Source organism: Sorex fumeus, unplaced genomic scaffold (assembly GCF_029834395.1).
Source record: "Sorex fumeus unplaced genomic scaffold, SorFum_2.1 ptg000002l, whole genome shotgun sequence".
In the NCBI taxonomy this organism is placed as follows: domain Eukaryota; kingdom Metazoa; phylum Chordata; class Mammalia; order Eulipotyphla; family Soricidae; genus Sorex; species Sorex fumeus.
This window is the reverse complement of record NW_026606059.1, coordinates 5,800,292-5,901,756: the sequence shown is the minus strand read 5'-3', so window position 1 is coordinate 5,901,756 and position 101,465 is coordinate 5,800,292. Positions and strand designations below refer to the sequence as shown.

Sequence of the window (101,465 nt, the reverse complement as noted above, 5' to 3'; positions counted from 1 at the left end):
AATGAGATGATAAGATGTCGCGCGGCCACTTCCGGGAGCTGGGTTTTATAGTCTCTGAATCTTGGCCGTTGATGGGATTACATGGCGCCAGGGGGCCAGGTGGTGGGTGTGACCCCCGCCTACTGGAGTTGGAGGATCTGGGTGGAGGATGCCCAGCCCCAATCTGAGTAGGCCTGGAGATCTCGGCCCCGGAACCCGCGTGGTTTTGTCCCTCTGCCAGTACCTTCATGTGTGCGGAGAGTGGTCTCAGCATGGTGGTGGCTGGTTCTGGAGGTCTTCGGCTACCGGAGCCTTGGTCAGGGTGGGGAGGGAAACTCAATCTGCTCCCCTCTAAGGGGCCCTGGCGAGGACAGCCAGGCGTGGGTGCAGGAGACTCTGTGCTTCCAGCTCCCGGAAGAGAACAGCACTGAGTCTCCTGCACCCCCTAAAAGATAAAACAAAAAATATTTCACATATTAAAGGATCAGTCTGCTTGAAAAAAAAAAGGAAGAAAGGAAGAAGAAAAACACTTGCCTAGGGGATAAGCGTGTGCAGGAGTGTGTGGAGGGAAGGAAGTGTACATAGGGTTTGCACTAGCACCGTAGCACTGTCCTCCCGCTGTTCGTTGTTTTGCTCGAGCAGGCACCAAGAACGTCTCCATTGTGAGACTTGTTGTTACTGTGTTTGGCGTATCGAATATGTCACGGGGAGCTTGCCAGCCTCTGCCATGCAGGCGGGATACTCTTGGTAGCTGCTTGCCGGGCTCTCTGAGAGGGGCTGAGGAATTGAACCCCGGGTCTGCAGTGTGCAAGGCAAACACCCACCCCGCTGTGCTATTGCTCCAGCATATACATCTTATCTAAAATAAATGAAATAAATGAAGCTGACGACTCTGCTTTAAAGCATTAACGTGGTGCTTAAATTTATGTAATAATAGAACACTTGTTTTAAACAAGTCAAAACAAATTTAAATGTATAGTGTCAGAAAGATAGTATGGAGGGTAGGGCGCTTGTTTGCCTTGCAATTGGCCAATCCAGGGTTGATCTCCAACACCACATATGGTCCCCTCAGCCCCTCCAGGGGTGGTCCCTGAGCACAGAGTCAGGAGTGAGCAAGCCCTGGACACAGATGGATAGGGTTTGCATAAAAATGCTTGTGTGGGTATGCATGTGTGTTCTGCTGTCTATCATATATGTGTAGCGTTTGCATGAAGATGTGTGTGTGTGTTTTGTGTGTGTGTGTGTGTGTGTGTGTGTGTGTGTGTGTGTGTGTGTAAAGACCTCCATGTCTGCAAAAGAAGATTTAAAAAAAAATGAGTAGACCATTTTGGGAAAAACAGTGTTGGGAAAGACGAGTAAGGCTGCTAAAATCTTAGGGTTGGGACAAATGGAGACATTACTGGTGCCCGCTCTAGTAAATCGATGAACAATGGGATGACAGTGACAATGATACAGTGAGTAGACCAGAGGAAGGGTTGAGGAAAGCTGAGGAGTAAGGAGACAGGAAAGTTGAAGGAAGACAGGGTAGCCTGGAGTGGTGGCAGCGTTTAACAGTCACATGTCATGGCCCCATAGCTGTGGCAGGAGGCATACCAGAAAGCTGCTTCGGGAGTCCTCTCCTTGGGCTGCTTCCTACAGAGCAAGGAGCAGGCATCTGACAGTAGACACGGAGGAACGAGTGACTGGTGTGCTCTGAGTGACCACATTGTGCTGGTGTGAAAATTAGGAAATGCACTAACACAGACACACACAGAGACACAAAGACACACAGACACACACACATGCGCCACTCCTGGGTGTGGTCAGGGCTTATTCCTGACTCTGTGCTCAGGAATCGCCCTGATGGGGGCTTGGGGACCATATGCTGGTGCCGGGAATTGAACCCAGTTGGCTGCATGCAAGGCAAGAGCCTTAGCACTGTACCATCTCTCCAGCCCTTCCATATTCTTTATTATTATTATTTTTTTGATGGAAAGATTAAGACTTCATGGGACAGTGTGAGGATGCATTGAGACTCTCTGGGACTGGTTTAGTATTGCTTGGCCACTGGAAATCTTCAGTAGATGTTAGCATAGAAGAGATGGAAGTGGGAGAAGAAACTACCGGAACCTGCAAGGGATTAGGAGAGACGGGGGACTTGCTCTGGGTTCGACCGTGTGAGCTGTTTCTGCTGTGTATAACTCAGAACCAAGATACAAATGCCTCCAGGCTGCATGGAACAAAACTTTCAGCAGAACCCACACTGCAGGCGCTGGTGGAGAGAAGGGGGGTCTTAAGGATGGGTGGGAATTGTTAGGGCCCGCCCTGGGAGCCCTGGTGAGTGTACCCCCTCCTGCGTGGGGGACAGAAGGCAAATGCCCTACTGCTGTGCTATTGCTCCAGCCAAAGGCCTACAATAAATAATGGTTGAAGAAAATAGAAACTAAGAAAGAAAAGGAAGAAAATACGCAGTTTAACAAAAAACATCGAGTTTAATATTCATTAGGAGGACCCACAGAGACACACCCAAGGCAAACAGCTGGCTTTTTAAAAGCTGCTGTACAGAACGGAATCAAAGGGAAGTATGACTGTCGGCAGAATCTAGCTATCAAGACGGGATGGTCGTCTCCAGGAAATGGGGTTCGGTTCCTCTCGTTTGGCGATGGCCTTCTGTCAGTGACTTGATCCTTTGTCCTGCAGATCTTTAAATAGAAATAGTTGAACCTGCTACTTCGTTCTTGTTTTTACTACTTACGTTTTCTAGATTCTTCTCTTGGGGTAACAAGTATTGCTGCACAATACTTGGTGTAGCACAAGAAAACTACTCAGGTGTTTGCACACATTTTTCTCTTTTTCCATTCTCCTGTCTCAGTAAAAAGTTGTTGTTGCAAAAACTTTTGCAACTTTTGTTGTCAGTCCCAGGCAAACCCCATTTGAACTTTGAAGTACAGGTAGGAGGGATTATAGATGCTCTCTCTCTCTCTCTCTCTCTCTCTCTCTCTCTCTCTCTCTCTCTCTCTCTCTTTCTCTCTTTGCTTTTTGGGTCACACCTGGCAATGCTCAGGGGTTACTCCTGGCTCTGCACTCAGGAATTACTCCTCGAGGGGCTTGGGGGACCATATGGGATGCTGGGAATCAATCTGGATGGGCCACCTGCAAGGCAAATGCCCTACCCGCTGTGCTGTCGCTCCAGCCCGTATAGATGCTCTTTTTTCAAACATTTTGACACCGAATAAAGACTAGCTTCATAACTGGAGATTATGTCTGTATAAGATCTTACATGGAGGCTGGAGCAATAGCACAGCCAGTAGCGCATTTGCCTTGCAGGAGGCTAACCTGGATTCAGTCTCCGGCATCCCATATGGTCCCCTGAGCACTGCCAGGAGTGATTCCTGAGTGCAGAGCCAGCAATAACCCCTGAGCATCATCTGGTGTGACCCAAAAAGCAAAAGAAAAAAAGAGAAAAGAAAAGAGTTTACATGGAAGGAGGAGTGTCTGGGACACTGGTGGGGGAAAGAACTCTATTTCTGGGAGTTTTGTGGGAATGAGATACTTTCGGTAGCAGAGATACTCTCTGTAGCACAGCGGGTAGGGCGTTTGCCTCGCACGCAGCCGACACAGCCGACTCCAGTTCAATTCCTCCGCGTCTCTCGGATAGCCCGGCAAGCTACTGAGAGTATCTCGCCCACACAGCAAAGCCTGGCAAGGTACCCGTGTTGTATTCGATATGCCAAACACAGTAACAACAAGTCTCACGATGGAGATGTTACTGGACCCGCTTGAGCAAATCGATGAACAACAGGACAGTGACAGTGACAGTGATGTTTGCATAAAAAGAACGGTTTACACTATTGTAAATCCCTATATCTCAATAAAAATTGTCACTGTCACTGTCCTCCCATTGTTCATCGATTTGCTCAAGGGGGCCCAGTAACGTCTCCATTGGAGACTTTGTTGTTACTGTGTTTGGCATATCGAATATGTCACGGGGAGCTTGCCAGGCTCTGCTGTGTGGGCGAGATACTCTTGGCAGCTTGCCAGGCTCTCCAAGAGGGGCGGAGGAATCGAACTCGGGTCGGCCATGTTGGCTGCGTGCAAGGCAAACGCCCTACTGCTGTGCTATTGCTCCAGCCAAAGGCCTACAATAAATAATGGTTGAAGAAAATAGAAACTAAGAAAGAAAAGGAAGAAAATACGCAGTTTAACAAAAAACATCGAGTTTAATATTCATTAGAAGATGAAACTGCATGTTTTCCTAAAAATATCTTTCTGATTGACTGCCCTTAGTGGCAAAATCGGCTTACAGAATATTAATTTGTTAAATGAAATAAGAAGGAAATTAATAAAGAAGAAATTTTTTTTGATTCCATTCAATGTAGACACTAAGAGAAAAGCAAAAACTTTTGATTGAATTTTTTGAACTATGAAACAAAAAGTAAGAATTTTTGTTTATTTTTATTTTTTGGCAGTGCTCAGGAATTACTCGTGACCCTGCATTCGGGGATCGCATTTGGGGTTCTCCCCAGGAACATATGCTTTGCCAAGCGTTTGAGCCTGGGTTGGCTGCATGCAAGGTGAATTAATGCCTTACCTACATCACTATCTTGCTAGCCCCCAAAATGAAACTTTTGAGGGATAAAAATTCCTCAGTATTTTTGAGTGTCAATTTCTTGGGATGACTTAAAAAAAAATAAATGATCAAATCCTAAAAGAGCATTTTTTTTTCTTTTTGGGTCACATCTGGCGATACACAGGGGTTACTCCTGGCGGTGCTCAGGGGACCATATGGGATGCTGGGAATTGAACCCGGTCGGCTGCGTGCAAGGCAAACACCCTACCCGCTGTGCTATCTCTCCAGCTCCCTAAAAGAGCATTTTCAGGCAACTACAAGGAAAATTAAAATTACCTGTTGACTAGGCTCACGTACAGATGGGAAAATCAAGCCCTCACAGCTCAGAGACCTTGAAGGACAAGAAGGACAATAAGCAGAAAGTATCAAGGGGGACGGGGCATCATGATGGTTTTAGTTTTTCTAAATATTTATTTGGACATAGGGCTGGAGCAATAGCACAGCAGGTAAGGCGTTTGCTTGCACTCGACTGACCGGGCTGATATGGGTTCGATTCTTCCGCCCTTCTCGGAGAGCTCACCAAGCTACCAAGAGTATCTCACCCACACGGCAAAGGCTGACAAGCTCCCTGTGATGTGTTCGATATGCCAAACAGAGTAACAAGTGTCACAATGGAGATGTTACTGGGCCCGCTTGAGAAAATCGATGAACAATGGGAGGACAGTGACAGGGATGGTTCAAAAGGCTGGACCACATGCTTTGCATGCAGGACCCCCAAGTTCCATCACCACAGTGAAAGCAGCCCCCAACACCTCCTCCAAAAATATTAGAATCTGCACTGCTGTTTGGTAGGTGTAAGCCTGAGTTTGCTTGACTTTGCTCATACAGACCTTTGCCAAATCCTGCATTGATTTTTCTCAGCTGTTCATCTCTGAGTGGCTGATTTTATTATCCCCACCTCAAACGTACAGAAAGCCTTAACTTGCAGAGTCTCAGTGTTTGAACACAGCGGGGTGAGGAGAAGTTAGAATAAGGTCAAAATACCTAGGGGACCTGATTTGGAATGAGTAGGGCTCTGATATAAGCATCTGTGATCACCTTGTCATACTGCTGGCAACCATATAAACCATTGATTAGGACATAGCCTCAAAGGAAAGAGCTTGGGCACCCAGCAGGGAGATGTGCCCACCTGCCAGACAGGGTCTCAGTCAGCGCTGCTGACACCAAGACCACAGACTTCGCCGTCTACAACTTGCAGAAAATGAATTTCTGATGTTTAGGATACCCAGTTGCTAGTAATTTTTTTTATGCTAGCCCTGGTCACTTAATATGCCAAGTGACTGACCAACCAACCAATCAAGAAACAAAACACAGGAAATGATGAAATTCCAAAACTCCAAACCTAGTGGCAGCATGCCCTCACCTGCTCTTTCCCAAAGAGACCATCACGGAGGGGGGATAGAGATAGTAAATGAAGAGTGATTGTCCCATGCCTTTCTGTGTGTCTGCCTTTCTGTGAGTGTCTCCATGCAAAGGCAGGCACACGTGTGTGAGCCCATGCTAATAGCCCTGCTCTGCTCACGGAGAGGATCCTGAAGCAATGATAACCCCTGAAAATGAACACCCCATCCCCTCCCTCTTGACTTTCCTCTCTGATGGGATGTCGCAGTCCCTGGGTGAGCAGCCAATCCTAGGGCTGTGGCAGGCACACAGCACAAAAGGCTGATACTGATAAGACTTAAAGCAAAAGTCTTTTTAAGAATGATGGGGAGGGAGGGCTGGATCGATAGCACAGTGGGTAGGGCATTTGCTTTGCATGCGGCCAACCTGGGTTCGATTCCCAGCATCCCAGATGGTCCCCCGAGCACTGCCAGGAGTAATTCCTAAGTGCATGAGTCAGGAGTAACCCCTGTGCATAGCTGGGTGTGACCCAAAAAGGCAAAAAAAAAAAAAAAGAATGATGGGAGGGAAGTGTGGCTCCGAGGAGTGTTTGCCTTGCATATGTGAGGTCCTAGGTTTGATTCCTGGCACCACCATGTATGACCTCCAAAACAAACATATTTTGGGGAGAAAAAAGGGAACATGTAAAAATGACCTTGAAGCCACTTTAAAGGAGTTCCTTTCTAATTTGTGGTTGACTTAGGGAAAGCAAATCACAAATTCGTCGATTGCCTCGAGCAGGCCCCAGTAACATCTCCTTCATCCTAGCACTGAGATTATATTCAAGGCTCTTTAGGAGAATGAGACCCATCATTGTTACTGGTATTTGGCATATTTGGTATGCCATGGGGAGTTTGCCAGACTCTGCCGTGTGGGCAGGCTACATACGGTAGCCTGCCAGTTTGTCCAAAGTAGGAATGAGATAATAAGATGTTATAATAAGACATCGTGTGGCCGCAAATGCGGCCGCGCGGTTCCGGGAGCTGGTTTTTATAGTCTCTGAGTCTTGGCCGTTGATGGGATTACATGGCGCCAGGGGGCCAGTTGGTGGGTGTGACCCCTGCCTACTGGAATTTGGAGGATCTGGGTGGAGGATGCTTGGCCCCAATCCAAGTCGGCTTGGAGATCTCGGCCCCGGAACCCGCGTGGCTTTGTCCCTCTGCCAGTACCTTCATGTGTGCGGAGAGTGGCCTCAGCATGGTGGTGGCTGGTCCTGGAGGTCTTCGGCTGCTGGAGCCCTGGTCAGGGTGGGGAGGAAACCTCAACCCGCTCCCCTCCAAGGGGCCCCAGCGAGGACAGCCAGGCATGGGGGCAGGAGACTGCACTGTTCTCTTCCAGGAGCTGGTTTTTATAGTCTCTGAGTCTTGGCTGTTGATGGGATTACATGGCGCAGGGGGCCAGTTGGTGGGTGTGATCCCCGCCTACTAGAATTTGGAGGATCTGGGTGGAGGATGCTTGGCCCCAATCCCAGTCAGCTTGGAGATCTCGGTCCCTAAACCCGCGTGGCTTTGTCCCTCTGCCAGTACATTCATGTGTGCGGAGAGTGGTCTCAGCATGGTGGTGGCTGGTCCTGGAGGTCTTCGGCTGCCGGAGCCCTGGTCGGGGTGTGGAGGAAAGCTCAACCTGCTCCCCTCCATGGATCAAATCATGGCCCATCAAATAGAAGAAAAACTGTACAGAATGGTATGTAAGTGGAGAGTTTGGTGAGGAGCTTTACAAAGCTTCCAAGTTCCGGTGCACAAAACGTTTGCTAACCAGAAAGGGAAGACAAATCAGTACTAATTCAAAGAGCGAGAGGAAGTCAGTCTCATCAAGTGACTGAAGTAATGATGCAAGCATGAACATCATGGAGAACTCTGGCACGTATGCCGAGGAGAAATTTGGGACATTCCACTGATGATGCAGAACCTGAGCCTGGTCCCGAGAAGGACTGAGAGATGGTTCACAAGGGACTTCGTACAGAATGACCACTTCTCACCTTGAAAAGGGCCAAGGACCTGAATGCCAGGAGAGACTGAAGGAGTGTCACAATCTAAAGAACACTAAGGAGATCCAGTTCCTCCAGCTGGTTCTGATTTGGTTCTTTCTGCTCAAAAAATTGAGTGTTATTGGGACAACTAACAAAACCCAAGGAGGGGATTGAATCCTATAATAGTAATTACACATCAATGTGAACTTCAAAACTCTTTGTTTGGCAGTACCTGATTCCGTGCTCTGGGGTCCTTCTGGGTTGTGCTCAGGGAACCAGACCCAGTTCTTCTGCTTTCAGTCCAGTCTGGCAAACTCTCTCTATGGCCTCAAACGGCTGAATCTTGCTTGTTTGTTTGTTTGTTTGTGTCACACCCCAAGATGCTCAGGGGTTACTCCTGGCTCTACACTCAGGAATCACTCCTGGTGGTGCTCAGGGGACCCTATGGGATGCTGGGGATTGAACTTGGGTCAGCCACATGCAAGGAAAACACACTCCCTGCTGTTCTATCGCTTCGGCTTCCTGTCTTAAGTTTTTTTTTTTTTAATTTTTATTAGTGAGACACCATGAGGTACATTTGTAGACTTACAATTTTGTTGTGCTTGGGTTTCAATTATACAATGATCAAACACCCATCCCTCCACCAGCACCCATCCTCCACCACCACGGATCCCAACATCCCTCCCACCCCCATCCCTCCCCTCCCACCCTGCCTCTGTGGCAGGGCATTCCCTTTTGTTCTCTCTCTCCTTTTGGGTGCTGTGGTTTGCAAGAGAGGCATTGAGTGGCAATCATGTTTGGTCTAGAGTCTACTTTCAGCATGTTTCTTCCATCCTGGGTGGATCCTCCCAATACCCTTTACTTGGTGCTCCCTTCTCTATCTGAGCTGCCTTTTCCCCTAGCATGTGTGGTTGGCCTCCAAGACATGGAGTAAAATTCCCGGTACTAATCTCGGCCATTCTTGGGTGTTAGTCTCCTATTTTGTTACTTTATGTTCCCAGATGAATGCCTGTCTTAAGTTTTAATTATTTGTGGTAGTGTGGGAATTGTGCATGAAGCACTCTGGGTAGTTGTGGTTTGGTCGAGGTCATACTGGTATTTAGGTACATTCATGCTAACAGATCACGGGACAAGTATCGGTGAAGGCAACTCATTATTCAACCCCAGGTAAAGGCGCACGGCTTGCCGTGGGCAGGGAGAGCCACGGGGGAGCACAGGATCATAGGAGGCGACACGGATGTGGGGGACAGCATATGGGGGAAGCCTCACTGCCCTCTCTCAGGAAAGAAACTGGCTTGGGCAGAGCAAGCAGATGTGAGGTTGACAGGTTGGAAGATTGGCAGTGATGTCTGGCACAAAGGCTGACCCTGGGTTCCTGGTATCTGGCCAGGGGTGGGCGGAGATCAAGCACTGGGGTGATTGGCAGGCACCAGAGAAAACGTCTCCTGGAAAAGTAGCTTCTACCTCTAGGAACTGGTTTACCCTGAAAGCGGCAACAAGGCCACAGATGTCAAAGCATTAGAATAACCGAAAATAGAGATAAGGTTAATACAAATGGGAAAGAGAGAGCATCAGCTCAGAGTAAAATGACTGGAGCAAAAATGGTCATATTCTCCTGGAGAGTTTTCTGTCAGTTTACTTTGAAATTAAAAAAAAAGAAGAAGAAGAAGAGCAGACCAGACAGATAAGACAATGGGGAGGGAGTTTGCCTGGCATGTGACCAACCCTGGTTCAGACCCTGGCACTCATATGCCCCACCCCTCACCCCCCACCTCCATCTGCACCCCCTGGTACCACCACGAGTGATCCCTGAGTGTAATCAAGAGTAAGCTCTGGACATTGCCAACTCTGGCCCTCAACACAAAACAAAAAAATTGTGGTACAGTTTTTAGTATGTTTAAAAAAAAAGTTGATTTACAAGTGTGCTAACCTTCACTTTATTGAAATTGAGTTTCTCACTCCCTCTACTTCCACCACTGTACAGATCACACCAGCATTTCCATGTCTTTTTTTTCCATATTTTTTTTTGCTTTTTGGGTCACACTTGGCAATGCACAGGGGTTACTCCTGGCTCTGCACTCAGGAATTACCCCTGGCGGTGCTCAGAGGACCATATGGGATGCTGGGAATCGAACCCGGGTTGGCCACGTGCAAGGCAAATGCCCTACCCGCTGTGCTATCGCTCCAGCCCTAGCATTTCCATGTCTTGAGCAATCAACTGAAGGTCCTGATGAGTGGCACCAAGGGCTCGCTCAGCCTTGGTGTGTGGGTGCTTCGGATGCTTCTGATGGCTCTTCACTCTCTCCATTCATGAGGGAGGGAGCCACAGACTGTTTAATTTCTCTATCAAAGGGTGCTATTCTTTTAAGTTTCTCAGCAACGAAAGAGAAGTCAACGTGAAGTGAAAGAGTCTTAATATCTGCTGTCCCCTGTGGCTTGCTGTGTCCTTAGACCCTCAACCCACATACAAATACACACACACACTCTCACACACACACATTCACACACACACACTCACATACACACATACACACACGCGGTCGCATGTGTGTGCGTTTATTTGCATAGATAAACACATAATTATTCTCATATGTGCTAATTTATCAGCTACCCATTATTTTCTGTAGAGGACAAGTTGACCATATTCTATAATGACAAGTGGTCATAACAATTTTTTTTCTGAAACAGGAATTTTTTTTCCTTTTTTTCCTTTTTTTCCTTTTTGGGTCACACCCAGCGATGCTCAGGAGTTAATCCTGGCTCTACACTCAGAAATTACTCCTGGCGGTGCTTGGGAGATCATATGGGATGCCAGGGATTGAATTCGGGTTGACCTCATGCAAGGCAAACACCCTACCCACTGTGCTATTGCTCCAGCTTCACAAACAGGAAATTTTGTGTGTTTTGTTTCAGTGCACAGGGCTAACTCCTGGCTCTGTGCTCAGGGGTCACTCCTGGTGATGCTTAGAGGACCGTCGATGCTGCCAGGATTTGAACTAGTGTTGGTCACATGTATGACTATTTCTCCAACCCTGTACTATCTCTGTAACGCTGTACCATCTCTCCAACCCTGAAACAGTTTAGAATTCTCTGGAAAAAAAAATCTGTTAATGAGATTACATAAGATGGAGGAAAAAAATAATTTGAAGTGGGTTATAGAGCAGTCACTGTCGGCAATAGGAAGGCAAGAGAGTTTGTGAGCAGGGAAGCGAACACAGAGGAGACCCCACTTCTCCCCTCCCAGTCACCCCTGGCCGGCACTGAGGTTGGCCTTGCAGTGTGAGGGAAGATCAGTGACTTCAGGATCCAGAGCAGGGAAAGAGGCACAGGGGACATGTGGTCTCCCTGGGACCCCCTCCCTGGGCTGCTTCTGAGGAAGGAGGACAGTGACTGAGACCTCGTCAGAGACCACCAGCACCAAAGGGGCCATCGAGCTGCCCCTAAGCGCCAGAGACGGCCAAAGCTAAGGAGCAAAGTGTTCTCGTGGGTGAGGCGAGGCGTGTGAAGGGGAGATTTCTCACCAAGCAAGAGTCACGCAAGGCAGAGCCATATGAAGTGTCCAGGAAGTGACAGGTTTTGAGGTAACATGATCTGAAAGAAACCCTCCAACTGGATCATTCTAAAGGCAGCAGACATAGGAGCGTGTGCAGGAGGAAACGGGGAAGGGAAGTCATTCCAGATCTGACCAGGTCGAGCAGGAAGAGAGTGACCTGGGCTGGAGTGTCAGTCAGCAGGTTTGATGCTTGCCTGCATGCAGGCGACCCAGGTTCGATCCCCGGCATCCCGGCTGGCCCGAGCTTGCCAGGAATGATCCCTGATCAGAGAGGCAGCAATAAGGTCTGAATACCACTGGGGATGGCCCCGAATGGCCAAAAAAGAGAAAGAAAGAAAGAAAGAAAGAAAGAAAGAAAGAAAGAGAGAGAGAGAAAGAAGGAAGGAAGAAAGAAAGAAAGAGAGAAAGAAGAAAGAAAAAAAGAAAGAGAGAAAGAGAAAGAGAGAAAGAAGAAAGAAGAAAGAAAGAAAGAGAAAGAGAGAAAGAAGAAAGAGAGAAAGAGAGAAAGAGAAAGAGAGAAAGAAGAAAGAAGAAAGAAAGAAAGAAAGAGAGAAAGAAGAAAGAAAGAAAGAAAGAAAGAAAGAAAGAAAAGAAAAAAGTGATATGCTTTCTAGATAAACACTTACACATCTATATGCTTTCGTTTGCAGTCTTCCTTCTCTACTGTTTAGTTTTGGGTGACGTGTGAAGGGGGTGTCCTGCTCTCTCTGTGAGGAACTTGTGAGGACGTGGGTAAGACCCGTTGGGTGAGCGGCTGCACAGGCTGACTTGGGAGCACAGTGGATGAGGAGGAGGATGACGCCCCCCTTCCAGGCTTTCAGGTTGAAGCTCCACACTGACCAAGGTGGGAGAGGTTCCATTTCTCTTAGGAACTTTAGGACAAGTTCACTGTTCTCCACACGAGTGCCCTGGGCCCGGCTCTTCTTGCTGAGCGGGAGAGACTGTTTCTCACACCCACGTCGGTGACTGAGCACACACAGTGTGGCATTGTGTCCCAGCTCCCAAGAAACAGGATGGCAGGGGGTCTGCTTTGTCACCACAGTGGCCCTCCTCACCATCCAAGGGGACAGCAGTCACCTAGGTCATGTCACAGTGCTCACGAGGATGGTAGCTGCCAGACTCCCTCCGCAGTGCTCACAGGTTCCCTGCGTGGTGCCCGTGGCCTCCAGGGGTATGGCCTGCCTCTGGCAAGGTGGCGGCTCCACTCTGGTCCTGGACTTTGCTGCTGTCCGGGTCGGACCGACTGAAACTTTCCTGGAACCGAGCTGGTTCCGGAAACAGCACTGTTGGCCCCGCTGGTGAGCAGGACCCACCTGCACTTGGGCGTTGCTGCTGTTTCCTCCTGTGTCTGGGTCGGGAACTCCCCACCCCCAGCCCCGACTGCAATGCGCCCTCACGGGTAGGAATCAGCCCAGCAGTCTCTGACTCCTCCCAGTGCCATCACGTTGCACACAGCGGCAGCAGCCCCGTGACAGGCCTTGAATGCGGACGCGAGGCTGGAGTCTCACCCCGTGGCTCAGATCGGCGTGCTCACAGGAAACTGCCCGCTGGGGCATCCCCAGGATCTGACGTCCCAAACGAAGAGCAGACGTGTCTCGTGGCTGGCTCCTCTGCCGATCCTCACTGCTAGGGCTGTGTTGGCTGCAAGGAGGGACAATGCCTGGTGCAGAGGCGGACCGGGACGAAAGGATCGGTCCCAGAGGCCCGGAAGGAACACCACGCCAACACCCTCCTGCACCAGCACCAGAGTGAGTCAGGTGGCACTCTGGGCAAGAGAGAGCCAAGGCCGTGGGCTCTGGGGCTCCACTTGTCTTTCCTGGGTTCTGCGGTGATGACAAGCGCCACCTCCTCTGTCGGAGACAGATGCCCACGTGACCTGTGTTGGTTCCCGGTGGGCACAGTCAGATGCAGAGCCTTCTCCTCAGGCCAGGGCTCTCTGCCCCTCTCAGAGAGCCTGGCAAGCTACCAAGAGTATTCAGTATGCCAAACACAGTAACAAGAAGTCTTACAATGGAGACGTTACTGGGCCCGCTCGAGCAAATCGATGAACAGCAGGAGGACAGTGTTTGGTTTTTTGTTTGTTTGTTTGTTTTGGGGTCATACCCAACAATGCTCAGGGGTTCCTCCTGGCTTTGCACTCAGGAATTACTCCTGGCAGTGCTCAAGGGACCCTAGGGGATGCTGGGGATCGAACACAGGTCGGCCGCGTGCAAGGCAAACGCCCTACCACTGTGCTATCACTCCAGCCCTGCTGCGTGTTCTCTGAGGAAGACATGGCATGGGGTCTGGCGAGGGGGTAGAGGGGTGAGACACCATAGTGGCAGCCGAGGGGCGTGCCGGGTACCAAGGTTGGTCTGTAGGACACAAGCTCCCTCCCACAAGCCTGAGCCCACAGAAGAGCCGCTCTGAGGCGGGGGCGGGGGGGGGGGCCTTGGCGGTTGGCTGACGTGCTGTGACGTGTTCTTCAGACTCTCCCATGCTGAGGAGATGAGCTGAGGGACAGTGAGGGCCCCGAGAACATCAGCTGGGCGGGCCACCAGGCGGCTCCCCGGAGACCAGTGGCAGCCGTCCTGGGCGTGGTTGGCGTCCCCAGAACCCTCTCACAGAACCACGAGGACGCGTCTGAAGCCTGTGCGACACTCACCCCACAGAGCCCAGATCTTCTCCTCGGACTGTTAGTTCTTGGCGGGAAGTGTACTCCAGTTTGTGTTGCTCTGGCTTTGAGTTGTTGAGATTGGGTGATTTTCCGCCCCATCTCTCCTGACCCCCCGGCTGCTAATCTGTGCTGGCGTGACTTGCTGGTCCCACACAGGCCAAGTGCTGTGAGTGAGTGGGGGGCGCGCCGGGATCCCCAAACTCGTCCAGAAGAAGCCAAGAGATGAAACCCAGAAGACGGCTCTGGGGCATGCAGCAGGCCCCGAGCCCGGTCTCCAGTGCTCGTGTGGCCCCGAGACTGAGGAACAGAGAAGGACCCGAGGGTGCAAGAGTTGTCAGTGCTATCCCTCACCTGGCTCTGCTGTTGTCCTGACACGACCATGTTCACTTAGAGCAGCTCCTTTCGTGGCTGCCTTTGCCTTGGTTCTGTTGGGTTATACCCTAGGAAGTCGGCTGGAGCGATAGCACAGCGGGTAGGGCGTTTGCCTTGCACGCGGCTGACCTGGGTTCGATTCCTCCGCCCCCTCTCGGAGAGCCTGGCAAGCTCCCCGTGGTGTATGCGATATGCCAGAAACAGCAACAACAATGGAAACGTTACTGGTGCCTGTGCGAGCAAATCGATGAACAATGGGAGGACGGTGCTACAGTGCTACCCTGGGAACTCTGTTGTGTGAAGCCCTTGGAGTTTACTGACAATGTTGAAGAGAGGAGTGGGCTGGGCTAGGGAAGGAGGGACTGGCTAGGGGGAAGGATGGAGCCAACTCAGGAGGACCCTCTGACCCTACAACCCACCCCCAGGAGCCAGCTGCTCTTGCAGGCACTGTCATTGTCACTGTCCTCCGTTGTTCATCGATTTGCTCAAGCGGACCCAGTAATGTCTCCATTGTGAGACTTGTTGTTCCTGTGTTTGGCATATCGAATACACCACGGGGAGCTTGCCAGGCTTTGCTCTGTGGGTGCGATACTCTCAGTAGCTTGCCGGGCTCTCCGAGAGGGGCAGAGGAATCGAACCAGGGTCGCATGCAAGGCAAACGCTGCTATCGCTCCAGCCCTTGCAGCACTAAGAGCTGGAAAGAGCCAAGTGCAGCTAAAACTCCAAGCCTGCCAAAGCCCCAGGCCAGGCTGCCGCCCACGGCACAATGGATACAGAAGGTGTCGCGGGCACGTAAGGCCAGTGCGCTGGAGGCGGCCCCACCTACCAGCTGCGAGTGACCCGAAATCCAGACACACGGGGAGAAAGAGGCAGTGACGAAGCGGGAGCCCAGAAGCAGAGGAGCGAGGCTTGCGTCTGCCGGTTCCACTCCATGTGGGAGGTTGCTCCCGGCCACGTGGGACCTCAGCCCACTGAGCTATCCCTCGGGCCCCCAAGACTCTCCACACTCCCCACCAGTCCAAAATAGCACCTCAGGCCCAGCCCCCACGGCCACCCCAGAAGAGCAGCCTGGGTCATCGGACACAGGAAAACAAGGCCGTGGCAGAGCCCTGGCCCGCCGAGAGAGAGCCCCTGGCTGTCCCAACTTTACTGTTGTGACCGACCCTGGAAGCAGTTCCAGATCCCTGAAGGCTCATCCGAAGGCCCTTCCCGGCGGGTGCAGGGGAACAACAGCAGGAAAAGCAGAGTGGGGCGAACAGTCCCGGGAGCGGAGGGCAGACGGGGAGCTGGGCGTCCTCCTTCCATGGGCAGGGACCTGGGATGGCTGCGACACCGGCGCTGGGTCCCTCAGCAGCCCACGCAGATGCCGAGTGGCGGTTGGAGCCACTATCTGCCCCACTTTATCTCTGCGCCCGGCTGAGGCTGCGAGATCACGACACACAGGCCACCAGCCCTTCCTCAAGGGGCCTCTGCACACGCCAGATACGTGTGCAACTGAGCAGTGGCTTTTCCAAGCACCCTCCACTCCTCCAGAGGTGCACATGCGTGCACACACACACACATGCACCAACTCACACACAGACACATCAACACACGCTAATACACACTCACATTCACACTCACTCATACACACCAGCACGCACCAACATACACCAACACTCACACCAACACATACAAAGACACACCTGCACCCAACTCGTGCACTCACACACACACACCAACACACACTCATACACCAACACACACACACCAATGCACACTCACATGTTCTAGCACACCAATACACCAACACACACCAGTACACACATCCATCTGACACCCACACACCCACACACCAACATGCACTCAGACATACCAACACACACACACCAACAGACATTTACACATACTCACACACCAATACATAACCACACACTTCAATAGACACTCACGCCAACACTCATAGACACATACACCAACACATATAGACACATACACAACACACACCACAGTACTCACAATACAACTCACACTTTTACACCAACACAGATTACACACAACACAACTCACATCAACACATACACGTAGCAACACATACACCAACACTCACACACACCAATGTACACTCACATACACCAAACACATACACCAACACACACTTGCTCCTTCAGGGGCCTGTTCTGTTGCCGGGATTTTGAGCTCAGCACCGGGCGTTGAGGCCCTGCTCACCCTGCCCAGGGACGCGGGACTTCCTTCAGACACGATCCCCATGAGCCTGGGGTGAATGTGTCCACGGCTGATAGGTGATAGTAGGGCCGTGGAGCCCCAGTGCGAACGCACCTGGACAGAGAGTTTGGTAGAGTGACCGGGCAGGGTGACCACAGTAGAAGACGAGATGTGGCTTAGGGAATTTCAGTTCAGAGTTGAAGGGCAGTCCTGGGCTTTCATACCTGTTGTGATCATGGAGCTGGTTTTCCCACGGTGAGCCCTGAGCAAAGAGCCAGGAGTGAGCCCTGAGCACAGAGCCAGGAGTGAGCCCTGAGCACAGAGCCGGGAGTCAGCCCTGAGCACAGAGCCGGGAGTCAGCCCTGAGCACAGAGCCGGGAGTCAGCCTAGGTGTGGCCGCAAAACAAACACCAACAAACTAAAGAAAGTAGCATGGTCCTTGGCATCAGACGCTCAGGGCCTTCTCTGATGAAGACGCAGTTTCAGGACAGACGAGGGCCTTCATTCAGATCACGAACCAAAGCCAGCAGGATAAAGCCGGGAAGGCACAAGGAAGCTGCTGTCCCCCACAGGAGCCTGGGTCACCCTCAGCACAGCCAGAGCCCCTCGGCGCGGACGCAGGGACCATCCGGCCTCTCAGTGTCCAAGGGGATGCTCCCCTGCTTTGACCCTAGCTCGTGGCTAAGGTTGAATTCTAGTTCAATGCCGCAAATACTTAACTAAGTCACTAGAGAGGGAAAAACCTCCGTCAGCCAATCCCACCTTCCTCGCACCAGTGACGGGCTTCCGGCTGCGGAAAGAGGGTCTCAAAGGGAGGTGCTCGGAGGGAGAGGGCCTCCCACAGAGGGAGGCTGGGGTGGGGGTGGGGGGATGGTGGTTGATGGGAGGGAAACCGGGGACGTTGGTGGTGGGAAATGCACACTGGTGGAGGGATGGGTGTTGGATCGTTGGATCGTTGGAAGGGAGGAAAGAAAGAAAGAAAGAAAGAAAGAAAGAAAGAAAGAAAGAAAGAAAGAAAGAAAGAAAGAAGGGAGGGAGGAAAGAAAGAAAGGGAGGAAGAAAGGAAGGAAGGGAAAGGAAGAAAGAAAGAAAGAAAGAAAGAAAGAGAAAGAAAGAAAAGAAAGAGAAGAAAGAAAGGAAGGAAGGAAGGAAGGAAGGAAGGAAGGAAGGAAGGAAGGAAGGGAAAGGAAGAAAGATAAGAAAGGAAGGAAGGAAGGAAGTAAGGGAGGGAGGGAAAGGAAGAAAGAAAGAAAGAAAGAAAGAAAGAAAGAAAGAAAGAAAAGAAAGGAAGGAAGAAAAGGAAGGGAGGAAGGAAGGAAGGAAGGAAGGAAGGAAGGAAGGAAGGAAGGAAGGAAGGAAGGAAGGAAGGTGCTGGCAGCTGGAGCCAGGAGAGGCGCTGGCTCCGCGTGGGCCTCTGGTGTCCAGCTGTGGGTGGCAGGAAGAGGCAGGGGTGGAGAAGTGAGAAGCCACCCAACGCAGCCAGCCCTGCCGGCCGGCCGGAAACCGCCGATGTCCCAAGGCAGAAGTGTCTGGGAAGCGGCAGTGGGGGCCAGTCTCGCCTCTGGGCCGGGGTCACAGACGGGCTCTCCTCCCGGGCCTCCTCCAGCCAGCCCAGCTTCCCCGGCGGGACTGCAGGCCACAGTTTTTGTTCCTGTTCGCTTGTTTTTGAGTCCACATCTGACAGCGCCCAGGGCTCGCTCCTGGGTTGGTGATGGGACCCACGGGGTGCCAAGGATGAGCGGGGTCTGCTGGGCAGGCCAGAGCCCTACCTGCCGGGCTGGCCCTCCCTCCGGCTGGGGATGCTTCCGTGTTCACACCTGAGGGGAGGCTCTCTCAGTTGTCACATGTCACACGGGGGCTCTGAGCTCAGTTGCCTCCTCAGCCAAGTGCCGCCAGGGGCAGCTTTTTCTGCCGTGTGAAATGTCATTGAGCTGGGCTGGAGATAAGGGACGGGCTTAAGAGTCCTCTGCCTCGCACGTGGCCAAGCCTGGCTTGGTTCTCGGCATCCCGAGCCCTGTAGGGTGTGCAGAACCGGGAGTCAGCCCTGAGCACCATTGGGTGCGGCCCCAAGCCCAAACCAAAGAAAAAACAGAGAAGGCCCCCCAGAATGACTTTATAAAGCCGAAAGGCACTCTGCTTCTATCTTGGGTTAACTATTAGCTCAGAGAATCACTCACTCAGAAACGTGGGTATCAGGGTCTTCCCCCAAGTTAACTTTCCTCCCTCTCTTCTCTCACTTCTCCTTTTTTTTTTTTTTTTTTTAAAAAAAAGTGATATTTCCTTCTTCAATTTAGCTGATACAAGCCGGCTAAGTTCCACAAGGACAGAGGTGGGGGCTATGTTTGGGCTGGAACGTCTTCAAAAACCCTGCAACCTGGTTGGGAAAAAAACCCCAAGTATTGGAAAATTTCAAATTTCTTGTGTCACTGATAAAGGAACAGGAGAAAGGTCTTTCTCCCAGTTCAGGATGAATTCCTGTACTCGTTTGTGAGGGCAGCCATGGTAGGATTCCCCCAGACCAAGGGATTTTTCAAAGACAGAAATGAATTGTCTCATGGTTCTGGAATCTGGGAACCCGAGACGGAGACGCTGGCCGTCTCTCCTGACGCCTCACTCTTTGGCTTTGATTGTTGCTTTGTTTTGCTCTGGGAACTCACCTAGCAGTGCTCTGGACTTACCCCAGGCTCTGTGCTCAGGAATCAATACTGGAAGGGCTCAGGGGACCGATGGGGTGCCAAGGATTGGAGCTGGGTCAACAGCGTGCAAGGAAAATTCTTCGCTTTTCTACTCCCCCTACCCAAGGCCCAGGGAGAAGATCGCTTAATGGCCAAAGAAGGCAGGACTGGAGCCGTAGGACGGTGGGCTGGGCGCTAGCCTTGCACATGGCCAACCCGGGTTCGATTCCCAGCACCCATATGGTCCCCTGAGTCCTTCCAGGAGTGACCCCTGAGCACCGAGCCAGGAAGAAACCCTGAGCACTGCCAGGTGTGGCCCTAAAACAAGACTCCTGAAAAAAAAGATATTTTTTCTTCTCAAATTAAAAAAAGGTCCTTAAAGCGGTGGGTGAAGTGGATTATAGCTCTGGGCTCAGGAATCACTCCTGGGGTGTTTGGGGGGGCCCAATGTGGTGCTGAGGATCGAACGCTGGTTAACTACAGGCAAGGCAAGAACTTTACCCTTATACGATCACTTTAGCCCTCCTTGGCTGTTTATGATCATTCAAGAAAACTCTGCACTGAAAGTTTATGTTATTAGTTTTATTTTACTACTTTTATATATCTATTCATATTTGCTCTCCTGTAGTCAGACTTTTTTCAGGTTTTTATTACATAATCTCTCTCTCTCTCTCTCTCTCTCTCTCTCTCTCTCTCTCTCTCCCTCTCTTCCCCCTCCTTCTCCCATCCCCTTTTCCTGGTTATCTTTGTAGGGAGTCACAAGGCAGAAGGAACAAGCAGCAAAATCAAAATCCATCTGCGGATCTTGAAGTAATTGAGGAAGTTTCGGGCATCTCATAAAGAAAAGTCTCTAGATTCCAGGTAGGGTTTATCTGGTCCATGGTGAAGCCTCTTCTGATATCAAAGTAGCCCTATAGCACTGTCCTCCCTTTGTTCATTGATTTGCTCGAGCGGGCACCAGTCACGTCTCCATTGTGAGATTTGTTGTTAACTGTGTTCGGCATATTGAATACACCACGGGGAGCTTGCCAGGCTCTGTCGTGTGGGTGGGATACTCTCGGTAGCTTGCCAGGCTCTCCGAGAGGGAAGGAGGAATCAAACCCGGGTTGGCCGCGTCCAAGGCAAACACCCTACCTGGTGTGCTATCACTCCAGTGCGATACCAAAGTAAGATAGGAAATTAAGGAAAAACTTTCAACAACTCCTGCTACAATCTGGAAATTAAAATTGTTGAAAATTGAACCCCTGATTTCTTTTCTACAATATCAATGCCAGTATATTTCATCTTCTGAAGCAATAGTTATTTCTCCATTTTGACCAAGTATTTCAGAAACCAGTATGGGATTGGAAGTACCTCTTTGGCACTTGATTTACAGAATAAAGATGAAATACAATACTTTTTGCTAAGGTTTTCCCCTTAGGGTCGATTTCTAAATATCTACGAAATGTGAAGATTAACTTTTCACATACATAGCACATCTGGAAAATCATAATTTCCTTTTGTTTGTGCATTTATGTTTGTTGATCAAGTTTCATTCCATCTGCAGCTTGCAAACTTGCAAATAATAGTGAAACAACTTCTGTCAGTGAAAGTGTACCCAAGACTGTACGCAAACGAAGGAAGTGTGTTCCAATAAAACTTTATAGTAGCGAACGTTTGAATTCTGTTTCATTTATAAATCATCTTGATGAATCCCCCATGCTGAACTGACAGGGGCCAGGTTGGACACCTGGCTCTCATTTGCCGGCCCTCTGACCTAGAAAAAGAAAACTTGCAAGCACTCATGACTGTGTTTCTGTTTGAAAGAGCTGGAGCTGGGTTGGAGCGATAGCACAGCAGGGAGGGCATTGGCCTGGCATGCGGTCTGACCTGGGTTCGATTCCCGGCATCCCATATGGTCCCCCGAGCACTGCCAGGAGTAATTTCTGAGTGCAGAGCCAGGAGTAACCCCTGAGCATCGCCAGGTGTGACAAGGAAAGAAAGAAAGAAAGAAAGAAAGAAAGAAAGAAAGAAAGAAAGAAAGAAAACCAGCTGAAGCTTAGTTGGGGCAAGGTAGAACAGGCAGAGTGACACTTCTCTGAGTGACTCTAGGGCCAGCCTTTGTCCCACTGGCGGTGCTGGCCCCTGGTGTTCAGCAACCACGGCTTGTTTTGAACGAGAAACACCTGCTGCGAAGCGCCGCAGACTCCGAGGCAGAAAGCATAGCCAACGCGGCCTTTGCATCCCAGCAGACTCTTCCGGTGGGGAAACTGAGCCGCAGCAGTGCCTTCATTTCCACCACCGTCAGCCCTTGAATCTGCCCGCCCCCACCTCCAGCAGACCCCGCATCTGTCCTTTGTGTCCGAGTCTGCTTCCTCAGAGGCCACTTCTGAAGGGGACCAGGCGTGCGCTACAGACCCTGCCTGAGTGTGCCAATCAGCACAGCGCCCTGCAGCTGGAAGCGTCAGGACTGTCTTTTCATGTCACACACAGTGCCTTGTTTTCTTTATCCGTTTATCTGTTGATAGACGCGGTTTGTTTCCATGTTGTGGCTGGTATAAATAATATGGCAATGAGTCTGGGGCTGTGAGTGTATTTGGAGAATTTGGCTTTTATCCTTTTCACCTAAATTCTCAGAGGTGGGAAGGCGAGAATATGACGGTTCCATAGCGATAGCACAGCGGTAGGACATTTGCCTTGTGCGTGGCCGGCCTGGCTGAGCCCAGTTCGATTCCTCCGCCCCTCTCGGAGAGTCCGGAAAGCTACCGGAGAGTATCTCGCCTGCACGGCAAAGCCTGGCAAGCTCCCCGTGACGTATTCGATATGCCAAACACAGTAACAACAAGTCTCATGATGGAGATGTTACTGGGTCCACTCAAGCAAATTGATGAACAATGGAAGGACAGTGGTATATACACATATTTAAGTTTTGGGTCACACTCAGCGCTATTCAGCAGTTACTTCTGGCTCTGCATTCAGAAATTACTCCTGGTGGTGCTTGGGGGACGGTAAGGGATGATGGGGATTGAACCCGGGTCAGCCACATAGAAGGCAGGCACCCTACCCACTTGTGCTATCGCTCCAGCCCTATTTTGTGTTGTTTTGGGGGCTATCCTAGAAGGTGCCCAGACCTTACTCGTAGCTCTGTGCTCAGGCAGGACTCGTGGCAGTCCTCAGGGGATCACGTGCGCTGAGCCTAGCTTGGCGGCACGCAAGGGAGGTACCTATCTGTGATTGCTCCAGCCTTGGGTTCTGGCTTTTCACAAGAGTCATTCCAGAAGTCATTCATCAGGTGTGAGATGCTCTTCCATGTGGTTTTGATGTGCATGCCCATGATGATGGCTGGCATTGAGCACCTTGGACCTTCTTTATTTAATCGGGTTTGTTTTGTTTTGGGGTCAGGGCTTCCTCCTGGCTCTGTGCTCAGGGGTTACTCCTGTTGGAACTCAGAGAACCATACATGGTGTGAAGGACTGAACACAGTTGGGGCTTGCAGGACAAACGTCTTCCCTTTGTACTATCTCTTCAGCTCTGTACTGGTACCTCTTGGCTATTTAGAGATTGTCTTAGGGAAAATGTTTACTCATTTCCTTTTCCCATTAAAAAAATTTTGCTGCAGGTCCTGCAACCCTGGGTTTTTCAGCAGATTCATTCTCATGCATGGGGTCTCGGGGCGAGCCTGTGAAGGTCGGCCGTGAGCATGGCGGCGACTGGATTCTGGAGGATCGCGGCTGCGGGGTTCATTTGGGGCAGATGGAGATACACACCTGCCTCCCTCCGAGGTACCCTGATGAAATCAGCCTGGCACGGGGTGGGGAGACATCTCTGCAGTGTGCTGCGTCTTCCGAGAACCATTTGTGAGTCCTAACATGGTTTTTTTTTTGAACACTACATGGGTTTCAGTTGTATAACATGATCAACCAAGCTTTGTGTATAATACACCACTTGACTTTTGTGATTAAATGTCCACGTCCATCCTTTTTTTTTTTATTAGGCTTTTTGGGTGACACCTGGCAATACTCAGGGGTTTCTCCTGGCTCTGCACTCAGGAATGAATCCTGGCGGTGCTCAGAGGATCATACGGGATGCCGGGTATAGAACCTGGGTCGGCTTCATGCAAGGCAAACGCCCTACCTGCTGTATCATTCTGGCCTGTCCACTTCCACCCTCACCCTTTGTTTCACGGTCGCTCCCTTATTTTAATCCCTCTCCTCTGCTTTAACTTCCCCTCTGGTGAACACCATTTTGTTCTTTATGTCTAAGAAGGTGTTTCTGACCTGTTTTTTTTTAATATTTAATAAAACTGATATATATGTGTATGTACACACACACACACACACACACGTTATCCCCAGCCTGATATATGATTTGAAAATAAGCTATTCCATTCCACATGTTGCCTTCTACTTTTGTGGGTATTTTTTTTCTGCTCCATAGAAGCACTTTAGTTTGCTGTGGTTTCACTCGGTAATTTTGGCATTTGGTGTCAATTTAAAACAAACAAAAGTTGCCAAGAAGCTTACCCCCTATGTTTTCTTCTAAGAGTTTTGTGATTTCAGGACTTATGTTCATCTCTTTTGGGGAGAGTCACACCCAGGGATACTCAGGGGTGACTCCTGGCTCTGCACTCAGGAATTACTGCCACTTGACTGAATATATTTATTAGTCTGAGTAAGTTGATGGTGGTTGTTTTTGTGTTTTGTTTTTGGTGGCGTCTTCGGGGTTTCCTATATGTAATGCTCTTCGATCTACAAATAGAGCTAGTTTCACTTCTTTTTTTTCTAACTTGGATACCTTTTGTTTCTTCTTCTTGCCTTATTGCTCTGACTAGGACTTCCTATGTGCAAAGCCTGAGTTTAATCCCCTCATGCTGCGACCCTCTTACCAATACTATTGGCTGTGGTCCTGATGACTCCCAATTGTTATTGGTGTGGTAAACTTATTTTATTCTGTCTTTGGGAGCCACAGCCAGTGGCACTCAGGGATCACCCCTAGTTCAGTACTCATGGATCAGTCCTGAAAAGGGTTGGGGAAACGTGAGTTGTGGGGTGTTGCTGAAGAACTTGCCTTGCACACAACCAGACTGGGCTCATTCCCCGGCATTGCATACAGTCCCCTGAGCCGTGCCAGGAAATATCCCCGAGCAGAGTCAGGAGTAAACCTGAGAACCACCAGGTGAAGCATCAAAATAAATACTCCAAAAAGAAATTTAAAGCATCGTTAAAAAAAAATTTTAAACTTCATAATCATTTGAAAAGTCGTAAATAAATAGTAGTAGTAGCCTTTCAAATTCTCCCCTTGTGTGTCAACAATTTGACAAGAACAAATGTAGAAAGTGGTTTTATTCTTTTGTTTGTTTTTGGGTCACACCCAGCGATGCTCAGGGGTTGCTCCTGGTTCTGTACTCAGGAATTATTCCTGGCAGTGCTGGGGGAACAAATGGGATGCTGGGAATTGAACCCGGTTTGCCGTGTGCAAGGCAAACACCCTACCTGCTGTGCTATCACTCCAGTCCCAGAAAGTTTTTTTTTTTAATTTTTATTAGTGAGACACCGTGAGGTACAGTTGTAGACTTAAAAATTTTTGTGCTTGGGTTTCAATTATACAATGGTCGAGTACCCATCCCTCCACCAGTGCCCGTTCTCCACCACCACTGATCCCAGTATCCCTCCCACCCCACATCCCCCCATCCCACCCTACCTCTGTGGCAGGGCATTCCCTTTTGTTCTCTCTCTCTTATTGGGTGTTGTGGTTTGCAAAAGAGGCAATGGGTGACAATCATGTTTAGTCTAGAGTCTACTTTCAGCATGCTCCAGAAAGTGGTTTTATAGCTATCACCTTCTGAAGTTTTCTTTCCCTTTTCTTTTGGATCCAAATGGTGCTGCTTATGGACTGCTTTTGGCTTTGTGCTCAGGGCTCACTCCCCGCAATGTGTGGTGTTCAGTACTGAGTCAGGGTGGGTAGGATGCTGAGCAAATGCCTAAACTTGGATCCCTCTCCATCCCGAGAGCTCCACTTTATTTTTATTTTATTTTTTATAATTTTATTTATTGAATCACCGTGAGAGCAGTTACAAAGCTTTTGGGTTCAAGTCTCAGTCATACAATGAAACACCCATACCTTCACCAGTGCCCATTCTCCACCACCAACAACCCCAGTATACCCCCATCCCACACCCTCCCCCTGCCTGTGGGGCAGATGATTTCCACATTACTCTCTCTCTACTTTGATCACATTCAATATTTTGACACCAGACCCACGATTATTATTTGGGATTTTACCCCAACATTCAGATCTGCTGAAAAGACAACAGTAGACAATTTGTTTTCTATTGCTGGTTATGAATAACATATGGTGTCGTGTGGCCGCAGTAGTGGCTGCGCGATTTTGGAATTCTGAAGTTTTAACAATTAAGTCTGGAGGGATTTCTGCGAAAACCTGCCGGGTTCCAAGATTTGTTCCTGAGTCTCTGGGATCATGGACGTTAAGCAGCTTGATCAGGAGCCAGAGAGGCCATTCATGGGCGGCGACTCGGGGTCTCGTCGGGACAGGGAGGAAAGGGCCGACTCCACCCCCATCCCATGAGACCCAACATATGAGAACTCCACTTTAATATATGCTCCAGGTTGATGTGGAAATCTCATTTGTTTTTTTAAATTATTTTTTCCATCATTTGAACAGGGAGAGTAAATTTATGCTGAAGAGTTCTGCTGGATGTTAATTCTTCAGATATGGCGAAATAGTCATGTCACGTTTCCCTGGCCAGAAGGTATTTGTGACATGAGTAGTGTTTTGTAATGATGGGCAGGTCTTATCTTCCTCACTTACAGAAGAAAAATCAATGAACCAGATAGTAGAAGGAGGAAGTGTCCCAACACTTTTGGGCAGAGGCAGATTCAAGAGTTGTATGTGCTGTTCCTGATTTTGAAATTGATCACGTTATTGTGAACCTTGGATTGACCTTGTTTTTCTCTGAGCTGAAACATTAGGTGAGTTAGGTGAAACACTTGCTATGTGTTGTTTTAACAAATGGTGCAAAATATTGTAAAATATTGTAAAAATATTGCTACCTTTCTTCTTTTTTTTTAATTTTAATTTTTGGGTCACACCCTGCTATGCTCAGGAGTTACTCCTGGCTCAGTGATTACTCCTGGCTCTGCACTCAGGAGTTACTCCTGGTGGTGCTCAGGGGACCATATGGGATGCTGGGAATTGAACCCGGGTTGGACATGTGCAGGGCAAATGCCCTACCCACTGTGCTATTGCTCCAGCCCACTTAACTATTTCTTGATTTGGATTTGGGGTCACACCCGGCAGACTCAGGGCTGACTCCTGACTCTGTGCTCAGGGGTCACTCCTGATGGTTGGTGCTCAGGGAACCAGACGTGATGCAGCATCAGATGCAAGTGGGCCCATGCAAAGCAAGTGCTTTAATCTCTGTCCTGTCTCCCTAGTCCCAATTTAACTGTTTTGGGTGATGATATAAAATTTGATTAATAACGGTTTTTAACTGGATCGCATTCATTTGTATTTCCCTGATTATCAGTGTTAAGAATTTTTTCAAATGCCTGTGAACCATCAGTATGTTCTTTTTAGGAAAATGTTTATTCAAATCATCTGTGACTTTTTAATTATTTTTGTTGTTTTTATTATTTTTTATAGACCTTAGGTATTAATCTCTTACCAGATTATATGTATAAAGTCAAATATTTTCTCCCTTTTGGTAGGCTGCTTTCTTTTTATTTATATTTTCTCTGGCTATATAGTTTTTAATAACTTTTATCCCTCCCTCCCTCCCTCCCTCCCTCCCTTCCTCCCTCCTTTCCTCCCTTCTTCCTGTCTCTTTTCTTTCCTTTTCCATTGAATCACTGTGAGATATTTGCAAAGCTTTCATTATGGTTTCCAGTCATACAATGTTCCAACATCCATCCCTCCACCGGCCTCTATGGCAAGCACTTTTCTTCTTCTTCTTCTTCTTCTCTCTCTCTCTCTCTCTCTCTCTCTCTCTCTCTCTCTCTCTCTCTCCTCCCCCTCCCTCTCCTTTATGTTGGTCATTTGCCCACTTTCATGTGCTCCAATTCCTCCCAGCCCACGAACTTTTACTGTAAAGGAAAATGATGTAAAAGAACTTCCTCAACTGTGGTTGACTTTGCCAAGAATAAGGAAATACGGGAGACTGGAATGGGGGCGTGCTCATTCCTTGAGTTCATTTAGATTCAAAATTTAAAAGTATGTACTTATGCATTTAAATTTCATACAAGTTGAACTTTACAGGAAAAAAAAAATAAAAAGTTGGACCAAAACATGGGCTTTCTTCCTTCCTTCTATTTTATACAAATAGCTTCGATGTCTGAGTTCTCACGAAGAATTTATTTGAACTGAGGTCATAAAACAGACTAGAACATTTCTAAAATTCTTCTGATCATAACAATTTATAAACGAGTCTATAAATCAGTTCTATATGGCCAAAGAGTCAGTAGAGGGGCTCAGGCCCTGCGCACAGCTGGCCTGGTTCAATCCCTGGCACTGCATGAGGTCCCCTGAGCCCTGTCAGAAGTGATCCACAGAACCAGGAAGAAGGCTGAGCGGCTGGGTGTGGCTGCAAACCCCAAGGAATCAGTTAGATGTATGCAATTAGTGGGCGGGAATATTTCAGTCTTAGGCTTCCTATTACACTTAGGTGAGGTTCTGGGTATTCAGGAAGACAAACTGATTGTATTATGAACAATATGCTGGTAAGAAAATGTAACAGGAAAATGAGTCACGATCACGATCACGACCATCCTGTTATTCGTCGATTGCCTCAAGCAGGCCCCAGTAACGTCTCCTTCGTCCTAGCCCTGAGACTTTTAAGAAAGTGCTATATTCAAGGCTCTTTAGGAGAACGAGACCCATCATTGTTACTGGTATTTGGCATATTGGGTACGCCACGGGGAATTTGCCAGACTCTGCCGTGTGGACAAGTTACATTCGGTAGCCTGCCAGTTTGTCCAAAGTAGGAATGAGATAATAAGATGTCCGGGAGCTGGGTTTTATAGCCTCTAAGTCTTGGCCATTGATGGGATTACACGGTGCCAGGGGGCCAGTTGGTGAGTGTGACCCCTGCCTACTGGAAGATGGAGGATCTGGGTGGAGGATGCTCAGCCCTGATCTGAGCAGGCTTGGAGATCTCAGCTCCGGGACCCGCATGCCTTTGTTCCTCTGCTGGTACCTTCATGCATGCGGAGAGTGGTCTCAGCATGGTGGTGGCTGGTTCAAGACCTCCAGGAAATTAAGTATATGAACTAAAGGCTAAGTAGCATTGTAGCACTGTCCTCCCGTTGTTCATCGATTTGCTCGAGCGGGCCCAGTAACGTCTCCATTGTGAGACTTGTTACTGTGTTTGGCATATCGAATACGTCACGGGTAGCTTGCTGGGCTCTACGAGAGGGATAAAGGAATCGAACCCAGGTTGGCCGCTTGCAAGGCAAACGCCCTACCTGCTGTGCTATCGCTCCAGTCCAAAGGCTAAGTAAAAAAAACCTGAAAAGTAATTGTGGAGTTTGTTTTAACGTCACCACCTCCCACTGCAAGTGGCGAAGTAACACGCTGTGGGGCGACCAATGCCTGCCAGTAAGCGTGCGTCTATCTACACGCTCATATATAAAGCAACGTGAAGTATAAAAATGGAGCACGCTGACAGATAACAACAATTCATTTGAACAACATAATCCTTGCTGATGAGCTCGATCTTAGTGCAGTGAGGCGATGAGACACCCCTCCAGTGTCCATCCTTGCAGATTTTATTTTTTTTTGCGTCGCACCCTGCGATGCTCAGGGGTTACTTCTGTCTGGCTCATGCACTCAGGAATTACTCCTGGCTCCTGGCGGTGCTCGGGGGACTATATGGGATGCTGGGAATCGAACCAGGGTCGGCCATGTTGGCTGCGTGCAAGGCAAACGCCCTACCTGCTGTGCTATCACTCCAGCCCCAGCCTTGGAGACTTTAATGAGAGCCTGGAGCAGGCACTGCTTCTCCGTTTTGCAACAGCTCTTTCCTGTTCCGTTTGGCCTCCCGGGGGGCTCCACTGGCAGTCTGTTATTTAACATTAAATTATTTATTTTGGCTTTGGGCCACACCCAGCTGTTGCCCAGGGCTTATTCCTGGCTCTGCATTCAGAGATCACTCCAGGCAGCCTCGGGGACCATACGTGTGCTGGGGATCAAACCCTTTGTACTATCGCTCTGGCCCCTAAATTCACTATTTAATAGCTCATGCTATTAAAAGAGAAATGCCCCAAACTCAAAGGTAGAGACTCCTTTGGTCCCTATTATTTACTGCTTGCGAAAATGTGTGAATGAACCATTCCGATGAGTGATTAAGCAAAAGTTTTTATCTTTAGCTGACTTTTTATTAGAAAGATTATAAATGCCTAAATTACAAAATATACATATTACTTTTTACACTGAAAATTAAAAAACACCAACTTTATAAAACAATATATGTACTGACAAACTACAAACGGACATAAGACCTTTCGAAAGGATGTAATCCAGCAGCAAGGAAAAAAAAATCTACTAGGTCTAACTATGCGAAAATTTAAAACTTGACATACGTTTAAATTTAAAAATCACAAAGTAATTCTAAAGATGAATTACACATTGGATATAGTTGTAATACCCATTAACACTAAGGGCTCTTTTTTTTTTTTGAGGGAGGGGTGGGTCACACCTGGAGATGCTCAGGGCTTACCCCTGGCTCTGAGCTCAGGAATCGCTCCTCCTGGAGTTTATGGGATTCTGGGGATGGAACCAGGGTCAGCCACGGGCAAGGCAAGTGCCCTGCTCACTGTCCTATCACTCTGGGCCCAAGGGCTCTTCAATTTACAAATGTCCACACGTATTATTAAGAAAATGATAATCCAAAGAGTCGTGATCAGGGGTAACTTTTTAAAAGAATGATTTTAAAAGGAGCGAGCTGCTTGCTCATATGCTCGAATTTCATTCGTAATTAGGGAAATACATAAAAAAAAAAAACTAGGATTCTGTTTTGCTCACAAGATTAACAAATGTTAAAATGCTGGAGGAGGCCCAGATCGGGAGAGGGACGCATGCACCAGTAGCCGAGACGCACACAACAAAACAGGAGGACAAAAACTCTGAAAGGCGGCTCCATCCTAAGGAAGTGGGATGAAGGGTGGTGTGCCCGGGGCTGGCCGTTCAGGGGTGAGGGGGACATGCTCGCATGCAGCCACTGACAAGAAACAAGCTCCAGAGACACAAGTGAAAATGCAGGTGCCGGAGCCATAGAGCATGGGGTAGGCGGCCGCCTGGCACACAGCCGCCCAAGGTCCAACCCCTGGCACTCGTGTGGCCAGGAGTGACCCCTGGGCCGTTGGGCAAAGGAGAAGGGAGAGGGGTGGCCAAGTTCCAGCTCAGCACTAACTGACATATTTTAGGTTTCTAAAATATGGGCTACCGAGGAAATATCTTGCTCACACAGCAAAGCCTGGCAAGCTCCCCGTGATGTAGTCAATATGCCAAACACAGTAACAAGTCTCACGATGGAGCCGTTACTGGGCCTCCTTGAGCAAATCGATGAACAACGGGGGGGACCGTGACTAAAATATGGACCATTATTTCAGTAGGGGTTAGATGGTGGAGAATCAGGCTGACCCAGCTGGTCTTGGTATAAGACAACTTAGCACCCACCTCCAGCCAAGGCTATTACAGCAAACAGGATCCAAAGCACTGGCGCGGCTGGGCAGGAGATGGGGGTCGGGGGGGAGAGGAGCCTCTTTCATGCCAGAATTTACGCTTATGGACAGAGGTAATGATCCTGAGCAGCGTAGAGCACTTCAGTGACATTCGGAATCTCCTGGACATTTCGAACTCTCCTGTTGCCATTTCGTGTGGCGATTTCAGACTCTGTATGGAACGAGAGTGACTGAAGAAATTCCAAGTGACTAAGGAAATTCCAAGAAATTCAGCAGGTGAAAACACTCGAATCTCGCTGTCCCGGTTCCACTTCACAGCTAGGTTTCAGGGGCTGATCTTCGGATGAGGTCCCCGAAATAGGCGGTGATTGTCTTCAGTTTATTATTCAGGAAGTTCTGTTCAATTTCCACTTGCCCTCCGAGTCCCGCTAAGGAGGCCACCTGATTAAAGGAAGAACAGAAAGAAATCACACCTGATTTTCGCAAGGAGCCATTTCCTTTGTGTGTACCCCACAGAGTCTGGCAAACTCCCCGTGGCGTACCCAATATGCCAAATACCAGTAACAACGATGGGTCTCATTCTCCTAAAGAGCCTTGAATATAATCTCAGGGCTAGGATGAAAGAGATGTTACTGGGGCCTGCTCGAGGCAATCGACGATTAACAGGATGATTTGTGATTGTGATTGTATCCCACAGTATGAGTCTGGCTTTTCGCTTAGGTCCTTCAAAGAACGAGGCACCTGAGATTCCCTGTTTACTTTCCAGGGACGTAACAGCGCTGACTGTTATGGCAGAAACACTCGCCACTTCAGCCACTGGATACTACGGGTGGGTCCCGTGCTGCTGGGTCCTGGACTTAAATCGGTGAAGGAAACAGAGAACGCAGAGTTAAGAGAGAGGGACTTGCTTATTTAGTTGCTATTATTGTTTTTGGTTTTGGGGCCACGCCGGCAGTGCCAAGGAGTTACTCCCAGCTCTGCACTCAGGAATTACTCTTGGAGGTTTTCGGGGTGACCATATGGGATGCTGGGTTGGACCAGCATTGGGTCAGCCGAGCGAGGCAAATGCCCTCCCCATTGTACTATCCCTCCAGGCCCGAGAATACCATCATAAAACGGTCAGGTTCCGGGCTGGAGAGAGAGGACGGTGGGTACCGTGCTTGTTCTGCAACTGAACGACTTGGGTTTGATCCCTGGCATCCTGTACGGTCTCCGGAGCACCACCAGGATGAATTCCTGAGCACGGAACTAGGAGTAAGCCCTGACCACTGCCCCCGATCCCACCCATAAAGCAGGCTTATTCATTAAGCTACAAAGACAAAATCCCTTTTCTAGAAACTTCGTTCTGCACCTCAGCTTCTACATCTCCCCTCATTCAGGAGCACTCATGGTGCAGCTGCCTAGGACAGTAGTGATGGAGAAACCTCTTCGGAAATTTTTTTTTTTGGGGGGGCTTTTTGGGTCACACTTGTTGATGCACATGGGTTCCTCCTGGCTCTGCACTCAGGAATTAGTCCTAGCGGTTGCTGAGGCGACCTTATGGGATGCTGGGGATTGAACCCGGGTTGGCCACGTGCAAGGCAAAAGCCCTACCCGCTGTGCTATTACTCCAGCCCCAAAGCTGGAGAGTTTTTTTTTTTTTTAATCATACTTAAAAGATATAAAGGGGGAGAAGGAAAAACCAAAGCCAGAGAGGGACAAGCAAGGCAGAGAGAGAACGGACAGGACGAGCGGCCCATGAAAATTCCGTAGCCCGCATTTTCTCTCCCTCTCCAACAGGTCCTGGTGCCGTTTTGTGAGTAAGGGAGCCCGGAAGGCGCAGGTGACAGCGGACAGCAGTTCTGCCCTGCCTCCGCTCGGAAGCCACCCAATACGCGCGGGACCTCTCCAGAGGAAAGCTTGGTCGGGAGTCAGTAATTTTCCACCCCACTTCTCAGGCCCGTCAAGGAGCAGCTCCACCCCCGGTCACTTCCCAGGGCTCAGCCTCTTCGAGGAGCAGGAAGGAGGATGTGGGCAGGGCGGGGCTCAGGCAGGGACACTCTGGTGGGTAAAGGGCCAGCAGAGCAGTGGGGACAGGGGCTGCGACAGTGACAGCAAGAGGCTCCTCTCTGCCCCACCTCTTGATCGCCCCTGGCACAACCCTGCTTGCGTACTGTGCAGAGGGGGCTGTCGGCCTTGTCGGTTTAAAAATCAGGGTATCTGCTAGAATAGATGACTGGTTAAAGAAACTCTGGTACATCTACACAATGGAATACTATGCAGCTGTCAGGAGAGATGAAGTCATGAACTTTACTTCTAAATGGATAGACATGGAGGGTATCATGCTAAGTGAAATGAGTCAGAAAGAGAGGGACAGACATAGTAGGACTGCACTCGTTTGTGGAGTATAAAACAACACAACATGAGGCTGACACCTAAGGATAGTAGATACATGGGACAGGTAGATTGCTCCATGGCTGAAAGCCTGCCTCATGAGCAAAGGGGAGAAGGCAGCTGGAATAGAGAAGGGATCACTAAGAAAAAGATGGCTGGAGGAATCGGTCCAGGTGGGAGATGTGTGCAGAAAGTGGATAAAGGACCAAACATGATAACCTCTCAGTGTCTGTACTGCAAACCATGATGCCCAAAAGGAGAGAGAGATTATGGGGAATCTTGTCTGCCATGGAGGCAGGGGGAGGGTGGGAAGGGGGGGGTATACCAGGGATATTAGTGGTGGGGAATGTGCACTGGTGGAAGGATGGGTGTTTGATCATTGTGTGATTGTAACCCAGACATGAAAGCCTGTAACTATCTCACAGTGATTCTATTAAAAACAAACAAACAACAAATCAGGGCATCTGGTCTCAGGATCCCACATTCTCTCGACCAGCCCTGGCGGAGACCAAGAGTACAGTGTGTCACGGAGGAGAGACATTTCACAGTAATTAAACTTCCTCTTAGGAAAAAAAGTCACAGTTACAGAAATAGGGAAGTACAGGAGGTCACTGCAAGGTTCACTCTGGGAAGGGGGTGGGGGGGGGAAGAGCAGTGCCCCACTCACTCGGTAACCATGGCAACATGCTCAAAGCCGGCCACAGGGGATGGCTCTTCTTCCAAAAGGAAGAGATAAGGACTCAGCTCGGAGCGGGGTGTGTTAGTAGCAGCAGCAGAAGCAGGGGTCAGCACCGCTGTCCGCTAACGAGGCAGGAGGCTGAGTCACGCCGGGAAGCAAGTGTCCCGTCAGCCAGAGTGGGGTGGTTGGCCGCAGGAGTATTCTGACTCGGTCCGTTTGCTGCTTGTTTTCGGCCCAAGTGTAGTGCCTGGGGGTTCCCCCCTCCCTTACCCAGTGCTGGGACCACAGGGAGCCAGGGGTCAGCATGCCCCACGCCCACTGAGTTAATTCTCCTGTCTCCGGTCTTGGTCTGTCTGTGGCACTGTTTTAAGTGAAGAGAGCGGTCCCTGCGCCCTGCTGGGCGGTGGCCCCAAACCAAGACTAAGCATAGGAAGTGCACGTGTATCTTTGGGACCCGTATTTGGTTTCCATCCAGTGTGTGGCCCAGAGCTGCCCGAGTTCTCAGAATCTCTTAGGTGTTGAGAGTGATCAAGGTGTCTCCTGCTGTGTTTCATCATCGAGGGAAGACATTTTGGTTTCTAAGGAAACCAAGAAGGCTGGCACTTACCATCTCGACCTCCCCTCCCCCCGACTCCTGGGGTTAAAAAAAAATTTAAAAGAGTTCTGCACTGGAGATAGTGGACGGGACAGAAGGTGCCTGCTGGGCTCTCTCCCCAGCACCCAGGAGGGTCCCCCGAGCACTGCCAGGAGTGAGCCCTGAGCAGAGCGCTAGAGGTAAGCCCTGAGCAGTGCTGGGTGGGACCCCAAAGCCACCTCCCCCGGACAATAAAAGGGATGGGTATTATCTCACAAGAGCTGCTGACAGTGTAGGGTCAAGGCACCCTGGGAAGGAGGACTGCTGCTTCACGTCCCCATCTAAATGGCCACCTCCCTTAGGCGTGCTCCTAACAAGAAGTAGGAGATTTTGAGTTTACTCTAGACAGCTCACAAGCTATGGTACTCTAGAATCACTTACTGAGCACCCAACAGTTTTGGTTCTGGGTTCCAGAATCTATCCCCCCCATACCCTTGGTTTCTGGGTCACACCCAGGGATGCTCAGGGGCTACTCCTGGCTCTGCACTCAGGAATTCCTTTGGGCGGGTGCTCTGGGGGACCTTCTGGGGTGCCGGGTTCAAACCCAGGTTGGCTGCATGAAAGGCAAGCGCCCTGCCTGCACTATGACCACTACAGCCCCACGGGTGGCAGAATCTATTAAATGGCCTTTTCCACCCCGGCTGGAAAAAAAGGTCAGCCTGATTCCTACACATCTGATCCCCCAAAGGCTGCCCTCACTGAGGAACTCCTCTGTCTCTCTCCCTAGCTCCCTAACTGGGAGCAGTTGAAGTATTGGGTAGAATGAGGACACTCAGGCTGGAAGGCATTTGATACACGGCCAATCTGGGTTCAAGCTCCCGCACCCAATATGGTCCCCTGAGCCCTGCCGGAAGTAATCCCTGCGTGAAGTAAGCCCTGAGCATCACTGCGTGTGTGTCTGCCCCCCCACCCCTGCAAAAAAGGGGAAAGAAAACAATAGAGGAAAGCTCCAGTAACAGAAAACATGAGAAAACTTCTATTAGAAATCAAAATAAATACATAAAAAAATCGAGTGGAAAAAAAAAGTCACAAATTAAATAAAAAAAAAAAATCAATGATCAGAAGAGCATCGAGCCAAAAGTACACACCAGAGGACAAAGCAGAATGAAAGAAGCGGAGGAACAACCCGGCATTCTAGCAGCCGAGAACAAAAGAAAAGCAAGAATAAAGAAGAATAAGAGCACTAGAAATTGGGGCCTAGAAGAGACTGGGTAGAAGTGTTAACGCAGAAAATTACAGCCCCAAACTTCCTCAATTGAAGCTCTACAGTGTCCCCGAGGCAGGAAACGCAGAGATGTGATCAGAACAGACCCAAGCAAGAACCAAGAAGACACGATGCAGTTAACACGGCAAGGGTCAGAGACAGAAAGACGGCCAACCCCAAACATCTACAACAAGGGAGCCTCCACGAAATCACAGCCCAGCTTCTCAAGAAACCCTATCCAACACTGAGTTGGAAACCTCGGAACAAAAATATTTCATCCAGGTATGTCACCATTAAAACTCAAAGACGCAGTACGCAACACACACGTCACAGCCCAAGAAGCACATCACCAATCCAGTGCTCACATGCTGCCAGATGCACTGAACGCCTCCTAGCAGAGACCAACTACACAAAGATTCTGAAAGCACACCACACAAGCTGGCTTAACCTCAATGGCCTGAACCCAACAACCCAGAGTCACGGAGTGGCCGGACAGGTGAGGAAACTGAACCGACCGGCTGCTGCGCAGAAGACTCGTTTGAACTGCCATCATCATCACGAGCTCCAAGAAAAGGTTAGGAAACGGTCCCGTAAGCAAATACTAGGCCCAAAGACCCTTACGTCAGACAAACTAGAGGTTAATCTAAAAAGAAAAAAGTAAGAAAGGCCAAAGAGATGGTGCAGCCAACAAGGCGTGTGCCTGTACCCAGCCCAGTCCCATCCTTGGCACAGCCAGGGACCGCGGGAGCAGCGTGCACACCCACTACTGCAAAAACAAAGTGTCTGTATTGCAAACCATGATACCCAAAAGTAGAGAGTGAGTATGGGGAATATTGTCTGCCATGGAGGCAGGGGGAGGGTGGGAAAAGAGGGGTATATCGGGGATATTGGTGGTGGGGAATGTGCACTGGTGGAGGGATGGGTGTTTGATCATTGTGTGATTGTAACCCAAATATGAAAGCTTGTAACTATCTCATGGTGATTCAAGAAAATTAAAAAGAAAAAGAAAATATTTTGAAAATCCGACAACACTAGAAAATTTTCTGAAAATATTCCAGAAAATAGAAGGAACTAGGATTTTCCCAATCAGTTTCTATGAGATGAGCACATCAGCACCTTGACATCTGACGCTGACAGTGACAACAGTGAAACGGGAAATTTCAGACCAATACCCTTGAGTGCAAAGACCTTCAAAAAATGTGCCGTTCTGGGGCCAGGTCAAGAGACTGTGAAAAAAGGGTGCAGGGACTTTGAAACGCTGGCGGGAAGAGTGGAGTGCCGCTTGGCGATGAGCAAATGACGACTTCAGTCCTCCAGGAAGCCGTAATGCCTCTATGCACAATAAAAGATAAAAGCTCTGAAATGTGTCATGCAGGAGCGGAGAGGGATCAACAGAGCCGACTGGAGAGCCCAGAGCTCAACCATCCGATTTGCAGACAGCTGATCTCTGACAAAGCGCGGGACGCAGCAAGTCGGGCCCAGGAGTCCAACACACGCGGCTGGGAACACCGGACAGCCACATGCAAAGAAATAAAACTAGATCTATATCTTGGCATCATCCATGAAAGTTAATTCAAAGGAGATTAAAGACCTGGAGATTAGACCAGAACCCGTAAAACACATTAAACAAAACATAGGCAGAATTCTCCAGGATATGGGCCCCAGATGTGTCTTCAATGGTTTAACTCCACTGGCAAAGATAACAAAACCAAAATAAACAAACAGAAATCCAGCGCATTCAAAAGTTTGCACGGGGCAAAAGGAACTTGGGCTAAAATGGAAGGGCACCTTACTAAATGGAAGAAAATATCTGTACTGTCAAAAGCTCAGTTAAAGGGCGGAGGAGGAGCATGAGAAACAAACCAAAAAACGGGACATGAGAGAGATCAACCGGTGCCCACTTCCTCCAAGATGACACGAAGACGAAAAACAGGCACAGGCCAAAAAATGTTTATCGTCACTGATTACCAGGGATATGCAAAAAAACTCAAACACAGCAAAACACAACAGTGAGATTTCACCTCACACCACTGAGAATGGTCTACAGCGAAAAGCCTGGAAACAATTAGTGCTGGTGGGAGGTGGTGAAGAAGAGACTCTCCTTCACGGCCGATGGGAGTCCAAATGCTCGGAGACGGCTCCAAACGCACTGAGCTTTCCTGGGACTCTGCAGCTCTACCCTGGGGTGTCAACCTCCAGAAGACAAGGATACGGGTGTGACAGCACCCACGCACACCCACGATGCCCACAACAGCCTCTTCATCGGTCCAGATCTGGAAGCACCCAAGGACCCGGTGGATGGAGACACGGGGGCCGCTGGCGGGATGGAATACTACTCGGCGAAGACAAAGGGTGGGCTCCTGCAGCTGGCTGTGCCGGGGACCAGGTGGAGGGTGGGAAGGAAGCCAGGCAAAGTGAATTGAGTCAGGGAAAAACAGAAGAAAGCTGCAGGCCAGATGATGTCACTCAACGCAGAGTGTGGGGAACCAAGAAAGGAGCTGATGGCCCCCATGGAGGCAAAGCCCAAGACAGGCAACTGCAGCTGGGAGGTGAGGGCTGGGCGGGGCCAGGCTGTCCTACTACAGACTATGGGGCGGTAGCACTGCAGGTGGAGACAATGATACTCGGGGACTGGCACGTAGGGCACTTGCTTTGACGGGGCTGTTCCCTCCCACGGCACCCCACAGCATCGTGTGACTCTGCCAGGAGTGAAACTGAGTGCAGAGCCGGGAGTAAGTCCTGAGCAGCGCTGGGCGTGGACGCAAGACCCCACACAAGCAATGAGTTAAAAATGGAGCCCCAGAACGGAGTCAGAGGATGGACGGATGACACTGATGCTGTTCCTAAGTCTGCGGGAAGGCGACCTGCCCGAACACAGGACACCCACTCCCGTACAAGAGATGCAGGACGAACTCAGCCCAAGTGTCCGTACCCGGGAGGTCAAGCCTACCACTGCTTCCCTTCTCAATCAGGAGTGGAAGTGACCTAGCAAGGAGTCTTTATGCTTCTTTTTGCTGCTGTTTTGGGGCCACACTCAGGAATCACTCCTGGTGGTGCTCAGGGGACGCTATGAGATGCCGGGGATCGAACCTGGGTGGGTGACGTGCAAGGCAAGGGCCCTCCCTGCTGAACTATGCCGCGAGCCCTGGTCTTTGTGCTTCAGTCCCTTTGCCTTGGCTTCCATCTCCGCCGGACACATTGGTCAGAGCCACCTGGTCCTTTGCTGGTCTCGCAGCAGAGCTGGCAAGGCCAAGCCTGGCCCCCGGGAGCCAAGCGAGGAGGCAGATCACACGCCTTGACCAGGCCACACAACAAAACCAGGCTGACAACCTGACCTGCTAATCCCAGGGGTGCTGTGAGGATCCTGACAGGATGCGGGAAAACCCTACGAATGCTAAGTGCACGCCTGTTCCACTGAGGCACGAGCCAAGCTGCAGTGTCAGGCACGAACAGGGCAACGTTCCTTCAGTGGGATGCACCCTCTGAGGGAAACTGTGCTGGGGGTGGACACAGCCTCCTTCTGCTCAGCACGCTGTGCTTCCTGAGACTCCAAGAGCTACAAGGGAAGACTGGGCAGTTTCGGGGTGAGCAAATCTGAGGGTTTATTCCGACACTACTGGATCCAATCGGGTTCTGAGTCCTTTGGCCACTCGGACCTGCACCTGGTGCTATCACAGCTGGGATGGCTTGATGGTACCCACAGGTACATACAGCTCTGGCTGTGTTGAGTGCCACCATGGAGACCTGAGTCCCACGGAGGACACTCCGACAATACTCTAACCAACCTGGAAACCAGAAAGTGCCAAATTCCTGCCTAATAAACAAAGCAGATAACATAACTCAGAACTATTTGCAAAGAAATCAGTGGTAGGGGCTGGAGCGACAGCACAGTGGGGAGGGCATTTGCCTGGCACGTAGCTGACCCAGGTTTGATTCCCAGCACCCTATATGGTCCCCCAAGCACCACCAGGAGGAATTCCTGAGTGCAGAGCCAGGAAGAACCCCTGAGCATCGCCGGTTGTGACTCAAAAAAAAAAAAAATCCGAAATACCATGCTATTAAAATATTTTCCAATTATACTGCTATCTGTTAGTCTTGAACGTCATAGTTTTAATTACCCCAAAAGAAAGTCTTGTGTATGGCAAGTTTTAGAAATGCCACCTGTAAATAATTGCTTTTACCTGTAAGAAATTCCCTCCCTCCCTAATAAAATATTAGAAGTGTGGTAACTATTGCTTCTAGGAACATTTCCCTTCTTTGATACTGCTAAAGTAATAATATTTTTTTTAAAAAAAAAAGGAGCGTCAAGAATTTGTTAACTGCAGAAAGATCTCTTAATCAAACCTAACATCAATTTCTATATTTAAAGACACAGCCTGAACAATCACAGGATAAGTTTTACCTATGGTATCAAGTGCATCTGTAAATATTTTCCTGTTCTATCAGGAAATGAGAGTTTGGCCGGATGTTATCTCGATGTCGGGGGAGTCTCGGAGGGGTGGGGCGCGCCTCGAGACAAAAGCCAGACACTGCGCTGGTCAAGAGCTCCTGGGTCACTGGCCACTGAGGGGGCGGCACGGACGCACTGGGAGGAGAGGCAGAGCTGTGGCCTCACCAAGCACCGACGCGGCACCTTCCCCGAGCCCAGAGACAGCTCTGGCCCCCAGGGATGCTCCTCCAGGTGCCAGCCTAGAAGGGACCCTCCCTTCCCTGTGGCCGATGCACGACTCAGGCGGAGAGGGACCACAGGCGCAGGCAGGATGGGCCACGGCAGCTAGGTGGCTTCCAGAGAACCGTGAGAGGCAAGAGAAGGTAAAGGTAAAGGTAAAGGCCCTCCCGTTGATCATTGATTTGCTCGAGCGGGCCCAGTAACGTCTCCATTGGAGACTTTGTTGTTACTGTGTCTGGCATATGGAATACGTCACGGGGAGCTTGCCAGGCTCTGCCGTGCGGGAGAGATGCTCTCAGTAGCTTGCCGGGCAAGAGAAAAGCAGGTAAAACCGACAGACGCTGGGCTTTCTGCAGCAAATCAACGACAAGCTTCCCAGTTTCCAGAACGATTTCAGAGAGCGGGCCACACCAGCCTTCCAGAGAACGCACTCGAAGGAATTACACGTCGTTGTTTTTAAATTGTAGATTTAAATTTAGAAAATAAGGGTTACAAAAAGAGAGGGAGAACAAAAGGGAATGCCCTGCCACAGAGGCAGGGTGGGATGGGGGGGACGGGGGGTGGGGGGATACTGGGACCCGTGGTGGTAGGAAATGGGCACTGGTGGAGGGATGGGTACTCGATCATTGTACAACGGAAACCCAAGCACAAAAATTTGTAAGTCTACAACTGTACCTCATGGTGTTTCACAAATAAAAATTAAATAAAAAAAAAAGAAAAAGAAAAAATGTGACCAAGTTAAAATCTTCAAACAAACAAACAAACAACAACAACAACAAAACCAGGAGAGATTTGAATACCATGGGAAAGATCTGGTTAAAGATGAAAACATTAAGAAAATAAATAAATGAGCTATCCTACAAAAAAATAAAAAAAGAAAAGAAAATAAGGGTTATCTGTCCCAATGGAAAAAGGAACTGGAATGAAATCAGGGTATTAGGAGTCATACAAAAATGCCTTAGCAGACCCAGAAAGCAAGTAGCCTTCATCGGCTGAATGGAAAGATCACAAGGTATATCTGACAGAATTCACTCAAAGCAGAAACGAACAGTCATTTACCGATATTTCTATGAAGGATTACAGTTGGAATTTCAAATAGCAGATTCGTAAACCGTTCTAATTGTTCCTTAACCCAAGGCCGACTTCTTTGTAACTTTCTCTTAAACCGGGAGATCCAGATCTGTTTGTCTTTACTGTAAAGCATCCGACAGAAGGCCTTCATTGCATTTTTTACTTTTTATTTGTTTCCTTTTTGGGTCACATCCAGTGTTGCACAGGGGTTCCTCCTGGCTCATGCACTCAGGAATTACTCTTGGTGGTGCTCGGGGGACCATGTGGAATGCTGGGAACCGAACCCGGGTCGGCCGTGTGCAAGGCAAATGCCCCACCCACTGTGCTATCTCTCCAACCCCAAGGACTTCATTTTAAAAAGAAAAATGTAATGGGATCACATTAAACTATGAAGCTTCTGCACCTCGAAAGAAACAGTGACCAAAATACAGAGAGAGCCCACAGAATTGGAAAGAATATTTACCCAATATCCATCAGATAAGGGGTTAATATCCAGGATATGCAAGTCACTAGTAGAACTGTACAAGAAAAAAACCTCCAACCCCATCAAAAAATGGGGAGAAGAAATGAACAGAAGCTTCCTCAAGAAAGAAATACAAATGGCCGAAAAGCACATGAAAAAATGCTCTACACTGCTAATCATCAGGGAGATGCAAATCAAAACAACAATGAGATATCATCTCACACCAGAAGAAACTGGCACACATCAAAAAGAACAAAGCAACCAGTGCTGGCATGAATGCGGGGAGAAAGGGATGTCCTTTCACTGTTGGTGGGGATGCCGACTGGTCCAGCCATTTTGGGAAACAATATGGACAGTCCTTCAAAAACTAGAAATTGAGCTTCCATAGGACCCCGCAATACCACTTCTGGGAATAAATCCCGAGGGTGCAAAAAAGCACAGTAGAAATGACATCTGTACCTACATGTTCATTGCAGCACTGTTCACAACAGCCAAAATCTGGAAACAACCCGAGTGCCCGAGAACAGAGGACTGGTGAAAGAAACTTTGGTCCATCTACACAATGGAGTACTAGGCAGCTGCTAGTAAAGAGGAAGTCATTCAAAGCTTATAAGTGGATGGTCATGGAGGGTATCATGCTGAGTGAAGTGAGTCAGAAAGAGAGGGACAGACATAGAAGGACTGCACTCATGTGTGGGATATAAAGTAACACAACATGAGACTGACAAGGACTAGGAATGTTGCTCCATGGTTGGCAGCTTGCCTCATGAGCTGGGGAAAAAGGCAGCTGGAAGAGAGAAGGGATCACTGAGAAAATGATGGCTGGAGGGATTGTTCGGGATGGGAGATGTGTGCTGAAAGTAGAGAAAGGACCAAACATGATGGCCCCTCAGTATCTAGACTGCAAACCATGATGGCCCAAAGTAGAGAGAAAGTAAGGGGGGAAAATGCTTGCCATAGAGGCAGGGGGAGGGTTGGGATGAGAGGGGATCCTGGGGACACGGGTGGTGGAGAATGGGCACTGGTGGAGGGATGGGAGAGACGGGTGTTCCGTCACTGTACGACCGAAACTCAAACATGAAAGCTTTGTAACTACCTCACGGTGATACAATGACAATAAATAAATAATAAAAACAAAAGTTTATTTCCCACTATCTGATCTAACTTCAAACAACTATTTTTAAAAATTTCCTTTCCTTTTCCCCTTTATTTTCTATGTCATTACTCCCTCTAGTGGAAGAAAATGTGAATGGCCAAATATGTTTCTGACAGGGTTTTCAAGCAAACGCAAAATATGCATTAAAACTTTTAACTTCCTCCAATGTAACCAGTAAAACGCTACTCATCCTAACTTTCATAGTAGTTGAATTTCCTACTGCCATTCAAGTCCCAGAAAGCCCACTTAAAATTTACTAATGGATCACGTCTCTTCGGAGACTTGGGAAATTTTTGACTCTTAGAAGTCTAGGATGGAAAGTGTCACATTAGCAGCAGACACTAGGTTTACTCATCAAATCTGATTTAAACATGCACGAACGGTCTAGAGTTCTTTCAACAGTATACCGCGCAACAATTATTTGGATAAAAATTGCTCACGAAATGCAACAGAATCCAATTCGTACTTTCCACATGTAAAGAAATGACTCGGTCTTGATGATTTTTCTCTTGTTTCAATCCCAACAACCTCAACCCTGGTAGCCTATTATGATCACCTAGGGCCTTTTAAATGATTTCTTGCAGGATACCCAAAACGCTGCTAATCTGACCTCATCAAGATGAGCACTCTGGGCCCGGGGGAGGACCTGGTTCAATGCCCAGAGCTAGTCCTGGGGCACTAGCGCCGCGGGCTCGAGCTGTTGCCCAGGGAGGGGGCAGCTGTCCGGGCCTCTGGCAGAATGGGGGGGGGGGGGACACACGTGTGAAACTCCACTTTCTCGCCCCCTCCCAGCTCTGCCTCCTAAGCCCAGAAGGTGCTGCTTACTGGCGGGGACGCGGGAAGGGGACGGCACTGTGACGGGTGAGGGACAGACACAGCGACACCCTGCCTAGCGGTATTCAGGATAGCTGGAGGAGGGATGCCACATCTTCAGGGGGGATGCCCAGGTCCACCCCGGTCGGCCGCAGGGTGCAGGAGAAGGAAAGAGTGAGGGGGGGGGAGGGGAGCAGATGAGGAGCAATGGGGTCAGCCAGGGGCTGCAGGCACAGAGCGCAGCTACGGGACGAGAGAGACACCCGAGACAAGAGTCACCAGCACCGGAGCCCGGCCACGAGCTGAACACCTCACCTCAGCGAGGGGCCTGGTGGTGGGGGCGCACAGGGGGCACCTGGGAACACTGGAGGGGGAGGGACACTGGCCACGGGGTCTCTCCCGCGATGTCAAAACGCAACTGTGAACAATTATGTAGACCAGGGCTTAGTTAGCACTGGAGTCTGCCCTTCCGTTGTTCATCAATTTGCTCGAGTGGGCACCAGGAACGTCTCCATTGTGAGACTTGTTGTTACTGTGTTTGGCATATTGAAACATCATGGGTAGCTTGCCAGTCTCTGCTGTGTGGGCGGGATACTCTCGGTAGCTTGCCGGGCTCTCCGAGACAGGCGGAGGAATCGAACCCGGGTCGGGTAGGTGCAAGGCGAACGCCCTATGCGTTGGGCTATCGCTCCAGTCCACGGCTTAGTAATAATAGTAAAAAAGAAAAGAAAATGTCAAGAAACAGAAGAAGGCGCTGCTCACTGAGGAAGCTGGAGACTGGCCCAGACCCCCGGCCACGTCCACGTGGGGGAACAGCCGCCAGGACAGGCATGTTCTCCACGGTCCCCTCCTCCCTCCTGCGACAGCCCAGAGCCCAGAGCTGCAGAACTTGGCTGCAGGAACAGGACAGCCCTGCCCTACAGGGTGCCCGGCTGTGCCCAGGGCGGAGTTTGGGGATCACGATGGGGCCAGTGGCCCCCCGGTCTGTCCCTTTACCATTGCCACACCCGGGAAGGCCTCAAGGTGCCCCAAGCACCAGTCAGTTGGCTTGGTCTGCGGCTGGCTTCGGGTCTCTGGCTTCTCGGGAGTTCCAAGTCCCAAGATTCTGGCCACGTCTCCCTCCTTTCCCACTACTTGACAATGGCCCTAGTCCAGTGAGACAAAACCTCCGAGGACCGCAGCCGTGTCACCGAAGAAAAACAAACCAGTGATAAAAAGCGATACTCCAAATGCAGAGAGTGGAGCAGATCACGAATTTAAACTTCTGTTCATCACATGTGGAAAGGAGGAAAGAAAACAGGGGGTTGACAGGATAGCACAGCGGGGAGGGTGGCTGCCTCGCACCCGGCCCACCCGGGTTCTATCCCCGGCATCCCATATGGTCCCCCAAGTACCGCCAGGAGCAAGCCCTGAGCGCTGCTGGGTCACTGTCACTGTCCTCCCTGAGCACTGCTGGGTCACTGTCACTGTTCTCCCGTTGTTCATCGATTTGCTCGAGCGGGCCCAGTAACGTCTCCATTGGAGACTTTGTTGTTACTGTGTTTGGCATATCGAATACGTCACGGGGAGCTTGCCAGGCTCTGCCGTGTGGGCAAGATACTCTCGGTAGCTTGTGTGACCCCCAAAAAACTTAAAGAAATAAACAATTCAGAGTGTATCTATTGAGCTGGGTCAGGGTTCAGGGGCTGAGCACACACTGCACAGAGATGGGTCCCGGGTCCAAACTCTGGGACCGCACAAGCCCCGGGTGGGTGACAGCCAAGAGAGGGTCCTGAGCACGGCCCCAAGAGCTGCCCCAGCAACGAGGCCGAGGCCCCAAACCACACAAGAGACCAGAAACATCAAAGCAGGAGAGAGTGTTTCCCCCGAGAAATGAGCTAGCGGGAACCCGGACTGAGGTCAGCTCCCAGACAACAGGGAAAAGGCAAAATACCCCAGAACGTGTCATAAAGGACTGATAACCACATAACAAAATATCCCAGGAAGAGGACAAAAGATGAGATGGCAGTTGAAATGATGGAGAAAAATTCTCTTAAACAAGAAAAAAGAAAACCCCATGGCAAAGTTCTAAATGAAAGGAGCCAACTCTGAAGGGCCCCAGGCAGAAGGGAAAAGGCATTTCCGAAATTAGAGCCAAACTCAGAATAAGAAAGAGATTTCAATAGTTGCTTTAGCGGGAAGCAGACACTGAGCGTTTACAGACAGACCGACAGAACCGTGAAGGGCAAGAAATCTTCACGTGGCAGTTTCTGCAGCAGATCTAACACTCAAAGGAAAAGAAATAACCGGATTTCAACATTCACGGAGCATGGTCAGGTCATAACCAGATCTCAATGTTTCCGGAGCATGGTGGGCAGGACACTTGCTGGGCACGCAGGTGGTTCCGGTAGGATCCCTGCATCACAAAGGGTTTCTTGGGCCCCACCAGGAGGGATCCCCAAGTGCAGACACCAGGAGTGAGCCCTGAGCAATGCTGGGTGGGACCCCCAAATCAAAAAAATAAAATAAAATGTTTGTGGTAGGAATGAAACAAGGACATAACGGTCAGTTAAGCGTCCAATACACCAATGTTAATAGTTAAAAGGTGATTTTGAATCAATTAAGGTGTCTTCTATTCCTATTTAGGCTACTGTTTTCAAGGCTATCCCAAACCTGTCTCCTGCAGGCAGTTTTCTAACGGCAGTTCGGCGAGCGTCGGCTGCTTTAACCATCCTTCCGATACTCAGGACTAGAAGCGGAGTGTGTCCACTTACTGCTGTGTCTCAGGACTGTTCCCCAACATCCCACCGAGGGGAAGGCCCTTCGTCAGCTCTGCTCCCACAGGCTAAGCCTTCTTCCGAGCTGCTTACCTGGTCAATATCAGCATTTCTTGGAAGAAAATAAACAATATTATTGGTGATCTTCTGGGAAAGTCTAAAAACTTCAAAGGTGAAGAGCAATTAAGGAAAAGTCACAAAAAAACGGGTGAATTTCAGATCAGTCCACTATATATTCCTTGGCACCTGCCTGTGTCTGCAAATGGAAGAGGAAGGGACAGACACCCTGAGGCCTCTGCTGGAACCCAGGGCAGGGCTGGGTGGGGGCTGACCCAGCCTGCACGCTGGCCCGGACAGGTCAGAACTCAAGCGAGATCCCTCCCATCAACTGAGACCTTAGGTGCGTAGGACCTACAGACTATTGTTTCGGTGGTCTCTCAATTATTGTGGAAACAGGAACATGAGGCGAGTAGAACGTCGCCTTCCCAGGAAACCGCCAAGACTCACAACCCTGGCCATCACATTTTGCATTTAACATCTTTCTTTTTTTGGGTCACACCTGGCAATGCACAGGGCTTCCTCCTGGCTCTGCACTCAGGAGTCATTCCTGGCGGTGCTCGGGGGACCATATGGGATGCTGGGAATCGAACCTGGGTTGGCCGCGTGCAAGGCAAACGCCCTACCCGCTGTGCTATCGCTCCAGCCCCGCATTTAATAGCTTAAACTGCGATTCAGACACGCTTCCTTTCCCAGCCAAACCTGACTCTTCGGGGAGGAGAGCCAACAGTGCACGCTTTTGTTTCTGCAGCAAAGGTCGGCTGTGGCTGGATCTGGGCCGAGGAACAAGAAAGACTTGAGCCACACGGAGAAGGGGCAGTGAGTGCCGGGTAGGAATTTCGAAGAATGGTCGCCCTGAGTCTAGGGGAATTCCTCATTTCCAGACAATCATTCCAAACAACGGATACTTTCTAATTCTTGTTTTAGCAAAACCCCACAGGAACCCAAACTGGCCATTACTTTTGAGGGCAATCGCTACTTCATTTTTTTTTTTTTTTTTGCTTTTTGGATCACACCTATTGATGCACAGGGGGTCCTCCTGGCTCTTCACTAAGAAATTACTCCTGGCAGTGCTCGGGGGACCCTATGGGATGCTGGGAATTGAACCTGGGTCGGCTGTGTGCAAGGCAAGTGCCCTAACTGCTGTGCTATTGCTCCAGCCCCTGCTTCATTTTTTATTTATTTTTTGCTTTTTGGGTCACACTGAGTGATGCACAGGGGTTACTCCTGGCTCTGCACTCAGGAATTACTCCTGGCGGTGCTCGGGGGACCCTATGGGATGCTGGGAATAGAACCCGGGTCGGCCGTGTGCAAGGCAACGCCCTACCCACTGTGCTATCACTCCAGCCCCCTGCTTCATTTTTTAATGTTTTCTTTTTTCTTTTGGCTTTTTGGGTCACACCAGTGATGCACAGGGGTTACTCCTAGCTTTGCACTCAGGAAATCAATCCTGGCGGTGCTCAGGGGACCACATGGAAGGCTGGGAATCAACCCGGGTTGGCCGCGTGCAAGGCAAACAAACACCCTACCCGCTGTGCTATCACTCCAGCCCCTTAATATGTTTTTAATGCTAAAAAATTGGAACCTTATTAAGTGCTCTAGCTGATAACTCTTCTTTCCATTTACCCTCCTCCCTTTTCTTCTTTTCCAAGACCCGGGTCCAAGTAGTCATCGCCGCCCCCTGCCCTGCGGCTGTCCACAGGACACTGAGCCCTCAAAGGATATCCGTCCGGGGACATCATGGTCCTGATGTCGAAGATCTCGGCGGTGGCATAGTCGGGCCCGCCCCACGGAGGGCTGAGGAACACCACGTCGGCCTTAAGGTCAGGCGCCAGCAGCAGGAAGTCTCCGCAGATGAACTCTATCCTGTCCGCCACCCCGTAGACCTCTGCGTTGTTCCGAGCAAGGTCGATCTTCACGGGATCAATGTCGATCGCGATCACTGAAAGAAAGGGGCGAAGAGGCGAGAGGAGTGGGGTGACACGAACGTCGGGTCACCCCAGAGCTTGTCTGCTGGGTCTCCTGCTCATCTGCTGTGCAAGAATGCCAGTCACTGAAGAGAGGCTGTCACACATGCCAGAGAGAGACTTGCATTGCAGTTTTTAGTGTAATGCAGTGAAGGTTCACCTGTGCTACAGAAGGAAAAGGAGCATGAAGGACGTGCTCTCAAAAGTTAGCTGGGAACCAGGGATAGTACGGTGGGGTAAAGTGCGTGCCTTGTATGCGGGGGACCTGGCTTTGATCCCCAGTACTGCATACGATCTCCCACTAGGCTGCCAGGAGGGATCACTGAATGCAGAGCCAGGAGTCACCCCTGAGCACTGCTTGGCAGGACCAACACAACCCCCCCCACTGCAAAAAAAAAAAAAAAAAAGCCAAACACTGATACGTGGGGCTGGAGAGATAGCATAGCGGGGAGGGCATTTGCCTTGCACGCGGCGAACCCGGGTTCGATTCCCAGCATCCCATATGGGCCCCTGAGCACCGCCAGGAGTAACTCCTGAGTGCAGAGCCAGGAGTAATCCCTGTGCATTGCCAGGTGTGACACCCCCCCCCCCCCCCGGAAAAAAAAAAAGACACGCTTAAACCATGACGGGGCTGGAGAGGCTGGTCATGCACATGGCTGACCCAAGTTTGATCCCCGGCATCCTGTAACGCATCCTGAGCACCGCCTGGAGTGATCTTGGGGTGCAGAGCCAGGAGTCAGCCCTGATCCCGGGGTACAGACCCAGGAGTCAGCCCTAAGCATTGTTGGATGTGTCCCCATCAAAAAGAAGGATTTTTTAATGAAATGCTTACTACTGTTATTTTCATTGTTGGTATTAAGTTACTACTTGTATACTGAATCTCATCCAGGAGAGGAAGTGTTTACTGGCTAAACGGAGAGTAAAATCAAACAGGCGTTTTTTTGTTACTAGCCAGTTACCTTTCTTTCCGGTCAGGGCAAACTGGATGGTGTTGCCCCCGACTCCACAGAAGGCATCGACGATGACGTCACACTCGAAGGACTGACTGACACGGCCGGCAATGTGCTCGGCGATCTTCTCAGGAGTCACGGAGAACCAGCCCTCTGCAAGGAAGAGCCTCGCGTCAGACAGTCAACGCCAGAGCAAACACGATGCGCTTGGCTACTTTTCCTGGACTTCAAGAAAACTCAGTTTTCCTTTTCTTTTCCCCAAACAGTAAGAATCACCTCATTTCAAAGAGAAGTTCTCCCTAGAGTTAACGAAAAGAAGTCTCCTTCCCAACTTCCTCAGAAAGAGAAGTTTTCTCCTCTCCTGACAACTTCCTCAGGAGTTTGACTTTTGCCGAGTCTTGGACATGCCTCCCACACACGAGGAAAATTTCGACTTTTCTGAGAGGCAGAGATGAGTTTTTGGGAAAATGGAACATGGCTCACTGGCCAACTCCCCACACTCTAGTCTTTTTTTTTCTTTTTGGGTCACACCTGGCGATGCACAGGGGTTACTCCTGGCTCTGCACTCAGGAATCACCCCTAGCAGTGCTCAGGGGACCATATAGGATGCTGGGAATCGAACCTGGGTTGGCCGCGTACAAGGCAAACGCCCTCCCCACTGTGCTATCGCTCCAGCCCCCACTCCAGTCTTCTTAATAATTTCATTCCTCGTGGGGGAAACCATGAAATACACTTGTTTGAAGTTTTTTTGAATCCTGCAGGGGAGGCTCTCCCGACTTGGAGAGTTACCCGAAACTGGCCCGGGGGGGGGGGGGGGGCTGAGAACTGCAGAGGCCTAACCTCGCCATCAAACCCGGTGCCATCCCTGGTGACACTCCACCCCACAACCAAGACCTGGGATGACCCGGAGGCCTTGGGCTCCACCAAGCTTGGCTGGGAATTGCCTGAAGCTGCCGGCCAGGCTGAGACGTCCAGCAGAGGGCGCCAGGCCTCTGGAACACCCACTGGATGATTCTCTTCCCCGCCCCCCTTCTCCTGTGCAATCTCACCAGTGCCTCCACGCTCCCTTTAAAGAACAGATGCATCCCCGTCCAGTCTCGGAATGAACGTGCAGCCTGCACGGAGCTAGCCAAGCCACAGCAGGAAAGGGCGAGAAAGAACTCAATGTTACCCATATCTACTCATTAAACTATCTTTCAGAACTACATGGTCCTTCATCAAATTCTCTCTCTCTCTCTCTCTCTCTCTCTCTCTCTCTCTCTCTCTCTCTCAGGCCACACTCGGTGATGCCCAGGGACTACTCCTGGCAGTGCTTGGAGCAATATGAAATGCCAGGGAATATCGAACCCGGGTCAGTTGCGTGAAAGCCAAGTGCCTTGCCTGCCCTCCACTGGACTATTGCTTCAGATAAATTTTCTCTTTCCTGATCTTATCAATTGGGTTCGATTCCTTATGGTCTCCCAAGCAGTGCCAAGAGCCAGGAGTGAGCCCTGAGCACCGTTGGGTGTGTCCCCCCCCCCCAACCCACCACCATACACCTCACCTCGGTCCAGTTTAATCCCATCATCAAAACGCGAGAAGAGCCGGTACCGCTGGGCCCAGTACTTGGCCAGCTCGGGCACACTGGCGATCTCGGCGGGCATGCTTCTGGCCTTTTTGGCTTTGCTTTTCTTCTTCTTTTTCTTCTTTCCCTCAGCTACAATAAACAGGAATATGCAGAAAACAAGAGTGAAGCTCTAAGAGGTTCCCAGGGACCCGAAGGAACAGTCCAGCCCTGGGACCAATTATGAAGATTATATGAAGATGCCTCCCCCCATTCCCCATCCCCCTCTTTCAAATCACCTCCCCCAGAGGACGGGTGAGGCTCCAGGGGTCACAGCGGTTCTCTGAGCTGGGTCACGACTAAGCTGGGGACCACAAAGCCACACTCAGGCACTGAAACAGGTCGCCTGGGCCAGGCCCAGGAAGGGGCCGTCACGCCGAGGCGGGCTTTCACCCTGTCCAGGCTGCCAGTCAGCTGGGTGGCCTGCTTTCTGCTCCGAGCAGGTGACACTCTGCGGTTTAAGAGATGGCTGTGCCGCTAAGAGTCAGGACAAGAAGTGACGCCGAGGGGCTGGAGTGATAGGGGCGTTTGCCTTGCATGTGGCAAGGTTCAAGAAAGGCATTTTCCTCCACGACTGAGAAACTATAAAGGATCCTAATAATTTATAATGGTTTCATTAGAAAATGTTCAATGAAACAATTCAATAAAATGGAATTCTGTGCCAGAAAAAAATATTTTTACCATATAAAAGAGCCAGTGTTTCATTAGATACAAATGAAAACTAATTTTTTTTTTTTTAATTAGTTTTTGGGCTGGGCTGGAGCGATGGCACAGCGGGTAGGGCATCTGCCTTGCATGTGGCAGACCTGGTGGACCTGAGTTCGATTCCTCTGCCCCTCTCGGAGAGCCCGGCCAGCTACCGAGAGCATCTCGGTATATCTTGCTTGCAAAGCCTGGCAAGCTACCGAGATATTCGTTATGCCAAACACAGTAACAACAAGGCTCACAATGTTACTGGGCCCGCTAGAGTAAATCAAGAACGGGAGGACAGTGCTACAGTGTTACAGTTTTTGGGCCACACTGGTGGTGCTTTTTTTTTTTTTTTGGGGCCATACCTAGCAATGCATAGGGGTTCCTTCTGGCTGGCTCTGCACTCAGGAATCACTCCTGGCAGTGCTCAGGGGACCATATGGGACGCCGGGCATCGAACCCAGGTAAACTGTGTGCAAGGCAAACACCCTCCCCGTTGTGCTACCACTCTGGGCCCTGAATTAGTTCCCCCAGGTAGGCTGGAGTGGTATGTTTGCCTTGCACAAGGTCACCTGGGTTTGATTCCTGGCACCCCAACACTTCCCCAAGCCCTGAGCACTGCCATAAGTAAGTCCTGAGTACTGCCGGGTGGCGCCCAAAACACAAACAAGAATATTTTTTTCCCTAGGAAGGCTGGAGAGTAGAACAGGTTGGAGGCACGTGGCCACAGGGAGGCCTGCAAGGGTCCGAGCCCCGAGACACAGGGTCCTTAACCATGACCACGTCCAGTCGGCAGTGGGCACAGCAGACGCTTCATCACAGACCTCTGGGAGGGGCCCCCGGGGTATCCTGACCTGCCCTCTCCTCCCCCAAACTCCAAACCCAACCACCAGCACGGGAAAGAAGAAACCCCGGGGCTGGAGCGAGTCCAGCAGGTCCGGCCTGCCTGGTATGAGGCCCAGCAGGGTTCCACCCCCGGCACCCCAGAGGGTCGCCCCCAAGGAATAATTCCTGAGTGCAGAGCTGGGAGTGATCCCAAAACAGTCCTCCCCACTCCCGTGAAGGAAACCCAAGGAATCATCAAAAAGAAACACCAGGGCAGGGGGCTAGGAAGTGGCCCTGTGGTCCAGGGACAGGCTCAAAAGCTTCAGCTCCCAGATGAGATCGCTATTGACTCAGAATCCTCAGGCGGGAGAGGGAGCGGGTAGGCGGAGGAGAGCTGTGACTCCTGAGGCAGAGGTGGCCTGTGACACCCCAGGACTTACTAATGTCCTCAGTCGGGGGCTGTGCTCGGCCTTACCTTCTGCTGCCATCCGCGGGGGGTCGGGTGCGTCCTGAGCACTGCAAGCCAGAGCATCCGTGCCAGCCGCCACCGTGCTCCCTGCTTCAGTGCTCTCTGCCTCTGGGTCTCCAGCGGAAGCTAAGGGGCAGCTTTCCTGTGCCTCTTGGCTGCTGGTGTCCACTGGACCCTCCCCACTTTGGACGACTGTTTCCTGCCCTTCGGAGTCGCTGCTGGAACAAGCGTCCTGAGAGTCGGGCCCTGGCGAAGGCTTCGCGTCCAGCGGCTCACTGACCCGTTTGAGGAATTTCTCCACCTGGAAATGTCGAACACGAGTGAACAGATTCTGAATCACAGTGGCTCTGACAACGCTCTCACATCAGCTACCCCGAGCAAGGGATTCCCAACAAGCGTCACCTCCTTTTCCGCATGGCCCTGGAGAAAATATCCTTCTGGGGGAGGCTGGAGGGAGTACAGATGTACGGGCTGGCCGTGTACACAGCTGACTCCAGTTTGACCCCTGGCACTACCCTGGGTTTCTGGACCACTGCTGGGAGTGATCCCAGAGCACGGAGCCAGGAGTCGGCCCTGAGCACCACTGGGTGTGGCCCCCTCATACAAAAACAAAATAATCTTCCCTTGAGGGAAAAATAAGTGTAACTGTTTTCAGCAGGAAGTATGAGAAGAAAAGAGAGAAAAGAAGGAGCTTCATAAGAAAGAAAGAAAAACACATGGAGAGGACCGCTACTGTGCTCAGGGCCCACTCAAGGCAGTGCTCAGGGCTCACTCCTGGCGGTGCTCAGGAGATGAAATATGGTGCCAGGGATTGACGTGGGTGATTCCACGGTATAACGCGTCAAAAATGCATTTAAAGGGAAAAAAACTCAAATCAACACACATTATGTTTTAACGTAACATATAGTAACTTCCTGTTATCAATTGACACTAGAAGTATAAAGCAGAAATGCTCTTTCCATCAACTCCTGTGTTGTGCAATACAACAATTTAAAAGTGTCCTTATTAAGGAGAAGGGACCACCAAGTCAATGAAGGTTGGAAAAAATCATTTGGGATGGGAGATGTGTGCTGAAAGCAGATAAAGGACCAAACCTGATGGCCTCTCAGTATCTGTATTGCAAACCATAATGCCCAAAAGTAGAGAGAGAGGATGGGGGGAAACTGTCTGCCATGGAGGCAGGGGGAGGGGTGAGATGGTGGGGGGATACTGGGGCCATTGGTGGTGGAGAATGTACACTGGTGGAGGGATGGGTGTTCGATCATTGTATGACTGAAACTCAAACATGAAAGCTTATAATTGCATCTCACGGTGATTCAAATACACACACACACACACACACACACACACACACGGAAAAAAATGTTGTTCATTGGTTAGTCGTTGGTTTCTGTTTTTCAAGTCAGACAGGGAACTTCCCACCATGGCCAGGTCAATGTGTATGACACGGCGCTCGGCATCAGTGATGAACTCTTACAGACCGACTGTCAACCTGCGAGAACTTGAGCAGAGGCATCGGAACTCCATCAAGGCTCAGCGTCAGAGGACACTTGCTTCCCTGCATTTTCTTTAGTGAGAATATTTTCCTATTCCTAAAGCCAGTGGCGTAAAGTAAGAAAGGTGGACAATAACCCAGAACGTTCCACTGTGAGGCCCGTGCCTGACATTGGACGTATCCACGGGGCCGACGGCCACCCTGTCTCCTCGGAGTCCTCAGCACTTCACAGAGATGAACACGGGGAGATGCAACGGATTATCAAAATCCTGCACACCTGGTTAGGCTGATACTGGGACAGGTGCCTCAAGACAGGAGCAGGGGCGCTAAGATACCTATCACCCGACAGCCCGTGCACACTTACTGACGCACAAGAGTGTACGCGCTGCTACACTTTACCACCAACAAGCAACCGATCCAAAAGAGTAAAACCAGAGTTGGCAATAACCTGCAGCACGAACTGGAAGGACGTGAACGTCGGGGGGGCGAGTGTGCCCACAAGTGTAGAACCCAAGTCTTCCCAGGGTAAAGGCATCTTTGGTTTTGGGGTCCTGCCTGACAGGGCCTGGGGGTCATGGGCTGCTGGGACTTGAACCTGAGTCTACCACAGGGCTCCAGCACGCTGAGTTCTCACTCAGGTCCCGAGAGGGAGATTCTGTTCAACTGCCCGGAAGCACTCCTGGAGTTCACGCAACGGGATGCTCTTCCAGTAACGGGAGAACTGGGTCAAGTCAGAGAAGTTCCATCTCCTCCACCCCCGCCCCCCGCGGCCAGGTACAGCCAAGTGCCCCGAGCTGGAGAACATTCCAGACAACAAGGCGAGTCATCCCCTTTCCAGAGACGCCACCACCCTGCAGTTTCTCACCCCAACTCACTCTTCTCTGACTACAGCTCAGAAAACACATGCCTTCAGGAAGCAGGCAGGAAAGAATTTTCCGAAGCGTTTTCAGAAAGAAAACAGTGTTCCTCTTTGCAAACCTCCAGGTTAGGAGTCTATCTGGAAACGAACAGTATTGACACACACCTTACTCAAAGTCTTGCTTTTCTTCAAACCTCCTTTTTCTGACTCTTCGGCAAAGAAGATATGTGTGTTTTTCATATTTATTTGTCGTCGCATGTCCAAGAACTTCGACTTGTACTTCACGTTCTTCTGCAGGTATCTGACCTTTCGATGGCTGAAATCTGAAATTCCACCGTACCTGTGACCAAACCAGAAGAAGACGCCTGAAATCTTAAGTCTGATGAGCTTGTTTCTTTGAAAGGAGAGAATAAAACAGGTTTTGCCATTTTTCTATCAGCAGTTTCATTTTAGTTGTTTTTCTAAATACAAACATTAGGAAATAAAGTTCCAAGCGCAGAGCAACGAGGACTAGCTGGGTTGTTAATTCTCAAGTAAACGTGGAAGAGCGAAGATAGGAACAACGACCTATTGAAAGCAGAAATTCCAAAGCAAAATTTGAAAAACGACATATAGCCTGTTGCATGCTGAGAAAGTTATCATTTTTCTTGTGGTAAGGGGGATACCAACACTTTATACAGACAAGGGGAAATTTAAACCATTTAAATTGAATCATTAAATTTTCTTTTGGTGCGGGATGGGATGGGGGGGGCAGGTGGGATTGGGCCTCACCTGGCAGAACTCAGGGTTTACTCTAAGCTCAGTGCTCAGGGCTCACTCCTAGCAGAGCCTAGGGAATCATGTGGTACTGGGGAACTCTCTGCTTCAACAGCAAGGGAAGCATCTAACCCGCCGCACCGTCTCTCCCGCACCTGAACTCTCGGAGCAGATCAATCGGAGAACTTTCCCGATTACCAAAGAGATGAGAGAATGTGTGTGGAGCTCTCCTTCGGAATCCTGCCAGCCCTCACGACCTGCTCTGAAACCGCCTCTGACCACATCAAGTCTCCTTTCACTGCCTCTCCTGCCTACGCACTCTTAGATACTTGGCGGCAAAATAGAAAACTTAGCCGTCATATTAGAGAAGCGTTTAGCCATATTACAAATTTTATACAAAGCATTATCTTCTCTTCAGGGTGCTCTAACTAAAAGAATAGCCAAGGGCCGGAGCAATAATATAGTGGGGAGGGCCTTTGCCTTGCATGTGACCGACCCGGGTTCAATCTCCAGCATCTCATATGGTCCCCCCAAGCACCGCCAGGAGTAATTCCTGAGTGCAGAGACAGGAGTAATCCCTGAGCATCACTGGGTGTGACCCCCAAAAGCAAAATAAATAAATAGAAGAAGAGCTAAGTTTAATTCCAGAATATCCATCTATAAGTGGAGACTAGCAAGAGTCACCGGGTAACTTTGCAATGAAATAAAATAAAAACTTTGCAATAAAATAACGTAAATAAAATAACATAAATTCTGCCAGGAATTTAAACATGGCAATATTAGGAAAACCTTCTATCGTAGCAATCTTTATGTACTTTAGCCTTGAAATGATTACAATGAACTCTGATCACTCTGAAATACCATGGGACAGAAAGCTATTAGAATAGCGTTCTAATTTTGGACATGCAGTTGCAAACTAATTGTATTCGACTTGATGACAGCGTATCTTTAGAGGTGGGGAGTAAGTCAGGGCCTCCTCACCCCTGCCCAGCCTGAGATCAACCACCGAGTCACAATTTCAATCCATGAACCCTGCCCGTAAGACAACCCTGAACTCTCTGCCCTTTCGTGCCGGTTCCTACATAGGCGATCCGCTAAAACTGAACTACTCACAAAGGAGGTCTCAGCCCTTAGAAACGTCAGACCTTGATCTTGACTTAAATCACTAGGTGCAAGGTCGGGAGATGGCCAAGTGGCAGAGCACAAATCTCATAATCTCATCGCCGGGAGGAACCCAATGGTCTTTCGTGTGCTCTTAGGCCTCAGCTCAGTCTTCATGGCGAATGCAGTAGGCCCGTGAGTTGAGCAGACTGTCTGGGCGTTTAATCCCAGACAGAGAACATTTTATCTTCCATGCATGAATGTTCAGACAGTTATAGTTCTAACAGAATACTTTCAAGAGGTACTTAAGGTCAACACTCTCTCTCCCTCCCTCTCTCTCTCTCTGACCTTCAAAGGATGAAGGATTGAACTATGGTTGAGCTATTATAGCGCATGCATGGCTGTACCCTTGATAACCTGTAGGGCGTGAAGGGCTCCAGAACCACGCTGGGAAACTACCGAGGTCCGGTGGACACGCAGGGCTGCCCGAGAAGACAGGCCCCTGAAAGGACCCGGGAGAGGTGTGTGCTGGGCGGGGGGCGGGGGGACGACGGTCAGTGTACATCGATGAGGGGCTGAAGGGGTGTCCTGTGTGTCTATGACTATCACCATGAAACACATGGGCAGGTGAGGGGCTCTGGGCCCAGCGCTGGCTCTGACAGGCAACGACCCGAAGGGAGGATTCCTTTCTGTTATTCGTAGCAATTGGGTTTTCCTAATCCTACAATCAAGGAAGAAAAAAAGGTCGCCGCAGATTGGAACTTTTCCTGGCTTGTGCACCCAGTGCTTCAGGTACGTACTGAATACACGTGAGAGGCACGGGGAGATAAGAACTGAGCTTAGAAGCGTCAGGAGTCGGGTTCGAATCCCCTTTCCCGAGAAGTGGTACGACCGTACCAAATCACAACCACAAAGGCTGGAATACCCCGGGTAGCTCTGTGACACCCGTCTTAGACACGCCGTGCAGAGTAGCTCCACCGTCACCACTGAGAGGAGAGGGGAGTGTTTCCACGGCTCCAACTAACATGACATCAGAGTCACAATCACTCGCAGGTATCTGCGTGTTGGGGAGCTTCAGGCTAGCTGCCGTGGGGGGATTTGTGGGTGACAACCATTATTTATCTAGCATTACTTTTGTCCGGAACCATGCATGAATCCGAGGAGCGCGCCATCGTCATCGAGGTCGGAATCCGGGCTCTCATCCACTTCCAGTTCGTGGCTAAACAAATCAGGAGAAGGAGAGAGTGATGAGGTGGGGTGACTCAGTCTGCCCACAGTTCCTGCAAGCACCCAAAGGCCTGAGGGCTGTCCGCCTTAGTTCACGGTGCCAGAACGCCAGGGAGACGGGGACCTGAACCAGGTTTCTCCCAACGAGACAAAGCACTGAGCGCTGTCTGCACACAGTAATACCCACAAAGCCCTTAAGTCACGCCACACCGGGGGCAGGGCAGGACAGCTGTGGCCTTCAAACCTCTCTTTTAGAGTGGGATCCTTATATTTTCTTTGAAAGCGAGCAAGGAGGGGCTGGAGAGTTGGGCCAGGGGACAAGGGCTTGCCTTTACAGGATCTTGGGCACCAAATCTGGTTCCCTGAGTATGGAGTCTGGAGCAAGCCGTGGGCCCCGCCACAGACAAACGAAGAAGGAAGATGGGGCACTGTGAGATGAGCCAACTCTACCCTCCCAGAGACACAGAGAAGGCGTCGATGCCCTCGGACGAGAAACGGTGGCAGGACCCGAGGAAGGTCTCGGTTTGACCTGCCTCAAAGAGCCCAGGGTCTTCCTGTGTGTCCAGCGCTTCTCTCGTGACCGTAATCTACCAAGCACACCTGGACAGAAGCACGCAGGCCAACGACTCTTGGGAGAGGGGAACGTGGGAACTGCCATTGCTCCCCCAGAGGGAGAGCTTCCATGTCACCCGTCCCCACAGACAGGACCACGCACACCCACACTTTTCTGGAGAGGGACCGTGTGACCCGTCACGCAGACATTCTCTGCAGAGGAAACGTGTGACTTGCCTCCTCTTTTTTTTTTTTTTAAATTTTTATTAGTGAGACACCATGAGGTACAGTTGTAGACTTACAATTTTTTGTGCTTGGATTTCAACAATTATACAATGGTCAAATATCCATCCCTCCACCAGTGCCCATTTTCCACCACCACGGATCCCAGTATCCCTCCCACCCCCCCTTCCCCCCCATCCCACTCTGCTTCTGTGGCAGGGCATTCATCTGGGGAACATAAAGTTAACAAAATAGGAGACTAACACCCAGGAATGGCCGAGATTTAGTACCAGGAATTTTACTCCATGGCTTGGAGGCCAGCCACACATGCTAGGGGGAAAGGCAGCTCAGATAGAGAAGGGAGCACCAATAAGGGGTGTTGGGAGGATCCTCCCAGGATGGGAGAAGTATGCTGAAAGGAGACTACAGACCGGACATGATTGTCACCCATTGCCTCTTTTGCAAACCACGACTTGCCTCCTCTTGAGTTTGCTCGGCCTCTGCTCGGGGGGGTCATCTTCACTGTCACCTCCATCACTTCCGCTGCGGTGGGAGCCTTCTCTGACCGAGTTCGCCCCTGAGGCGTCCTGTGAACCTGAAGAGGGAGAGGTATCACACGGGCACGTGCCTGGGCTCCCCCAGCCTGCAGTTTGCAAAAGCCACCCAAGTATTTCAGTGACGCCTTCCAGGAACTGTACATGCACAGCAGTAAAGCGTTCGACTACTTCTATCCAAGCATGCAGCTACACGCGAATCCGAGCACTAAAATGACAGTGTGTCTCTCAGTTTCAAAGTTCCCTTGGTCCGATTACTTAAAAAGCAAACGAACTTTCCCCTAGCCATCCAAGTCTAAACAAATGAATCTGGTCACTTCCGTGAGTCTCCTGCCCCCACACCTGGCTGTCCTCGCTGGGGACCCTTGGAGGGGGGTGGGTTGAGTTTCCCTCCCCGCCCCGAGCCGAAGACCTTCAGAACCAGCCACAACCATGCTGAGACCACCCTCCACACGCATGAGGGTACCGGCAGAGGAACAAAGGCATGCGGGTCCTGGGGCTGAGATCTCCAAGCCTGCTCAGATCAGGGCTGAGCATCCTCCACCTAGACCCTCCATCTTCCAGTAGGCGGGGGTCACACCCACCAACTGGCCCCCTGGCACCATGTAATCCCATCAACGGCCAAGACTCAGAGACTATAAAACCCAACCTGGCAGGCTACCGAATGTAACCTGCCCACACGGCAGAGTCTGGCAAACTCCCTGTGGCGTACCCAACATGCCAAATACCAGTAACAATGATGGGTCTCATTCTCCTAAGCCTGAAAGAGCCTTGAGTATGGCACTTTTTAGAATCTCAGGGCTAGGACGAAGGAGACGTTACTGGGGCCTGCTTGAGGCAATCAACAAACAACAGGATGATTGTGATCGTGATAGTGACCTCTGTGATAGGCATCACATTCTGATGGAATTTTAATCTAAATAACCTCAGAGACCGCACGTGAACATAGACTAAAAGTCTTTTTTTTTTTTAACTTAGAAACAAATCATTTGCTTCTGACCTAGTTCTATAGTAACAGGAGTGTTGGGACACGTGTCCTAATTTGGGGCTGAAGCAATGGTGAAGGGGGGACAGGGTGCCTGTCTTTCCCCTGTGGTCCCCTGAGCACAGACCCAGGAATCAGCCCTGAGCACCACCAAAGTGTGGCCCCCAAACAAAACAAAAAGTGTCTTTAATGTGTAGAGGTTCCAATTGAAGTACATGTCTGATCTGTTCTACGTTTCCTCAAAGTCACAAAACGGGTGGGCAAAATGAGTGGCAAGGAGCTTGCAGCGTGACGGGCTTTTGTGCAGTGGCAGACAATTTCCGAATGGCCACATTCAGCCAACACCAAGCACACTCAACATATTTTACGTCTGACCTCAAGGGGCCAGACAAACCAAGATTTGTTTAGAGTTCGGGGCCAGAGTGACAGTGGACAGGGAGTAGGGGTCTGCCTGGTACACAGCCAACCTCTGGCACCACATTTGGTCCCGCAAGCACCAGAGTGACGCCTGATCACAGAGCCAGGAGTAAATCCTGAATGCTACTGGGTGTGACCCCAAAGACAACAACAAAAATAAATAAATAAGCAAAATGAGGTCAGAGCAACAGTACAGTGGTTAGGGCATTTGCCTGGCCAATGCGGCCAATCTGCGCTCAATCCCCAGAATCTGATACGGTCCCCTGAGGCCGCCAGGAGTGATCCCTGAGCACTGAGTCAGGAGTAAGCCCTGAGCACCACTGGGTGTGGCTCCCAAGCAAAGGCATCATCATGAATTTAAAGCTCATCTTTAAATTCATCCTCACGGCAGTCCCACTGGGCCAAGAAAGAAAACAGGCAGTAGACATCGACGATCTATACACAACCACTTCTCAAACACGCCCCACCAACCCCCTAGCGCCACTCGCCCGAAATGAAAGTGAGCTGGAGAGACAGGACAGGGATACAGTTCTTCCTTTGAACGCAGCCGACCTAGGACCAATCCCTGGCACCACACAGGGTTCACTGAGTCCCACCAGGAGTGATCCCTGAGTGCAGAGCCGGGAATAAGCCCTGAGCACCGCTGGGTGTGGACTCCAAACAGAAAATAATCACATACAAAGGACGAAAATGCCAAAATAGAAAGGAATGAAAATACTGCGGTCCACTGTAAGAGCACAGAGAAGACAAGAAATTAAGCATGGTAGCACGGTCCTCCCGCTGTTCATTGATTTGCTCGAGCGGGCCCAGTAACGTCTCCATTGTGAGACTTTGTTGTTTCTGTGTTTGGCAAATCGAATACATCACGGGGAGCTTGCCAAGCTCTGCCGTGCAGGTGGGATACTCTTGGTAGCTTGTCGGGATGAGGGATAGAGAGGAATCAAACCCGGGTCAATAAAACTCTTGGGGCTGGAGAGACAGTACAGTGGACAGGGCATTTGCCTTGCCAGGTTTGATCCCCGGCATTGCATCTGGTCCCTGAGTCTGCCAGGAGTGCTCCCTGAGCACCACTGGGTGTGGGGTCCCGAAAAAAACCAAAAGCTCAGCAGACGTACTCTCGGTGATGCAGCTGAGTGAGCCACACTGACCCGGTCAGTCCTGACTGCGGCCCCCACCTGCACCCCGCTGGGCAGGCGCCCACGGCACGGCTGACACTAGGGATTTTCCAAGACCCCACAAGCCAGGCCACCCGCTACAAATGCACGCCCAGCTGCATTTCTCTTCTCTGGCTTTCGGGTCACACTTGGCAACACTCGGGGCTTACAGGGATCACTCCCGGCGGGCTCGCGGGACCCTGTGTGGTGCCGGGGACTGAACCCGGGTTGGCCGTGTGCAAGGCAAGTGCCCGGCCTGCATGCGCTTCTCTAGGGAGCGGACGGTTGCTCCGTATCTCAATCCCGAACATGATCCATAATCCGCCCTGCCCAGCGCCAGGGGTGTTCTCAGCCTCTCATCTGATCCCCACGAGCTTGCCTCAACTCACGACAGATGAGCAGCCCATGGAACTTCCTAGCGTGATTGCACCAGCCACCAAAGGACAAGACGCAGCTATGACGCTTCTGAGACCCCTTTGCAAGGAGGCTTTTCATTTCCGTTTAAGAGGAAGATAAACAAGAGGCAGTAAAACAAGCAAAAAACCAAACAAAAAACACTCAAGGGGTAGAATCTTTTCACCCCTGAAGTGTGAAATGTGGGACTAGAATGATAGGACAGCAGGTAGTGCGTTTGCCTGGCAAGTGGCTGACCCGGGTTCAATTCCCATGGCGTCCCCCGAGCACCACCAGGAGTAATTCCTGAGAGCAGAGGAAGCCCTGAGCATCGCCGGGTGTGACCCAAAAAGCAAAAACAAAAACTCTGAAGTGTAAAACGGAGGCGACCAGTGTTTAACTCTGCCACTGCGGACAAACGCCCGAACGCCCGTTTGCGAAGTGAAGTAATGCGGCCACCTCCACGCACAGAGTGGGTCCTGGTCCCTCTTACCTGGAGAAGGCGGGTTAGCGCTCCCACTGCCCGACAGGCCGCTTTGGGGGGCGGCTCCGTTGTGAGGCCCCCCATGGCCAGAAGCTGGGCACTCCCTGGGGCCATGGCCTTCTCCCGGTCCCAGGTCCCCGGAGGACTCTCCCGGGCAGTGCTCTGCGGCTTCCGGATCCAGGCTCAGGCGCCCGATGCCGTCCAGTACTTCTGCAGGGTCTGTGGGGCGGGCGGGGGCGCTCTCGCCCTCAGCGGCCCCCGTGGTGGACTCCTGGCCCGGCTCCTCATCCCTGACGTCGTAGGTCCAGCCCTGGGCCTCCCAGTAGTGGAACTGCCCCAGGTAGTGCCAGTACAGCCGGCTGTACAGCTGCTCCCACTCGGTGCGTGTGTCGGGCGCGGCCCAGGGCTCGGCGCAGTCCTGGCCCGGGTGCGTCTCCTGCCAGCCCTGCCACAGCAGCCCTGGACCCTGCTCGCGCCAGTACTGCTCCCAGCGCGGCGTCACCTCCAGCTGCGGGTCCACCGCGTCACCGGCGCCCTCGGGAGCACCCTCGGGAGGAGCCGCGGGGCCCCCGTTGTCGGGCGCGACGTCAGGTGCGGGTGCGGGTACAGTGTGTGGGTTGGTCTGCAGGTCACCAGGGCCCGGCAGCTCCGGCTCCTCGGCCAGAGAGGGGTCGTCAGAGGCCGAAACGTCGTCCTCAGAGTCCTGTCTCCAAGACTCCCTCCGAATTTCATCCAAGAATGTCTTTGAATGTTTTTTCTTCTTCTTTTTTCTTTTGACTTTATTTCGAGCGTTCGTGGCCACCTAATGGAAGAGAAAGAATTTGATCGTACAGCGCACCTCGTCAAGTACAGGAGAACGGAAAACTCCAAGTCTACTGTTATTATTTTTGGTTTTGGAGCCATACCCAGCAATGCCCAGGTGTAAAAACTATGCACGCTGAAGGTTGTGTGTTCACGGGCTCTCTGGACGGCTCTGTCTCACCGCCCGCGTTCGGTGCTCTTGAGCCGCTGTGTGTGGCCTGGACCAGGACGGCTGTTAGCCAAGGGCAGATGAAGGAAGAAACGAGGGCCAGGCTGGTCGATGTCAATAGTAGTTTATTCCAGTCCTCTTCACTCCTGTCTCTCCTCTGCATCCTTCTCTCCTGGGCCCCAATCTGGAACCCTTTCTCCTAGCTCTCCTCTGGACCTCTGGAGCTCGAGCTCTCTCACTTCTGACTCCCTCTTCCAAGCTTACAGTCTTAGTTTATATAGCAATTACGTAAGGTGACACAAAGGTGGGTTGAATATTGACAAGTCAACAAAGAGAGATAAGACCACTCCTCCAGGAGATTAACTCAAGGATAAAATCTCATCTAAAGAGATTACTCCAGATTACTAGGAGATCAGCTCAAGGGTGGGATCCCAATGAGGGTGTGTTCTTTCCTCAGCTAGTAATCTACTTAAATAGTTGTAATAAATCTACTTCTAATATTTCTAGCAATGTCATTCTGTGTGAGCACAGTAAGAGGTATAAACATCTCGTTATACATTCCACAGTCCTCAGGCCAGGTTAGTCTTCCTAGCCCCAGCAGGGTCCTAGTCTTATCGTTACTTACTTTTGGATCATGACAGCATTTGTCCATGATCATGCCCTCAACTTATAGTTGAGTATCGTGGCGCTTTGGCCTGGCCCATTTCGATGCCAGGGTAGCTCACAGCTTGCCCTGGGTCCGTTCAGTCCCTCGTTGGGACCCTGCTTTTGGGGTGCTAGGAACTAAGGGCAACTGAGTCAAGAAAGCAGATGCCCAGGAGTAAATATTATTAGGAGTCAATCAACTCCCAAGTTACAAAGCATAATATTAACTGTCTTCCTGTGTCCATACAGAAAGGACATTGCTTACAAGTTCAGTGTCCTTCGATGGGTGTGACCTGATAAACCTAAGCTACCTGAGGAAGGACAAAACAGTGTTATCCTACACCCAGGGGTGATTCCTTGCTCTGCACTCGGGGATGACTCCTGAGTGCACCCTATGAGCACGGAGAGGAGAAATTCCCAAGTGCACAGCCAGGAGTAACGCCCGCCTCACCAGCTGTGCTCAGGGCTTACTCCTGCTAGTGTTTAAGGGGACTGAACCTGGGCTGGCCATGGCAGAGGCCCTCCCTGCCCACTTCTGTCTCTCAGGTCCAGGATCCAGGTTTACTCTGACATGAAGCAAAACGCCAGACAGACTCTCCGCTTTAACTTCACTCAACCTTAGTGCCAAGTTTTCAGGAAAAGAGAACAGGGGCCCAAGCGATAGTACATCAGGTAGGGAGTCTGCCTTGAATGTGGACTACACCTGGGTTCAATCCCTGGGATCCCATATGGTCCCCTGAGCACCGCCAGGAGTGATTCCCGCGTGCCGAGTCAGGAAGAACCCCTGAGCATTAGTGAGTGTGGGTTCCCCCCAAAACAAACAGACAAACATTTTATATGTGTGTGTGTGTATGCAACATATACGTGTCACATGTGGGACACCACCATTTGCAGTTTTGGTTAATTCACAAATCTACACATTGTCAAAGAGGTTGCGTGTTCAAAATCAGAAGAACATTTGATTCGGGGGTAACAAAAGTCCAGGTGATCATTAATTAAAATATTTCTTTAAGAAGAAGAGAACAGAGAGAGTACAGCAGGTAAGGCACTTGCTTTGCCAGTGGCCGACCAAAGCTTAATCCACAGCATTCCATAAGGTCCCTGGGTACCATCAGGGGGTCCCTGAGCTGTAAGCCAGGAGTAGGCATGCCCTGAGCACTGCCAGGTGTGACCCGAGCAACAAAACAAAACAAAACAGACAAACCAAAACCACGAGAAGCAACAGAACGGAAACACGAACCTCCAAATTCCTCTGTGCAGACCCCCCGCCGAACTGAAGGGGCAGCCCCATGCTCCGCATGAGCTCGGCCTCAGAGTCCAGCTCGCTCTCCTCGAGGTCCACGCGCCGGTGGCCGCCGCCGCGCGGGTCCGTGGTGACGCTGGGAGGGGCATCTTCCTCCCCTTCGGTGGCCTGGTCTCCTGCAGACAGCATTGGGGAGACAAGGCTGAGGTGTGGACGGTTCGAAAGTGGAATGTGAGCCCCAGGGAGTTCACATGATGCCAGACCTGGGGTTATCCCACGACGCCAGCCCCGGGGTTATTCCATGACGCCAGCTGCCCATTCCACTTCCGCTTCCTGAGCAGTTTTTTTTAGCGGCCTAACGAGGATGAGAGGGAGGAAGGGGCAACGCACCCAGAGGGGAAACGCATACTCTGTATCCCTCGTCTGTCTGCCAAAGTACCGATGTGGACCAGAGTCATCCCGCATGGTTCCCCGAGCACCACCAAAGCGATTCCTGACTGCAGAACCAGGAGGAAGCCCTGAGCATCACTGAGAGGAGCCCAAAGACCAAGGAAATGATCTATGGAGTGACAGAAACCGCCCCCCCCCACCCAAGCCCCTCATGGGCCCTGAACTCACAACTGGGATTTGCACCCTGCCTGTGTGGGAGGGCTGAGTTAGGAAAGCCTAGCATCCCCTCCACAGGAAGATCCTCCCAATCGCCCCAGCTGAGGCTTGAGGACAAAAACAAGTTGTGTGTTATCTGCATGGTGTCATCTTGGTAATGAAATAAACTAATTCTGTGGGTCGTAAACACATTTTTCCCTACTGATCCCTTTCTGGGGGCGTGGGGAGACTCAGTGTTGCCTGTAAATCTACCTTGCTTGGCAAACAAACAGAAGGCCTCAACCCCCCCAGCTGAACCAGAGCTCGGCTCAAGTGGGTGGGAGCTGTCTATGCCCTATAGAACAGGCTGCTGGGAAGGGCCACAGGACAGCAGGCAGGGCCAGCCTGGCAAGGGGCCAGCTGGGGTCCGATCCCTGGCAACATACGGAGCCCCAAGCCCACCGGAGTGACCCCCGAGCTCAGAGCCAGGAGTAAGCCCTCAGCACGGCTGGATGTGGTCCACAAACACACACACAATAAGTAAAAAGAATTAAAACCAGGGTGCTAATAGCGACATCCCAATGAACACGGTACATGCTTAATTTCAGCAAGGGGCGGGGGGCGTCCAGTTTCATATTTACCTTCATTGTTGCCTCTGACATAGTAGCCTTTCAATCCCAGATTGTAGAGTTTGCGGTCTCTGTGGAGCAAATGAAACAGACAACATTGACAAACAAGCTATATCACTTAAAAGGGAAAAAAAAAAAAAGTTCAAGGTAGTCTCGAGGAAGTGAAAGTGAGAGGCACAAGGGCTAAGAAAGCTGACGGTGGTGAAAACATTTCCCTCTTCCGAGCTATAGCGGCACAGAACACACCTCTCCTGGGGAGGCCACCAGGATTGATGCCGACATCAACTATTTCGCTTACTCAGCATGGTCAGCTTTTCACATGGTATCGACGAATTGTCTATTAGGTGGTGACTGTGGATATTGGGCACGAAGACATCTATTTGTTGAATGACACATAAACGAAGAAACTTCCGTACGTTCGCTGGCACGGAGGGGGGTCGGGTGGCTACCCTGTCCCATACTCCCAGTCCTGGTGCCGTCCGGGGCAACCCAAGGGCACGGGGTGAGCGGGTGCCAGGCCAGCGCCTCTCCCGCCCTGCTGTCTCGCCGTCCCTGCCCCAATGTCCTCAACTGCCTCAATGCGGGTGATGTGTGGGGTGTGACCCCGGCAAGAAGACACAGCGATCGCTCTGATTACCCAGTTCCTAAGAGAACAGGAAAAAACCCAGCGACCACACGTTCTAACACCGAGTCCTTCTGCCTGGCCTCTGAGGGGGATCACTTGATCATTTGACTTCCTGTTAATCATCAATTTGCTCGAGTGGGCGCCAGTAACGTCTCCATTCATCCCTGTCGCGTGCTAGTGTAGCCCAATGGTGTGTCCCCAATAACCCTGGACGAGACTCTGTCATCAGTTCCCAAAGCTCATTCGTTGTGCTTTCTGCCTCGCAGTCCCGAGTCTCCAGTGTGGCTTTGGAGATGGAGGCAGAGTCCCCCCCGGGGCGGCATGACACCCCCGTGTGTCAGAGTGCTGGGGTCCTGCTGTCCCCGCTGTTCTAAAGGGTCTTAATTTTGCACCAACTGAGCTCAAGGAAACAGTCAAGTCTCCCCTCGATTTTGAACTTCACTGTTCAAAGCAGACCAGAACTTCTGTTAAGTCGAGCTTTTATGTCTGAAGTACGAAATTCCCTGAAAAGAATGTCTTAGTTCCAGAAGACCAAGTTCAGTATAGCTGCTACGTTACGCGGTGACCACACAGGCTTCCAGAAAGCTGCGTGGACCCTTGAGGCTCGCTAGTGGAAAACTCCCCAATTCCGGTATTTCAGAGTCAATATTTCTATGAACTACATACGCAGCCTGGGGGCATGGTTTACCAGGGTGGGTGTTCTGGTTTTAAAGAAGCTGAGACTCACAGGGCTTGTCCCTGGAATCTGGATCTTTCTGTTTGTTTTTCTTTGGCCACACTGTCTGACAGGGTGGGGTCGGGGTCGGCCAGAATTTGATCAGATTGGTCAGGGTAGGACTAACCCCTGACCCGCTGCCCTGTGGCTCAGGGGTTTCACCTGACGTCTGCTCCTCACCACTCACTGTTTTTCAGGCAGGGAGGTTTTAATTTAAGTATTTTTATTCTTTTATTTTTATTTTTTTTGCTTTTTGGGTCACACCTGGCGATGCACAGGGGTTACTCCCGGCCTCTGAACTCAGGAATTACTCCTGGCGGTAGCTCAAAGGACCACATGGGATGCTGGGAATCAAACCCGGGTCGGCCGCATGCAAGGCAAACGCTCTACCCGCTGTGCTATCGTCCCAGCCTCCGAATTTAAGTATTTTTTAAAAGGCCAGAAATGTATGCAATTAAATTGATGCCCTGTTCCTAAGCCCAGACCTCCCTCCTAAAAAACGGCTCCTCTTTTTCTGTCCTCTCAAAAAAAGGCTCAGAGGAGAACAAGTCGGCACACGGGGCGTCTTCCACCCTCACCACATGATGCAACATGCACGAAACGGTCGGCCGTGCAGTTCACCTGCCATTTCTAACGGGCCCTCCATCCCCAGCGGGACACCTGTGTCCTCCCCAGGCAGCAGAGATCTCCGGGCATCTTCACATTTCCTTTCCCTTCTGGGTTGCTGTTCTGGGCCACACTCAGCAGAGGGCTTGCTCCTGGCAAGGGATGACTCCTGACTCTGTGCTCAGGGCTGACTCCTGGCTCTGTACTCAGGGGCTGATTCCCGGCTCTGTGCTCAGGGCTGACTCCTGGCTCTGTGCTCAGGGATGACAACTGGTTCTGTGCTCAGGGATGACAACTGGCTCTGTGCTTAGGGCTAACTCCCGGCTCTGTGCTCAGGGCTGACTCCTGGCTCTGTGCTCAGGGATGACAACTGGTTCTGTGCTCAGGGATGACAACTGGCTCTGTGCTTAGGGCTAACTCCCGGCTCTGTGCTCAGGGCTGACTCCTGGCTGTGTCCAGGGAGGACCCCTGACTGTGCTCATTCCTGGCTGTGCTCAGGGCTTATTCCTGGCTCTGTGCTCAGGGCTCACTCCTGACTCTGTGCTCGCTCCTGGCTCTGTGCTCAAGACTCAGGGCTCACTCCTGACTCTGTGCTCACTCCTGACTATGCTCAGGGCTTATTCCCGGCTCTGCATTCAGGGCTGACTCCTTGCTCTGTGCTCAGGGCTCACTCCTGACTCTGTGCTCACACCTGACTCTGTGCTCACTCCTGACTATGCTCAGGGCTTATTCCCGGCTCTGCATTCAGGGATGACTCCTGGCTCCGTGCTCAGGGCTCACTCCTGACTCTGGGCTCACTCCTGACTATGCTCAGGGCTTATTCCCGGCTCTGCATTCAGGACTGACTCCTTGCTCTGTGCTCAGGGCTCACTCCTGACTCTGTGCTCACTCCTGACTATGCTCAGGGCTTATTCCCGGCTCTGCATTCAGGGCTGACTCCTGGCTCCGTGCTCAGGGCTGACTCCTGGCTCTGTGCTCACTCCTGACTCTGTGCTCACTCCTGGCTCTGCACACAGGGCTCCCTCCCGCCTGCACGCGGGGCCCCTCCCGGCGGGGCTCCGGGACCCCGCGCACGCCCTGCCCGGCTGGCCCGTACTCACTCCACGAAGGCCCTGGAGCAGAGGCAGCGGATGGGGGTCGGGTCCCCCGGGCCCAGCACGCACAGGAGCATCTCGGCCACGCGCTGCCAGCGCCCGCAGCCCATGGCGCCTCTGTGCGCGTGCGCGGCCCGGGGAGGCGGGGCCGCGCGGGGCGGGGCGGGGCCGGAAGCGCCGCCGCCGGAAGGGGCGGGCCGGGCGGTGTCGCGGCGCGCGGGGCTCGGGCCGCCGCCGCCGCCGCTCCGGGCCGCGGGTTCCGCGCCTTCCCCGCATCTCGTCGCCGCCGCCGCCGCCGCCGCCGCCCGACCCCCTCGGCTCCCGCGCGCCGCCCAGCGCCCCCCGCCGCCCGCTCGCGTCGGGCCGCCGCCCTCGGTGCGCGGGGGCGCGTGCGGGGCGCGTGCGGGGCGCGGCGCGTCGGGGTCCCCGGGCGCGGCTTCCCGCCGGACGCGCTTCCGCGGCGGCCCGGCCCGGCTGTGCGGCTGCGGGCGGGCGCGCGGAGGCTCCAGGTACCGGCGCGGGACGCACCCGGGGATGCGCGGGGCGGCGCGCGCCTCCTCCCGCCTCCGCTCCCCCGCCAGACCCTGCGGCCGGGCCGCCGGCCGGCCCCGGGCACCCTGCAGGGCCAGCGCGGCTCGGGGCAGGGCTCGGGCACCGGGCGCAGGTGTGCGGGGCCGGGCAGCGCCAGGCGCAGGTGTGCAGGGCCGAGCGCAGGTGTCAGGGCCGAGTGCAGGTGTGCAACGCCGGGCGCAGGTGTGCAGGGCCGAGTGCAGGTGTCAGGGCCGAGCGCAGGTGTCAGGGCCGAGTGCAGGTGTGCAACGCCGGGCGCAGGTGTGCAGGGCCGAGCGCAGGTGTCAAGGCCGAGCGCAGGTGTCAGGGCCGAGCGCAGGTGGGCAGCGCCAGGCGCGGGTGTGCAGGGCCGAGTGCAGGTGTCAAGGCCGAATGCAGGTGTCAGGGCCGAGTGCAGGTGTCAGGGCCGAGTGCAGGTGTCAGGGCCGAATGCAGGTGTCAGGGCCGAGCGCAGGTGTGCAACGCCGGGCGCAGGTGTGCAGGGCCGAGCGCAGGTGTCAAGGCCGAATGCAGGTGTCAGGGCCGAGTGCAGGTGTGCAACGCCGAGCGCGGTGTGCAGGGCCGAATGCAGGTGTCAAGGCCGAATGCAGGTGTCAGGGCCGAGCGCAGGTGTCAGGGCCGAGCGCAGGTGTCAGGGCCGAGCGCAGGTGGGCAGCGCCAGGCGCAGGTGGGCAGGGCCGAGCGCAGGTGTGAGGGCCGAGCGCAGGTGGGCAGCGCCAGGCGCAGGTGTGCAGGGCCGAGCGCAGGTGTCAGGGCCGAGTGCAGGTGTGCAATGCGAGCGCGGGTGTGCAGGGCCGAGTGCAGGTGTCAAGGCCGAATGCAGGTGTCAGGGCCGAGTGCAGGTGGGCAACGCCAGGCGCAGGTGTGCAGGGCCGAGCGCAGGTGTCAGGGCCGAATGCAGGTGTCAGGGCCGAGCGCAGGTGGGCAGCGCCAGGCGCAGGTGTGCAGGGCCGAGCGCAGGTGTCAAGGCCGAATGCAGGTGTCAGGCCGAGCGCACGTGTCAGGACCGGGCGCAGGTGTGCAGGGCCGAGTGCAGGTGTCAGGGCCCAGCGCAGGTGTGCAGGGCCGAGCACAGATGGGCAGCGCCAGGCGTAGGTGGGCAGGGCTCGGCTCGCGCCGTGCACCCCTGGACGCCGGCAGCTGCTGTCCCGGGCAGCGCGCGCGCCTCCGTGCCCCATGCCGCGGAGGACTCAGGGCCAGGGTTGGCCACGCCGCTGGGCCCCACACACCTGCGCCCAGATGCGGCGTTCTTTCGCAGCGGGATGCTGAGGAGGCGCGTGCAAGGGCTCAGCTCCAGCGTCTCTTGGGCCTGGGGGCTGGCACTGGGGGTTTGTCACCCCACACGGGGGTCCTGGCAAGGGAAGGGGGCGTCAGGGGATGTTGACTACCCCACACGGAGCCTGGCAAGCGAATGCAGATCAGAAACGCAAGGTCTGCACGCTGTGGAGTGGTGTGTTTTGTAGGGTACAATGGTTGGCTTTGTCAGCTGTCTTAACTGAACTAGTTCTTTTATTATTATTATTATTATTATTATTATTTGCTTTTTTGGGTCACACCCGGCGATGTTTAGGGGTTACTCCTGGCTCTGAACTTAGAAATTACTCCTGACCGTGGTCAGGGGACCCAATGGGATGCCAAGATCAAACCCCGGTCAGCTGCGTGCAAGGCAAACGTCCTTCCCCCCTGTCCTGTCGCACTGGCCCCTGAACTCGTTCTGAAGTGAGCTTTATTGATGGTTTGGTGGACAAGGCTTCCTCAGGACAGCCGGTCATCAGGCCTTTATTAGGGGTGCACAGGGGAGAGTTACCTTCCACTCCTTGATTCTTTCTTTGAATCGGTGGCGTCTGCAGCGCACCTGCCCGGTGAGTCATAGACTCCAAGCAACCCAGGATGGCGCCAGTATATATGATGATGACTGTTTAAAATAGATTTGCAACAACAAGAAGGAAGGAACTTTCTGAGCCAGGCATTCTCGTCCAGATTGCTCCTGTTTTACTTGCCTCACGCGTGCAGCTGCCTGCTCAGCAGACAGCGAAGAGAGGCTTCCCCACACGCCCTCATCTCTTTGGCACGGCCGCTCTCCTCTCCTGCCCCTTCTCTGCTCCCCCCAGTCTGTGGTCCTGGTCTCAGCCTGGCCCTGTTTGTCCACCGCACCGGGCAGCATCTCACGTCCAGGTGCTCTTCTCATCCTCGTGTTGCAGAGTTCTGAAAACTGAGTTGTTGTGTTCCTCTCAACATCAGTTGTCCGAGGGTCATCCCAGGGAACGGGAAGGTCAGGAAACTAAGGTCTCAGCAGCCGTTCCGAGAGTGAAGAATCCTGAGGAATTTGCAGTGCCGGCTAGTTGTCCTGAAGCTTATGAGATTATTTCATGGATGAGGTTTGATGGTGCAGAACTAGGGCCAAGAGGGAAGAATCACAGTAACTTTGGCAAGGGTACTCTGCTGGTTTTTAGGAAGTAACACTGAATCCTTCGTCCTGGCAGATTAAGGCTGAGTGTGTTGCTGACCCATAAGTCAACTTGCACGGTGATGCTGGCATAAGACACTATCTATTGCCCTTGAATATCATTCTCTGTAACACTTTCAGTTACTGTTATTATTATTATTTCCTGCCTCATCCACAAAGGATCTGAGGTTAGTTTTCATTCCGATTACATGATAATCTAGGACTAGAACCAGTGGAAGGAAAGGAAATAGGATAGCACTTGGTAGGAAAACATGAATGCAAGGGCTAATAGAACTCTTGTGTCCAGTTTCCATGTCACTGTCTGTGTATGTGTGCCAAGTTACTAAGCAGATACATAATTACACACCTTAACTTTTTCTCCTAAGCAAACTTTTTTTTTTTTCAACTCTGAATTCTATAAAGCTGCAGTTGAAGTTACAGAGTATCCGTCTGGCTTCTCTGAAGCCTTGGGCTGTGAGTGTCTCTTACTATTTAGTTGTGGAAAGTCTAACTCCATATATCATTGATTTTAATACCATTTCTTTTGATTTGCATACTGTTTTCCAGAACATGCAAGAATGAAGCCTGGGCCAAGAGAGTTACCTAATTTCTGGTAAGTCAAGCAATTGGTTTCGCGGGAGACTTCATGGTAAAATGATATGCCTTTTGATCATTTAAAAATCTTAAGTTTTGTAACTCTAACAAACCATACTGATGGCAATAACATAATGCCAAAAGAACAAGGAGCTTTTGGTAGCCTGTGCATTAAAGACAGTATCCAGAAATACACCTCATTTCCTACAGAATTGGGTTACTTCCATTGAATTGGATCTTGAGATTTTTATCTGTGTGAACAGTTACTGCATCATAGCCTAGGTTAAGATTTACTTGTTCGGGGCTGGAGAGATAGCACAGCGGGTAGGGCGTTTGCCTTGCACGCTGCCGTCCCGGGTTCGATTCCCAGCATACCATATGGTCCCCTGAGCACCGCAAGGAGTAGCTCCTGAGTGCAGAGCCAGCAGTAACCCCTGTGCATAGCCAGGTGTGACCCAAAAAACACAAAAAAGTAAAAATAAAAAAGATTTACTTGTTCACTCCAATCCACTTAAGTTTGTTGGATTATTAAAGTAAACCTGAAATTTCATTGTATCACTTTATTTTCCTTCATAATTACAGCTTGTGGGCTAATTCAGAAGCCAACCCTCAAGACTTCATGAGGGACAAATGAAACCTTATACTTTTTTTTTACCTGAAATCGGCAACAGCGTTAACCATTCTACAACTTAACTCATTTTCCGTTGTAAGCAGAGGCTCTGTGTAGTATTGATGTATTCTAAAGCCTTTAACTTTTCCACTGCTCAGATAATAACGTTGTCTTCTTTGTTCCCTTTCTAGTGACATGGTCATTGAGTTGTGGTGGCAATGAAGAAAGAGGCCGAATTGATCGTTTTCCCCTAAAGGAAAATGATAGACAAAAACCAAACCTGTGGTGTGGGGCAGGACTCGCTGCCCTATCTGACGTGTCTGATTCACATCGTCGAGGGGTGGTTTGGTGTGGACCACTTGGAGGACTACCTGAACTTTGCAAACTACCTTCTGTGGGTTTTCACGCCCCTCATCCTTCTAATACTCCCGTACTTTACCATCTTCCTGCTCTACCTGACGATCATATTCCTGCACATCTACAAGAGGAAGAACGTGCTGAAAGAAGCGTACTCTCATAACCTGTGGGACGGCGCTCGGAAGACGGTGGCGACGTTATGGGACGGCCACGCAGCCGTGTGGCACGGTAAGCGCCATGGCCCCGCCCCCCCCCCCCAGCAGCCTTCTCGTGCACTTACGTGTGTCTGTGCGTGTGTGCGCTCGTGCGTGCCTGTGTGCCTGTGTGTAGGTGCGCGTGTGCACTCCGGTGTGCTCCTGAAACTGTTCCCTTTGCATTGTAAGAGGTGCTGAAAGTAACAGCAGAAGAGGGATTGGTGTAACTTCCTCTTCCTGTCTCCCTGCATCCCACACAGACACACACACACACACACACACACGCACACACGCACGCACACACGCACACGCACACGCACACGCGCGCGCGTGTCTTTCCTAAAGGCTTTTCTCCAGACATTGTCATTGTCACTGTCCTCCCGTTGTTCATCGATTTGCTTGAGCGGGCCCAGTAACGTCTCCATTGTGAGCCTTTGTTGTTACTGTGTTTGGCATATCGAATGTGTCATGGGGAGCTTGCCAGGCTTTGCCGTGCGGGCAAGATACTCTCGGTAGCTTGCCAGGCTCTCTGACAGGGGCGGAGGAATCAAACTTGAGTCGGCCATGTTGGCGGCATGCAAGGCAAACGCCCTACCGCTGTGCTATCGCTCCAGCCCTCCAGACATTAGTGTCTAGTAAAGAGGACAGCTACTGGGGCTGGAGTGATGTACAGCAGGGAGGGAGCTTGCCTTACAGTTGACCCGGGTTCCATCCCTGGCTTCCCGGATGGTCCCTGAACACCAGCAGGAGTGATCACTGAATACAGAGCCAGGAGTGATCCCTGAGCACCCCTGGGTGTGTCACCGCCCCCCCCCCCCCCCCAAATTTAATAAAAAGACAACTACAGAGCAATGCAGATATTATGAAGGTGATAGTATAAACATCTATGTTGATTCTATATGTCTTTTTTTTTTTTTTTTTATTACATTCAGTATCCCAAGGGCTGGAGCGATAGCACAGCGGGTAGGGCGTTCGCCTTACAAGCGGCCAACATGGCCGACCCGAGTTCGATTCCTCCGCCCCTCTCGGAGAGCCCGGCAAGCTACCGAGAGTATTCGATATGCCAGACACAGTAACAACAAAGTCTCCAATGGAGACGTTACTGGGCCCGCTCGAGCAAATCGACGATCAACGGGAGGGCCTTTACCTTTACCAGTATCCCAACACCAATTCCAACACTATTACACCTTCCTATGACCATTATTGCCAGTTCCTCCCCCCTCTCACCTAAGCCTTCCCCTGCTGGCCCTAAATAATCTATTTCTATTTCTTGATATGAGTAGTTTGCTGAAATGATCAACAAGGATCACCTTAGAAGAAAGTGTGTGAGGATTGTATCTCACCCTGGAGCCGTTAAGCCGTTGTATAAGAGATTACTGAAATGTTACAGTTTTAGTCTTGCATGCTAAGATTTTCTTAATTGAGATTTACATCCCATCTGATGTTGTGTACTATTCCTGGTATATCAGCTTTGTAGAGTTTGAGATGTTGCACAGAATTCAAATATTTTGAATGGAGTTAAATTTTTAACTGAGTGGTGACTTTGGGTCTGGAGACATCTCTGTAGCTTGTTGCTCTCTTTCCAGATTTATTTGTGAGTCTCTGGATCATGGCCATTAATGAGCTTAGCGATAGCCCAATGGGTAGGGCGTTTGCTTTCCATGAGGCCGACCCGAGTTCGATTCCTCCGCCCCTCTCTGAGAGCCTGGCAAGCTACCGAGAGTACCCCACCCGAAAGGCAGAGCCTGGCAAGCTCCCTGTGGTATACTCGATATGCCAAATACAGTAACAAGTCTCACACTGGAGATGTTACTGATGCCCACATGAGCAAACCCCTAAACGGGATGACAGTGCTACAGTGGTATTGTGCCGGAGACAGTTTGTGGGCCATGTACATTTCCCAGGCTGTGGAAGTCTGTAGGTTTCAATGTGCCGGTGTTGGATTTAGAAGCAATCTATCTCTCAGATTATCTTGACTGAACTCCTGTTACTGGTTTTGTAAAGCCTGAAGGCAGTTAACTCATTTACATAATAAGCCATTGCAATGAGGTGCAGTTAGATGCAGTTACTCAAGCTCCTAGAGACCCCAGTTCTCTTCTTTAAGGAGCCTCAGAATACCGAGGCCAGCGATTTTGCTAAGCATGGAGTCGGAGCAGAACGGGTAAGATACTTTTTTGGGGTGGCGGAGGAAGTTTGGGTCACACCCGGCAAAGCTTGGGGGTTACTCCTGACTTTGTGCTCAGGAGTTATTCTTGGCGGTGCTCTGGGTATAGAACCCAGATCTGCTGCGTGCAAGGCAGGTGCCCTCCCCACCATGCTCCAGCCCCAGGTAGATATTTCTTTAATGACTTGTAACAAGAGAGCCGCGTTGATCACAAGTGGAAAGGTTCTTATTGGGACCCAAACTACTTGGCATACTGTCCCTGGGATGTCCCCTCTGGCCGGGGAACGGGCAGCAGTTGCCTTTGCAGTTGCTCTCTCTGAGCGTCTATTGCCTGTTTGATGCCCTCCCGCCCCTGTGATACACTGCGTGTCGATATTGTGTGTGTCATGCATACTGTACGCTCTAGCATGTATCCTGGAGTTTGAGTTAGGAGGTGGCAGCTCCCACATTGGAAGGGGGACAGGAGTGATACAGATTTCAGAGTTTGGAGGTAAACATGCAAAAAAAAAATCTCAGAGTCCAAGGGAAATGAAGTTATGGTGCTTCAGGATTTTTAAATTTCTGCCAGGTAGGAGAACACAGGACAGAAAGGCGCCACCCCCCCCCCCCCCCCCCGGGAGAAAGTACATGAACATAGGGAAGTGTGCATAAGGAGGTGTTGTTCACTTCACGCGTGAGAGTCTGGGGAACGCCACTCGTGGGCAGTGAAAGCTTGAACTAGGGTGATGGTCCCCGACGCCCTCTGGGCGGGGTGTGCTGACAGCTGGGCTTCGGTGGGGCAGGAGAAATAGGCCATGGGCTGGCCTAGTCGCTGATGCACGGCGCTAGTTTTTGTGGGCAGGGGGACTGAACTTTCCTGCTTTCGACCAGGTGCGGGGGTATTAACCATATGGTTTATTTTCTGAAGTGTGGGCCGTTGAACCCTGGTCTTCTGCATACAAAGCCCAGGAGTTGCATCCCTGGACTGATTCTTTCTCTCCCCCCGCCCCCTTCTCTTTTTGGGTTTGGAACACAGAAAAGAACCTTAGTGCTATGCTGTACAGAATCCCCTCAGGAAGTATTTTTGATTTTTCAGACAATGTATCTGATGGGACTTTTAATTCTTTTGATAGTCATGATGGCCGTGTATGAGTGTTTTGTGGAACTTGTGGTAAACCGCACGGTTTAGAATTAGGTGGTTGGAGGAAAAGTTGTAAGTATAGATGCATATGAAACAAAACATCTAAGAAATAGGGTTAAATTCAGTGTTTAAAGACATTCTCTTGGGTCCACGTGAAATACAAGTGAGTAGTTCCTTAAACATTATGTGTGATCAACTACCGAATAGTCTGGTTTGGGATGTTTTGGGAGGGGAGGGGGTTTGGGGGCCACACTCTTCGATGCTCAGGGGTCACTGTAGAATGGACCTCTGTGGTGGGGACCATATAGGATGCTGTGGGTTGAACAAGCCTACAGCACGCAAGGTAGGCGCCCTACCCACTGTCCCATTGCCCCGCCCCATAGTCTAATCATAGGTTTGATGAAGATATAAGCGACTTTATTACTATTATTTTTGCTTTTTGGGTCACACCCGGCGATGCACAGGGGTCACTCCTGGCTCTGCACTCAGGAATTACTTCTGGCAGTGCTCGGGGGACCATATGGGATGCTGGGACTTGAACCCAGGTCGGCCATGTGCAAGACAAATGCCCTCCTCGCTATGCTATCGCTCCAACCCTGATATAATCGACTTTAAAAGTGAATTAAAACTCATTTCTGATGAATCTAAAGTTTAGTCTGAAACCTTCATTGTTTGAATTTTTGTTCTCTCCCTCCTTCCCTCCCTCCCTCCTTTGGTTTGGGGGGCACACCCATAGTGTGGGGGGCTTCCTCCTGGCTCTCAGATTCTGGTGGGGGTCGTGGGATCCTGTGGCGCCCCAGGCAGCCTCCAGCCCTGCTGTGTTACTCATCAGGCCCTGAATCCAATTCTAGTTTCTTAGCAAATCAGAGGAGAAAAGAAATCCTAAGGGTCTCAGGTTTCTGTTTCAAATCTCTTCCTGGGAATGGCTGGCCGAGCATCTTGGAGAGAAAATTTTCAAGCTTTCTGCAGTAATAACCATCCATTTGTGTAAGCTGGCTGATAAATATATATTAAGTATCTGAATTTTGTCTTTCCAACAGGTTATGAAGTTCATGGGATGGAAAAAATACCTCAAGAAGGACCAGCACTTATTATTTTTTATCATGGAGCTATTCCCATAGATTTTTACTACTTCATGGCTAAAATTTTTATTCACAAAGGCAGAACTTGCCGTGTTGTAGCCGATCACTTTGTCTTTAAAATTCCAGGTAAACTCTAACTGGAGATATTGTTATGATACTTGGTGAATGTGGGCCAAGTAGGTGAGAGCCTTTCTCTCTGAGTTCTTCAGCGTTCTTTGGAAAAGTTTCTTGACCTTTTTAGGAAAATAAACTCGTCAACCCAGTTTGGACGCATTGGATCATCTTACTTAGTTAATATGTTTAAATATGAAAACATGGCCAAAACTCAAATTTCTTAGTAAGAGGCTTTCAGTTACTGTTTTTCCAGGCTAAGTCTTGGACTTCTGTTTTGTAGGAATAACTGTAACTTTGCCAAGTAATTTCTATTTTGGCGATTGATTTTTCATATGATGAATACTTCCATGAAATGCAGGCTTGGGGGAGTTCATTGTAATTAGTGTGATTAATAGCTGTTTGGGAGCAAACGAAAATTAGTAGAAGGATTAGCTAGGGTGTATTGTGACTTCATGTAATAGTACAACACTGCCTCCGATATCCTGTCTCGAGAAGCCTGCTGTGTCTCAGTAGATTTACCTAGTAAACTTTTGAAAAATGTTAGTTGAGGGGCAGAAGCAATAGTAGATAGAGCAGTAGGGCATTTGCTTTGCACCTGCCCAACTGGGTTCAGTCTCTGGTTCCTATGGTTCCCTGAGCCTGCCAGAACTGATCCCTGAGCACAGAGGCAGGAGTAAGCCCTGACCGCCACTGGGTGTGGCCCCCAAACAAAAAACAAAAGAACCAAAAAAAAAAAAAAACCCAACAGAAACCCTGAGGCACTCACAAATTAGAGTTGAGGTTCACGTGACCTAAGGAATGTTATCATGCTTCTGTCCTGTAAAAGTGCCCGACCTTTGCCCAGTAAATTTTTTAGGTTAAGGACTAAATTCTTTTTTAATCTGTCCAAGGCTGTTTTCCTTTTGAAGAGATCAACTAAATGGTGGTATTGGTAAAAGGTAAAAGGTAAAGGCCCTCCCGTTGATCGTCGATTTGCTTGAGCGGGCCCAGTAACGTCTCCATTGGAGACTTTGTTGTTACTGTGTCTGGCATATCGAATACTCTCGGTAGCTTGCCGGGCTCTCCGACAGGGGCGGAGGAATCGTACTCGACCGCTTGTAAGGCGAACGCCCTACCCACTGTGTTTTTCTCTGGCCCCAGTTTTTTTTTTTTTTAAATCAGTGATTCTGTTGTTGAGTTAGTTATTTTGGGCCACACCCAGCGGTGCTCAGGGATTGTTATCCTGGCTCTGCACTCAGGAATCATTCTTGACTGTCTTGGGGGTCCCTATGGGATGCCAGGGTTGGAACCTGGTTCTGCCATGTGCAAGGCAAATACCCTACCTGCTGTACTTTCACTTTCATAGATTTGATTATGATTTGCCAGTTTTGACAGGCAGGACGAAGTCTAGTAAGATTCACATTCTTCGCAGTGATTCTTGCTTTGACAGGATTAAAGAAAGATTTGATTTACTGTTGTTGGTGGGATTTTATTTCTAACGACTCCAGTTAGTGGTGAATAGGTGAAGTTGAAGGAGCTTTGGCCAGACATCTGGCTAGGAGGACATCTCTGTATTGACAGTTGCTAGGGGCTGGATTGAACAAGCTGAGCAACTCTGCATCCGCTTTCCTCATCTGTGAAATGGGCTAGGCATCTTTGTCTTCCATGGATTTTGTGAGTTTGAATTTGCAGCATAGCTACAGTGGTAGGTGATCAGTAAGTTGGTGAATAACAGGTGTTGAGTTATGCCTGTTTCTTCACCATTGTATTACGCGTATTTTAACCTTAAGTATTGTCGGTTTTTGTTTTTGCTTTTTTTTTTTTTTTTTGGTTCACACCTCGCGATGCACAGGGGTCACTCCTGGGTCTGCACTCAGGAATTACTCCTGGCGGTGCTCAGGGGACCATTTGGGATGCTGGGAATCGAACCTGGGTCGGCTGCGTGCAAGGCAAACGCCCAGCCCGTTGTGCTATCGCTCCAACCCCGGCTTTTGCTTTTTTCGTGAAAGATGCTGGTTTAAGTTCCAGGGAGGCTGAATGCTGTAGACTGGGAAGATTTTTCTTCTTGTAGAATTGGACAGAAAGACTTAACTCTCTGTGTCATGTCGATGTTTCCTACAGGGTTTAGTTTGTTGCTTGATGTCTTTTGTGCCCTCCATGGACCAAGAGAAAAGTGTGTTGAGATTCTGAGGAGTGGCCACTTGTTGGCTATTTCGCCCGGCGGAGTTCGGGAAGCTCTCCTCAGCGATGAGACCTACGGCATCGTCTGGGGCAGCCGCAGGGGCTTCGCGCAGGTGGCCATCGATGCTCAAGTGGTGAGTCGGGTGCACCTGAGTCTAGGGTGAAGAGATGTTGGAACTGCATGCTCATGGAGGGGCAGCATAAGACTCAATCATTTTGTTGCACAACTTAAAATACTGTTCTAATCCTAAACAGGAGCTTTGTAAGGGTCTATCTCACAGTGATTCAGTAAGGGTAAAAAAATAAATAAAATCTTATATGTTTAGTCATAAGGATAATAATCAAGAAATTTCTTTGTTCACGAGGTGCCATCTTTGTTTTGTTTTTTTGTTTTTGTTTTGTTTTTTGGGTCACACCCAGCGATGCTCAGGGGTTACTCCTGGCTCTGCTCTCAGGGATGACTCCTGGCGGTGCTCAGGGGACCACGTGGGATGCTGGGATTGGAACCCGGGGTTGGCCACGTGCAAGGCAAACGCCCGACCCGCTGTGCTATCGCTCCAGCACCCATCAGGAACCATCTTGAAAAAGTAAATCTTAAAGTAAAAAATTTAACAAAGATCCTACAGAGTTTTTGTTTTACATTTCAAAATATGACTTCTTTTCATCTGATATGTGAACTTCTTGATAGTCCTTTGCTTATAGTTTTTTTAGTGTGTGGTCCATCCAGTTCCACGTATCTTAATTGGTATGATTGAATTGCCATTTCAAAGATGGTTATTATTTATATCATTTAAATCATATAAAAATCAAGGATAGTTCATGTTAGTAGCTGTGTTACTAGATTTAAAGGTCCGGAGCAAAAGCACAGAGGTAGGGCATTTGCCTTGCACGCGGCTGACCCGGCCGACCCGGGTTCGATTCCTCCGCCCCTCTTGGAGAGCCCGGCAAGCTACCGAGAGTATCTCGCCCACATGGCAAAGCCTGGCAAGCTCCCCGTGACGTATTCGATATGCCAAACAACAAGTCTCACAATGGAGACATTACTGAGCCTGCTCAAGGTGAAGAATGGGAGGACAGAGGACAGTGCTACTAGCTTTAAAAGTTAAAGACAAGCTGATGATCAGGCCTGGATCTTAGAAAAATCATTTCTTCAGCAGCTTAGAATAAAAATGACAGGGATAAGTTTTGGGGTGTGTTTGCTTGTTTGTTTGTTTGTTTTTGGACTTCATCCAGCAGTACTTAGAGCTTACTCCTGGCTGAGTGCTCAGGGATCACTCCCGGTGGACTCACGTACGAAACCTGGGTTGAACATTTCTAAGGCCTCAGCACTGTACTATCACTCCGGCACTGACACGAGTAAATTTGGAGTCACAAAATTTGATCATGAAGTTCTAATTCATGATCTTTAGTTATTTACATTGATCTATTAATTTATTTTTGGCGGGCGTGTGGGGGGGCACTCTTGGGGGTGCTCAGGGCTTATTCCTGGCACCCACTCAGGACTTGCTCCTGGAGGACTCAGGGTGCCATACGGATGCCAGGAATAGAAATCTGGCGTGCAGGCTAACGCTGCACTCACTGGGCAGTCCCTCCAGCCCCTAACCATGATCTTCCTGTGTGGTTTTTAAGAACATGACCCACGAGGAGACCCAGAAGAAAGAAATGGCTTAGAGATGAAACTTTTCTCAGTCCGGACGGAGGTCCAGGATAATCGGTTAAACGAACCCATGGAATTTATTTATTTCATTTTGGACTTGGGGCCACACCTGATGGTTCTTAGGGCTTTCTCCTGGCCCTGTGCTCAGGGAGCACTCCTGGCCAACTTGGGGGACTGTCAGTGGTGCCACGGATGGAGCCTGAGTGACCGTTGTGTGTGTGAGGCGAATACTTTGCCTGCCCTTCTGTCCCTCCCCCCTGCCCCCCAGCTGTGTAATTTAATCAGTGTTTCCACACAGAACTCGAGAAAACATACCAGTTTAAAAGCAGAGAGGTCTTGGGGCTGGAGTGATAGCACAGCGGTTAGGGCGTTTGCCTTGCACATGGCCGACCCGTTTTTGATCCCCGGCATCCCATATGGTCCCCTGAGCACCGCCAGGAGTAATTCCTGAGTACAGAGCCAGGAGTAACCCCTGAGCATCACCGGATGCTCATGACGTGAGGAAAAAAAAAGGCAGAGGTCTTTCCCTGGAGGTGGCTACGCACAGCCCAGTGTTGCTCTTCCGTGGTGCAGGGGAGTGGGGGACACGAGTGGCCGTCCCGTGTTGCAGATGGGCAGACTCAGGCCAGGGAGGGGAGGGGGCGAAGAGCAGGGAGACAGGGTGGGGTCCCAGCTAGACACCCGTCTGCCCCTCGGGAACCCTCCAGCCCAGGGTCCCAGGGCCACTGGCCCCTCAGAGGCCTCTGAGCCAGCCCTAAGTGTGGAGGGAAGATGTCCTGGCAGGAGAGACCTCAGGCCACCCGGAGGTCATAGGCCAGGGCGCTGCGTGCGTCCCCAAGACACGCTCAGAGGCGCGGTGATGGGGGTTTCCTGTAACAGAGCCCCCCATGTACTCTAATCGGAAAACTCCAGATCTAAGGCAAATAGCACTTGCTTTATAGACTGGTTCATATGGATTATCTTACGCTATTCAAACCATTAATAGTCTTAGTCCCATTTTTTATGTAAGTGAAATCCTTAGATTTGATAAGTAGCTTGTCTGGCCTTGCCCTGCCCTTCCTTTTCCTTCCTTCCTTCCTTCCTTCCTTCCTTCCTTCCTTCCTTCCTTCCTTCCTTCCTTCCTTCCTTCCTCCCTCCCTCCCTCCCTTCCTCCCTCCCTCCCTCCCTCCCTCCCTCCCTCTTTGTTTGTTTCTCTTTTCCTTTTTTGGGGAGGGGGTCACACCCGGCAGTACCCGGGGGTTCCTCCTGGCTCTGCATGCAGGAATTCCTCCTGGCGGTGCTCTGGGGAGCGTCTGGAATGCCGGGATCAAACATGAGTTGGCGGCACTCAGGCAAGCACCCTCCCCGCTGTGCTGTCACGCCAGCCCCTGTTGCTGTTCTTCAGTGGCAAAGTTAAGACTCCGAGACTGTGTTGATTCTCCAGGGATAACATTAAGAAAATACACGTTCTTTGGCACACGTTTGTACACATAACACGCCTGTGTACAGAGACACATTCACATGCATGTAAAGTGAATTGGGCATTTTAAGTGCTCAATTCCTAAGACGTTTAATGACTGATGGAGATGTTTTCCAGACTCCAGCCATTAATTTCATCTTCCGGAACTGGTGGTGCTTTCTTAGGGTGTGGTCAGTTTTTGCCGCAGAGCCAGACTGCTTTATCTTATTTGTTGGCTTTGTGAGTTAACTCTAAATTCATCGAACTGCTTTTATCTTAGTTCTATTTTTTCCTAATTGCTTTTAAGAGGACTGCTATTCCTGATAGATTGATAGTATTGAGGGAACATGAATGACATTATGCAAAGCGTTGACACTCCGTTCTGCTCCTTTGGTCCTTCTCTGGTTCATCCCTCGCACCTTTTCGGCTCCTAGCCCGCTCCAGGCTCTGTTCTGGTGCTGGAGATCCTGTGAGAAACAAAATGTCCCCGTTGTAAATTCTGCTGATGAGCAGAAGAGACCCAATAAATACGTGATCCATAGTGATCCGTGAGGAATTCTAAGGAAAAACCCCACACCTGAAATCTCTGGTCTTCAGTTCACCAGATTTTACAGTTCCCCAAAGCTAAAATAGGAACGTGGCTTTGAAAATGTCAGTTTATTTCAAGATCGCAAGCCCTGCTCATGCGGACGGGTAATTTTGTATTAGGTGAAACTGTGTCGACTCATCTCCGGCCAGGCTCCCCATTCAGAAATACTTGATCGGGATGTTTTTTGTCGACTTCAAAGTGTTTCATTCAATTTTTTAAAAAATCTAGTTTTACAAGTGGTATAACGTCTGTATGTGTGTCATTACTTGGTCTATTGTTTTGAGATAGTCAGCTAAGGATCTCCATTTTAAAGAAATTATACTTAATCATTAATATCCATGGAAAAAGAGAAACAATTTTTAAGTAGAAATCCTCTAATGATACAAATAATTGTATCAAATGAAACAAATACAAATAATTCTTTATTATGTATGCTTTTCCTTTTTCCCCCACAGTAAATTTTTAAAAAAATTTTTTTATTAGTGAGTCAGCGGGAGGTATAGTTACATACTTACAAACAGTTACATACTTACAAGAGGTACAGTTACATACTTACAAACTGCTTGTGTTTCAGTCTAAGAGTACCCACCCCTCCTCCAGTGCCCATTCTCCACCACCAATGATCCCAGTATCCCTCCCACCACCCCCACCCCAGTCCTCCTACTCCACCCTGCCTCTGTGGCAGGGCATTCCCCTTTGCTCTCCCTCTCTCTCTATCTCTCTCTGCTCCCTCTCTCTGTCTCTCTCTCTCTCTCTCTCTGTCCTTTGGGTGTTGTCCCACAGTAAATTTTATATTTCTCATTGAGGTTGAACGTTTTTAGATTTATTCAGCTCATGCAAAATGCTCTTCCTCTTTTTCCTTGACGGCACTTTTACCGAAATCTGTCATTTTAATTTAAAAGAAATTTCCCTGTAGAGAGAATAATTGTCTTGTAGCTTTTTCTTCCGTGAAAATAAAAATACTAGCTTCAGCCCACAAAAGCCAATTTAATTTGCCACAGATATTTTATTAAATGAAATATTCAGAGGTTTGAGGGTTCAGAAAATGAAATATGATGTATTACCACTAGAGGGTAGTGTTTCTAATTTATATTTTCACAAATGAACAACCTGAATTTGATCTGATAAAGTAGTGATCAAGTATACTTTGATTTTAAAAATACCTTATTTTTATAATTTTAAGCAAGCCCTCTGAAGTTTTCTTTAATAACTCCGTGGAGATATTAAATGGATTAATTTATTTGCTTTTTAATTCACATTCTCTCTCTAGCCCATTATTCCTATGTTTACGCAAAATATTCGAGAAGGCTTTAGATCACTTGGAGGAACAAGTAAGTTCTGATCCGTAAGTTTTTTCTAGTTGTATTGTACTATTTAGAATAATTTTGAAATATTGGGACTTTTCTACCCTATATAAAATTTTTCCGAATTACCGCTTTAGATAATAGATATATTGGGTTTGTGACTTTGGCGTTGTTCAGTTTAAAGTCTGAATGCTGTTTGGTTCTAAATAACGGCAGTTCTTATGTGTCATAGATTCTTTCAAGGATCTCATACACAAAGCTTATTCGTCACAGAATTTTTATAATTGCAGAATGAATTGGCTAATCCACCGGCATGAAACACATCTTGGAGGGTCCGAACAGATCTCCATGTTACCAGACTCTCTCTCTGACTCGCCTCTGAGGAAGTTAGAGCTTTGCAACATGGAGGACACTGTGACGTTAATCAAGAACTACCAGGAAAGACAGAGCCGAGGCTTTGGCTTACCTGTTCTGTTCTTGCTTTCTGTTCTTGTATCAGAGCCCTTTCGATAGCAGACACGCAGCGTATGACGGTGTTCTCGGAGGGCTCGGGGCACGCAGTGCTGCCTCCCCCAGTCCAGCACCTGTCACCGTGTCCCCCCTCCTGCAAGTGGCAGGTGGCTCCGGAGAGACCTGTAGCAAGTGGTGACCCAGACTTTATCATAGAGTCAGGTTGGGTCCCTCCTGGGTACCACACGCATGCCTAATCTAGGGCCTGGGGTTAGCCCACCCTTGATACTTTCCATTTCCTTGTCTTGTTACACAGATCGGCAAGGACATCCGGTGCTTGTCTCTCTCTTCCGACTTCACTTAAACGTGGTTTCCTCCAGTTCCATCCAAGATGCAGGAAACTACACGATTCTACCCTTCCTTGCAGTTCACACACTATTCCACTGTGTGCGATTATACACTGCACCTTCCTTATTCAGTCATCTGCCCTCGGATACCTAGAACTAATATGTTTATATTGAGGAGGTTTTCTTCCCTGTTAAAAAAAATTTTTTTGAATCTAGTTTTAGGAATGATAGTATCTTTATAGTGTCTTAGTTGTTTCTTTTGAAATGTTTGTGTTTTTTTGGCTTTTTTTTTTGGGAGGGGGGTCACACCTGGCAATGCACAGGGGTTACTCCTGGCTCTGCACTCAGGAATTACCCCTGGCGGTGCTCAGGGACCATATGGGATGCTGCGAATCGAACCCGGGTTGACCGCGTGCAAGGCAAACATCCTACCCACTGTGCTATTTCTCCAGCCCCTCTTTTGAAATTTTTATAGTTTTCTTTGTTCACTTTGGTTTTATGTATTATTCTATTGATTATATGTTATACTCCTAATATAGTATTGTTAATGTCCCTGTCTTCATATCAAATCTTCTGAAGGGACGGTAAACAGACTGTTTCTTGGATATTGGCATGTTGTTGTTCTAACATGTTTTCAGATCTTTTTTCCTTTTTATTTTCAGATTTAGAGTGGAAAAACAGATTGATGTATTGTTTATCTTTTGTTAAATTATTTATTAGAATCGCTCAGATCACTTTAGAAATCTAGATTTCATATCAGAAATTATACTGAACTTTCTTGAATTGCAAAAGGGTTTGAATGCGCCTTTTATGATTGCCTTTTCGCTTTCCCACAAATTGGGGTCCGGTGATTTTATTTTAATATTAATTCGGTTCTGAGGGCCTAGTCTGTGGCTCCATCTGTGATCTCTTTTAAACGCAGTACAGTTCATAATGGCACACGCATGTTGGCCTTTTCCTGATTCTTTTTCTTAAAAAAATACTTAGCTCATTGATTTACTTTACATTATTTTATCTTGCTCGAGCGGGCCCAGTAACGTCTCCATTGGAGACTTTGTTGTTACTGTGTCTGGCATATCGAATACGTCACGGGGAGCTTGCCAGGCTCTGCCGTGCGGGCGAGATACTCTCGGTAGCTTGCCGGGCTCTCCGAGAGGGGCGGAGGAATCGAACTCGGGTCGGCCATGTTGGCTGCGTGCAAGGCAAACGCCCTACCGCTGTGCTATCGCTCCAGCCCTTTTTATCTTAATCATACTTTTTTATCTTTTTATCTTAATCATACTAAATTTTTATCTTAATCATACTAAATTTCATATTTTGTCACTAGCATTCAGGATCGTTTGCTGGGCTGGAGGGGACGGTAAGCAGGAAGAGCACTGGCCTTGCTCCCCTCCCGGCAGGGGTTCAATCTCCAGAATCCCACATGGTCCCTGAGCCAGCCCAGGAGGGAAAGACGGTCATGGCCATGTGTCCAAAGTCAGAACACAAAAACAAACCTCCCAGAAGAGAGTTACTTGCTTTCTTTACTAGTATATTTCCACCTGATGTTTATATGCAGTTTTATATCTTTTTTTTTCTTTTTCCATTTTGCATTTGGGGCTACCCCTGGCTGTGCTCAGGGCTTCCTCCTGGCTCTGCTCTCAGGGTCCCTACTGGAGGGACTTTTGGGGACCTCATGGGGTGCCAGGGCTCAAACTCTGCTTAGCTGCATGGAAGACAAAAACCCTACCCCCTGGCCTGTTTTTCAAGCCCTTGTTTCCTTTTTTCCTTTATCAAAAAGAAAACGCACATATTTATGTGTCTCTGAACTCTTTTAGCTTCTAACATTTAGTTAAAGTCTTTATCCTCTGTTTTGCAATAATATAATTGAAAGGTTTTTTTTTTTTTTTTTTTAGTTAAAAGATCTCTTATTTTTTTATTTTTTATTTGGGTGGTGCTCAGGGGACCATATGGGATGCTGGAATCAAACCTGGGTTGGCCACGTGCAAAAGCCCTACTCGCTGTGCTGTTGCTTCGACGCCCAAGACCTTTTTTTTACTGTATTTATATTTACAGAAAAAAATGAGCAGAAGGCACAGAGAGTACTCAGAGATACCCTCACCACCTTCCAGTTTCTGCTATCACCATCGTGAAAAGTGCTTGTCCTTGTTATATTGAAGAAAGGCTGATCTTTAAAAAAAATATTACGCTAATTGCCAGGAAGTGAAACGATTTGCCTTATTTTTGTGATTATGTGTACGTTTATAATTGCATGATGAAAGTATCAATTATAATAATGATTTTATTTCTTTGCAGGGTTATTTAGGTGGCTTTACGAAAAATTTCGCTATCCATTTGCTCCCATGTATGGAGGCTTTCCGGTGAAGTTACGCACTTACTTGGGTGATCCCATTCCATATGACCCAAAGGTGACTGCAGAAGAATTAGCCGAGAAGGTAAGTGGTATAGTTGTTTTGTTTTTGCCTTTTGAGTTTGGGGCCACGCCCGGCAGTGCTCAGGGCTTACTCCTGGCTCTGTGTGTTCAGGGCTTACTCTTGGCATGACTTAGGGACCAGATGGGTGCCAGGGGTCGAACCTTGGTCAGTCCCACACGAGGCATGCATCCTATCTGTTGGACTGTTGCTACAGTCCTAGAACCATTTTGTTGAGGTCCAGGATTTACAATACCGTTAATCGCACCACATCCATCCCCAGAGTTCACTTCCCTCTCAAGTTGACAGATCTGCCATGTCTTAGAGGCATTCATTCGTATGTAAATTCCGTTTTTGATCTTGCTGCTTTCATTATTCTGTCTTTGACTTTTGTCATTCTGAGTGCAGTGTGTCTTAGTTTTTCTGTCTGGTCTGTTTTTGGGGGTCTCCCGGTGGTAAGTCTTTCTCTGTGGTATCTTTACATGGTGGTTCTTGCAACACTAGCCTTCCTGTTCGTCAAGGGCTCTAGAGAGTCTTACCTGCTTCTTCTTGAACGTGTCCATGGTTCTCTGGTGTGCTGCTCATATTTTTCTGACTTTTTTCCATCCTCTGTTGTTTTTTAGAGAGTTCCCGAATTTCATCTTAGAACTCTTCAGTCTTCTCAGCTGCTGTTATTCAGCCCTGCTCAGCCTTCCTGTTGAGTTGGGTTTTGTTATCACCTGCAGTGCTCTTCATTTCTGTCACTTCTGATTATAGTTTTCTCATTGCAGCCCTCATACTTCCTTGTTCTTGGCCAACTCCGTGTGCTATTATTTCTTTGAGCTCATTAAATATCCTCACCGTGGTGTCACTCAAGTCACTCTGAAAATTGACAGAGCTGGTTCCTGCTGGTCAAGCCTTCTGTGGTAGTGTCTTCCCTCCCTGAGCTTGGTGGGCTTCTGCACGTGTTCTCCTGTGCTGTCTGCTGTCTTCCTGCTGTGAATCTCTAGTTACACCCCTGGAAGCCTGTGGGGCAGACCGGGAGTCGCTTGTCTTTATCCTGCCCTTCACCCGATAACAGGAGGTGTCGCTCTTGGGAGAGCAGTTGCATGGCCGCCTACGAGGCCAGGGGTCATGGGATGTGGCGCTGGGCTGGTTGGGAAGGCAGGGGCGAGGCGTGGGGCTTTCAGTTACTCATTCTTAGCTGAGCACATATTTTCTGCTTTAATTTCTATATCAGATTTTCACTTAATCCATTTACTGTACTAGAATGTTCGTGATCCAGGGTGATTTTACCCAGGCTCATTTGTCAGGGTCTGGAGGCATTTTTAGACAGACAGGACAGGAGAGAGAGAGAGAGAGAGAGAGAGAGAGAGAGAGAGAGAGAGAGAGAGAGAGAGAGATGGGAAGTGGTTGGAACACATTCTGATTGTATTGATTTGATCTTTTTGGGTTTGGTTTTGGGGCCACACCCAGCAGTGCCCAGGGCTTATTACTGCTGGCTCTGTGCTCAGAGATCTCTCTGGTGGGGCTCCGGGGACCGTATGGAGTGCCACGAATCAAATGCAGGTCGGCCGCGTGCAAGGCGAGTGCCCCGGCTGCTGTCCCAGAGCTCTGCCCCCGTGGGACAGACTTCCTTTACTGCACGGCTCAGCCTTCTGCACAGTGCAGGGCTGCCTGCTCTCTGATGTCACTAGTCTGGAGTTAGAAAATCCCGTTCCTGGCTATGATCAAGACTTGATTCAGTAAGTGATATTCAGAGGAGGAAAATTTTGACTTCTGTGACCGCACAGAAATTGGTCTTGTCAGGTAAAAATATCTTGAAATGAGAGTGGGGCCGTGTTGGAGAGCGGCGTTACATCCCGGAGGCCGGTGGGTTGTAAGTCAGGTTTCCTCTCCCGAGGTCTGTGTTCTAAAGTCAGTTGCTCCTGGCTGCACTGTTGGCTTTGTGGGACCCTGCGCCTGGCTCCCCTCCCTCCCGCCCCGCACATCGGGGCAGGGAGAGTGTCTGCACCTGGAGGTCACACTGAGACCCCCCGAGGTTGCTTCTGTCTGTTGAGAATAGTGTCTGTCCTGTAGAAAGTGTCCCCGGGTGGTCACTACTCCTCTGGACGAGGAACTTGGGTGACGGGGAGAGAGGTCCTTCCGTCCCTTTCGCCAGAGTCTCCGAGGTGATGAGTGTCAGCACAAGGGCGTGTCGATAAGGCATTTTGTGGGAGGACAGTTCTGTGCTCCTCAGCACTGCAGGGTGTTTGCCTGTGCCCCGTCCACTGCTTCTGCCACGGCAGCTACAGCCTGCTGCTTGCTTTCACCGCAGCGAGAAAGACCCGTAGGCATCGCCCTCTGAGAACGGGCGAGGAGCGTCCTGCCGGAGGGGCACCCCAAACGCTTGCAAAAGCAGCCGGTCTGGCCCCGGTGCATGATGGGACGGACGCATGTGTGCTTCTTGTCAGCCGCCTGCCTGGATCGTGTGACCTGCAAACGATGCCGTCATCATCTAAATGGCCATGGGCAAAAAAAATAAATAAATAAAAAGTTTTCTTCACCCCCCACTTTGGTTTTTTTTCGTTTTGTTTTGTTTTTTAAACCTGAGGACATTTTTATTCATTTGAGTTATATTTTTAAAACAAACAAAAGTAATGGAATATCATGCTCTGGACCCCCAGAGAAAGTCAGAAGACTGCTGGTAGCAAAGACTGAGACCACTTGCAAAATATTAAAACTGCTGAATACAAGGCTCTACACTCACAAAGGACAACCAGAAAAGAAGAAAAAGTGTCTTCTTTTTTTAAAACGTAGGAGTACGGCTATTTATTCAGCCACTGATTAGGCTGATTGAATTTTGCGTGAACCCCCACTTTGGAGCAAAATCTTCACTGGTTGAGAAGAGCCGCCTTAGAGTATTTGAGAAGGACAGAGGAAAGGAGTCTAACCTCGATCAGAGTTGCCTCTTGAGCACTTGAATAGTTGATACTCGAATTGGGTTTTGAGAGGCAAGAATGGATTAGCTGGAGAGAGAGTCCTGAGGTCGAGGAAACGGAATGGCTTAAGGAAGGGCAGCATGAGCCGGGTGAAATCTTTGGTGGGGTTCAGTGTGTGGAGGAGATGTCATGGAGATGAGTTTCAGAGGTAGGGATGGCGTTGACCATGAGGACCGGGAACTGACTAGTGTCTTGAAAACCAGCAAACTGGTGTGTCAGTGTTTAGGAGAAAGCGGGATGCCATGTGAGGGGTGGAGGCTGCGTTGGGTTGAGGCCAGGGGTCTAGAGACTCGGTGAAGGAGAACAGTGGAAGCCTCTTGGGTGGGGCATTTGCAGTGCCTCCTTACAGACGGCCATGACCTGGCCAAGAGAGTTGAGGAACGGAAGAGGGTGAGCGGAGAATCGTGTTCAGTGCTCACAGCTGTTAGGAAAAATGAAGTCATGAAATTCTCTTATAGATGGATGGACATGAGTAGTGTCGTGCAGAGTCTGAAATGAGTCAGAGGTAGCGAGACCAACAGAGAATGGTGGCACTCATTTGCAGGATATAAAATAAACGTAGAAAGGAGGCCCGGAGGACTGGTCCGTGGTAGGAAACTTGCCGCAAGTCGGGAGGCAGTACAGTTAGGACAGAGAAGGGACCACAGAGAAGGGGCCGGCCACTATGACAGTGGTATTTGGAAAGGATCCCTCTAGACAAGAACCGAGTGCTGAAAGGGGGTAAAGGGATGTAACCATTCAGTAATGTTACTGCAAACCACAGTGTCTAAAAGGAAAGCGAGAGGAGGAGGGAGGGAGGGGGAGAGAGAGTGATGAGAGGAGAGAAGAGAGGGGAGGGGAAGGAAGAGAGAGGAGGGGAGAGTGCCTGCCATAGAGGCAGTCTGGGGGGTGGTAGAAAGAAATGAAACTGGGGACAATGGTGGTGGGACATGTACACTGTTGAAGAGGTGGGTATTGGAATCTTATATGACTGAAACCCAGTCGTGAACCACTTTGTGACTGTGTACCTCACGGTGAGTCAATAAAAAATAATAGTAATGAAAATAGAAACAGACCAGACATTACAGTGGGTAAGATCGGCACGACTGGCCCAGGCTTAATCCCGGTACCACATATGATCTTTGAGCTCAGAGCCAGGAGTAAGTCCTGAGCCACACCGGGTGCACCCAAGAACCAAACAGAAGTGGTTGTGATTACCAATGCTGAAATATCAGAAAGCTTTTCCCCATGGCTTCTTCTAGGACTTTTATAGCTGTAGACTAATGCATCGTCTTTATTCTGTTTTAAATGTTTTTTTCTATTGGACCAGCTTTTCTATTGGGGAGTGTCTGTTTTACTGGTTTATGACATCACCATGTTATTGTAGCTTTGTACATTTATTTGGGAAGGGGTGGGGGGTGGGGAAAGGGATTGTATCTTACGCATTTATTTATTTTGGTTTTCGTGTCACCCCTGGCTAGTGCTCAGGGGACCATATGGGGTGGCAGGGATTGGACCTGACACAGGCCCACCCACACAGGGCAAGCATTGTCCAGACCCTGGGCTGAATTTTTTTTTTCAATTTATTTTTATAAAGTCATTCATGATTTATTACATTTAGTATTCCAATACCAATCCCACCACCATGATTTCCAATTTTCCCAACCACCCTTCAGACCTGCCCCTTTAGCAGGCCCTGAATAATTTATTTTATAGTGCTTATTAAAATTCGATGAAAATGATCAAAAACATTTCCAGAGGGCAGGAGTGATAGCGCAGTGGGGAGGGCGTTTGCCTTGCATGCGGCTGACCTGTGTTCGATTCCCAGCATCCCATATGCTCCCCTGAGCACCGCCAGGAGTAATTCCTGAGTGCAGAGCCAGGAGGAACCCCTGAGCATCGCCAGGTGTGACCCCAAAAGCAAAAAAAAAAACAAAACAAAAAAAAACAAAGAAAACTTGTTTGGGGCTGGGGCGATAGCACAGCGGGTAGGGCGTTTGCCTTGCATGTGGCCAACCCAGGTTCGATTCCCAGCATCCCATATGGCCCCCTGAGCACAGCCAGGGGTAATTCCTGAGTGCAGAGCCAGGAGTAACGCCTGAGCAACACCGGGAGTGACCCAAAAATTAAAAAAAAAAAAAAAAAGACCATTTCCAGAGAAGAATGATGCTCTGTGTGCATAGTGTAATTCAGGGCTCTGGTCAGCCCACTGGGGAAGGCATTTATCTCCTCTCCCTTAAGAGTAAGACCCCAGCGCACTGGCCGGTAGGGTTGGCCGTGGCCCTTCTGGTGGGCTTGGGTCCCCTGCGGCCTTGTTTCCCACAGGGCTTCCGGCACCTCCCCGGGACCGGGCTTTTGCCTCCACGCTTGACTGTTGCTTTTCCCACAGCTCCGCGGCAGGCGTGTTCTTGTCGCTAGAACTGCGTCCCCTCTCGCTTTAGTGTTTCCCCTGCCTCTCTCTGAAGGTAGAAGTGGGTCAGGACGCACTGGGAGCAGTTTTTACGTCAACCCTGTCTTTATGGACCACACAGAGGGGAGGGAGTTGGGGGGAGGAGGCCTGTTCTCAAGTGTGCTGATTCTGGTTCAGAAGGTTCCTCAGTGGCCTGAGAGGAGCGACGCTCCCTCTTTATTTATTTATTCATTTATTTTTTAAATTTTACTGAATCTGCAGAATAATCAGGCTGGAGCGATAGCACAGCGGATAGGGCACTTGCCTTGCGCTCAGCCAGCCTTATCGAGCCGGGTTCGATTCCTCCGCCCCTCTCGGAGAGCCCGGCAAGCTACCGAGAGTATCTCGCCCGCACGGCAGAGCCTGGCAAGCTCCCCGTGACATATTCGTTATGCCAAACACAGTAACAACAAGTCTCACGATGGAGACGTTACTGGGCCCGCTCAAGCAAATTGATGAACGGGAGGACAGTTTCATCATTTCATCACAGTTTTTATTGAATCACCGCGAGATAGTTATAAGCTTTCATGTTTGGGTTACAATCACACAATGATCAAACCCCCATCCCTCCACCAGTGCACATTCCCCACCACCAATATCCCAGGTATAACCCCCCTTTCCCACCCTCCCCCTGCCTCCATGGCAGACATGATTCCCCATAATCTCTCTCTACTTTGGGGCATTATGGTTTGCAATACAGACCCTGAGAGGTTATCATGTTTGGTCCTTTATCTGTTTTCAGCACATATCTCCCATCCTGACTGTTTCCTCCAGCCATCTTTTTCTCAGTGATCCCTTCACTGATCCAGCTGCCTTCTTCCCTTTGCTCATGAGGCAGGCTTCCAGCTATGGAGCAATCTATCTGTCCCGTGTATCTACTATTCTTAGGAGTCAGCCTCATGTTATGTTGTTTTATACTCCACAAATGGGCTGGAGCGATAGCACAGCGGGTAGGGCATTTGCCTTGCATGCGGCCAACCCGGCCGACCCGAATTTGATTCCTCTGCCCTTCTCAGAGAGCCCGGCAAGCTACTGAGAGTATCTTGCCCGCACAGCAAAGTCTGGCAAGCTACCCGTGACGTATTCGATATGCCAAACACAGTAACAACAAGTCTCACGATGGAGATGTTACTGGGCCTGCTTGAGCAAATCGATGAACAACGGGAGGACAATAACAGTGACAGCAACTCCACAAATGAATGCAGTCCTTCTATGTCTGTCTCTCTCTTTCTGACTCATTTCACTTAGCATGATACTCTCCATGTCTATCCATTTTTAAGCAAAGTTCATGACTTCTCTCCTGACAGCTGCATTGCTCCCTCTTATGGGCTGGAAGTGTCCCGGCCGCTTTCCAACCCGCTCTTTCCCTCTGCAGTTCCTTTGACTGTGTGGGTGTGTGCGAAGGCCTGGCTGAGCGCAGTGCTGGGGATCTCTGAGGGGCATCTTGAGGCGCTGACGTGGCCCGTGCATGAAATAGCCCCGTGGACAGTGACTGTCACAGAAACGTAATAAACCAAATCCAAAGCAAGGGAATAGACAGTATTGGATCAGGACAAACCTTAGTCCTGGCATTACAAAACTGATTTAACGTGTGTGTGCGTGTGTGTGCGTGTGTGTGTGTATGTGTGTGTGTGTATGTGTTGGGGGGTGGAATGAATAAAGGGGAATGACAATCAGACCAGAAGTGACATGGAGACAGGGACAGGGGTCACGTGCACTTTGCTGTTGGTGAAGGTGTGGTGATTCTGTAATTTTGTGCCGCAGTGCCATAAAACCTAACAGTATTGTGACCATATTACTTAACCATCATTTAAATTTTTATTGCCTTATTAAGAAAGTCTAACAAAAGATAATAAGTGTGCTGGGAAGGAAATGGTTATTTCCGAGGGAGCTAAATTAGGATGGAATCTTCAGAGTGGTGGTACTAAAATAATTGTTAATGATATGTTGAGAAGTAGAAGAATAATTGCCTTCCTTTTGTTTTCTTAATAGACGAAAAATGCTGTTCAAGCTTTGATTGATAAGCACCAAAGAATACCAGGAAACATCATGAGCGCGTTGTTAGAACGTTTTCATAAAAAGCAAAAGATCAACTAGAAGATGATTCAATACATTTATAATACTGGGTTTGTGTCTGTAGTACTGTCTTCTGAATTTTATAGGCCCTGTAGTATTTTTTTGAACAATCATGCTGATAGAATTTTTCACTGAACTTTGTTTAAAATTGTATTAATTTGGTTTTGCAATCAATGTGTCAAATGTAAACAATAACTCATTACATGCTGAATAATGAAAAAAACTTGTGTTTTCTCATAAATTCTTAATCATGTGTGATAAGCCATATAGATTCCTGAAGTTAAGATTATTAATAAAAGCAATTTAGGTTCAAACAACATTCCCAAATAATGCATCTTGTTTCTGTTGCAGTGAGCTAATTCCGTGAGGTGAACTAACCTAGCTTAGTACAGATTCTTAGTTAGAAAGAAATGCTTGTTTTATCTGTCTGCCATTCCTTTTATGATCTTAGGCTAATCCGATTGTGTTTTGGTGCCTCAGCAATGCACTTTTCAAAAACATGTTAATATGGTGAGGAATCTTCTTTTAAATAATTACTGTAATTTATAGCTGTAGGACATAAGTCATAACTAAATTAAATAACTCCAAGACCTTTTGAAGTTTATGTATATATTTTGTCCACAGAATGTGTAAATTATTCCTGCAGTATGATGTCCAGTTGCCAAGCACAATAAAAAAGATGTACTGTTTATCAAACTGAACTTAACTCGGGAAGGCAGAATTTTCTAATTGTTATTATGAGTATTTTTTTAATGAATGTAGACAAACAATATAGTGTATCTTGTGCATTGTTCGCCCTAGAATACGGCACAAAGGCTAAATATGAGGTTAATGTGGGGTTCAAATCACTGTGTTCTCTGTTTCTTAAGCTCGAAAGTGAATCCAGGCTGATGGAAACAGAATATAGAAAAATTGTATCTTGCCCAATTTCATGACTTAATCAAATGGCTGTTTCAGTAAAACTGCATTTAATGATTAATTTATGTGAGCCAAAGTTTCTGGAAAGTGAATGGCTTTTGATTCAGGTTTTTTGCTGGTTGATTTTGGTTTTGGGGGTCACAACCGCAGTGCTCAGGGCTTCCTCTTGGCTCTGCACTCAGGAATTACTCCCGGTGACGCTTGGGGGCCACGTGAGATGCCAGGGATGGAATCTGGGTCGGCCACATGCAAGGCAAATGTCCTCCCCACTGCACTGTCTCTCTGGCCCTGCGTTGTTGTCACCTAGGAATCTGAATTTTAAAAGTATTGAAACAGAATTATGCCAGAAGTCAGATGCAGTATCTTCCTTTCCTTTTTCAGATGTTAAATTACTGGGAATTTTGTATAAGTTTTTGTATCATACCTAGGTACGTATGCTTAAGTAATGTATATGAAGCTGAACAGCATAAAAATAAAAGTAGAACTGAGTTGCAATTCATCCTGTGAAACTGTGTGACCTTTATCGTTTAGAATATTTCATTTGCTTTTCTGTTTGTACATTCCCATTCTCAACCATATTGACCTATTTCAGGCACAGATAGGATATTGGGACTACAACAAAAGAAATGATTTCAAAATCCCTATACTTTATTTTTTTAACTTTTTTTTATTGAATCACCATGAGATAGACCCTCACAAAGCTGTGCACGACTGTTTTCAGTCTTACGGTGCTCCAGCACCCGTCCTTCCACCAGTGCACATTCCCAGCACCAGTGCCCCCCGGATCCCTCCCATCACCCCCCACCCCCGAATGCCTGCCTCTGTAAGATCCCTGTGCTTTAAAGAGCAAAGGCAAATTCAATAAAATAATCAAGACTCCTTAATATTTTTTAAAAGACATTACTCTCATCACCTGTATAAAGCTTAACATTGCAAAAATCGCAGAATCAAAACTCCTGAGTTTTAAACCCTGAGTCAAAAAACCTTAAATTTGAGCAGGGCCTTCACATTTCCAACCCAACCCAAATCCCTTGTTTTTGTTTCTTTCTTTTTTTTTTTCTTCTTGGGGGCCACACCCAGCAGTTCCAGGGCTGAATTCCTGGCTCTGCTCTGGGATCACTCCTGGTGGGTCTCAGAGAACCATCAGTGGTGCCGGGAATGGAGCCTGGGCCGACCGAGTACAAGGCAAGTGAGTGCTTGATTGTGCTCTCTCGTGCCCCCCTCCCATCCTTGCTCCAGTGGAGATGACTGGTTTCTAACTGTGATGCTTTCAAAACGTGCACAGGGAAGTGGGGTGTGATGTTCACAGCCGGGAAACAGGGAGACTCTGTCAGGTCATTGAGGTCATTTCCGAAAAATGTAGGACGCAATGCTTAATAACTTCTGTTAAATAAAGGGACAAGTGCAGAGCGTTTCAGTCTTAAATTAATTCAGCATCTTAGAACATAAAAGATAAAGAGCTCAGAGGCCCAGTGGCTCAGTGGTAGGAGCACTTGTCTTGCATTTAGTCTCACAGGCCCTGGTGTCTTCCTGATAGGCCTCGCCCCTCCAAGGCAGTCCCTTCCCCGTGCAGTGTCCTCTCCAGGGCCACACACACACACACACACACACACACACACACACACACACACACACACACTCACACACTCGCACTCGCACTCACACTCACACACTCACTCATGCAATCACTGTGCGAGCCCCATGGCCAGCAGCCCATGTGAGACCCCTGGACCCCACGGCCACACCTGTACGTGCGTAGGTAGGGACGGCCACAGAGGCCGCGGCCTGTGTGCGCCCATCAGCCCCGGCAGTGTGTGAGCTTTGGAGAAGGGAAAGATGCTTCTAGAACCGGGGGCATGATGTATGTCTCAAAGTTATTAGGCCTCATGTGTAGGTCTTGATTTTTTTAATTCCATCTGTGTTCAGGGCTTCCTCCTGGTTGTACCATTCCAGATTGTTCCTGGTGGGCTTGGGGGACTGCATGGGATTCCCAGAATTGAACCCAGGGCCCCCACATGCTGGGCATTTGTTCTAGCTTTGGGTGCTATTTCCAGGCCCTCGCTTGGGTCTCTCCTGTTTTGAGACCCCACTCGGCGGTGATCCTGGCCCTGGTGGTGCTCAGGAGGGTGCTGGGGCTCTAACCCGGGTCGGCCTCGTGCAAGGACGCCCTCCCCGCTGTTCTGCCTCTGACCCCATCTTGGTGTCTCCAGCTAAGGCTCTCTTCTTGTTCCTGAGCCATCCTGGGACTTTGCAGTCACACTCCTTGGCCCGACTCCCTCATCCAGGGGCCTCTCCCTGGGCCCCTTTCCCCCCATCCCCAGGTGACAGAAGGAGCCTCTTCTCTCCAGGCCATCTGGTACACAGTCGGGTGTAACCGTTGCAAATGAGAGCCTCTCTCTCCTAAAGAGACCGGCCGCGGGGCTGTGGGCAGAGTCAGGAGAAGGAACGGGACAGGGACGCTGAGCCCCAGGCCCTGTCAGTGCAGTAGCCCAGGGCCTGGGAAGGGATGCTGGTGGCCCAGGAAGGCCAACGGTGAGCGGGGAAACAGCGCACACACGCTGTCCTGCCCACCCTCATGCAGTCCGCTGCTTTCTCCCTCTCGACCGTTCCTGGGCCTCAGGGAGGCGGGTTCCTTACTGTATGGAGCCAGGATGAGAAAGGCAGGGAGTAGTGTGGGGAAGAGCCCTCAGGAAGTGGCGGGGATGGGAGTGGT

The 101,465-nt window shown here is 50.0% G+C and overlaps 2 protein-coding genes across 2 annotated transcripts; one reads left to right on the top strand and one right to left on the bottom strand.

Moving 5' to 3' along the window:
• Positions 1-31,391: 31,391 nt before the first annotated feature.
• On the bottom strand, positions 31,392-70,873 carry TGS1 (trimethylguanosine synthase 1). The gene is made up of 13 exons (XM_056112495.1): positions 70,770-70,873; positions 67,736-67,794; positions 66,507-66,685; positions 63,661-64,453; positions 60,142-60,259; positions 58,796-58,882; positions 55,972-56,146; positions 53,459-53,753; positions 51,409-51,561; positions 49,875-50,018; positions 48,674-48,890; positions 46,985-47,063; positions 31,392-31,514 (listed from the first exon to the last, which is right to left on the bottom strand). Exons 1-13 carry the CDS (start codon positions 70,871-70,873, stop codon positions 31,392-31,394), a joined length of 2,526 nt encoding a protein of 841 aa, XP_055968470.1.
• Positions 70,874-71,084: 211 nt separating this feature from the next.
• On the top strand, positions 71,085-99,251 carry TMEM68 (transmembrane protein 68). Its single transcript, XM_056109627.1, has 8 exons — positions 71,085-71,138; positions 74,347-74,392; positions 75,175-75,568; positions 79,859-80,026; positions 82,115-82,308; positions 87,129-87,189; positions 90,255-90,394; positions 97,751-99,251. Exons 3-8 carry the CDS (start codon positions 75,244-75,246, stop codon positions 97,853-97,855), a joined length of 993 nt encoding a protein of 330 aa, XP_055965602.1. The 5' UTR covers positions 71,085-71,138; positions 74,347-74,392; positions 75,175-75,243; the 3' UTR covers positions 97,856-99,251.
• The last annotated feature ends 2,214 nt before the right edge of the window (positions 99,252-101,465 follow it).

Excerpts from the sequence above, each read along its gene's own strand:
- TGS1 (XM_056112495.1), bottom strand. The coding sequence starts at position 70,873 with ATGGGCTGCGGGCGCTGGCAGCGCGTGGCCGAGATGCTCCTGTGCGTG. Across the intron at positions 58,883-60,141 it reads CCGAGCAAACTCAAGAGGAG|CCACGAACTGGAAGTGGATG; the intron begins GCAAGTCGTGGT and ends TGATTTGTTTAG. Across the intron at positions 56,147-58,795 it reads ATGCATGGTTCCGGACAAAA|GTACGGTGGAATTTCAGATT; the intron begins GTAATGCTAGAT and ends GTTTGGTCACAG.
- TMEM68 (XM_056109627.1), top strand. The coding sequence starts at position 75,244 with ATGATAGACAAAAACCAAACCTGTGGTGTGGGGCAGGACTCGCTGCCC. Across the intron at positions 87,190-90,254 it reads TAGATCACTTGGAGGAACAA|GGTTATTTAGGTGGCTTTAC; the intron begins GTAAGTTCTGAT and ends ATTTCTTTGCAG. Across the intron at positions 90,395-97,750 it reads CAGAAGAATTAGCCGAGAAG|ACGAAAAATGCTGTTCAAGC; the intron begins GTAAGTGGTATA and ends TTTTCTTAATAG.